Source organism: Pristis pectinata, chromosome 3, assembly GCF_009764475.1.
Source record: "Pristis pectinata isolate sPriPec2 chromosome 3, sPriPec2.1.pri, whole genome shotgun sequence".
Taxonomy (NCBI): domain Eukaryota; kingdom Metazoa; phylum Chordata; class Chondrichthyes; order Rhinopristiformes; family Pristidae; genus Pristis; species Pristis pectinata.
The window spans coordinates 44,666,647-44,775,647 of NC_067407.1; the positions used below are offsets into that span (position 1 = coordinate 44,666,647).

Genomic DNA, 109,001 nt, shown 5'->3' on the forward strand with positions numbered 1-109,001 from the left:
TTTACTCCTGCCAGTACTCCTGCCCATGTGGCCACTCTTCATGCCCCAGCCTGGGCAGTCTGTGGTGACCAGTAACAGGACAACCCTGTTGCTCAGCTGCAGTGCAACCAATCGCAACCCGTAGCTGCCCAACCCTCTCAGTCTGATCACGATAGTTAGTCTCCGGTCACATGGCATCTGCAGGCCTGACATTGTCTGCAATAAATGTTACAGGTGAAGGTGTCCATAGTTTGGAGAGAGCAGCGGTCGTACGCGCAGAGCAGAGGTCCACTGGTATGAACTGAGAACTCAACTGTTCTCTGCAGTGGGGGAGTAGGACGTCATTGATTTTTGGGGTGGGGGGCGCAGTTGGGGAAGTTAAAAGAGCCCACGTTATTGATGCCCAGTGGAGGGGTCTAGTTTTCTCTGGTGTTGCTAACCTCATTGCCAAAGATTTCTTTTCTCTGGGAGACTCCAGCCGAGTCTGGAAAAGTTAAATATCATACGTACTGACATAAATTGGTGTTGAATATCGCTCAAATTAGGGACCTTCCTGAATTCTTTGCTTCACTAATAAACCAAATTGCGCATATTTGGTTTATTACTGAAGTAAATCCATTAAGCCATCAGTGCTGCTTTTTAACAATGTTCCACATTGAAATCAAAATCCAGAATTCGTCTTGAAAACAACAATTTTTATTAATTTTATTTGACTGGTAGAATGAAATTTACAGACAAAACATAGGAAGAACAGTCAGTTGCAAATGAATGACTTCAAATACTTCAAGGCAAAAGTGTCTTCAAAGCATAGTTTTAATACTGAGATATTTAAATAAGGAATGTTATAAACTTCGTGCAGAAAACACAACATAGTTAGACTTCACCAGTGCAAATACAGGTGTTTGGTTATATTATAGATGACCTATCCATAACAAAAAAATAGGGGAAAGTGTTATTTTACAGCCAGTGTGTTTTAACATTATGTTCTGAGAATCTTATCGAGTATTTAAAGAGGGACTGCTGTTGTGAATAAAAAGAAAGACCATATTCATAAGATTGGCATCATAAAAAAGTGGTGCAGTAACATGCTTCTCATACCAATTGGGATAGTGAATTTGATATATGTGATTGTGCTGTGTTTTGGCATAAGCCAAACATTTTTGTTGAAGGATGTGAGTGGAAGTTTGTTTCTGGTCACTGCCATCAAACAATGCCATTGTATTGGCTGTCCCTTGCACACCCAGCTAATGTCTGATTCAAACGAAATTCTATTGCAGACAACCAAATTTGGAAGTCTAGCCCATACCACTGTAAGATGAATGAAACAGGTGAAGAGTGTCCAGCTCTTCAGCAGAATCACAATCAACAATGGTTATAATTAAACATCACATAACCAAGTGAATGTATAAATAAATAAGAAAAGATACAAAGATATCTAGAATTTCACTAAAATGGATCACATTATCCTTGAAATAGCTTGCCTGAAATGTTCAAGCAGCTGATTACAACAGGAAAAGTACTTGGTGCAAAATAAACAGTCTTCCCAGACCAAAGTACATGTAGATGATGTCTGAGCAACAAGTGTATAAATATCCAGATTCATGTAGTAGTTTCCCTTTTGTTTGCCAACATAGTCTTTGATTGTAAAGCACTATGAGACATCTCAAAGGCAGTTATAAAAACTGCAAGTATTTTTTGTCAGAATTGCACAATTTCATTGGGGTGCAGTCTGCAAGTCAAAATCACTCCAGTTTCCAGTTATTCCACATTCATTCAGTTTTCTAGAGTCATTTATTGATCTTCTTAAATTCATTCACACCACATCCATCGAGAGACAGAAATATTTTATAACAGTACATCAGGGTTGTTCCCAATGATTAAGGCTGTGGCAAGTTTGAGATTTGAAAGTGCTGCTGTGAAAGGTGTTAATGCTACTAAAAGCTTTCTAAACATTGTACGTTCTTGTACTGGATAATGGTGTTAAATGAAAAAAATAAGGTTGAAATTCAGTTATCCAAGTTGTTGCATTCATGAAGCTAGTTCCCCCAAAAAAAGCTTTCATACAAGATTTCATCTGGCTCACTCCCTGTGAACAGCTGAAAGGAATTGGCTTCAAATTACCCATTGCATTTAGAGGTGATTTTAGTGCTTTGTGGAATCTATGGCAGGTGATAGAAATGCAATGATGCACTACATGATGTCTATTAACCAATTAGTCCCACACTCATGCTCTTTTTCCCATAAAAAGCAATAGTGACAATATCGTTTATACATATTTAAACACTTGCTTACTAAGAACTCAAAAATCTGCATGAGTTATCAGTAAAGAGACTTTAATTGGTTTAGGAGGCAAAGGGTGGACCTCAATACCACAATTAAGGAATAACTCCTTGATAGTGTGATCTGATAATAATCACTATGCAGGTGTGAGTTAGTATTGTAGCAGCATATCATTCTGTGCAAGGAGCAGAGATCAAAACTCATCATTTATTTTTGGCCACATTTGCACTTAGGAAAGAAGCAATGGATTAGGAAGAAATGACGACAAAAAGCTAGCAGAAACACTGAAAGATTAAGGTCTCAAAGATACGTGAGATGACATACCAGATGAAATTTACATGTTCACAGCATTGTCTTTTATAAGTGTCTCTATTATAATTTTCCTGATTTTTAAAAATTCCCCAAATCCTGTTGACAATGAGGAACAGTCAACTAGATTCATTTCAGAAGCCACATTGCCCCCCACATTTGGAGTATTGTGAGCAGTTTTGGGCCCCATATCTAAGGAAGGATGTGCTGGCTTTGGAGAGGGTCCAGAGGAGGTTTACAAGAATGATCCTGGGAATGAAAGGATTAACATGTGAGGAGTGTTTGATGCTTTGGGCCTGTACTTGCTGGAGTTTAAAAGGATGAGGGGGGGGGGAATCTCATTGAAACCTACCAAATATTGAAAGGCCTGGATAGGGTGGACGTGGAGAGGATGTTTCCAGTAGTGGGAGAGTCTAGGACTAGAAGGCACAGCCTCATAATGAAAGGATGTCCCTTTAGAACAGCGATGAGGAGGAGTTTCTTTAGCCAGAGGGTGGTGAGTCTGAGAATTCATTGCCACAGACGGCTGGGGAGACCAAGTCATTGGGTATATTTAAAGTGGTTCTCGATTAGTAATGGCGTCAAAGGTTACAGGGAGAAGGCAGGAGAATGGGGTTGAGAGGCAAAAATAAATCAACATGATCGAATGGTGGAACAGACTTGAAGGGCTGAATGGCCTAATTCTGCTCCTATGTCTTGTGGTCTATGGTCTCTTCACGTACCTTTTTGCAATTTTTCCAGTCCTTTCTAGTTTTGCCTCATTGTCTCCAAATGGCACAGGATCTCAGTTGGCTACTGCTTCCTAGAAACCAATAGATTTCTACTAATTCAGAAATAGTTGTTCATCACATAACAAAATGTCTTTAGGCTTGTAAATCCAGGGAGAAACTGACATTAGTAGCAACCAGGAATGGAAACTCGTCAGCTATTTAGTACTGCTTACCCTAACAATTTACAGAAGTACAGTACCATCAGAACAGTCAGTCAAATTGTGAAGGGGCCACTAAAAGACCCATCCTACAATGGTTGTGGCAGATATTGACTTAATGCTATTGAAGGATTAAAACTATTTCCAACATCAATAATTGTGTCAAAAACAATTCAAAATTTTGGTGATGATAAAAAAATCTATCAACATTGCTGGGCAGCGTCTCTCTTTAATACATTTTTGGGTTATTGAAAACTTTAAAACTGTAAACTTTGACTTGAAATGCTGAATGACTCTATGAATTTGAAATGTAGACAAAAATATTCTGCTCTGTTCATGGCCAACTTCAATTTCTGAAAAATGATTTAGAAATAAAATCCTTAATTTTAGCCTAGCTGTGCTGGAGGTTGGAGACAGGGTGGCTAGGGACTAGTTGTTGGGAGTAAGCACCAAATTAGCCAATGTAATGTATACAACAAAGATTAAATACTTAGATAAATGTGATAATATCTGAATCAAATGTTCTTTGATAACATTGCAGAGGTTGTTACTGTTTTCTTTTTGTCAGTCTCTGGATAGTTGTGGTATTGCATGAAATATCAGATTTTTCTGATGTTTTCTTCTGAAAATAGGAAACTTTCATGATGAATACAACTCCTGTTAGAGCAAAGCAATTAGGGCCGTTCAACAGCTGCAACGTTGAAGCATCCTTTGGGTAAAGTGTCTCGGATTTGCTCAAGATTTCTAATATCTCCAAGGATGTCACCAATGTCTCGGTCAAAAGCAGCAATTGTGTCCTGCTGCTGAGCAGCAGCATCTGTCAACTGTTGAAAGTGTAGTTGTAGTTCATTAATCCATTGATTTTTAAAGACCTCAAGTGAATTCTCTGTACGTTCCAACTTAGTAGTGTCAATCTTGGCTGGGTTATCTGTAAATGAAACACAATCATTGACTAAGCAATGCTTCCTTGAGCAAATCAGGAAATTTTATGGGTATATATGAGATCAATGGATAGATGTCTCAGAGTTGGAGAGAAAGAAATGCCAGTAAAGCCACAGATATTTGAGTTAACAAGAATAAAAAGATTGAGATCTGGTTCCCACACATTTCCCTTAGAATGTTCCAACATGTTATTTCTGAAGAGCTTGCACTGCAGATTTTTATTCTATGCTTGCCACATGTGTTTTAAATCCCAAAGGATGTTGGTCTTTCTCATTTTTAGCTTATTGAAGATGACCCACAAAACATGCACTGCCTAACCATTGCAGTTTGGTGTCAGTGAGAAAATTCATTAATCATTGTGTGCATCAATTCCAAGTCTGGATAATGGGGTTAAAATGAAACTTTGCTTATATGCATATATACACAACAGGATACAAGAACTCTTCTTTGATGCCACAGAGTCATTGAATACTCCAGAAATCCCAATCTCCCACGCAGCCAAAGCTGGCAAACAGTTCTCCACAGAAGTACAAGGAAACTCAATACAAGCTTCAGCATTAGGCTATTCTTGTGGAGGACTGCAACAAATTACAAGAGGACTTTTAACGAATGATGGGAATATAATTAGCTAATAATTTCAATGGTTAAGTATCAGATTTTTTTCTTTTTGTAAAGAGGTCTTGTGGCTTTTTATTGCTTAAACTTGGAATTTAAATGGAGTATAGGACTATGGGGATCTGGGAATACAGGATTCACTAGTACATGTTAATAAAACAATCGCCAAAGAAATCAGGCATTATGGTTCATGTCTAGAGAGGTGGGATATAGTAGTGAAGCAGGACTTGTACTGAGGTCTGGATATTGAGTAGTGAATACAGTCCCAGCTATTATATTGTAAAGAGTAAATAGATGCAGCAGGGTGGGTGAAAAAGAATTGATACAGATGGCACCAGATCTATAAGGTTGTACCTCAAGTAAAATGATGGACAGATTGGGTTTCTTTTCTCTTGTAAAAGATGCCCAGAGGGCGACCTAATAAGAGTTGCATTTTGGAGTAAACATTCCAAGGGTATTTCCTTTTCTGGGGAAGATCAACATAGAATGTGTGGTGTAACCAAAAACTTGAGTAGGAATTAAGAAGAAATCTTTTTACTGAGAGAGTGGTAAAAATGTACAACTCACTATGACTGAGAGGCAAAGAGTAAATAAATATTTAAGAGAAGGCTGGATTACCACATGAAGGTATTGAAAGAAGTTATTCATGTCTTTTTGTAATTTGTTGAAGTTCCCAGTTTTGATGTTGTTCATAAAACAACTTGTTGGGGGTGTGGGGGGGGAGAGTCCTAAATGGAGTATAAATGGCAGCAGGGATTGGTTGGTAGGGCTATTTCTGAGCTGTATGTTCTGGGCACCAGTGTTGAGTTGGAATAGTTCTTCTCCATGTCCTCCAAGCTATTTAAAAACCAGCTCTTTTTTTACAATTAGACACCATACTACTAACTTATAGTCCCTAGTTGTACACTTGCTATACTGCAGTTCTGGTACAGTTTCTAAGACTTAGATGTCTTTCTGGCAATATTTTTGAACATTTTAAATTACAATCATTTGATGCATGAAGATGCAGGTGAAGCTCACTTATAAACTTGTCATACTTACCCATTGAAAGCAGTAAATCAGTTATCAATGTCATCATTTTGTTCACAGAATCCTTTGCATTTGCTGTATTCCTTGTTGCTGCTCTCACACTGTCTGTAATCTGAAGCAATAAACAAATGGTTAAATGCATTGTTTGAAATGATAACTGCTCACAGATTAGGAAAACTCCAAATTTGACCCAAATATCTCAAACTTGGCCAAGGCTATGGTGAAGATGGTGCTGTTGGTCTCAGACAAGATTGAATCAAGAAAGGAAGTGATTTTTTTTTCCCCTAGTGCTGAGTACATAAGAACATCGTGCAGGAATAGGCCACTTGGCTCCTCAGACCTGCCCTGTCATTCTGATTCATAACTGACCTGCCCCAGGCTTCATCTCCCCTTCTGTGCCAGTTCCCTGCAGCCCTCAAGTTCCTGATCTTCCAAAAATATATCTACTTCCACTTTAAGCACCCCAGTGCCTTAGCCTTCACAACCCTCCTGGATAGAGAATTCCAGAGATTTGCCACCCTCTGAGAGCCTACGGACCTCTGTTTTAAATGATTGCCCCCAGTCTTGTAACTATGTCCCCACGTTCAAGATTCACCTACTACTGTAGTGGGGATATCTGCCATCAATTACCCTGTTATGTTTCCCTCAAGGTCTTGGATGTTCCAATAAAATTGCCCCCCATTCTTCTAAACCCCCCCAAAGAATATAGATCTAATATCTGGTAGTGATAGGATAACCGTTTCATTCCAGCAATTAACTGTGAATCTCTTTTAAACTTTCCCAATGCCGATATATCCCTTCTTCAATGATGGGACCAAAAGTGTGCACAGACCTCGAGAAGTGGCCTCACCAGTAACCTGTCCAAGTGTAATAATATTTCCCTATTTCTAAATTCCAAGCCTCTTGCAATGAAAACCAAAATACTATTTGCCTTCCTATCAGCATGTTATCAGCAAACTTGAATACCTTACACTCTTCCCCTCCTCCAGGTTGTTTATATAAATTATAAGTAATCGAGGACCAAGATCTGATCCTTGGGGCACTCCACTTATTACAAGTTACTAGCCTGTAAAAGACCCATATTCCAAACCTGCCTTCTGTGCAATAACCAATCTTTAATCCATCTAAACATACTTCCCCTATTACAATGGGCTTGTATCTTGTGCACCATGTGGCACCTTGTCAAATGCCTCCTGAAAATCTAAACATACTACATCTACATGTTCCCCTCCATTGACTCTGCTTGTTACGTTCTTGAAGAACTTGAGCAAATTTGTGAATGCCCATTGAAACTGACTGGGAAAAATATGCAGAGGTTTTCAGATGAACTGTGCTGTGATCCGACCCAGGTTTCAATATCCCAGATACCACCATTGTAGGCCATATCTCACACAACGATGAGTCGGAGTACAGGAAGGAGATAGAGGGCTTAGTGGAATGGTGTCATGACAACAACCTTTCCCTCAATGTCAAAAAAACAAAAAAGCTGGTCATTGACTTCAGGAAAGGGAACAGTGTACATGCACCTGTCTACATTAATGGTGCTGAGGTCAAGAGGGTTGAAAGCTTCAAGTTCCTGGGAGTGAACATCACCAACAGCCTGTCCTGGTCAAATCATGTAGATGCCACAGCCAAGAAAGCTCACCAGCGCCTCTACTTCCTCAGGAGGCTAAAGAAATTTGGTTTGTCCCCCTTGACTCTCACCAACTTTTACCAATGCACCATAGAAAGCTTCCTATCTGGATGTATCATGGCTTGGTACAGCAACTGCTCTGCCCAGGACCGCAAGAAACTTCAGAGAATTGTGGAGACAGCCCAGTGTGTCACAGACACCAGCCTCCCCTCCTTGGACTCTGTCTTTACCTCTCGCTGTCTTGGTGAAGCAGCCAGCATAATCAAAGACCTCACCCACCTGGGACATTCTCTCCTCTTCCATCGGGTAGAAGATACAGGTGCCTGAGGGCACGTACCACCAGACTTAAGGACAGCTTCTACCCCACTGTGATAAGACTATTGAATGGTTCCTTAATACAACGAGATGGACTATGACCTCACGATCTACCTTGTTATGACTTTGCACCTTATTGCACTGCACTTTCTCTGTAGCTGTGACACGTTACTCTATACTGTTACTGTTTTTACCTGTACTACATCAATGCACTTTGTACTAACTCAATGTAACTGCACTGTGTAATGAATTGACCTGTACGATCGGTTTGTAAGACAAGCTTTTCACTGTACCTCAATACAAGTGACAATAATAAACCAATACCAATACTCAAGGATTTAAATGAAGAATAACGTTCAAAGGAGTGCCATCAACTACAGAATGACACTGCATTGTATAAAGTGTAGGAAGGAACGTGTGTAATCACACACAGCTCCAGAGAAAATATCAGAGAACCTCTAATCCTCTTATTGCAGGCCTCCTACATTAAACTTTCCACAAGAGAGAGGAGATGGTAACTAAATAATTATTTCCATCCACTGTAATTCTTGGTGTTTATTTGTAGTTATGGTGTTCTTTGCTCTGACTAGATGTTACTGCCAAGCTGCAGTTTTCTAAGAACATTCAGTGGGTTAATAGACTGAAGGCAGCAGTGAATGTCCAGGTTTGTGCAAACTTATAAAAATGTAGCACTTCAGAACTCGTATTATCTCCTTTCAACAGTTTAATCCTGGACTACAAAGGCTTATTGCATTCTTTTCCCCAGAATTATATACTTGTCTCCTTAGGCAGAAAGCAGTGAAATCCCTGAAAGACTTGTACCTCAATAATTAGAGATAAAAATCCAAATTGAATGTAAATTAGAAAGCATGACAAATAATCTTACCGTCTCTGCCATCAATGCATCTTCATTTACAGATCTCTGTTTATTTGCCAAGTCAGTCTCCAGCTGTTTCAGTTGTCCATTTATATCTATCCTGTTTTGATCCAGTAACATTGTATCATTTAATGCAGCTTCCGCATCAGATAGTGATTGAATTGCCCTCTGTTAATAGGATTGATAAAATAACATGTTGAAATTTATTGTCAACAAAAATGTTGGAGATGGCTTTCACAGAATGCTATTCAGTTTGCAACAATTGACAATCTACAGTGTGAAAGATGCATTCTGCAAGAATTTGCTATTGATAAATTATGTCAGCGCAGGAGTAATATTCCCAGTCATACTTGTTTAATATGCCAATCACATTTATGACGTGGACTCATTTTTCTAAAGTAAGGACTGGATAAACACGTGGAAGAAATTATTCTGCAGGTCTTAAAGGTAGGTAGCAAAATTGATCAAATTTTGCAGAACATTGTGTGTGCTGTTTTAATCTTGGAAACGTCATCCATGAATGACAACTATTTGGGATTGTTTTGATTGTAGGTTTGTTTGATATGTTGGAGTTCTGCTAGATTACTTTAGGTACAAGGGAAATATTTCATACATTTTTATTTTGTGTTATTTTTAATTTCCTACAATTTTCTGCTCTGATGTAAGTGATTTGTGCTCAAGTATGACTACACAAGCCTAGACAATGTCTTAGCAGTCAAATTGTGAGTCTCAGTGTAACAGGTCTTGATGCAGTCCTCGGCTTCTATCCACACAAGCATGTTTTCACCTATCCCAATAGCCTGGGCTGCAGTTGGTGTGAATAATGCCCAGAGAAGGAATGAAAGGAGGACGATCAATCACCTAGGGACAGCACCTCTGCACTCTTTGGCAGAAGCAATTGGTAGAAAGGGTGAACTACACGAGGGCAAAAAGACAGGAAGTGAGGAAAAGAAATTTGGGTGGGGGGGGGTGAATAACAAAGCACACTACTGCAAAAGCCATAACATTTGATTTCACTGTGTTTAAGAGTTGAAAATTAACTAAATAGTACCTCCTGAATATCATTGGCAGTACGATCTGCCCTTTCAGCTTTTCCCTTGGCATTTTTGGCCATTGTTAACGCATTTCCCAGTTGATTCTCAGCCTGGTCAGTCAGTGTGTTGGCATTGTCAATCATCATTTTGATGTACGGTATTCTATTCAGAGCATCTTCAGCAGCTGTCTTATTGCTGACCACTCGTGTGTTGAAGTCTGTGATATCAAAGCAAACAACATGTTATAAACTGAAGTCAGCTGACTGTGCTGGGGGTATTTGGGTGTTTAAAACTGAAGCTTCCGCGGCACAAGGTAGTTTGAGCAACAAACTGTGCTGGTCAACAAAGTGTGGGCTTTGGTGAGTAAGAGGCCTTCAGTAAGCAGGGGTGACGGGGAGCAAGATAAGTAGGGGCGACTCAACACAGGCAATGGTTTGAAAAATGTGACCCTACAGGTCAAAAGTGACATCAGCACAAATCAGATTGTTGGTGAGCAAGATGTGCATTTGCCAAGAAATTTCTATATGATAATTTATTGGGAAAAGCACAGCACGGTAGGGCAGCTCAGTGAGGTGGAACATGCCTCCTGTGTCACGTGGGGAGTTGTGAACATGTGACAGCCACGTATGAAGGAAGTGTGTCCAGATGCAGCAGCTTGAGCTGCAGCAGTGACTGAAGTCCCTGTGGTGCACTGCTGGAAAGCTTGTTTAGAGAGCTGGTTGTACTATAGCTGACATGAAGGAAACAATTGACTGCCAAGTATGCTAGGAGGAGCAGCCAGGTAGTTCAAGAGTCCCCTAAGTTTACTGCACTTGCTGGGACACAAGAAATTCTGCAGGTGCTAGAATCTGGAGCAATACACAAAGTGCTGGAGAAACTCAGCAGGTCAGGCAGCATCCATGAAGGAAATAAACAGTCGATGTTTCGGGCTGAGACCCTTCATCAGGACTGGAAAGGAAGAGGGCAGGAGCCAGAATAAGAAGGTAGGGGAGGATCACACGCAGGCAGGGAATAGGTGATATCAGGTGATAGGTGAATCCAGGTGAGAGAGGGATGGTAGTGGGAGGGGGAGAAGATGTAAGAATCCGAGAGGTGATGGGTAGAAGAGGCAAAGGGCTGAAGAAGGAGGAATCTGGCAGGAGAGGGCAGTGGACCATGGAATAAAGGATGGCGGAGAGGAGATGGGCAGGTCATCAAGGCGGGGGAAGGGAGCCACAGGAATAAGGGAAGACAAAGGAGTGGGGGGAGGGTGGGGGGGAAAGAAAAAGAAGGGGTGGGGTTACTGGAAGTTAGGGAAATCGATGTTGAGACCATCAGGTTGGAGACTCCCAAGGAGAAATACGAGGTGCTGTTCCTCTAACCTGCACCTGGCCTCAATAGAGGAGGCCGTAGATAGACATGTCAGTGGGATGTGGAATCGAAGTGGGGGCCACCGGGAGGTCCTGGCTGTTGCGGCAGATGGAGCGAAGGTGCTCGACCAAGCGGTCACCCAATCTGCATCAGGTCTTACAGATGTACAGGAGGCCACACTGGGAGCACCAGATGCAATAAAGACACCTTTGGACTCACAGGTGAAGCACTGCCTCACCTGGAAGGATTGTCTGGGACCCTGAATGGTGGTGAGGGAGGAGGTGTAGGGGCAGGTGTAGTATTTGGTGTAGTTGCAGGCCTAAATGCTGGGGATTATGGGTGAGGGGGACGAGTGTGTAGGTGTAAGTGCCAGGGACTTACTGCACTTGCCAACAGATTTTCCCCTTTTGGATACTGGTGGGCATGATGGATCCTCGGGATAGGTGGGAGTGTGACACCATGAGTGGGTGAGTTGCACACTAGGAGGAGAGGAAGAAAAGTGAGAGAGCAACAGTGACCAGTGACTGTAGTTCGTTATTCCTGGATGGTATGTTACCTTCCTGATCCCAGGTTCGAGAACGTCACTGAACGGATGCAGAGCATCCTGTAGGGAGAGGGTGAAGAACCAGAAATTGTGTTTAGTCTGGGTGAAAGAAGGGATGACGCCCTGCAAGCTGATCGTAGGTAAGAGATGGAAAAGCAGCATCTTAAAGGTAGTAATCTCAGGATTACTCCCAGTGCCATGTTAACATGTTAACATGTTAACATATGGGAGGATACAGGAAATGTTAAGAGGCCAAATTTGAAAGAACCATACCTAAATACACACTGCATCAGCAAAAAGATGGATGAATTAATGGCACGAATAGTTGTAAATGGACATGATGCAATTGCCTTTATCCAATAGTGGTTGCAGAATGAGCAAAGCTGGGAACTAGAGATTCTAGGATGCGTGACAGTTAGGAGGGACAGGCAAAAAATGAAAAGGAGGCAGGATAGCACTGTTAATGAGAGATGACATTGGTATAATTGTTAGGAAGTATCTTGACTCAGCCAATCAGGGAGAGTAATAGAATCAGTTAGGTGGAGCTAATAATGAGCAGGAGGCAGAAGACATTGGTGAGAGTTGTTTTTGTACACCCACAAATAGTCATGATGAGTGGATGGTATAAATGAGGAAATTAGAGCTCCACACAACACGGATAATACAGTAATCAAAGGAGACTGATTTACAGAGTGTGGACAAATCAAATTAGTACTAACACTGTAAAGGCTGAATTTCTGGAATAAGATGCTTTTCTGGATGAATATGTTGAAGAACCAGCTAAGTAGGTAGCTATTTAAAATCTGATATTGTGCAACAAAGGGTTCATTAATAATGTTATAAAGGACCTCTTGGGAAGAGTGAGATTGTATCAAGTTAACTTTTAAGTGATGTAGCTCAATCTGAAGTCAGAGTTTTCAAACTAAACTAAGGTATAAGAGACAGGTTGGCTGTGGTAGATTGGAGAAACTACAGACAGTGGTTAGCATTTAAATAAAATTACATGATTTGCAACAAATATACATTCCTTTTAGGCCAAAAACACTTCAGAAAAAAATCGTCCAACTATGGATGACAAGAAAAATTAGAGTTTTAAACCTAAGGAAAAGGCTTAACATTTCCAGGGAGAAAAAACAGTAGGCCTGAAAAATGGGAGTGTTTCAGAATTCATCAAAAAAAGACAAAGAAATTAATAAAGAAATGAGAAATAGAAATTGAGAGTAAACTATAGAGAAACATTAAAAAATACTGTAATATCATCTATCATTAGGTAAAAAGGAAAGACTTTCAAATGCAGATCCCTTGCAGATAGAGACAGCAACATTTATAATGGGGAATAAAGGAAGGACAGAGGAATTATGCTTTGTCTGCTTCATGGAAGAAGACGCACGAAAAAATACTAGAGAGCCAAGGGCACAGTGAAAGCGAGAAAGCAAAAGAAATTAGTTTTGGTAAAGAAATGTACAAGAAAAGTTAATGAGCCTGAAAACTGATAAATGCCAATTTTTGCTATTTATTTTTGAATTTACAAAGGATGATTATGTACCTCTTAGGTTGTTTATGATCCGATCAACTTGCTCCAGTGTGTATGATCCTTTTTTGACGGCCTCTTCAGCCAAGTACTTAGCAGCATTTGCTCTGGCTTGCAGCATGGCAGCTGTCTACAGAGAAATAAACTCAGTCAGAAGGCTACAGTCAAATCCAGGAACTAAATGCAACCCCTAGCTGCAACCAGTCAAAAAAAAACAAAAATACTCAGCAGGTCAGGCAGCATCAGTGGAGAGAAACGAGAGTTAACATTTCAGGTCAAAGACCTTTCATCAAGCTGAGTATTTCAAGTATTCTCTGTTTTGCTTCTGATTTCCAGCATCTGTGCTTTCTTGCTTTTTGACCAGTCTCCAATCTCTGGAGCATATTTTACAAATGTGCACTGACATCACAGAATTTCATCTAAAGTAAGTTCACTCAGAATTTGGACATGAACATCAGTGCAAAAAAAAATTTGCATTACATTGAATCTTAAAAATCATACAATTTTGACATACCCAAAATACATATTCACTACAGCATAAAAACCAAGGTTATACAACAATAACTGATTTAGAGATGAATTTTCAACACATACTTTTGGAAGCAAATATAGATAGTACATTAAACTACTATTCAATCTTTTCTCCCTAAGGAGAACACATCCCTGAGAAATAATTCAAGATGTCCACCACATCCAATTTGCCATTTGCCAAGTTTTGAGCACTGGTACAATTTGAAAGCAAGAGGCATTTGTGGAATGTTCAGTGCAAAAGAAAAGCTCTTGTTCCAATTAATTCAGTAAAATTACAGCCTTTGTCAAAAACTGTAGAAGGTTTGATTTTTGTGAAGGAAACCAGGAATGGAGCTTTAACTTTTCTTTTGGACAAACATGCTCTAAAGCTTACAATATGTTATGGGCTAAATTAATTATGTTGTTATTCCAAAGTTTATAATGACATAGTTCTCGTATCAATGTGGATCTAAACAACTCTTCAAGCAAACTTGGCTACCACTTCACCATTTTTCACAATTGTTGTCAGGTACTTACCCTTTGGTCTATATCTCCTTTCTTTAAACTTCTCGTGATATTTCTCTGTAAATCATTCATGTTATTTTTCAAAGTTCCATACAGTTCAAGTTTTCTGTTCAATTCAAATTCCATAGCATTTTCTTTGCCCTTCAGTTGGTTTGCTTCATTCTGATGAGAAAAAAATATTTTTTTCATTTTGATTTCACGACACTAACTTCTCAAATATCCAGCCATATTCATGAAAACTTGATTTATGTTACAACTTTATTTCCTTTTGATCTTTAGTCCCACTTCTATAGCTGCTCTTGTACATTTGGGCTTCTCTGAGACAACAAAAATGGGAAGATCTGAGGAATGTGCTTGATCCTGTTTTTGCAGTTAATTTGAAGTAAATTATCCTTGTAATCTCAAACAAGGTCATTGCTCATTCAGATGGTGTCCTATATAGGGGCAGGAGGAGGTTAAGGTTTTAAGACTGATCATCCCAAATCCATTCAATCCCAGATCAATTAATGATAATAGAACTATTCTTTTCATTAGAGGAATTCACCTCCGAAGTGTCCTTTTTGTTAATGAAATGGTTATCTTTCCCTATCTAAAATGAGATTGAGTAGGTGAGTTATCCATTAAGTCAATGCTTCTGGGCCTGATGCTTGCTTGACAACCAAATACCACAACCTGTTAACTATAAAGTGATATGCTGGGTAATTTTTAACTCTGCTGAGGAATGGGACACTGAAGTCAATTCTGAACCCCAACTGAGATCAGTTAACTCGCCAGCAGCTAAGGATCTCACCTGCTCTCTCCAGGCTGGTCATACCAGGGTGGTGCATTGACTAACTGGCACATCTGGGGCCATCACAAAGAATGCAATCCTTTTCCCACTTAAGCAAGAAAAATGCCTTGAGTAGTTTCACAACCACTGTTAATTGATAATTAATTGTATTAAGTCTAAAAGCAAATGCATCATCTTTTGTTTGTCTCCATTTGATGTTTTTGCTGCTTCCAAAGCCACTCAGTGATAAGCAGCTTTGAGATGAAAGAGTCCATCTGTTGAATTATCTTCATGCACCGATGAAATTCATCAATAGATTTTTTCCCTCCCCCTTCCCTTGATCAACAGACTCAGAAATATTACCTACCTCAAGGGATGTTATGTCAATTGTAAACAAATTGTTCAGCTCATTGTAGTTCCTCTTGGCCCTCTCACTGGCTCTTTGTGCTTTTGTGGTTATTCTGTTTACTTGTTCTTCTAGATCTTCTACCATGTCACTCTTCTGTTTCGATCTAACAGAATGAAATCTCTTAGCGTCACGTTTAAAAGACTGCCACATAGTGGACCCTCCACTCAAAACTTGAGTTGTCTTTGCTTAATTCTTTGCATATGACAGTGGTCTGCTAATATATTTTCTGTTATTTATAATTTCTCTCCTTTTTCTTACTTCACAGCATGATTGTATTCATTCCCATATGCAGGGTATTACTGTATCATCTAGGTAAAATTGCATTTAACTATCTTCAAATCATTCAGCTGAAGTTGTGAGTGCCTCCACCATACTCTAGTTATTTTGTAAATAAAGAATCACTTTTAGTTGCCTTTTACAATATTTCGGTTAATTCAACTTCTATACATCAGCAGGAATTTTATGAAGAAAGATTGTTTTGCACATTGACAAATGCCTGCTTTTTTGGTAATGAGTAATACTTGCCACATAATTCTAAGCTTAACCACATACAGCTCTTTGTTTACTTTGTGTTTTCTTACAGGAACCATTACAAAACCTGAGTGCATTTTAAATTTTTTTAAAATTTAAATTTTAAATTTTTATTTACAGCGTGGTAACAGGCCCTTCCGGCCCAATGAGTCCATGCTGCCTATTTTAAACCCCCAAATTAACCTACCCGTACATCTTTAGCATGTGGGAGGAAACCGGAGCACCCGGAGGAAACCCACGCAGACACGGGAGGACGCACAAACTCCTTACAGACAGTGACGGGAATCGAACCCTGATTGCTGGCGCTGTACTAACGTCGCACCAACCGCTACCCTATCAGTTTAAAATTTTAATGATTTCAGCTGAATATCAGTCGAAACAATGAAAAATTGTTATTTCCAATTGTATGTTATATTTGGTGTTTTGAGGGATAGAGACGAGCCAAAGTATAATGTGTAAAGTAATCATTCAGATATTACTGATGGAAATTTGCTTGGACTTACTGCTGAGTTAGTAGGTTGATGGACTGTGTGGTTTGCTGATCTTCTTTGATTGCTTGTGTAATGAATTGAAGGGCTTCAAAAGCAGACTTGTTGGCAGCTCTACTGAACTGCTCAATGTCCTCTGCATCTTCCTGATGCCTAAATAAAAAGACAAAAATGAAAGTTCTTAATATTCACCTTTGAAGTCATGACATGAATTTGGGAATAGGGATGAAGATAAAAAGACCACATACTCGTCTGCCAGTCTACGAGCCTCATCTGCTAGAACAGTTGGGATAGTGCCTCCAGTAGGACCTGTTGGCAATGATGGCTGTAAGAAATAATATTACAGTTGTTGATAAAATCTCATTTAGCCTATCATTAGAATTAATAGCATTAATTATCACCCCTGAAAACCTGAAAACACTGAATTTTGCTTCCCATAGATGCTGTCAATACCCTGTGTTGCTCCCCAAGTGCCCATTCAGTAGAGGAAAGGAACTACTGTTTGAGTGGAAGCCTGGATCAACATCAACATCCTTTCCAACAGGAACCAGTTTATCACTCAGCAGCAAAAATCACAGGATAGATTTTCCCCCCTGTGCTTCAATGCCAATGTAGTTCTATAGAAGTTAACTGCAGTAACAGGCCAGCTTTGGTCAGAACAGGGACTGAGTCCAGGTACGTATGATTCATTTTCATGGAAGTCTGCATCTGCTGAGTTACTGGGAAGTGTTTTCTTCCTTTAATTTTTTTGAGCAGTGATATTATTTAGTATTATGTTCCCCCAGATGCCTTCTTGGCTCAACTATATCATGTAATTTTCATATGAAGGCTTGCTCATTATAAGGACTTGTGACATATTGAAGGTAGATGCTGATTCCTCCAGCTGGTGAATTCAGAGGTATGGTCTTGAGATTAGTGGTTATTCATTTAAGATTACATTGAAGAGAAATTTTCTTAAGCAAAAGATTGTAACTCTTTGGAATTGGCTATCTCAAAGGGCTGTGGCTATTCAGTCATTGAGTATATTCACTGACATATTCAAGCCTGAAAGTGACAGATTTTAGGAAACACAAGAAATTCTTCAGACGCTGGAATCTGGAGGAATACACAAAGTGCTGGAGGAACTCAGCGGGTCAGGCTGCATCCATGGAGGGAAATAAACAGTCAACGTTTCGGGCCGAGACCCTTCATCAGGACTGGAAGGGAAGAGGGCAGAAGCCACAATTACAGATTTTACTTTTATTGAGAGAATTAGAGAACACAGGAACAGGCAGCAAAGTGGATGAGGCATTGCATCAATGATGATCAAGGTATCACTTTGTCTATTTCTGCTTCAAATTCTTACATACTGATGATACAAAGGTCAATGGCATAATGAAGGACAATGTTATAACTAGACACTATGACAAAAAGACATACTTTAATAAAGGCCGATGTCATAATGAGGGACAACATAATAACAAGGGGCTGTGACAAATGGAGCTGTAAGTTTAAGATTCAAGAGGGGTAATGTCCTAATAAAGGATTGTGATATAACAAAGGACATGAGACAATGTCACAACAAGGTATTGTGCCACAACAAGGGATAGTATCATAACCAAGTACTATTGCATAACAAGGGACTGTGACATAATAGTGAATTGGCGAAGGACTATGTCATAAGAATGAGCTGTTATGACATTTGTCATGGTACTGGGTTTAAGGAATGTTTGGGTTTTAAACACCAAGATTGTCCTGGATACAGTCCTGACATGGATAACATCCGTGACTTTATTTTGGTTTTCGTGCTTAATAAACACAAATGCTACAGCTGAGATTTTATTTTCAAATAATAAAATTTTAGCCTTTTCAATCTCGTGAGGACTTACCATTTGGTCCATTTCTGTCCTGCTTTCCTGGATCTTTGTTCTGACATTACTTAGCAACCTGTCCGTGTTTTGGACTCTATCTTCATATGTTAAAGTCAACCTTCTGATCTCATCAACAGATTTCCCAATGTTGTTCAGGTGATAAGTCTCAGTGCCCAGCTTATTGTTGAGGTTTTTCAGCTTGTCAAGATTATTTTCATCATTGTCTGTAGAAAGAATCAGATCTTTACTGTCAGAGCTGGATATATTATCATCTTAAATTTCTCATGAATGTCTCTACATATGGCAGCTCTGCTCCTTAAACCATCATTGTGGTATGGTACTGTCTTACAAAAATGAGGAAGACCTCAGGTTAGATCCATGCCCAGTTACTTGATCTCACCTGACTGGTAGTTTGGCTGCACATATTGACCTAGGTACTCATCAGCTAAGCAGATCAAAAACTCAGCCAGCATATAGAGGAGCCCATTTGTTATCTCTATAATGGATATGGCTGAGAGGGTGCAGAGGAGATTCAACAGGAGGTTGCCTGGATTAGAGGACTTTAGTTATGGGGATAGATTCCATAGGTTGGGTTTGTTTTCCTGGAGGTTGAGGCATGACCTGATAGAGGTCTATAAAATTATGAAAGGGAGAGATCAGGTAAATAGTCAGAATATTTTTCCTAAGGTAGGGGTATCAAAATCAAGAAGGCATAGGTCTAAGATGAGAGGAAGATGTTTTTAAGTGGATCTGAGGGGGAAAGTATTCTTTACACAGAGTGCTTGATATCTGGAATTTGCTGACAGAGATGGTGGAATCGGGTACAATCATTACATGGCATAGAAGGATGGTGACTTCATGCAGGCAAATGGGATTCGTGTAGATGGGCAAAATGGTCAGCATGGATGTTGCTGGCCTGAAAGGCCCATTTCTGTGCTGTATGGCTCAATGACTGTGATATTAGATGGCGATTGGGTCTGGTTGGCCAAGATGGTCTATATAGCTGAATAACCTAGTGAACCTGCCATGAAGCATGAAGGGTGGCCAGGTGGATGAGTTACTTTAGGGCAGTCAGTTCAAAAGGAAGAAATGAAACTGTTATATTAAATATCATCTATAAAACTTGAAGAATGTAGTGTTTCAAAGCCAAAATGGGCACTTGCTTTCAGTCTCTTTAGCTGTGGTCATCATTTTGTGGAGGACCTCTGATGCTTTCTTCAGTCTTGCCTCAAAGTCTCTGTCATTCACTGGCCTCTCATTTGTTGTCAGTTTTGAGATGAGAATTTCCAGATCTCTGACCACATTCCTGTGTTTCAATATCTGGTGGATAGAACAGAGGGAAAAGCATTCATCAAAAAATTCCAACAATCCATTTGTAAGACTTGTTTTTATCTATAGGCTCACATTGTGAAATAAGAACCATCTAGAATTTGCCTATCTTATCTCTGAAGGGATAATAATAACGCAAAGCCAGAGGCCACAAAGAGAGACAAGTATCTCACACTGGTGAAGGTTGTGGATGAAGAAAGAGGTAATTGCATAGGAGTGCCAGCAAGCAAGTTGTAGACATCCGGTTATCTGACCTATGGACTAGTAATAATGATTTAATGCATCCTGAGTGATGTCTGCATGCCTTGGTTTGAAACTTCTAATCTTAACTAATTACACAGAGATCCTACGCAAGCATACGAAGAGCATGGGTAGAATATTGCTTGAAACTGAGCTTTTTATTTGAGTGATTTAGTTGCAAATTAACTTCACATTATTCTGTCAGCAATGAAGAACCACCTAGAATATAAACTAACTGTAATTTCAGGATTGTACAATAATCAAAGCTTCAGGGTTTAGAATGCATCAAAGGAAATGTGAAAATAATGTGGGAAAGTTATGAAAACCTGCTCATTTTTTTCATGACCGGGCATACTTGATAACAGGTGAATATTAAAGCTGTATGGTGGAAATGTTGGGGATTGAAGAGGTGGAGAGCTGGGTAGAGGCTGATTGAGCTTGGTGGTGATGGGAATAGCTCCCTCCATTCCTTTGAGAATTGCTTCCACTGCGTCTGGTTGTGCTCGTCTCAACTTCTCTGTTAGCAATGTGATTTCAAGTGCTTACGCCTCTCTTTATTTGCAAGAAAATCTGTTTTCCTGATCCACCTCCAATCTTCAATTTTATTCTCCTGCACTCAGTGGCTTAGAACTGAATATGATTTGAGGAGCACAGGGTGTCCAAGGGAACACTGTGCTCAGATCACAAAGTTAGAATCAGTGCATACAATGACACATCAGAAACTGATGGGGCTCTGCCTTCAACCAGCTTCCAAAAATAAAGGGTGGTCAATCTAATTAGCAGCGTCAACCGATGTTTACTGGAATCTTTACTTCCAAGCAAAATAATGGTTGCTGTAATCACCTGGCTCAAGAGTAAATGCATTTCCAGGAAATGACATTAATGACTGCCTTGAAATTTGATAATTGACTTTAATGGAACAGGCCAGGTAACACTAGCTCAACACCTACCTGTGATGGCGAGGCTGAGAGGGACAGTAGCAACGTGCATGATTGTTAACATGTATTCTTAGTGGATCACATTGTCCCTCAAATAGCGGTCTCGAATCAGTCATACTCTACAGGCTTCTTGATGGTAAAATTTTACTATGATAATTATAATGTATGTGTTAAATCATGAATATTTAGTACTTCCACCTGGTACTTTAACTAAGGGTGTAACCCACTTAAAACAAAAAGATTAATGCCTTTGTGAAGGAAGGCATTTCATACTAAGTCATTTGCATTTGTTTCTAATATCATTCAATAATACTTTCACTCTATAGTTCCCCACCCACTTCAATCATAATGGCAATTTTCAACAGTTGATGGAGGAAATTAGCAGGTAGATGTATGTGAATGTTTATGCCAAGTTGTCGATTTCTCAATATTTCATGTTTATTAAGGGAAATGTCTGCTGATTATTTCTCCTCATGATACTGGCACTGAGAATTTTTCAAAATCATCTCATTAAAATTTGAAAGGCTTACAGTACAGGCTGCATGTATTATACTGTATATCAGCTGATGCCTTTAATCTTTAATTTCTGTATGTGAAGAGGAACTTGAGTTTCATGCATTTTTGGGCCCCAAATTTTAATGTTGGTTTCTCTATTTTATTCATTCTTTTTATGACCAGAACACATTAATAAGATCAATGCTTAGACTGGCATTTTTTTTTAAAAAAGCAATCATTTCTGCTATTCCTGGTTTTATAGTCATAAAGAGCCCACATAAGCCTTGCTCTTAGCCAACACCATAAGAAGCATTAGCCTCCAAGTTTTGAAGTTGGGACCAGATGCCTACCTTATTTTTTACTGCCAGGTAACAGTTTGGGCACACCTCGCAGCCAGTGGTGCTGTTGTAGTAAGTGTCTCCTGCACACTGGTTACATCGATCTCCAAAAACTCCTGGTTTGCAATTGCATTTCCCATCACTCCTGCACTGTAAGGACCAAGAACCTCTTGGGTCACAGTTACATGCTGCAAAAGTAACATCATTTTTTAATTAGGGTCTGTTCCTTCATATAATAGTTCTTAAACGTTAAGAGAAAAACCTGCAGTAATGCAAAATGAAAATCGAAGGGAGAAAAAGCATAACAAATCTCCCATACCTTTTTATTTCAAAACAGCTATTTGGTTAGTGAAACAATTAACTTTGCATGCAAACAACCTCTGTTCAGTCACATTATTGACTGCATTGACCTATTGACTATTGACTTATTGACCTTATCACCCATTGACTGCAGGAAGAAGAGGGTTTGCATTTCCTGCAATATGTTGCAAGGGAGAGCAGAGATATGGGAAAATTTTCAGGAGGTTTATAACCTGGACTTTGATTTGTTTTCCCACCTGCCATTCACCCATTCGTGGCCGTACTTGCCACCTCCACCACTCCTTCACATTGATTCCCACTAAATAGTCCTTGGCTATTGCCGCAATCAAATGCAAGGGAAGTGAGTCCTGAATATACAGCAGAAATTAAAGAATGTGAGAATCACTTCCTGAGCTACCTTGTGAAAGGTTGCAGGAGGCTATGGGATTTAATGATGCAGATTCTGAGGACCTCATGTGGAAGGAGACATCTTTTCCTCTTTAAAAACTCAGTCTCTTAGCCTGGTTCTGTACCTTGGTCAACAATGTCCCCAGATATTTTATCTTAAGATCGTTCTTTCCTTGTCAGTACCGAGCTGCTCAAACTGGGCTCATTCTGAACTACTGGGAATGGAAATCTCACTGGATATCTGCCATGCATGGATAACACATCACAACCAAGCAATGCAAAGAGAACTTCTAACTGAGCAGTTTTAATTTAGTGACTTGATGAGGGGAAAAAAAATTAAAACAAATGAGAACATTAAGGAGTAGCTGAAAATTTCTTTAGTGTAAAACTGATTTTACATTTTGCAGATTTCGTGCACTGAATCTATTTGCATAAAAATGAGCACATAATGAAATTTAAAAGCAGTTCTTACGTTTGCACTTTTCTGATGGATTAGAAGCAAGTGCACTTCCATAAAATCCAGGTTTGCATGTCTCGCAGTGATGTCCTGCAGTATTGTAGAGGCAGTTCTGACATTCACCTGTCCGCTGATCACATTTCCCAACTGAATTGGAATCCACATTGTTGTTGCATGCACAAGGTTGACAGGATCTGCCTGCTTGGGGATTCCCAAAGTATCCTTCTTCACACATTTCACACCGTTTACCTAGGGAATTGGTGCAATAAGGTCAAAGAATGAAAATTGTATGCATTTGAATCTCAAAGTTTAGTGTTAACTAAACACTAATCAGTTTTGGCCTAAGCAAGCAATTACTGCAAGATCCATCTGTATACTTTTCAGAGATGTATTGTGTCATGTTAAATTATCAAAGCAGGAGGGGTTAATCCTTTGGCAATCTGAATACTAAACTATGAATGGGAAAGAGTTTAGCTCATCACAACTCTCTGTAAAGTCAGTGAATAGGGAAGGATTTGCTTCATTGTAATTCTCTCTAATGGTGGTAAATCAGGAAGTATTTGGTTTGTTGGAACACTGAATAAATGATGTAATGATTGAGTGTAATAACAGTGAGATCTGGTGGATTCAGATACATAAATATGAGCTACAATAATAACTAGTTTCTCCAACATAGCAATAATATCTCAGGAACACCTGACAGGTGTGATGGCAAAACAAAAATATTAATGCCACACCACTTAGAGAGATTAAAGCAGCAGTTCAAAAGCGTCGTCAAAAAGTAGTTTGTAAGGAGCATTTTAAAGGAAAAAAATGCAGATTTTTGGGACAGAATTCCAGAGCTTGGGTCCTTCTAAGTGCACGATAAGGTTACTAGTAGTGGAGGGATTAAATTTGGGGATGTACAAGACACAAGTAAAGGAACACATCTGAGGTTACAGTAACAGAGAGAGTGAAACTCTGGACAGAATTGAAGGCAGGGGATGAGAATTGTTTAACTAGAGAATGATTTGAGTAGCACGCATGAGCATGTTGGGTCAATGAGACAGCACTAGTTAGGACATGGCCAACCAGAAGCACAGAATGAGACTGAGCAGCCTAGAGTGTGTTGCAGTATTTTAATCAAGATTTACAGTTATGGAGGCAGTTTCAGCAGCAGATTCAGCGCTACATCTGGCACAAAGGTTAGTAAGCAGCAGGTTCAACATGTCAAGGAAATGGGTAAAGTCAGGGGTCCATGACCAAAGTTTGTGATGGGAGCCAAAGACAATGGATTTAGTTTCCCTAATACTTAGTTGAAGGAAATCTCTGCACACCCTATCCTGGATGTAGGAACGTCTGACAAGTTGGAGGTGAGGAGGTAAAGCCTTTGTCATCAACATATGTGGAAACAAATGTTGAGGGACCCATCATTACATCACTGGGAACACCACAGTTAACAATTATTCTCAGACTACACCTGGATAGGTGAGGGTAGAACAAGAGGAATGATGGTATGAAGCGTTGGAGGAGAATGGTGTAGTCAAACATGTCAAAGGCTGCAGACTGGTTGAGGTCGACAGCACTAATTGAAAAACAAAAAAACTGCAGATGCTGGAAATTTGAAACAAAAATAATATGTTGCAAACACTCAGCAAACCAGGCACCATCTGGCAACAGAAACAGAATTAATGTTCCAAGCTGGTGACTGTTCTGATAAAAAGATTATTGACCTTGAATCTTAACTGTTTCTCTCTCCACAGATGCTGCCTGACCTGAGTATTTCTAGCATTTTCTGTCTAAATTTATACTGCTGTGCCTGATGAATAATATGCTTTAGCCCTAGAAAGACAGGTACAATAGAAGTTATAAATGAGGCATTGCATAGGTTAACTCACTTCTGAATGAGATGAAATACAAATAAATGTAAATTGCTGTGCCACAGGGTATCTTCCAAATTGGGTTTTGTCTCATCTCTTCACTGATGGTCCCTCAGGATTGAGGTTGGATGAGTCTGAGATAAATGAGGGGATCCACAGACTCTGCCACAGATGGAGCAGAGGTGCTTGATGGAGCAGATAATGGAGATGCTGTGTAACTTCTGCCATTTTCACTCTGCCTTTGTGTAGTTCCAATGAAGAAACTAGGTTCTCGGCGTGCTCACCATTTTGAGTGCTCTGGTCAGGAATCAGTGAGGATGTTACAATTTTTTCAGAGAATATATATATGTTTTCCTGAATTTCTTGTCATGAAGGAGCTCTGAGTACAGTGTCTGTTTTGGGAGTCTGGTGTCAGGTATGCAAATGATGTGGCCTGCCCAACATAGCCAGCTGAGAGTAATTGGGGCCCCAGTGCTGGGGATGTTGAACACTAATAGTTTTGCTTATCCTGCCAGTAGATTTGGAAAATATTGTGAAGAGATCATTGGTAATATCTCTGCAGTGCTTTGACGTGCCATGTCTCAGGACAGCAGGATCTCTGTCCAATAGACCATGAGTTTCATGCCAGGTTTGATATCATAACCTTCTAACACATGTTTATTCAGGAAGCCGTAAACCATGCTGGCTCACTGAGGTGGTGGTACATTTCATCACTGATGCCTGCCTTTGATAGATATAAAAAGTGTTCCTTGTTTTCCAGTGTCTGGTTCAGGACCTATATAGTTGGGGTGGGGGGGGGGGGGATGTGTAAGAGAGACAGTGTTGTGCAGTGGGGCAGACAGGTAGAAGACCCTTCTTTTGTGGATGTTTAGTCCAAGGCCCAAGTTGGACAAGTCAACGATGACTTAGAGCTGGGACTTTGAAAATATCTTGAACATCTGGGAAGGTTTGCATTTGGAAGATGTGTTATGAAAGCCTGACATAATGGGTACATTTTCTTAAGCGTTTACATACAGTACAAGCTGGATAATGTTAGATGGTGGTGCTGTTAATGTTAAATGTATAGCACCATTTCGGTCCTAACCTGAAATGTACAGCATATAGCAGCAAACTTCCTTTGTCTGAAGTACCTTTTCTGGAGGTGCTTCTTTCCTGTGCTTTTTTTTAAAACCGCTTTAACACATTTAAACTTGATAGATTGCACCCAACACTTACCCATTGTTTTTGCTGGACAGCCTACACATATAACCTCTCTTGTATCTGGTGCCACAGTGCAACCTGTACCACCAGGGCAAGGGCATATCCTGCACCCACTTGGTTCAGAAGGATCAAGGTAGTAACCACGTGGGCAATGGGTTCTTGATTGATCATTGGTGTAACAGGAACCTGGAAGACAATAGGAAAGAGCATTCATGAATTTGTCGACTGGAAAAATGGGAGTTTTCACATTCAACGTGTACTGAACAATTCCTTTTTAAGGCAGCCATTTGACACCAAAGCAGCTACCTTTTGTTGTCATCTACTCCTATGTTCATTATTTGTGTTATATATTTAATTACTTTCACCCAGTCTTTAATCGGCCTGAGTCCCCACTTATTAAAATTTGGATATTGGAGCTTTTCTTGATAACTCAGTTCCATAAGGGCTGGAGTTGTCTTGGATGGAACCTTCCCATCCTTTTTCTGATTGGGTGACAAAGGCATTGATCTTACTATTAAAAGAGCAGTATAACTTATAGATAAATATCCCATGGAATCACACTTAGTACTGCCTCACATCTGGAAAAACTGTCAGAAAATCTTTTCAGTTTTTCATTCATCATGAATATCTAAGTTACTCCTGTTATGAATTTCTATGTAATATTTAAGATTAAATTTGATCCTTCAGTCAAAGCTGCTTTTGGACATGTTATGAAGGAACAAGAATTCTGATGAAAGTTAATATACATTTCTTCTCTCTAACCACTTCTGTAGGTTAGTTTCTTATGTTGAACTACTAACTCTGAAACATAATAATAACATCAGAAATACCAAAAGGGGATGTTGAATCCATGATTGTAAGAAAACTGAAATTATGATCAGCAGATGAAGTGTTAAGTCAGGGATATTTCAGTGGTTTATTTTCGAAATCTAAAAATGAGGCTTTACTGAATGGAGAGAACAGAATTATAGCCTTGTCATTCTCAGCTCACAGAGCATATCTTCGCAATATTACTCAGCTGTTACTGATATCTAGTGTTTCTCAATTGTTCTATTGACATCCCTGACAATTTGACAAATGGAAACAAAAGCAAAATGACATCAAATATCATGGAATATTGATAGTGCATTTAAAAAGTGTACAATGCTTCTTAAAAGATTTTAGGTAAACTTTAGATTTACTTAATGTCTGCTGTTTTATAAATGCAATCTTTGTAAAAATAAAATCCTAAGGCAAGAAGATTTAAGACATTAGCACATTTGAAATTGATGGATGGAGCTGAATTTCAGAAGTGGAGGTCAGCACACAGTCACAGTGGGTTTTCTCGTGTGTGTGCTTAGCACAAGCAACTGAGGATGAATTTCCATCCTCCAGCATTCCATAGAAATTTCTCACTCAGCACCCTAGTTTCACAAAGAGTCCTACAAATGTTTATTAAGAGGTGAGATGTCGATCACAGTCTACCATTCTGAACTCTAATCCAAGCTACCCTATCAGCAGACTCACCAGTTTCGGGGTCACAGGTCTCACTGGAGCTTTGACAGTTGCATGGCACACACCGGCTGAAACGTCCGAGATGACGGCTTTCCCTTGTGTAACCTCTTGCACATTTCTCACAGAATCGCCCCTCGTGACCTGTTGGGCACTTGCACTTCTCCACCCATTGCGCAGGGTTTCCAGTGCCAGGCCGGGCTGTGTGCAGGACCACATTATCAATGTGTCCAGGATCTGGAATACAAGCCATTTAGTTTACTCTCAGCACCATATTGCTGAACTTCTGTCTGCTTTCATAGTTTAATAACACCCAAAAAGTGCCGTACTTGTATTAAGGCATCTGTTGACTGCTTGTGAGTGCATTCAGTCAGGCTGTTGTCCTGCTCTACTGCTGTTACCGGGCAACCTAAAGTAGTACATCTAACATGACCTCCTGCATTCAACATTACAGTGTAGATATTAGGGAGGCAAAGAATAGTAACACCTGGAGCAACACTGATGTTCTACCCCCTAACCACTTGGTTCCTAATCTTGGATCTAAAGTGCAATTCACCTGCACAACCTGAACATATCAATATTTTCAACTTCCAGACACCTGGCTTATGCCCAATCTTTGCCCAACGCCTAAATAGAGGCTGGAGACCTAGCTTTGGCTATGGGTTTAGAAGCTTTGAAACAGCATTGAAAGTCATCATCTGCCTTTCTGCTGCCATCCACAACTAGCAGACAGAAAGCCTGGGACTCTGTAGATCTTAAGCAACTGACAAAAGATGGAATCCAATGTTTGTTAGACTCCTTCATGGGTTCCCGAACCTTCTTCATGTCTACCAGACAGAGCAGAGCTGGATGAAGGGTCTAAGCCATTCCTCTAAAGAAATGCCCATTAGCACTTCAGGGGGAAATGGAAGGACTCAAAGCAACCTAGCCTTTATGGGGGAAGTATGTGGATCAGCATAAAGACGGAGAGGATCCATTATCATGGCTTGCTTTTTGTCCCTGTGAGTGCACTGGAGAGGAAAGCCAGGACCCACCAGGTCCTGAGCAGCAGGAATGGTTGGCTCATTTTGCTTTCTTATAGTCTGGATCAAAGCGAGTCCCATTTGTGTCAAGAGCTAAAATTTTATGTGGCCAAGAATTGCAGAAATCTGGTGTAAGGGTTCCTGGTCTGTACAACCTGGCAATGGACTTCCCAGCAAAGATATCAGAACCAAAAGCACCATCTTTAGTTTAAGATTGCATTTTATCATTTTGCCACATTGCCATTCCAGATTCCATTCATCTGCCATTGAAAGATAAAGCTTTTCTATGTTATGAATGTTGTTGGTAAGTGCAACTTGCACACAGATTCCAATCTCCATTGATTGTTAAGCTTGTACAATGAATAAACTAGAAAACAGGAAAAAGAGAACAGAATTATATGGGGGAGGGGAAATCCCAAAGTGTTGGCAAGTGACTTTTCCACTTTTGATCAAGGGACATTGACCGATAATATTAACTCCATTTTGCTCTCTGCTGATGCTGTCTGACCCGGATTCTCAGTTTTTATTTCAGATTTATAGCATCTGCAGCCTTTTACTTGTGGCACAGATCGTGGAGCTGTGCGTCAGCTTCAGTCCTGATCTCTGGTGCTGTCTGTGTGGAGTCTGCATGGTTTCTCCACGTCTACGTGGGTTTTCTCCTGGTGTTCTTGTTTCCTCCCCATCCCAAGAACGTGTGGATCGGTGGGTTAATTGGCCATCATAAATTGCTGCTGGTATGTAAGTGAGTGGCAGAATCTGGGACTAGTTGAGTTGAAGGTGGGAAGGAATAAAGTAAGGTTGGTGTAAATGAGTGCTTGATGGCTGTTGCAGTGCAGTGGGCCTAAGGGCCTGTTTCAATGCTACATCATTCTATGGCTTTGAAATAACATTGGCTTGCTTTAACACCTTTTGCTGTTCCAATAATCCTTGATGGCTGTTTGTAGTTAATTAGTAGCTGAGAAATTATCTACTGAATATAACCTCACTGGTCCAAGTATCTGCATGAGAACAGTTAGTTAGGACCATCTGCCTGGATAGAATAGTCCTTTTAGACGTGATTCTCTATCAATATGTTGACAGATGAACACTGTTATTGACTGACGCCTCAAACATTTTTACATCTGCTTCATGTAATTCATATAAATTTTTGTTCACATCTTTATCTTACTTTGGTGCCTTGATTTACTTTTCAATATAGTACTTCCTAAGTTTAATTTACCCCAGCTCAAGTGAGCTTTTCAATAACTTACTCTGCCTGGTGTAAGTACCACGGATTTTGATGGCCTTGAGATCACTGAGAACCCGCTGGAACTCAAATGATGTTATAAATGGCTTCCATCCATACTCCAGACCCTCATGGAGTCTACAAAGACAAGAAGAGATTATTTAAGATATTCAAATATTCTTCTGCCATTGGTTAATAAACGAAAATACCATCAGCAAAACTTTACAATCTTTTAGGACAGTTGTGTGATAATATAAAACCCGGCTGACTCTTTCAATAACCAATAAACAATAAATGGTTTATTCTATCAATTTTTTAAACATTACAACAAAGTTAATTTATATGGCCATTGTAAAGTAAACCAGTGGAAAAGCTACTTCCTATTAACATACTGTGGACTCAATGTTAAATTGTTAATCAGTCCCAATAAGCCCTGTTCCTCATTTCACAACAGGGGTATTCACTGTGAATTATAACCATTGCTCTGTGGCTAGAGGTTGTTTGCTCTGATTTTACTCTGTCATGGTCGGATCAGAATTATTCTGTAATTCATCAACTGAACTATTACATACTTGTTCTCCAAACATCTGCTGTATCTACCTGTACTGGTATGTCTGCTTGTTTGTGGATGGCATTGGGTTATTTTGCGCATTCACTTGTACACTTAGTGTCTGACTGGCTCCTTCCAGGACTAGGTCTTCCACTGATGGGTAGGCACCATCCCTTTCCAAGTAGAAGGTGAAGGAGAGGTTTTGCCCATAACTCAACACTTGATTTCCGAGGAACTTGGCTAAAGATGGAAAGAAATAGAACATAAGTAATGACCTTTACATTCTGCATAATAGCAAGGTGAAACAGGCCCTAACGCTGGTTTTATTTTTAATTCATTGCTAGATAGTTGTAATAAATTCAGTTTCATCAATGTTTTCCTTGATCCAGGTAAAGGTGTTGAGTTGGAGCATTTATTGTGGAGCAGGAGAAACAGTGAACAATCCCACACTTGATCTCTGTTTTCAGTTACCAGCTGGTGTAGTCGATGACTGGCTGGTGCACCATTAGGGGAATGCTGTTTTTACCTGTGAGCACCAAGGTGTAGCCTTTCAAAGGGAGACTAACTCCCACCTGATTGGTAAGGCCTGCAAAGCAAGGGCTCTTTCTGACCATAAGTGGTTGGCTCTGCCCAATAACCTGGTACTAATGTGCATCAGCCTGCAGGCACATAAGAAATAGGATCGGGCGTAGTTCATTTGGTCACTCGGGCCTGCTCCAGCATTCAATAAGATCATGTCTGCTCTGACCTTGGCAATTTCACGCTACTTGTAGCCCATGATTCCCCAGTAGTCCAATAATTTGTCTGCCTTTCTCAGATGCAGTCCATAATTCTATGTACGGCTTTCTGGGGTAGAGAATTAGAGATTCATAATCCTCTGAGGAATTCCTCTTTCTCTGTCTGAAATGGGCTAACCCATATTCCGAAACTTAGTGCTGTATTTCCCCTCAAGGGGAAACATCCTCTTGGTGTCTATCCTGTCAAGCAGCCTCAGAAATTTATACATTTCAATAAAATCTATATTTCTGAACTCTTTTTTAAAAAAAAGTGTGGGAATAACCCACTCAATCATTCCTCGTAAAACAATTGTTTCATTCCAGGAATCAACCCAGTGAAGCTTCCCTGAAATGTTAGTATATCAATAAAGGAGACCAAAACTGTATGTAGTGCACCAGGTGTGTTTTCACCAATGCCCCATAGATTTGTAGCAAGACTTCTCCAAGGTTATGCTGCAATCCCCCTTCCCATAAAGGCCATCATTCCATTTCCCTGTCTATCTACTTGCTGTAGCAACATGGTAACTTTCTAACAAGGTCATTGATGTCTCTGTGCAGCAGAATTCTGTAGTGTCTTTCCACTGAAATAATGTTCTATTCTGTTCTTCCTGTCCAAGTGGATAACCTCTCTCTCCCTGTCTTGTATTCCATTTGCTAAATTTTTGTCCAGTCACAATTTGGAGGATTGTTTTGGCAATTTGTTGTTGATTCAGCTGAAGTAGTGTTCAGGTTGATTTGGTTCTGCCTCTTTTCCCCCCAAGAACTTTGCTGCTAAGAGCAACTGAGAAATTATAGTGTAGATAGCCCATCCACTCTGTGTTCCTCCTGACCCTGCAAGTGACTTCTGTTCAGGTACCAAACCATCTCGAGTCACAAATCAGAAACATGTAAGCCTCTTCCTTAATACAAGAGGCTTATATGGGGTGGAATTTCTTCAGTGGATCCAAGAGGGGTTCTCAAAACAGTATGTGGAGAGTTCAACTAGAGGAGAAAACATACTGGATCTGGTTTTGGGAACTGAGCTAGGCCAGGTGACAGACCTGATAGTGGGTGAACATTTTGGGAATAGTGACCACAACTCCTTGTGTTTTAAGATAGTTAGAGTAAGAATATAATTGGCTCTTGCGGGAAGGTACTAGATTGGGGGAAGCCAAATTACAACAGGATAAAATAGGAGCTAAAGGGCAATAATTGGGAGCAGCTGCTGTTGGACAAGTCCACATCTGACATGTGGGAGTTGTTTAAAGACCAGCTGATCAGAGTTCAGGATCAGCATGTACTGGTAAGGACAAGGACGGCAACATAAGGGAACCTTGGATGTCCCGAGAGGTCCTAAATTTAGTCAAAGAAAATGGAACCATGTGCAAGGTTTAGGAAGCTAAAATCAGACTGGGCCCTTGTCGAATATAAAGACAGCAGCAAAGTGCTAAAGCAGGCAATTAGGAAGGCCAAAAGGGCCATGAAATATCCTTGGTGAGCAGGGTCAAGGATGATCCCAAGGCATTTTATGCTTCCATTAAGAAAAAGAGGATAACTAAGGAGAGGGTAGGTCCACTCAAGGATAAAGAAGGGAACTTGTGCTTGAAGTCAGAGCAAGTGGCCAAGGTACTAAATGAGTACTTTGCATCTGTATTTACTGAGGAGAAGGATTTGGAGGATAGTGAATGCAGAGTGGGGCATGTTAATGTGCTGGGTCATTTTGAGGTTGAGGAGGAGGTAGTTCTGGGTCTTCTGAAGAGCATTAAGGTGGATAAATTCCACACACATCACTCACTCTGGCCACATAGGTTTAATTGCAAATACAATTTAGAAGTTGTGGGTCTAGTGCAGAAACTCGCTATTCTCAGTGCTGGTCTGAAACAGCTGGGTGGTTAGTCTCTGAAACTTTGATTGTCGAATCGGGTGAACATTGCTACAAGCTTCCTGCTATCTCATTGTCTGACCCAGTACATCGTGCTGAGCAGCCCTTGATTTAATTTGTTTGAATCTTTAGGGGATGACTGATTTACTTTTCATATAAAGTGGCATTTCTCAGGAGTCGTCAAAGCCCCTACACTTCAGAAATGCACAATATCTTGGCACTTGCTGGCCTCACCTTCTCCTGGCTTCCCAGGAGCACCCATCTCATCGCTGAAGCCAGCGGGGGGCTTAGAAGGATGCAAGTATCTCTGTCGTTTGTACCCAGCAAATCAGAAGCTAAGTACTCTGGTAATGGTGCACCCAGTGTGGGGACCTGAGTGTGCAGTGTAACTGCCAGTGCAGCTTTGATCGTAAGAGATTAAGTAACATCAACATCAGATCACAGTATAATCAATATTGACTTGTAAGTCAATATCGACTTAAGTTTCTAGTTTTCCAGACTGAAAATTGATTACTCCCTTTAGCGTAAAATCCCACATGAAGGAGTTTATCTTAAGCTAAGGGTGTAAGAAACAAATCAGTTTCGGAAAAATTGTGTTGATTGTCATTGTCAAAATACTTCTAAACATTACTATTCTAGCAAAACTGATAATCCACACTCTCTACCTGTATTGTAAGGTACTGAGCATTAGAGTCGAGGGTACGCAATCCATTTGTGACTTTGTAAAATTGCAATTTGCTGACTCTTAAAGCGAGCTCAAAATAAGTCAAAGTGTTCGTGCTTGAGTTGGAGATCACAAAGTACAGTGATTTAGAGCCATCTAAATGTTGAGATGTCGCATGCAATCTCAGATGGGCAGTTCAGCATTGTATAAGTGAACCAGAATTAACAAATTACATGAAGTGCCCGTAATTGCTCTCATCTCACCTGGAGCAACAAAGTACACTGGGTATTCATCTTCGGCCTGAACAATAATGTCACGAGATGATGATGACCTCATCAGAGGGAGATCCGGACCCCGGCGATGCTGTGCTTTCCATCCTTCAGTATCTGTGCACAAGGAGAGGCCAGTAAATCTTTGTAATTTTTAATGACAATTAATTATGACATTTTCAGGAATATCCCAATTTAGCTGAAATCACTGAACTAAACACTAACATTAAACCCTATAAAGAGATTATGCTATGAATCACTGTACAAATATTATTGAATGTGTTGAATGAGTTTACAGGAGCTGTTCTCTCTTGCATAATGGAGAATATGCAGTGAGCATGTTCACTAGTCATATTTACCATTATGGACAGCATTTTACCATTTGCAAAAAATGTATTTTTGTTAAACCATTGATAGTGAAATATTATCGGCTTTGTCATGGTACATTCCTTTTCTGAAATATTTCAAGCTGCAGGAATATGCTTTGCAATGTTATGACAAAGTGATACGTTAATACATTGACAACTTTCATAACATCACAAGCTTTTGAATCCACTTCCTCTAAGGTGGGAAACAATTTTTGGTTCAGGTGAGAATTAGAATGCCTCAGATAAGTTTTTTGTTCATTAACTTTAACACCTGCTGTATATTCTTATCACAGGATCATACTGTTATCAGTCTTGCATTTCCTGGTACTATTACAAGTAAGAGCTTTGTTTTGTACAAAGCTCTCAATAGCAATTCTCCAGCCTGAAGGTGGTTACATTTCAACTCTACTTTTCCTGTCCTTCTCCCTGCTGACCTATGGTTCTGTAGACACTGGCTGCATTCCAGAAACTCCACTCTTGGACAATGAGTGGTTGCAGGCTGGTTGAGCAAATGCATAACAGTCAAAGCAGGAAGCCCAGGCTGGTGTTCCTCTCAGTGACCTAAGGGAGCTGGTAGCTTCTGGTTTACTACGGTAACATATTCCATGATCTTTATAAGCAGATCATTCCAAGAAGCTTTTGATGTTGATTACTTAACCATTAATTCCAGCAGTTTGTTTGAGTCCTCAAAACTCTGGCTTGGGACCTCGCTCTTAATGTTAACTAAATTTCTACCAAGATTAGTTGTTGGGTGCCACCTCAGTAATAGACAATACCTCAGTTCATTGCAGTAAGTGCTGCAGTACCTGAATCAAAGGTAGAGGTGATGTCATCCTCCCGGTAACCATCCTCCACTTTGCAGACTGATGAATGCCCGAAGCAAAAACATGCTGAACAGCCCATAGGGTTTTCTGGATGAAGGTTGTAATAACCAAACTTGCAACTGTGGGAGAGAAACAGACATTTGGAAAATGTTTCTTGTTGCTTTATTCATACAGCACTAGTGTTCCTCTGAGATTTAGCACAGCTCGTCATCACTTCCAAACCAGGCAGATACCTACCCAAGGCTGGAAAGTCTGCCAGACATGCAAATGACCCTAGATGTAAAATAACAACCAGGACCAAGGTGTAAATTTTTATTGTGCATTTTTGTTCAAGATTTTGTTTAAAACCATTTCCCATCAACAAGCCATCATTAAAAATAAAACTAATAACTAATGGCTTTTTTCAACTAGCAATAAAATAACAATCATAAAGGCGCTCAATTTTTAATAAAGTTTTTATGCAGTTTGTGTATCTTAATAGCTTCAGGTATAAGGCAGGGAGGAACTGAAGATGTCGACAAAGAAATATGCTGATATGCAAATAAAGATGCCGATTTAAAAAATAGTTTTGCAACTGCTAGGTTAGCTACTTCAAGCTTTACCAATATGACAAGGACAGAAATTGGTATTTGTCATTGTTAAATGTACCTGTCATGTAATAAATAAAAATTAAATTAAAAACTGTAGTTGTGCAAGTTTTTTTTCTAATGGAGACACAAGAAACTGTAGGTGCTGGAATTGGAGCAACAAACAATCTGCTCGAGGAACTCAGTGGGAGCAGCATTTTTTTGGGAGGGGGGCATGTGGAGGGAAATAAATTGTTGATGTTTTGGGTCGAAACCCTGTATGGATTAAAAGTGGAGCGGGGAGATAGCCAGTATGAAGAGAAGAGCGGGAGTGGTGAGATGGGCCAGATTAGTGATGGGGCAGATGGGGGTGGGGATTGAAGGATGATGGGCAGATAGAGCCAGACAGGGGAGGGGTAGGTGCGGAGCTGAGAGGTAGGTGCGGAGCTGAGAGGTAGGTGCATGATAGATGGAGGCAGGACTGAAAGGGCAGATGGAGCCAGGTGGGGGAAAGGGAGGGTAAATGTGGAGACGGCTGCAAAGGTGATAAGCAGGAACACAAAGGCTGCCAGTTTCAGATTCTGATAACTAAGGAAGGTGATAATAAGAACCATGAGGGGAGAGGTGAAGGGCAGGTGGAGTCAGAACCAGATGGAGGGGGATGAGAGCCAGTGGGTGAAATGTGTGGGTACTGGGTTGATGGGACTGGGAGGGGGATGAAAATGGGGGATGATGAGGGTGGTGTTTGGGGAAAGAAGGATCAGAAGGTGGGTGGGGGAGATCGGAATCACACCAGAGGAGAGTGTTATCTGAAATTGGAAAATTCAATGTTCATATCATTGGGTTGTGACCACCCAGGCAGAATATAAGGTATTGTTCCCCCAGGCCTCACCCTGGCAGTGGAGAACACAGAGGATGGGTCAGCTCAGGAATGGGAAGGGGAGTTGAAACAGCATGCAACTGGGAACTTGGGATGGCCATTGCAGAGAGAGCACAGGTGCTCTGTGAATCAGTCACCTTGTCTGCACTTGGTCTCACCGATTGTAGAGGAGGCCATATCAGAAGCATTGAATGCAGCGGACAGGGTTGGAGGAGGTGTATGTGAATCTTTGTCTCATCTGGAAGGGCTGTTTGGGGCTCTGGATGTTGGTGAGAGAGGAGGTGTAACAACAAGTGTTGCATTTCCTGTGGTTGCAGGTGTAAGTCCCAGGGGTCAGGGAGGGACAGGTGGGGAGGGATGATCAGACCAGGAAGTAGAGGGAGTGGTTCCTGTGGAAAGGGGTGGGGAGGAGAAAATGTGGCTGGTGGTGGGATCTTGTTGTAGCTGGTAGAAATGCCATGTGCTGGATGTGGAGGCTGGTAGGGTGAAAGGTGAGGACTAGAGGAAGTTTATCTCTGCTCTATCTGGAGGGAGTAGGGATGAGAAGTCCGAAAAATATGAGAGGGAACTTTTTCTAATGAAGTTATTTCAAACCACTTACCGATTACAGTTGGACCCTTCAACATTATATTTACAGTTGCACTCTCCCGTTTCAACATCACAGATCCGTGTAACACCAGCCATATTGCAAGTACAGCGCCTGCCAGTAAAAACAGTTTATTAATGGTGGGTGAACTGGGTATCATGCAGTGATTAATTCAGATGGGACACTGAGTTTTGTTCTGCTAATTTCCACCCATCCTGTTCTGGAGGCACTAATTCTCAAATAATGGTAGAACCTTTACTTTTCTGTGTATTGAGATGCTGACAATTTTTTGTAAAGAAATCTGGCTGGTGTAATACAGTGGCTAAGCATGGTGTGATGTAGTGTGTGCTCTTATGTGGGCCTTTGAGTGTGTGAAATGGTACACATCTGGTTAAGATAAGATCTTTATTAGTCACATGTATATCAAAACACACAGTGAAATACATCTTTTTGTGTAGAGTGTTCTGGGGGCAGCCCGCAAGTGTCACCATGCTTCTGGCGCCAACATAGCATGCCCACAACTTTCTAACCCGTACGTCTTTGGAATGTGGGAGGAAACCGGAGCACCCGGAGGAAACCCACGCAGACACAGGGAGAACGTACAAACTCCTTACAGACAGTGGCCGGAATTGAACCCAGGTCGCTGGTGCTGTAAAACATTACGCTAACGGCAAGTGTTAGCAAAACATTAAGGAACTGCTTCAGTGACCAGTGAGCACTGAATGTTTTGGACTCCATGTGTCACTCTTGCATAAATTGCGTGGAATTATGTGGATTATTGTAGCACTGAACTAGCCCATCTGACCCAACTAATCTATGTTGTTCCACATGATCCCCTTCCCGTCCAACTAATCTTGTTAATCAACTGTTTGGTAGTTGGGCCTGCAGTATTATGCATGGTTTGGAGCACCCTGTTTTAAAAAGGGCATAAAAACAATGAAAAGGTTATTGTCTAAACCCATTAAGATGAAAAACTCTAGTTGTGGAGAGAGATTCAAATCTTTTCATTAAGGTTGCAGAGTTAACGGATGAGCTGATATAGGTTTTCACAATTGTGTATGATTTGGAAATAGTAAACACTGAAGGATTGTGTGCATTGATTGATGAGATGGTAATATGATGGCACAAAGTTAAGCTCATCAAAAGTAGAAGAAAGGCTTAAAAAATCTTTGCACACTGTGTGGTTAGAATGTGGAATTTTCTGCCACAAACCTTTGTTTAAGTGAAGCCCATAAATTGTTTTAAAAGGGAATTGGACAGTTGCTTGCATAGGAAGAATATCTAAAGGAATGGGGGTGGGAGCAAGTAAAAAGGATCAGAAGGGGTGACTCAGGTGTTGCAAAAACACTGACAGCCCTTGCTGCAATAAATGGATTGTATTTTTGTAATCTGGCATACTACAGTAAGTTAAAAATGGAATAGGTGAAATAATAAGAAACATCAAGTGTTGCAAATTGTTCAAAAGGCAGAAAACGATACCAATAAAACGCAGGCCTGATTACCTCTGAACAGAGAAAAGGTTGATTTGTATTTCAATTACAGAACTGACAAAGGATGTACATCTAAAACACAAGCTTTCCTTTCTCCTTTACAAACACTGATTTCCCAGTTTCTTTTTTGATTATGTATTAAAAATGCAGTATTATATGTCATCTATTATCATAGTTTAAAACACTCGCCAGACGTGAGGTGGTCTTGGTACACCTACTTGCAACCAGTGCTGGACAATGAGTAAAAACCAGGCTGGCACTTGTCACACTTGTCTCCAATCACTCCTTCTGCTTTGCACCTGCAGCGACCATATTCATCACAGCCACTACCAGTGGAACCTGGGAGGCACAAAGCATTAAAACAAAACCATTTTATAGTCAGAAATATAGCCCTTGTCAACTTCACTCAGTTGAGTGCACTTTTACCTCAAATTAAAAGCACATAGGTTCAAACTCCATCCCAAGATTTTAAAATAATCTGTGTTGATCCCTGATATAACACTGACAAACCAAGTGCTGCATTGACAAAGATGATGCCCTTTAGATAGTAAAATAATGCAGATATTCAAGAACCAAGAGTACCACTTGAAGGAAAAGGTGATTAGTTCACAATTGATTAAACAACATCGATCTCTTGGTTGTTTACAAGAAGCCTTTGCATTTCCATGTAACAGGTCAAAAAGTAGTGCATTGTGAAGCATTTACAGATGTCTCAACAGTGCGAGGCAGAGCATTTTCCATAGTTTTGAGTAATGAGTACCAGCATATGCATGCAACTATGATTTGTTTACTCCACAGAATCAAATCTAGTCTTTTTCTTAAGGTTTTTGCAAGCTCTCTTCTGTCCTAGAGGATGACTTCAGGAAACTATTTCCTTGTAGTACTAAACCCAGTTTGGTCAAGTTACCCCCACTTAATAAAGATACCCAATGGAGTTTTGCCACTGGCAAATGAGATGTAATGCCACTTGGAGGTAATTTTATCATTTTTGTGCAGTAACTGATGACCCTTTCTCATTATTTTTGTACACAGTGGAACTTTGAGGCAAAATACAGGAGCTCTGCCATCCCATTTCTACTGCTTGCTACCAAATGAAAGATCACAGCCTTCAGCAGGGGCAGCTTTGGACTACGACATTCTATGCAGTTGCTCAAAATTCTGCTACTCAAGGGTCACAAGTAGTTCTAGTGAAAGACAAACCGTGCAAAAAAAAACAAACTGCTAGAGGAACTAAGACGCTCAGAACATTTGTAGAGGGAAATGGACAGTGGAGATCCTTCAGGTCTCGACCCGAAACATTAACTGTCCATTTCCCTCTGCAGATGCTGCCTGATCTACTGAGTTCCTCCAGCAGTTTGTTTTTCTGTGGCAAGTGCCAGCATCTGCAGTCTCTTGTGTTGCTGAAAGACACCCATGCAATGGTAATAGCTGGTCGCTGGCAATTTTGTCAAACGTTTTCATATTTTCTTTCACAAGCTTTCCTTGTCATGTACAGATTTGACATGAAATTGAAGCAGTGGTCTCTTTTCTGTTGTGTTGCATAGAATATAACATACGGACTTGACTCAACCCCTGGATGGAGTCCACTTAAGGTAAATATGGCTCATTTCCTTTGCTGCCGTTTCTGGCCTACATGTGTGCAAAGTATAACAACAGCTCTCCATATTCTCTGGTTTGCAGATGCTCAAATGCAAGTCAGATCAGATTTAGTACATTTTGATTTACCAAGTAAAGTCTTTGGACTGATTGCATTTCTCTTTTCACCCACGTACTTACAACATTGTTTAATTTAAAACAAGGTAGCACAGAAGGCTTGAAATGCCCAGCTCTGTTTTCCATTGCTTTGACTCCAGGATATACAATTGTAGCTACAAGGAAGCAGGGGAACAACTGACCCACAGCAAAGTGGCTCCATGAATCTGCATCAGTCCTCCTGTGGCAGCTTGCTAAATGTAGAGCATGGTGTTTATCTGTACTCATATCAGATGGTTTTTACCAATCATCCATGGAGAATGTTATCAAATATTAAAGGAGGAAAGCACACTGCAGGGATCATTCTCCTAAGATTGGAAGTAAAAGTAAAATAAAAATGCCTCAAGGCACCATCTTGATCTGATTAATATTGATTCTCATCCAATGGGTTGTAGGCAAATGATTTCACGGTCCCCCTCGCCCAAACCTAATACCATAAAAAGGCATGAATTTTAACTCCACAGACTTACCCAGTGAATTGCATCGGCAGGGCTGACAATGTCCCCCTCGTTGTGTTGGGTAGTAATTTTCCTTGCATTTCTCGCAATGTATTCCCTCAGTGTTGCCAATGCAGTTCACACAGCGTGTACCACTTCCAGACTGTTGGTACAGTATAGGATCCCACACACATTGTCTAGCCCTGTGATTACAGTTGCACTCTGTGGAAAGACAATAAATAGTATGAACAAAGATGCCTATTAATGTTAATACCAGCAGCACCAGTTAAAACCAGTCTTCACTCTTATTTAATGCTGCACTAAATAGTTGTGCCCATCAATAGAGCTTGCTCACAGGTGCACCAATACATTAACAATAGAGTTCACCTGATTGATTAAAAACATTCTGTTCTTCATCGGCTTGTTTTAATAATTGTTCCTTTTATTGTTTTAATTGCTTGTCAACCATGTAACTCCATTTTAGTCATATAGCTCCACAAAGCAACAGCTGTAGTAGTCTGCCTGTCTAGACCCTTAACCTCACTGTGTAGTGAAATGATCCAGGACAAATAATTACATTGTCTGTGTAATTTAGCATGATGTTTAAGAATGTTAAAATTGTAACAAATTACAAATGAAGAAGATTCACAAGGGAAATGGATTTAAAAGGATTATATCAATAGGGAAACACAGCGTGACCACAAGAACTCCCGAGGGGCATTCTGTAGCGTTACTGAAGGCTGCCTCACACGGTTGGAATGGCTTGGCGACAAATCAACCAGACTTTCACGTATCGTAGCCCATCAAGTAACCACAGAACTCACTAACAAACTTAGAACTATTTATAATAGATGGCTTCTAAATTAAAATAGAAGTGCTGTAACCAAGAGGATTTAATTTTAGAAATTACCATTTCTTTTTACACTACCTCCTGCATTTTCCTTATAGGAGACTACTCTTAAGACCACATGGAAAGAAAGTAAAATAACCAGATATCAGATTTTTTATCAACAACTAGTCTGCCTACATAACCAATGCAATTGAAAATTAATTCATGCTAACGAGTATTTTAAGGCAGTGTGATAAGGTGCAATGTAAATACAAGCACTTGCTCCATGGAGCTGGTGCCTAACAGAAGGAGATAAGTCTGGATTTTAAGCTGAATTTATTCACATTTATGTAATGATCTTTAGTTCACTTTATTTTTGATCCTTCAGCGGTTATAACCCAGACATTTTTGCTTGGTGCCTGTCACAAGCAGACTAGCAGTGCAATGTCTGCAAGGGAGCTTTGGGCTATTTTTGTTCCTGACATAACTCGCTTCCATTACAAAATGTAATGAGATGAGTTAGCCTGACCTTTCAGGTTAAGGGTTCTTTAACATAGATTATTAAAAATACAATTTACATCAGCAGCATTCGGGGTACTTCCACTGACTCCAACAAACGAAGAAGTGCCACAAGATGGCTCTGTTTCTCTTTTAGATTTGAAACTAAATCCTTCGCTCTCTCTGCATTCCCACTACAATGTATATTGTCTGCACTAGAGAAACAAAGGACTGCAGATACTGGAATATCTAGATGAAAAACATTATGATGCTGGAGGAACTCAGCAGGTCAGGAAAAGGGCCTATCTTCAGTCCTGAAGAAGGGTCCTGACCCGAAATGTTGACTGCCTGCTTTTCTCCATGGATGCTGCCCGGCCTGCTGAATTCCTCCAGCATCATAGTATATTGTCTGCACTATTTCCCACTCTATCCCAACACTATGAAATCTCCTCTCTCCTTCCAGTGTGTAGACACGTACTGTGAGATGCAGTGGTAGGAATGTAAATTTGACCATTTTTTTGCAGGGATGTAAAAATGTTAAACACATCCAGATTCTGCACAAACCTACAAATTCACAAGTCCTGGACGTACTTCATGATTATTAGAGAGGCTTGGACCCCTCCTTCCTACCCCATATTTACACCTGCCTTCCCCACCATGGTCAGATAGACTTTATTTCCCAGCTGAGTGAAATCTTTCACATCTTTTCAATGTCATTCAGCAGGAAACACCGGTCACTGTCGTCATACTCCATCTTCCATAAACGTAACTGGATCCTTGGATGGAGTAGAGAACACATACCGGCACTGCAAACAAATCGGTCAGGAAAAAAGTGGTAACTTCATTGGTAACAATGCAACCCACAGACCAGATGTACGGTGATTATTTCCTTACAACACAGGAGGCCACTCAGCCCATCAAATCTATAGTTGTCAAAGCACACTCTTTCACTTGCTCATCAATTATTCCCCCCGCTCCCAATTCACCTGCCACCCACCCACCCTGGGGACAACGTACAGTAGCCAATTAAGCTACAGGTACATCTTTGGATGTGAGAGGAAGGCGGGGCATCTAGGGAAACTCACGTGGTCACAGGAAGAGCATGCAACCTCCACGCAGACAACACCCGAGGTCAGGATTGAACTCGGGTCACTGGAGCTGTGTAGCAGCAGCACTAGCTGCGGCGTCCTTTCTGGAAGACAGTTCTTTTCTTGTTCCTTTTTATTTGTTCCTCCCATCTGGAAGTAGCTCTCCACACCCACATGGCCATTGATCATTTGTGAACCTAGGCAGGCTCTTTCTTATGGCCTGAATCAAAGCCTTTTCCTCACCTGTTACGTCTGAGTATTTTTCTTTAGTTTTGGAACCAATGTAGCCTTCATTATTAAAAAGGCCTTTCCTTTTAGCTGAAATGTGACACTATTCCAAGTGATAACATGCACCACTCTCGTGCTTAAGTATAGTTGATTTTACTTCCATCCCTTCCTTAGATTTGGCTCCTTATCAATAAGGATTACTGCATTGTAATCAGGAAGAGAAGTACAAGGTGGGTTCCACTCTCTAGGTTGGGCTTAATTGTGGTATATACACCTGGCCCTAACCTTCACAGTCCCTCCCTTCAACTTTTCTACCTTTTTAATATGCTCCTTAAAATGTAACCCTTTGACTAAGCTTTTGGTTTTGTCTCTTTGTGTAACTTGAGATGAAATTTTGTTTGATAACATTGCTGTGAAGTTCCCTGGCACTCTACACTGTGTCACTGGGCAACACAGTGCGTAGCTTGTTTCCTCCCAGCTCCAGTGACCCGTGTACGATCCTGACCTCTGGTGCTGTCTGTTCAGAGTCTGCATATTCTCCCTGTGATCAAGTGCTCTTGTTTCTTCCCATATCCCAAAGATGTGCTTGTTGCTAAGTTAATTAGCTAATCGAAATTATTCCTAGCAGGAGGAGACTCGGGGTGCAGTTGATGGGCATGTGGAAAACCATAGTTTACAGGGAAATATAAGGGGGAAAGGGATTGCTCTGTCAGTTGGCATGGACTTGATAAGCCAACTGGCTGCCTCCTATAGGGACCCGGATTCAATTCCAACCGTTGTCTGTAAGGAGTCTGTACGTTCTCCCCATGTCTGCGTGGGTTTCCTCTGGGTGCTCCGGTTTCCTCCCACATTCCAAAGATGTATGGGTTAGGAAGTTATGGGCATGCTATGTTAGCGCTGGAAATGTGGCAACACTTGTGGGCTGCCCCCAGAACAGTCTACGCAAAAGATGTATTTCACTGTGTGTTTCGATGTACATGTGACTAATAAAGGAAACTTGTGTACGTATATTAAAAAAGTGCAATATTAATGGAAATTGTTGCAAGCTGTTGGTTCAGCGCAGCCTGTCTACAGTGAAACCAGGTACCTTCCCATTTGCTAAACCTTTTGGGAAAGCCACTAATTCTATTGTGTGTGTGTTTACCAGAAATTGCCAGTGTGGATTGAAAGTTCCACTGCGCCATATGATGTCACTTCAAAACTAAATGCTGGTCATCAGATTCAGCTGTTGATGCCCTCCACAGAAGCACACATGATGGGAGTCCCATTACCCAGTTTAAGTGACTTGCTGAAACAGCTTCAAAGTATTGCAGTGGAAGGCTGTAACGCAGATAATATCTTACCTCCTGTGACACTAATTTGCAAATAACTACTGTTAATTAAAGAGCTCCACTAAACTCGCTGTAAAACAGCTGCATTTATTGTAGTGCTTTTAAAGTAAACACTATCTCCCGTTGCATGGAAGTAGGAGAGAAAAGAAACAAAATGTTCTCTGTCCCAGCCCTTGGATCCTGAATTGATTTCACAGAGACAGCATATGGGGCCCTTTTTTACACTTTCAACCATAAACATGGTTAAGATTATTTAACAGCTACAATAAGTAACTTGGTCCAATTGATTAACTGTTAACCAGTGTTATAACTGTGCAAGTGATTTAAAATGGAGCAGCATGTCACATCTTCTCCTGTATCAAAGTGTAATTTGTTACACCCAAGGTTGGGAGGGAGAAGATCTATCCATTAATAACTCACTTGTCCTTTTCCTAAACAGTATCAGGACCAAAGTATTTTATAACCACTTCATCTCATTACTTGCTTTACACTGTTTCCAAGTTGAAGATTGTATGTGATATATTTCCTTAATTCATTTTTTTTGGGGTGTGGGTATTGTGAGCAGGGCCAGCATTTATCTCCCATCTTGAATTGCCCTCGAAGCTAGTGGTGAACTTCTGTAGTCCTTGTGGTGAGGGTACATCCATTGTTCTAGGCCAGAGAGGATTGTAATTTGGTGGGTAGCTAGCAAGTGGTGGTATTTCTGTGCACCTGATGTCTGTGTCCAAAAATACATCTGTTAATACTTGACAGATCCATATCCCATCAAGAGTTAAATCTATAGCACTGGGCATAGTGCTGCTTTATACTTTGGAAGGTACCATAGTTTTGTTTTGTGTCTTTAAGTTATAATGCTAAAATAGAATGAAAGCATCTCATTTTTTAAATACTCCACATGTTCATTATTATTATTCTTTCAAAACCCAGTGACTGAACATCATCATGTCTCAACTGACTTGAACATAATCTGTTTTGTAGTCTGTGATCCAGCATTTTATTGCAGTTCAGCCATGCAGAGTTTATTGATGACTTCAGTGAGGCATAGGACAAGGACATCATATCACAAGGTACAAATTCATGAGTGGGTAAATCAGTTCATTAAGTGTACATACATTCAGACACAAATGACACTCATTCATCATGGAGATCTAATTAATGATCTTCACTCTTCACATACATAGATTATCACTGCCTAAATTTTGGGTAAATTGCCTGCCTTATTTAGAATTCAGGATGTAGCTGCATGTAAACAGTATAATGCAGTGTGGCCCAGACTTGCAGGATGAAAGCTCCTGGTATGTCTCTTTCACTGCAACTTCCATGAATTTGAGTCTAGTTGTTCAGAAACCAATATCATAAAACTTCCACGAACTGAACAATTTCATTCAGAGAAGCCAGAATTTGGCTGTGTTTGGAAATGGGGAAGAAGAAAGTCAAAGATTTTGGTACTTTTATTAGGGCATTGTAACATAAGCTCAGCCCTATGCTTATTCATTCTGTACTTGATCCAAAAGCAAGATGCAAATATCATGGATTTTCAACTCCAACACCCAAAAAAATTGGAATAAATGTAACACAAACTTGGGGGGGGGGGGGGGGGGGGGGGCGGAAACACATGAGTTGTGAAAGAGTAACTGCTGAAACAATAACCTGACATTTCTCTGACAAGGGTCAGCTGTGGATCAGTTGGCACCACCCCTGCTTCTGAGAAAGTTGAGGATTCATCAACCCCTTCCTCATCACCTGAGTACAAAATCCAAACTGATACTCTTGAGATAGAGAAGCAATCTTGAGAGTGAGATATTAAATCAGGGACCCGTTTGCTCAAAGTGTAAGATCAAATGACCCTATCTGAAGAAGAGCAGTAGTGCTCCCTTGGTATGCTGGTTTCTATTTATCTCTTCACCAAGTAACTAATACTGTTCATTTTATTACACATATGTTTGCTCACTTGCTAAGCACATATTGGCTACAGCACACATGTCAGTGCAACAATGACTACAAAATGCTGAATTTTAAAGCCCAATGACAAGACCTGAGAGTGTCGAAGATGCAAAATAAATGCAAATTCTTTCTGATTTTTGAGACTTTGCTTATTTCTATCGCTCTAATTCTTTTTCACTGATTGACAAGCTCCTTGCATACAAGTACAGAGTTGAATCCTAAGAATTCTGTTTTTTTTGACTAAGTCTCAAATCTGGGTGGTTATATCATCATCAAATTACTATTATATCACTGCTTCAGGCATGTTCACCTACATCATTGATACTTGTTTTTCTGTAATAATTTTCCAGCATGTAAGGTGAAGAAAGCTGCATTCCAATGCTGATTAATAGCTACCGACATAATGGATTTTGATTATTATAGAATTATCATATGATTTGCCAACTGGCACATATTTATGGAGTGGTGTCAGGTAGTAAGACAATATCCTGAACAAATTAGCCTTGACTTGTGAATTTCTCCTTGTTAGTATATTCTGTTTCTGTAAAATAAATGGAGTACATTTTTTCTTGGTGAGAAATTTTTCTGCCCAACTGACCAAATCATCTATATCTTCCAATTTGAAGACCACACGGTCACCTTTTGTATCATCTGCAAGCTTCCTCATCTCTCCACATTTAGGTCCAACTCATTAGGTCACAAAAAGCAAGGAACTGAATACCAAGCCCTGTGGAATCACACTGATAACAGCCCTTCAGTCATAAAAACAAACCTCAATCATTCCCATTTTCTTCCTACAACTGAGTCAATTTTGATTCCAATTCACCAGTCTCCCTTGGACCCTACAGGCTTTTGTTTTTGACTAGCCCATGTAGGACTTTGTCGAGTGTTTCACTAAAATCAATGTAGACTACATCATATACAATATCCTCAGTGACCACCCCCCCCCTTAACTCCTCAAAGAATTCAATCAACTTAGTCAGACGCAAACTGACTGATTAATCTGTGCCTATCTAAATGAAGGTTAAAAGAGTTCCCAAGAGTGGATGCCACTAATCTAAGTTATAAAATCTCTGGCCTGTAATTACTTGGTTTAAGCTTCCCTCTCTTTTTAAACAATGCTATAATGTTCCCAATTTTCTGACACCACTTCTGAATCCAGAGAAAACTAACAAAGTGCAGTCAGATCCTGCACCATTTCATTGCTTTTTGTTAAAAGCCTGGTCTTATTTATTTTTCCATTCAAAGATGATAAACACTTAATTCTTCTTCCTCTCTTATCCTATCCAATCTTTCACACTGATTTGCCTTGATTACAATATCGGCATCATGCCCCACTTTCCAGGTCCATACTGTTACCGCTGTTATCCTCCAAGGGGCATGTTCTTGGCCCCCTCCTACATATTGCCTCCCAAATATCCTCCAACTGAATAATCAGAAGACTGAAGCTATTGTCTTCAGTCCAGGTCATAAACTCCATTCCCTAACCGCCATCACTCTCCTAGTAACTGTCTGAAAACAAACCAGACCATTCACATGTTTGAGCCTGAATTGAGTTTTGGGCCTTAAATCTATGCCATGAATAAGACTCTTAATTCCAACTTCGTAATGTTGCCTAACTCTGCCCCAGCACAGCAAATGTAGAGCTGTAACTCTCATCTGTTATTGCCTTTAACTATCCCAGCACACTACTGGCAGCGGCCTTCGTTTTACTCTGTGAACTTGAGGTAATCAAAAGGTCTGCAGCTCGTACCTTAATACATACAAGTTCCAGTTCACCCATTGTGCTTTCTAACCCCTCAGTTAAGGTCTGCCTGAGTTCTTATAATTCCCAGCCTAGTTTTCAATTTCCTGCATTGTCCCTCCCCTCCCTACTCTATGATCTTGTCCAACTCTCTGTAATTCTGACCTGTCAAGCACTCTGAATTTATTCTGTCCACCTTTGGCTCCACTGACAGCTGTCTTTTGCAGCCAATCCCCAAAGCTCTGGAATTCCCTCCCAAAACCATTCTTCATCGCCCTTTCCTCTGTCCAACTAATCATTGCACAACAGCAATACTCCCTAATAAATTGCAACATTGAGAGAGGTGATCAAAAGTTTGCTAGGAGGTGATTTCTAATGATAATATGAAGAATAGGAAGGTGGACAGCAGAGAAGTTTAGGGAAGGGATTCTTGAGCTTGATTGTTGGGCAGCAAAAGAGAAGGATTGTGTGTAAATGGAATAGAAGTTGAATAAAATGAACATAGAACATTACAGCACAGTACAGGCCCTTCGGCCCATGATGTTGTGCCAACATTTTATCCTGCCCTAAGATCTATCTAACCCTTCCCTCCCACATAGCCTTTCCATTTTTCTATCATTCATGTTCCTATCTAAGAGTCTCTTAAATGTCTCTAATGTATCTGACCCCACAACCTCTGCTGGCAGTGCGTTCCATGCACCCACCACTCTCTGTGTTTAAAAAAAAACTTACCTCTGACACTAGGAAACTGTAAACATTTAATCCGTGTACTTCACCACATTACCGTGCAGACACTAAAGGTGAAAAATTCTTATAGTTATGTTTTGTGATTATGCCTTGGAGCTAATTTTGGATTTAGACAGTTTGAACCAAACCCACAATAAAATTATTGGGTTGGCTGGATACATTTCTGTGGAGTCAGCAATAAGTATGTTTCATTTTGTGGGTTTGCAGGTCTGCAAATCTTTCATCCAACAATGTCTACCACTGTCTCCCCAGTAGGATGACAGACAGTGCACTGAGGCAGGCACTTGGCTTTAAGAGTTCCTGCGCATTAATTCATTAGGTGAGAAGGTTACGACAGAACATCCAGCAGGCATTAAAATGTCTTTGGAATGCAAAAATTCGGAAGGGAACTTCCAGATTTTGTGAACTAAGCAATTGCAGAGTGATCAACAAATGCAGATTTGGCTCTAATGGGCAAGGCACCAGTTACTGGAAAGTGGAACTAAGGATTATGTAGAGAAGTGTTGCCATAAACTGGGAATTGCTGCATGGCACAACGATAAGTACACAGAGCAAAACTCTGCTGAAGATAAGGAATCTGATAAATGTGTGCCAGCAAACAACTGGCTTGGAATACAATGGAAATGTAATTGAAGTTATCTTTCAGTAAGGTTCAAGGTATCATTCTCTTGTGCAAACAAGCACTTCAAGTATGTCACTATAAATAGAAACACAACCATATTTTGCTCATATTTCTTTCAAATTATTTTGGTGCTTTTCAGCATCTTAAATCCTCTTAATTTTGGCCTTTCCAGCAGTCCACTGCAGTCAGTGTAAGTTCTTCTCTGCCCACTTAATGTGATTGTGTCCAATGCAGTACTGAAGTGAAAGATGATTCATATCCAAAACTTGTATTTCATCTATTAGATTTCTTCCTGCCTATGGAGATTCTTATAATTACCACTGAATTCAGGAAGACTCAAACCAATTGTGAGTAGAGACAAAAGTGATAACTGTTTGGTACTGATTAAATGGTGCTGGAAATACAAATTGATGACTGTCTTTTTAAGAATGCCTCCAAGGAAGTGGTTAGAGCAGGGAAAGGGGTTCAACATTACACCAAATTGTGTTAAGGGGATGCTGTCACCTCCTTTGGAGGCAGTATAGGCAGGCTTGGAGTTTGACTTGCTAACTTGATGAATCTCAAGAACCGTGCCAGAATAGTATTAGCACATATGCACACAAACTTAATATGTCTTGCATTAGTTTTCAGCCAGAAACCTGATACTTGGCACTGGTTGGGAAATCCTGGCTAGAGTTATACTTCCCATAGTCATACAGGCCCTTCCGCCTTCTGAGTCCATGCCAACCATCAAGCATCCATCTGTTCACCCTACATTCTCATCAATTACCAGTCAACTACACCCTAAAGCCAATTAATCTACCAAACTGCACATCTTTCAGATGTGGGATGAAACCATAGCAGCAGAGGAAATCCACGCAGTCCCGGAGACAATATGCAGGCTCTACACAGACAGAACTGGAGGTCAGGATTGAACCCGAGTCGCTGGAGCTTTGGGCAGTAGTTCTGCTAATTGTGCTACTGAAACACTCGATGTTTTTTGCAAAAAGTGAAAATGCCATTGTAGTTACCAGGTAGTGAGCATCTGGGGATGGGATCAAATCATTTTGTCTCTGTCAGATCTATGTTGATGTTTAAAAATGGATTAAATTGGTGGAGAAAGTATATGGGAACAGTGTAGGAATCCAGGATTAGGATTGCTCCTCAAATTCCAGTGCCCACCAAAAAACAGTAAAATCTCCAAGATCTATTTCATTTCAGTCACAAGATGTCCAGATCAGCAGAGCAGCTTGCCGAACACTGAGCCAGCGACTTCCTGCCCACCAGCTTGCTGGCGAAGTTCGTCCTTCACTATGCAGTTGGGATTTGGAATCTCTCACCCTCTGTAGCGACAGGCTGTGCTGGGAATTTTCACCACAACAAGTGCTGTGGGGTGTGAGGCCTACGGCTGAGTGAGATCCTGGGCCATTCCTAGGATCCCAAGCTCATCCCAGGTCTGGGATGGAGGATCTGAATTATATAAACAACGTAAGCCCAAGGGAACATAGAACATTATAGCACAGTAAAGGCCCTTTGGCCCACAATGTTGTGCCAACATTTTGTCCTGCTCTAAGATCTATATAACCCTTCCCTCCCACATAGCCCCCTATTTCTCTATCTTTCATGTGTCTATCTAAGTGTCTCTTAAAGGTCCCTAATGTACCTGCCCCCACAACCTCTGCCAAAAAAAAGACAGGCATTTTGGCCAAATGATTAAAGGTAGAAAGTAGCCCTAATTTAAAAAAAATTTAAATGTTTCATATTCCTGCTTCCTCCCTGTTGAATGACATGGCAACCATGGTGACATTTTTCAGTTGTGTCCTTTTTTTACAATAAGGGGCTAAGTGTGAAGCCATGCTCCTAGCCATGAAAGGATACAGCCAAGAAACATCAAGGATTTCTGTGTCAAATACCTGCAAAACCATGGAAGTAAGGCCGTCAGCACATGCACACATGCTGGTCATGTGACCTCCACACGTGCTCATAATGGACAAGAGGCATGGAGTCTGCCATGGAGTTGGCTAACTAAACTCTGGCATGAGTATGCCAGGATGCCAATGTTTCTGCATGTCATGGTCACAGCTGCAAGGTGAGTGGTAAGCAGACATCAGATTAGACCATACAGCCCATAGGTTTTCAAGAGTAACTTCAATTTTCAACCATCAATTTAATAGCACCAATCCTGTCTGAGAAGACACAGTAATTTAAATCAATACAGTAACCAATATTTCAGTTGCTGTAAACTCTGCCTCTGTTTCATCTTTGCACAGCCGCAAACAACTTGTTGCATAGAAAAGGACAGTTTAAAGTCTTGAAAGCTGTTTTCTTCAGAAACTACTGAAAAGCTGGACTCAGAATCAGCACTCAGCATTTGGGAAAGGCAAGTCGGATCTAGGCCTTATTGCTTTACACAAGCACTCCTTTTGTCTTTACCCAGGAGTTCTCCAGGCTTGTTTTGGCATGCAACTCTGTTTCTGCCGTGGCTGATGGATCATGGCCCTACCCTGCTGCAAACGGTTACTCACGAGCACAAAGCAACAGCCCTGTGGTCACAGTTACAGCCAATTAATTGTCCATCATAAAAATATTACCTGCAAACCACAGAGGGAGTGTGTGTCTGACTATGTTTGACCCTGATTGTCCTGATAAACCAGAGGTCATGGGCAGTATTATAAATAGATTTATGCTTGAGGATGTACTTAAAAGGTGGAAAGTATAGGGGACGACTTTTTTTTGCTATGATGCCCCTTGGTATATTAAAGGAACAATATAGAATAATAAATTTGTACAGCACAGAAACGGGCCCTTCGGACCACCACATCCATGCTGACCTTTTTGCCAATTTACACAATACCATTTGGCTGCATTTTGTCCATATCCTCGAGCGCCTTGCCTTTTCAAATGCCTGGCTAAGTGTCCCTTAGACATTGTGATTGTATCTGATTCCACCATCTCCTCTGGCAGCAAGTTCCAGATATTAACCACTCTTTGTGTAAGAAATAAATTTTCCCCTCAAATCCCCTTTTTAAAATTCCTTCCTTTCACCCAAGGCCTATGCCGCCATGTTTTTGATACCCCAGCATAGGAAAAAGATTCTGACTATCTGCTCAATCTATGCCTCTTATAAAGGTCACCCCTCAGCCTCCTTCACTCAAGGGGAAACTGGTTCAGCTGGTCCAATCTTCCCCATGGCTAAAGTCCTTCAATCCAGGCAACATCCTACTGAATTTCCTCTGCATTCTCTCCTGTGCAACCACATCCTGGTGTTGCCACCAGAACTGTGGCCTAACCAGTGTTTTGTAAAGTTCCAACATAACATCCCAATTTCTCTTTTCTGTGTCTTGAACTATGAAGATAAGCATGCCACGTGCATTTGTCAGCACCCTATCTATATATTTTTCCTCCTTCAGGGAATGACAGACTTGAACCCGAAGGTCCCTCAGTTCATCAACATTCCTTAGCACCCTAGCATTTACTGTATATACCCTGCAGATAACATAATGCAGGGTCACTGTCTTCATGAATAAGTAATTAAGGAAGAAAAAGAATTTCCAAACAATTTGTTACTTTCATCCTGTCATAACTTTTTCAGTATGAGATTTCATGGTGCAGTTCACGAAAAAAAGTTTTCCAAATGTTTGTCTTAAGATCTGTGTCCCTATAAACAATGACTTTGGAAAATGGTTTAACAAAAACATAGCAGCTTGGGAAAAAAAACAGGCATTAAAGTATTCAACATGTGTACAGCAAAATCAGAAACACTGAGATGTGCTACCTATAGTGAGGTATTGGTGGGTTGGATCTTGCTGGATGAGATAGCCCTCCCCCCTACCACCGCCTGCCTGGACTCGGCAATCTTGCTTCGCCTTTGCCTCTTAGAGTGGATCATCATGATTTCATGGCAACTAGGCCTGGGGCAGCACAATGTTAAGAGCCAAGACCACCCCACCCCAATCCCCAGTGCCCTTCACAGACTTTGACAAAAGGCTTTGGTATTAAGTTTAAAATGATTAAGATTGATGGAAATAATTATTTTTAAATAAAAGTTAATCAAAACATATCAAACCACTTGAAAATCTTGAAAGGCATGAAAAAGAATTCCTTAAAAAAAACTTGCCTTCCTGATTCCAGTATCCAATTAGCGCCAGTAAAATGAATAGGTTGCCCCCTCCTGCACCCAATCACATGTGCTCATTAGAAGTGGTGTCTGAGCAGAAGGACCACTTTGAGGTGATAGGAGCACATAGATTATGCTCTGTTACAGCTGTAACACTTCAGAAACTTTTCATCAGCTGTATTGTGCTTTGAGACAATGTAATAGGTGCTATGTAAATGCAAGAGGAACGCAAATGGACTATTTATAGTCCTCTCCCTCCATTCAGCTGGATTGCAGCAACTCTATCTGTCCAAATGATTGAGTTCCACGCTGAGTTTGCCATTGAGCTACTAGTAGAGGAGACTGAACTATGGTGCTGTTTGCTGTGCCAAAAAAGCAAGAAACAATAAAGGTATTTCAAATAATAAGATGTTTAAAGGATAACCATGGATTTTAAACAACATCCACAATTATCTTTTTAGCTTTACAGGTATTTAAGTGCAGCACCTTGTGTTTGCTTGAGGTCTGCTTCCTTTAAGCAATTGGTGCTGGACAGATTATTTACAAAACACCTTTCAGGTGCTCACCATAGGCTGCAGTTAATTGAACACTGATTTCACCTTTCAGCAATTGACTGGTATGTGCCTGGGTGGAATTGTCCCTGTGGTTTCTGACCAGTGCTGAGGTAAGTGAAGAGAAATGTTATTTACTGAGCTTCAATTCATCAAATGGGCTTCTGAACTTGTCTAGAACTGCTGCTGTGTATTGGATATCTGATACCTATATCATTAGGGCTGACACCACACAAAGGAGAGATTTTAAAAAAACAGGGAGGAGCAATAACCATTTTGCAATTGCAGTGAAGTCTCTGACTTCTGGTGGTATGTATTGATTTGCAGTTATGTGAATTACTAAATAATACATTGCCTTTTCAAATCAGCATCTATATTCAGCACAACAATATTGGTAATAGTAACTTACTAAAGAAAGAAGAATATGCACTTATGTTACCAAGAGTGTTTTTGTTTTGTATGTGGGGATCACTGGTAAGGCCCCCAATTATTGTAATTCCCAGACTGCCCCAAGAATGAGATGTAGTGAATTGCCTCCTTGAACTGCTGCAGTCCTTCTGATGAAGGGGCCATCACAGTGTCGTTGGGTGGAGAGTTCCAGGATTTAGACCAAGTCTGAGACATTTCCAAGTCAGAACGGTGATGGTGTGACGAGGAACCTGCAAGCATGCATCTGCTGCCCTTGTCCCTCTCAGCGGTAGAGGTTGTGGGATGAGACAAATTGCCTGGGCATTTTGTAGCTGGTACACGTTACAGCCCTGTGCACCAGTGATGGAGGGGACCAATGTTCAGGCTATCTGATGGGATACCAGTCAAATAGGCTGCTTAGTCCTGGACTGTTTTGAACTTTGAATGTTATTGGAGTGGCACTCAGGCAAATGGGGAGTGTCCCATTACATTCCTTTTCCCTCCTGGGAGGGATATGGGCGTCAGGAGGTGTGCCAGTCGTCAAATGATACTCAGCCTCTGACCTGCTCTTGTAGCCACAATATTTCAGTGGCTAACTTAAATGAGTTTCAGGTCAGTCTTAATCTCAGGACTTTAATGGTGGGAGAACCTGTGGTGGTAATACTACTGAATGTCAAGAGTAGCTGGTTGGACTCTTTGGAGGGAAGGAGGATGAGAGGTGACTTGATAGAGGTGTACAAGATGATAAGAGGCATAGATCGAGTGGACAGTTAGCGACTTTTTCCCGGGGCGAAGATAGTTCACGTGAGGGGGCATAATTTTAAGATGATTGGAGGAAGGTATAAGGGGGATGTCAGAAGTACACTTTTTACACAGAGTGGCGGGTGCGTGGAAGGCACTGCCGGCAGAGGTTGTGGGGCAGATACGTTAGGGACAGTTAAGAGACTCTTAGCCACACAAATGATAGAGAAATGGAGGGCTATGTGGGAGGGAAGGGTTAGATAGATCTTCGAGCAGGATAAAATATTGGCACAACATTGTGGGCCGAAGGGCCTGTACTGCGCTATAATGTTCTATGACTCTCTCTTGTGGACAATGGTCATTGCCTGGCACCTTGTGGCACAAACGTTAGCTGACATTTATCAGTTATGCCTGAATGTTGGCTTAGTCTTTCTGCACCCAGCCGGGGGCTACTACGTTTACTGAGGAGTGAGAATGGAACTGAACATTGTGACTGCATCAGCACCTTCTCACTGCCTGCTTGCCCATCCCTCGTACATTCACCGGTCCCTCACCACACCACTGGCAGTGAGGAATCTCCCGGTCTTTGTATTGGTGGAAGACTTCTGGTGAGCTTGATTCCAGGTCCACTGAGACTTGTCAGTGCACGTGGATCACTGAATGGATGGAAGCCTTGTCTGAGTGAGAATATGGGAAGGAATGGGGCACCAGGCTCAGCCCTGAGCTTGGTTCAGGAACTGTGGGGAGAACAATTCAAATATTTTTCAGAATCCAGTCTTCAGCCAGGAGCCTGGAAACCTCAGGGGCAGACAAGTCAGAAAGGCCAAGTGAAATAAGCACTGCCCTCTGCTTCCCTTCCCTTCTCCAGGTATCCCAACTATCTCTTGTGGGAGGGAGACTATCTAAATTGGGAGCAACATTCAGAGAGGGTTCAGCTTTCCTAAATGATTAGTTGTTTCTTCTTTTATTGTTAACTCTAACATCTTTCCAACAATGTGTGTTAAACTATCTAGTCAATAGTTCCCTGTCCTGTCTTTCCTTTTTGAACAAGGGAGTCATGTTAGCTGTTTTCCTATCTTTTGGTACCTCTTGAAGTTTAGTGAGGTTTTTAAAAAATAATCCAATCAATGGGCCCACCATCTGAGCAGCACTTCCTTAGGTGCAGGTCATCAGGTCGCAGTGATTTGTCTGCCTTTGGCCCTGTGACTTTCTCTAATTCTTCGTCCCTTGTGATTGGGATGGTTACAAGTTACTCCCAGTTATTTGAAATTAGCCCATCTGTTGGGTATGTTTCCAGTGTCCTCCACAGTAAAGACTGATGCCAAAAGAAGATTCAACATATTTGCAACTTCTGTTTCCTGTAATTAATTCAACAGCTTTTTCTCTAAAGGTCCTACACCTACATTAGCTGTTGTCTTGCTCTTTATATATCAATAGAATTTCCTACTGTTTGTTTTAATAATGTCCACAAGCTTTCCCTCAAAATAAATGTTCTCTCTTTATGAGCATTTTAGTCTTTTGCTGCTGGATCTTAAAAACCTCCCAGCCCTCTGGCCTACCACTAGCCTTTGCCACTTTGTATGCCCTACTTTTCAATTTAATATTATCTTTGGCCTCCTTTGTTAATCATAAATGATCTCTCTTTCTCATGTAATCTCTCTTACTAATTGGGATAAGTTCCTGCTGAGCATTATGGACAAGCTGATGGACTATCTGCCACTGTACATCTACTGACCTGTCTCTTAGCTTATTTTCCAGGTCCACCTTGGACAACTTCACTTTCATACCTTGATAATTGCCCTTTATTGAAGTCGAAGATGATGGTTTTGATCCTTTGGTGCTCACCCTCAAACTGCATCTGGAATTCTATTGTATAGTGGTCACTATCTCTGAGAGGAACTTTAACCACAAGATGTCTTATGACTCCTTCCTCATTACTCATGACCATATCTAAATTGTCTGTTCCCTGGTAGGTTTGGTATCATGCTGTTCTAAGAAGCAGTCCCTGACTCACCTTACAGATTCTTCTTCTCTGTTCAATCAGTATGTAGATTAAAATCTCCCATGACAGTTGAATCCTGTTCAAATTTGCCCGATGTTTCCCAGTTTCTGCTCTGCCCGATCGAGAGGATATATTCTGGGGGCCACTAGACTACTCCCACATGCATCTTCTTTCCCCTGCTATTCAGGATTTTCAATCTAAAGAGGGTTTTATTACACTTGTAGCATCAGGATTTGATCAAAATGGGTTACTGAATTTAATAGCATTACTGAGTAGCATTCTAAATATTAAGATTCATAATGTAGGTTAAAAACCTTCGTGCTCTATTGGTAAAATGTACAATAGGCAAGAATTGCAGTGAGGAAATTTTTATTCCCATATTCCTGAACATTCTTTCACAATAAAGTATTGGAATGTCAGGGTTGCCTGCCAAGTTAGGGGGAAGAGAAACTTTCTCGGGGATGTGCCTTTAACACTAGCAATATTCGCTCCTGCTTTGCCAGTGAGATGGGTGCAGTGTGGGTTTTGCTGGAGGGAGAGACTGATGGACTGCGGGAATTCAGTAGGGTAGACAAGGCTTCATCCCGTGATGCATATTGCAACATTTACTGCTGGGTATGAAGCTGATGAAGGGTGGGTTAGATATACTGGCCCAACATTGTTGCTCTTTAGCCTGTTGGACTCCCTCAGCTCATCATTTCAAGTTCTACGATTCACCAGCTGGTAAAGAAAGATGAAATGATAGTTATAAAGCTGGGAGCTGTCTTAACTGAAGCTTCTCTGATTCTTTTCCTCCATCTAGAAACTTCTGTGATGAAGTGTGGTTTTCATCTTGGTACCTCGCCCCAAAGGGTCCAAAAATTGAGCACAAGGGACGACTGTGGTGGGGGGGGGGGGAAGAGCTATCAAATCTATAACTGATGCTCTCTGAGGCACACCATGGGGAGGAAACAGTGATATGAATCACAACTGTTCCAAGGCATTGAGTCTAACAGCCCCTCCATCACCCCAGATAAAACTGACGACCTGATTATTCTACAAAGTATCAAGCATATTTGCTTTGAAATTTGGACTGGTGCCAGACTGGCAAGATTCAGCTGTAGCATGATTACAGCACACAGATGGTATCTTCAGCCTTTCCCACAATGCCTAAAATGCAGCCAGCCATGTTGTCCAACTGATGCCCAAGATAAGAATCCCATCATTCTGCTGCAGTCAGTAATTTTAACAATGCTCACCCGATCGTCACCAATCATGCATTTAAAATAAGCCTATAGGTGGTTTGGAGACTCTGTCTTGATCTAAACCCATTCTATGTAACTGGTTGACATCAAACATCACAGATCAGAATCCCCCATCCCTTTGGAGATCAGTGTCTGAAATAAGCAGCCACCACAAGAGTTATCACCCCCATGCATCTTTAACCAGTTGCAGCACTCCCACATCGTCAGCGGGGCTCTGACATAGAATCGAGGGGGTCAGTGAGGACTGTTGCCAGTAATGTTAATCAGAGGAGGTATGTTTACGTTATCAGTACAGGGGAACAAGCAGGTCACCAGAGTCCCAGAGGAAAGAGCTGATCTCTCGCATCTCCTGCTGTGGAATATTGGGAGGGCACTTGTACCCTGCCTTGTCCTATCCTTCCCCTTGGTCATGTTTGTCCAATGTTCTGTTGAGGTTTCTATAGTGAGGCTGAGCAGGATGCAATGCACTGCAGAGATGCTGGAAACTCTCCCTGAGACTCTGTTTTTGAGAGTGCCAGCTGTTTCTAGTTTCCTGAATCCCTACTGCAGCATCTCAGTAATGATCTGAGTTTTCATGGCTTTGATTATATCCTTGTGGTACGAGCCAGGTGGATTCAAGAGTGACTTTTGGTCCACGCAGCCTGTAAGTCGGCTGTGCCCTCCTGAGGAAGCTGTCTGCACTTGCCATCTTCCACTCATCACAGGTGCTGCTACTCTAGCCATTCCTCTACCCAAGTGAAATATAATAACAGCACACTGGCAGGGTAGGCAGAGCTTACTGAAGTGTCATAACATCACCCAGGACATGTAGAAGGAGCTTATTGAGGTGAATAAGGTAATAAAAGTGAGTCTGGAAATACACCTCGCAAGGTAGAAATATATTGCAATTAACTGCAGATGAATGTGTCATTAAATACTGGATCTGATGCTTTGACACACCATTGTGTACTGGGCGATCCAGCAATGGATAGGACTTGTAACTTTTGCTATGGAGTTCTATCCTTGATGTACTTGTTCTCAGTATATATACATTTTTTTAAAAAAAATATCTGCCTATCTGTGATGCATAATATCTTGAAACATCCCCAGTTAAACTGGGGACTGGCAGGTCCCCAATAATGTACATTGTTTAAGTAAATGGTAAATGAATGGCCACTGCTCTTTCCTACTAGTGGATTGAACTAATATCAGAGTTTGTGTTTTCAATTCTATGCATTTTCATTAACGATTGAAAGAACAACAAGGATGCTTCTCTTTACACTGAAGATGAATTTTAACCCAAGTAATTTGTACAGTTTTTCCTTTTTTTAATTCCCTTGTGAATAAAAGCTGAAATTTGGCATTAGGACTTAATCTTGTTTAAAATGCCAGGTAGTAATAAAGATTATACAATTTATAATTTACCTATTCGACAAAATGACTTGAAGCACAGATTCAATAACTTATAACCAGTTCAGCTTAAACATCATAATATTCTAGCATTTTTGTATATTAACTATCTGCAGTTCACTCACCTTGAAATTCTTGTTAATATGTTACAACCAATGAGAATTAAGTGTAGACACCTACCTACGTATCTTCTACCATTCCAAACATAGGTGCCAGATACATGGGATAACGTAATAATAAAGCTGTAACCAGTCAGTGCCAGTAAGAATGCATTCATTTTCACCAAGGAGTTCAGTCCGTGCAACAATTTTCACTGGCGTTGATTATTGTAGAAGAAGAAATGTTCAGTAAGGTGTTCACCAAGTGAACTTATACTGCCTCTCTGCCTGACTAATTCTGACGCATCTCAGAATCTCCCGCAATAAATTGCGATCAGTCTCCCAATGTGATTCAGACGTGTACAAGAGCCCAGCCCTCTGTCATCAGACAGGCTTTGCTCCATCATTCAGAATAGAACTCAGCTCTTGCGAAACATCAAGCCCTGCCCTGTCCTGCCCAGCTTACCATTTCTGGAATAGTGCCAAGTCTTTGGAAGGTACCTATTGAGAGAAGGTGAACTGTTTCCAGTGTTATCACAAAGCTGCGTCTGCTGGTTAAAGGTTGGATTTCACTTTCCTTTGAAGAAGAAGCAATGGCAATAGATTAGGGTATTCCTTCAATAAAAATATATGGATTTTTTTTACCCAGCAGTCCATTTCAGTTTTTTAAGTGGAAAACAAGTTAGCTCTTTTATTAAAACATTCCAGTAATACATTAATGGAAGGATTTGGATATTGGCCAAAAAAGGAGAAATCATATACATTCAGAAGGCTAATATTTTTATCATCCTCTGTGCACTGATTCATGTTACAATATGATTTCATAGCAACTACACACCTCAGCATAGGAACATAAACCTGGAGAGGGGCCATCGCAGCTGAATTCAATCCTCTGTATCAGACAATCAAATCAAAATCAGGAATTGGAATTTTCCCCGAAGTGTGCCGTCGCCTTAATCTCTGATGTCAAGTTCAATTGTTATTTTGTGGGCATTGTTGGCAAAGCTAGCTCTTATTGCCCAACCCCAGGTGCCCTGAGAAGGTAAAAATTGTGAGCTATTTGTATTATGATGGAGCTGAGAGGGTTACCTGGCTATTGCAGAGGATAGATGAGACTGCAGTCACATACAGGCCAAATGGGGTGAAAGAACAGAAAATTTCCTTCCTTAAGTGAGTGTGCTGAACCAAATGAATTTTTTTTCTCCAGTTGGACACCTTTATTCTAGCATTTATTAAACATAAAACTTATTGCCATATTGTTGAGCAAAATTCATATTTTCAAAATTCCATGTTAGGATTTGAACTTGTATCCTCTTAGTTATTAGACCTGGCTTATAGATCACTCATCCTTCAACATAATTACAATACAGTCGGGTGTGGATTCAGCTTCTGACTTTTTGAAATGTTTAGTTGTATGCCTGAGTACATTTCTCTGAAACGCTTTGGGATCTTTTATTTTATCCAGTTATGGAACATTTTCAACATATATCAGAGGTCTTGTTTACTTCAGTACTGTGTGTTGTAGGGAGAAGCACAGAATTTTGCATTATAGGAGACCATTCAGTCTTTCTTCTTGGGTGCCATCCCTCTGAAGGAGCTATCTGCTGTATTTATTTCCACCTGCATGTGCTGTCTTCACTGCTTTTTAACATGTTGTTTTCTAGGTACTTAACTCTTTAATAATTATATAATGGGTTTTTTATCCTTACTGCTTAGGGTAGGACATCCCCATATATGGGGGGGAAAAAAAATCTCCTGAGCTCCCCTTTAATTTCATGCTCGTTCCATATAGCAGTTATCAAGCAGTTTTAGCAATTAGATACAGCAAAGGCTATAGGCCCTGACAACATTCCAGCAACAATACTGAAGACTTGGGCTCCAGAACATGTCTCGTCCTTAGCCAAGCTGTTCCAATATAGCTACAACGTCTACCTGATAAAGTGGAAAATTGCCCAGGTATTACCAGCCAACAAGAAGCAGGACGAATCCAACATGGCACTTAGTAAGGCGTTGCATCAAAAGTTATTATGGAATATAAAAGCTCATGGTGTTGGAGGTTTAAAAACTTGGCATGGATAGAAGATTGGCTGACTAACAGTAACACTTGGCGTAAATGGGTCCTTGTGTGGATGGCAAAATAGTACTAAATTTTCCAAAGAGACAAAGATAGGTAGGAAAGTAAGCTGTGAAGAAAACATAGGCAAATAAACCAAGGGACATAGGTAGGCTAAGTGAATGGGTAAGATTCGGCAGCTGGAGTACAATGCGAGAAAATGTGAAATTGCCCATTTTGGCAGGAAAAGTAAAACAAAACATTATCTGAATGGTGAGAGATTGTATAGCTCGGCATGTAGAATGATCCTGGTGTTCGAGTGCATGATTCACAAAAGGCTAATATGCAGGTACAGCAATTTAATGGGAAACCTGACTGACTTGTTTTTTTTAATTACTAAGGGAATTGAATACAGAAGTAGAGAGGTTATGTTTCAGTTTTGTAGAGCATTGGTGTGACCACATGAGGAGGACTGTATACAGCATTGATCTCCTGATGGGTCTTGAGAGGGTGATCTGGAGAGGATGTCTCATCTGATGAGAGGACATAGAACTATTTGGTCATATTTAAAGATAAGGAGTCACCCATTTAAGACGAGACAATTTTTTTCCTCTGAGAAGGTTGAGAGTGTTTGGAACTCGTTTTCTCAAAGGACAGTGGAAGCAGAATCTTGCATAATTTTTATGGCAAGATTTAAAAAATATTCTTGATAAGCAAGGAAGTGAAAGACTACCCTGTGTAGGTGGGAGTGCAGAGATGAGATTACAGTCAAATTAGCCATGATCATTAAATGGTGGAGTAAGCAGAGGGGGCTGAGAGACTGACTCCTCCTAATTTGCATGTTTTTGCAGAGTTTCTTCAAAGTCTGCCTCTTTGCAACATCCACTTCATGGTTGATGCTTAATTATCCATTCAGTTCAAGGGCAGTTAGGATGGGTGACAAACATGCATTGCTGGGAAAGAAATAAAATCCCACTTCCTGCCCTGCTGTCACTTGGGTGCTTTTGCTCCTGGGAAAGGAGACTGCTGATGAGCAGCACAAATTTGCTTTTGTACAGAGGTCAACAGGTTTAATAAAGGAGCAAGTTTACTGAGGTATTGTGATACTTCCCTTAACTAACATGATCTAGATATAAATCTTGAAAAACATTCTGATTAAGTGAGCTGAATGTAGGAACACAACATGTTAGATGGGCAAGGAGGAATGCCGTGCTGAGTGTTTCCTTCAACGTCCACAGGTTCTGTATTTGTAATTATTATTGGTGTCATGTCTATTCTATGCTGGGTTAACAGGAAATGGGTGTATTCATAACACTGTCAGTTTAGTAACAGGAACAGCTCATCAGTGAGTATGCTTTAGATGGCTTTTTAATAGCCTAAGGGTTTTAAACCTAATTTTTAATGATTTTTAATAAAAACCTCATTTTGTTCTGCTTACTGAAGCCTCTAATTCCCAACAGTTTAGAATTTAGAAATGTTCCATCAGATTAATTCACTTCAGTGTTAGGGAAACTATTGGAGAGGATTAGTCAGGATAGGATTTACGAGCATTTGGAAAAGCCTGGCCTAATGAGGGACAATGTGCAGGGCAAGTCATGCCTTAGTAACTTAATTGAGTTTTTTGAGGAGGTGACGTGATCAATGAAGGTAGAGCAGTGGATGGATTTTAGTAAGGCATTCAACAAGGTCTCTTGTGGGAGGCTCATCCTGAAGATTAAGATGCATGGGATCCACGGTGACTTGGCCATCTGGATTCAGAATTGACTTGCCCACAGAAAACAGGGTAGTGGTCAATGGGTCTCATTCTGGCTGGAGGTTCGTGACCAGTGGCGTTCTGTAAGGATCTGTACTGGGACATCTGCTGTTTGTGATATATAAATGACTTGGATGAAAACATGGATGGGTGGGTTAGTAAGTTCACAGACAATACAGAGATTGGTGACATTGTGGATAGTATAGAAGATTGCCAAAGAATACAGCAGGATATAGATCGGTTGCAGATATGGATGGACAAATGGCAGTTTAATCCAGGCATGTGTGAGGTGTTGCACTTAGGGAGATCAAATGTAAAGGGAAAGTACGCAGTTAATGGCAGGACCCTTAACACCGTTGATATACAGAGGGATCTTGGGATCAAAGTCTATATCTCCCTGAAAGCGGCTGCACTAGTTGATAGGGTGGAAAAGAAGGAGTATGGCACGCTTGCCTTTATTAGTCAAAGCATTGAGTTCAAGAGTCAGGAAGTTGTATTGCAGCTTTATAAAACTCTGGTTAGGCCGCATCTGGAGGATTGTATTTATTTCTGGTCGCCCCACTATAGGAAGGGTCCAGAAGAGGTTTACCAGGAATGCTGCCTGGATTAGAGGGCATGTGCTATAAGGAGAGGTTGGACGAACCAGGGTTGTCTTCTCTGGAGCTGCAGAAACTTGTTAGAAATTCATAAAATTGAGAGGCATAGACAGCCGGTATCTTTTTCCTAGGATCAAGATGTTTAATACAAGAAGGCATGCATTTGTTAGAAGGAGAAAGTTCAAAGGACATGTGGGCCAAGTATTTTTTTCACAGAGTGGTGGGTGCCTGGAATGTGTGGCCAGGTGTGGTGGTGGTGATAGAGGTGTTGAAGAGGCTCTTTGATAGGCATATGAATATGTAGAGAATGGAAGGATCTGGACCATGTGCAGGAAGAAGGGATCAGTATAATTGGGCATCATTAGCTTAATTAGTTCAGCACAACATCGTTGTGGGCCTGTTCCCGTGCTGCGATGTTCTATGATTGTGGTTCCACATGTTGCTAGGTTAGGTGGTCTTTTAGTTATGGAGGTCATCGCTGAACCTAGTCTGGACCCTCTCAGGACACTTGCATTTCTCCCCTTCATGGCAACAGTCAGTGTGTGACGATCGGGTGCTAGCCCAACTTTTATCTCCAGCCCTCACCTTTGTCCACTGTGCAGCAAATCCCAGTACCATGACTGCTTGGGCCAAGACCAGTTAACTTGGCATTGATCAGAGATTGAACTTGCTACTTTCCTAGTTCAGTATAAGTTCAACCTGGGTGGTAAACGGGTAATGCAACAGGAATGCTATATCAAACCAGAAGGCACATGTATATTTAAAAAAAAAGACCTCTTCTGTTCATCAGCCTTGATTCCACTGAACTGTAAAGTTTTCCTTTAACTTTTTTTTAAAACAAAAAAGACACCCGGTGGCAGGATCTGAATGTCATTGCTTCGGTGTTCAGTTGTGATCAATTGCCATAGCTCCCAGCATGAACCACACCTCACCAGGGTGTGTTCACCCAATTCTACATGACTAACAGATAGTCAGCCACAGTAACTAGACACACCCATGATCATATGAGAAAAAATCATCTCCAGAGGGCCTCTAGTCAGACAGTTCTATTGCGGAAATCAAAGAAAAAAATCAGATGCTCAAAATCTGAAATAAAAACAGAACCTGCTGGAAGCACTCAGCAGGTCAGGCAGCATCTGTGGAAAGAGAAACAGCTGACTATTCAGGTCAAAGACCCTTCATCAGAACTGGGAAATGGAGAATTCGAGCTAGTTTGAGTTGCAGAGATTGTGGTAGAGGCACGGATAAGAAACCACTGAGGGGAGAACAAGGCCAATGAGACTTCTCTTCCAGGAATGCCAACCTTGAAGATCTGCTTCTCTCTGGGATTTCCATCTGTCCCTTTTACCTTGTTCATCCTCAGTAGTCTCCTATCTATCCCTCCCACATCCCTACTGCAACATAAAACCACCTTTCCCTTCTCTTTCTCAGTTCCAATGAAGGGCCTGCGACCTTAACCATTATCTCTGTTTCTCTCTCCACAGTTGCTGCCTCACCTGAGTATTCCCAGCATTTTCTGTTTAGTTCCAGTGTAGGACTGTAGTACTTGATGAAACTTATCCGTGTTGTCTGATAACAATGTTTTTTTTAATATTTACTTGCAGCTGCTGAACGGATGCGAGTTTGTCAGCTCCTGCAAATATAATTTTTTTTGGTCTATTTTGCAGGTAGATGGCAAAAATTCACTCTTCCTTATCTTGCTTAGTAGCAACATAATGATGAAGAATTAAAAATATGCAGTATTTAATTGTTTAAATTTAGTAAATAATGGAACAACTATGTGTAAGATGAATTGCAGTCTTGTGTAATTTACCAAATTATCTTGGCATAAGGCTTGCCTCAGTCATTTAATGTCCTTCGCACTGCTGACTCCATAATTACTGTCAATGCCTTTCCCCAGTTTACTGGATATCTACTGCTAATCCACTAACACTATTTTAGTCTGGAAATTAATTGTGGAGGGTGACCTTGTACTAGAAATAATATACTGTTGTCTAATTACTTTCAGCCTGGGAGCCAAAAAAGGAATTAGTGTAACCATGGTGTCTCGTCTCTAACAAGCTGGGAATCATTCTAAGAGGTTTTAATATCTAGATTTCTTTTCCTGTTCAGCAGTCCTCTCCTGCCAGTCTTGTCACCCAGAGCCCTGCTAGTGTTGGAAGGTAACTATTTATCTGATGTTAGATTGCTGACAATATTGTAAAGGCCTGGGTACCCTGGGGGTGGGGGGTTGGGGGGCGTTGATCAGCATTGCCAACATGAAAGATACTGCTGCATTGAGTGAGGCCCTATAGCCAGAGACTACCTTCATTTCATCACTGACACCCAAGCTCTAGAGAGAATACAGAGAACAAATGTATTGGTTTATTATTGTCCCTTGTACCGAAGTACAGTGAAAAACTTGTCTTGCGTACTGATCGTACAGGTCAATTCATTACACAGTGCAGTTACATCGAGGTAGTACAGAGTGCATTGATGTAGTACAGGTGAAAACAATAACAGTACAGAGTAAAGCATCACAGCTACAGAGAAAGTGCAGTACAACAAGGTGCAAGGTCACAACAAGGTGCAAGGTCACAACAAGGTGCAAGGTCACAACAAGGTAGATCATGAGGTCAGAGTCCATCTCATCATATAAGGGAACCATTCAATAGTCTTATCACAGTGGGGTAGAAGCTGTCCTTGAGCCTGGTGGTATGTGCCCTCAGTCTCCTGTATCTTCTACCTGATGGAAGAGGAGAGAATGACCCGGGTGGGTGGGGTCTTTGATTATGCTGGCTGCTTCACCAAGACAGCGAGAGGCAAAGACAGAGTCCAAGGAGGGGAGGCTGGTGTCTGTGATGAGTTGGGCTGCGTCCACAACTCTGCAGTTTCTTGCGATCCTGGGCAGAGCAGTTGCCATATCAAGCTGTGATGCATCCAGATAGGATGCTTTCTATGGTGCATCGATAAAAGTTGGTGAGTGTCAAAGGGGACAAACAGAATTTCTTTAGCCTTCTGAGGAAGTAGAGGTACTGGTAAGCTTTCTTGGCTGTGGCATCTACGTGATTTGACCAGGACAGGCTGTGCTTGGTGCATAGATGTGCTTTGTGCATAGATGCTTTGCTACACCTATGTCTGAGGACCTGAACCATGGTCTACCCCATACAGAGCCTCTTCAGTGGCAATGAGGGTGAAAACGTCCTTGATTTGTTTGACTCTGGTCCTTCTAAAGAAGCATGTAAGGTCTCAAACATCAGCCAATGAGTTGTAAGGGCATACAATATGTTATGACCTCAAAATAGGTAAGAGAACAATCCATCACATTCCACAGGATGACTGACTTCCTGGGACGCAGTTGCTGTTGTCTGACGGCTCTACCTGAGGAACTAGTTTGCTCATCAATAGGAAAGGTTAATCCTTCATAGAGACATAGAGCACAGAAACAGATCTTTCATGCTGTATGTTTCCCTATCTACACTAATCCCATTTACCTACATTCACCGGAAACCTTAACAATCTGCAGTGCACAATTGAGGCCCTTGCACATTGACAGAGGTCCTTGGAAGCACTCATGATGCCTTTGTCCTTCAATATTTTAATAAAGGATTGGATGAGGGTTTCAACGGCAAAGTGGAGTCGGCTCAGTAACAGTATGTACGCAGGGTCCGAAGCTTGTCTTGGGGCCAAATAGGGTTTCTAATGTTTGCCTGGGGAAGGAAATGTTAACAGTGGCTATGGAATGGAGTTTGTGGTGGAAACTGAGAACATTAGTTTTGGTCTTATCAATACTTGAGGAAATTTCTGTTCTTTCATTACCGGATATCGGACAAGGAGTCTTGACAATTTGGAGATGGTGGAGAGGTCAAGGGATGTGGTAGTGAGGTAAGGCTGCATGACAGCTGTGGAATATGAAAACTGATGCTGTGTTCTGATGAAAGGCAGCAGGTGATGAGGAGTAGAGGGGTACGACTATAGAACAGTGAAGCTCCCTCAGTACTGTTGATTCCAAGATGCCAGGTTAATGTTTTATTATTCTGCCTGCCCGTTTCCAGCAGGTAAAAAGCATTGGAATTTCTCCTACTGAGAAAGAACAGACAGCACATTCAAAAAGAAAATAAAAATCATTAAGGAAACAAAGCCACAAGCATTTTAACAAAAAGTGAAAGAGTAAAAAAGGGGTTTGCACATTGCGATAACTAAAGAAGACGTTACCTTGTGATCATATTGTTATCAATGTCCTCGTGTGGATGAGTGCGCAAATAAAAACTGATTCTTAAACAGGGCTCCATATGTTTAAATTGCTGAATCATGTTGTTGTTCAGTGTTGAATACTTTGAATGTTCTTTTTGTAATAATTGATGAGGATAACTGAAGACTGGCCAGGATAGTTTGAGGAGCAAGCAGTGCTTGGCTTGTGTGAGATTTTGGAAGTCTTTCCTTTGATCTGTGAAGCAGTATGGTTCAATGAAACTGATCTGAATTGCATTCGTTTCAGTTCTTGTGCTTGCATCAATCATCATAGCAAGTCAAGTCAAGATGACCACAGTTGGTACTTTAGATTCTTTCAGTCATTCAACTGAATCATGGATTCAGTATGTGGAAAGATGGAACATGTTTTCACTGCAAATGACCTTGCAGGAAGGAAGTCATCCATTTCACACTCTGTTGTAGGAGCAGAGACTTGCATTGATTTAAAAACTTTATTGGAGACAGCCAAACCAGGAAACAAAATGTTCGAAGACACGAAACTGCAGATGCTGGAATCTGGACCAAAGTCAAACTGCTGGAAGAACTCAATGGGTCAGGAAATGGACATTTGACGTTTTGTGTCGAGACCTTTCATTTGGACCTTCCAGTCCAGGTGAAGGATCTTCACCCAAAACATTAACTGTCCACTTCCCTCCACAGCTGCTGCCCAACCTACTAAGTTCCTCCAACAGTTTGGGTTTTTTTTAACCAGGAAAAATCTGAAGAGTTGATTAAGTTACTTGAACAACATGGGTACCCCATTCCACCCCTGGTCCCATGATTTAAGAATGTAAGTTTAACAGACACAATCAGCATTCAGATGAAACCAATTCCACTGAATTAAGGCAGATAGATATAAGCACTGCAAGCAGGTGCAAGTTTAGAGGATATGTTGCAGGTTTGTGCGTACTCAAAAGGTGGCTGCTCAGTGAGAAGAAACTGAATTTCAGGCAGGGAATTGATCTTGTCCAGATAATGGAGGCAGTGGTCAAGCAAGCACAGGATGTGTAACATCCCCCAGTGATTCAGAGAGTTAACAAGTTTGGGGGGGGGGGGGCGTGGTGTGATGATGGCTCTATAGCATCTGAGAAAGAGAAGAGCCACCTGAGGGACTGATGTTATCACTGTGGCAGCACATAACACTGGGCTGAACAAACAAGTTATCAAACAGATGTCAGGGGTATCTGTCTATCTTCCTCTCTGTCATTCCTATAACTTTGTTATCTCAGCAGCTATCCCTCTTGGCTCCACCCAGTTGCTGACAAAAAAGCAGTGCTGGGTGTACCTTGTCCTACTTGAGATAATTGAAGACCTGATTCAGACTCCTCGGTTACTGTGGGCATTTCCTGCCATCTTTATTGTTAAGGATAAGGAGTGATAAGGAGTCAAAGCAATTGCCAGTGAATTTGCAGTTTCTTGTGCATTTTAATCTACCCAAGCCATTGCTGCTATTCTGGTAATGGTGTAGTTTGTCAGCTTCAAAAGGAACACAGCTGGAATTAGTAGAAGTCAACAAATACCAATTTGCTTATTGAATTGGTTTCCTATGGCAACCTTGCCACTTGGTGGATCCAGACAACTGATGTCATTGCATCCCTATCATGCAACATTGAAAACCTGACACAGTTCTCCCTCATGCTGAAATCATGTGCACAAACGTCTGATCACTAGCTCTGTGACCCAAGTACAGTATTCTTGTATTTGTCATGTAAGGTATTCCATCACTTGATCATCTTTCCTCTGCATTTGGATGTAGCAGCCTATTCCACAATAACTGCAATTATAGATATTAGCTGTTAAGTGGGAGAGAATCCATGGAGTTGGCAGGATCACAATGTGACTCTACTGAAGTGCCACTCTGCAGATATGCAAATATTGTTCTAAAAGTGACAAGGCAGACAAAGTTAATTTGCCTCTCTATTGGCATCTTTTTAAATCTTAGTATATAATCCCCAGTTTTGAAATGTCATCATAATAATCTGTGCCTCACGTGGAACAGATGAAGCTGCATCCTTGTGAAGAGAGCAGACTTCACTAAATTTTGCAAGTCTGGACTCAAAAGTTTTTAGTAGGTCCCCAATAACACCAACAAACTGTGGCTGAAAACTTAAGTTATGATGTGCATTTTTGTGCAGACAGATACCAAACTGGTACAAATTGACGCTCAACCTGCATTCCCTAAGTGCATAGCATCAGTGTGAATGTTAATGAGAACAACTTCTGATTTAGAACAGAACATAGAACAATACAGGCCCTTTGGCCCACTATGTTGTGCCACCCTTCAAACCACACCTAAGATTATCTAACCCTTTCCTCCCACGTACCCCTCTAACTTAAATTCCTTCATATGTTTATCTAACAATCTCTTGAACTTGACCAACGTATCAGCCTCCACCACCACCCCAGGTACATTCCATGCACCAACCACTCTCTGGGTGAAAAACCTCCCTCTGACATCTCCCTTGAACTTCCCACCCATTACCTTAAAGCCATGTCCTCTCATTTTGAGCATTGGTGCCCTGGGAAAGAGGCACTGGCTGTCCACTCTATCTATTCCTCTTAATATCTTGTCTCCCCTCATCCTCCTCCTCTCCAATGAATAAAGCCCTAGCTCCTTTAGTCTCTCCTCATAATGCATACTCTCTAATCCAGGCAGCATCCTGGTAAATCTCCTCTGCACTCTTTCCAATGCTACCACATCCTTCCTATTAAAGAGGTGACCAGAACTGGACACGGTACTCCAAGTGTGGCCTAACCAGAGTTTTGTAAAGCTGCATCATTACTTCGCAGCTCTTAAACTCAATCCCACCACTTATGAAAGCTAACATCACAAGCTTTCTTACCTACCCTATCTACCTGTGAGGCAACTTTCAGTGATCTGTGGATATGAACCTCCAGATCCCTCTGCTCCACACTGCCCAGAATCCTGCCATTTACCTTGTACTCCGCCTTGGAGTTTGTCCTTCCAAAGTGAACGACCTCACACTTCTCTGGATTGAACTCCATCTGCCACTTGTCAGCCCAGCTCTGCATCCTATCAATATCCCTCTGCAAGCTTCGACAGCCCTCCGCACTATCCACAACACCACCAAGCTTTGTGTCATCTGCAAACTTGCTAACCCACCCTTCCACCCCCTCATCTAAGTCATTAATAAATATCACAAAAAGTAGAGGTCCCAGAACCGATCCCTGTGGGGCACCACTAGTCACAGCCCTCCAATCCAAATGCACTCCCTCCACCACAACCCTCTGCTTTCTACAGGCAAGCCAATTCTGAATCCACACAGCCAAGCCTCCCTGGATCCCTTGGCCTCTGACCTTCTGAAGAAGCCTACCATGTGGAACCTCATCAAATGCCTTACTAAAATCCATGTAGACCACATCCACTGCACTATCCTCATCAATCTTCCTGGTCACCTCCTCAAAGAACCCTATCAGGCTTGTGAGGCAAGATCTTCCCTTCACAAATCCATGCTGGCTGTTCCTAATTAGTCCATGATTCTCTAAATGCTCATAGATACTATCTCTTAGAATCCTTTCTAACAGCTTACACACCACAGCCATAAGGCTCACTGGTTTGTAATTCCCTGGACTATCCCTACTACCTTTTTTGAATAAGGGGACAACATTCGCCACCCTCCAGTCCTCCGGTACCATCCCCGTGGACAACGAGGACTCAAAGATCCTAACCAACGGTTCAGCAATCTGCTCCCTCGCCTCACGAAGCAGCCTGGAGAATATTCCGTCAGGCCCCGGGGACTTATCTGTCCTAATATTTTCTAACAGCTCCAACACATCCTCTCTCTTAATATCTACATACTCTAGAACATTACCCTTACCAACACTGTCCTCAGCATCATCAAGACCCCTCTCCTTGGTGAATACTGAAGAGAAGTATTCATTGTGAACCTCACCCACTTCCACAGCTTCCAGGCACATCCATCTTTTTTTAATTGGACCTACCTTTACTCTAGCCATCCTTCTCTTCACGTACGAGAAAAAAGCCTTAACCCTACTCACCAAAGTCTTTTCATGTCCCCTTTTCGCTTTCCTCAGCCCTTTCTTAAGTTCCCTCCTTTTTACTCTATATTCCTCAGAAGCCCTGTCTGATCCTTGCTGTTTACACCTTATGTATACTGCAGCCTTCTTCCTAACTAGTTGCTCCATCTCTCTCGTCACCCATGGTTCCTTCACCCTGCCATTCCTTCTCTGCCTCACCAGGACAAATCTATCCCTGAACATCGACCACATCTCCATAGTACATTTCCCTTCAAAAATGTCACCCCAATTTACACTCCCAAGTTCTCGCGTTTATAGCCTCATAATTCGCCTTTCCCCAGTTAAATATCTTCCCGTCCTCTTTGCTCCTATCCCTGTCCATGACAATTCTAAAGGTTATGGAGCAATGATCACTGTCCCCCAAATGCTCACCCACCGATAGATCTGTCACCTGTCCGGGTTCATTGCCTAAAACTAGATCTAATGTGGCATTCCCTCTAGTTGGCCTTTGTCAGGAATCCGTCCTGGACACACTTAACAAACTCTGCCCCGTCTAAACCTTTGGCATTAAGTAGGTGCCAATCAATATTTGGAAAGTTGAAGTCTCCCATTATAATAACCCTGTTATTTTCACATGTTTCCAAAAACTGCCTCCCAATCTGCTCCTCAGTATCCCTACTGCTTCTGGGGGGCCTATAGAATACTCCCAGGAAGGTAACTGCCCCTTTCTTGTTCCTAACTTCCACCCATCTTGACTCTGGAGAGGATCCTTCTACATTATCTACACTTTCTGCAGCTGTAACAGTGTCCCTGACCAGTATCTTCACCCCTCCTCCTCCTCTCCCCACCACCCCATCCCTTTTAAAACACTGAAAACCAGGAATATTCAATATCCATTCCTGCCCTGATGTCAGCCATGTCTCTGTAATAGCCACAATATCGTAGTCCCATGTACTTATCCAAGCTCTCAGTTCATCTCCCTTATTCCTGATGCTGCTTGCATTTAAGTAAATGCACTTTAGCCCAGCCACCTTACTACTTTTATAGCCTGTACTCTGCTTCTCCTTCCTCAAATGCAAGCTCTGCAGTTTGGAGCTTAACACTCCAGCAAATGCCCTCCCTTATTCTCAGTGAACACACACACACAGCAGCAGGAAGCTCACACAAACAGCATTACTTAAAGGCATGCTCAACATGTTAGTTGCTGATTTGATTCCCTCTGGTGGTTTCCAGGATGCTACAGGTATCTGGTGCAGGGAGTAATTTGTCTTGACTTGAAGCCTTCTGCACAAATCTGATGCTGTCAGGCATGAGTGCCGTTGTAGACACACCTCTTAGGATACAGTGTGGCTGGGAGAAGCAGAGGTCATCCAGAACAGAAGCTGCTAGAAGAGGGAGAATGAAGAGGGTATGAGGGCTCTCTGAAGGAGCCCATGTTCCCTTCATTGTGATAAGGGAGCATTTCTCCTGCCTACTATCAAGCAGCAACAACGTTTGAAATGCGTGTGTTTCAGAAAGGATCTCCTCCTTGCCACCTACAACCGCAACAACTACCACCCCAGACCAGGACAAGAATGGCATTGCTGGTGGCTATCACCACACCCACTGCTATGGATATTTATGTATCAGGTTGGAGCTGGAGATACTCATGACATCTTGCTGTTTACCATCCACGGTTGCATTGGGGAGATCACTGGCACTCTCTTCCGAACAACAATAGAAGTGTGTGTCTTTGCGTAGATTGTAGCCTTCTGAATGCTGCATCATGTTGGTGATAGCAATCCACCTAGGGGTCACTGCATTGCCAGTTCTGGCATATGCCACAATTGAAACAGATTCCACTTCCTCAATGTACAGCTGCTGCTCAAACTCCCCCCTCACAAGCAGCAAACTTGTGATAGCCATTTCTTGTCCTGGCTTCAGCCTACTTATTCCCATTGTCCCAGCACGTGCAGATCCTGCCTCAGAACTAACTTCTAACTTACAAAACAGAAAATGCTGGAAATTCTCGACAGGTCAGCCGGCACCAGCGGAAGGAGAAGCTGAGAATGTTTCAGGTTTGGGGCACTTCATCAGAAAGAAGGAAAACAAGTTGGTTTTCAGTAGCAGAGAAGATGGGGGAGGGACAAAGGAAATATTCCCGATAAGGTGAGACCATTAACATCAGACTATGTTTCTTTGTCTTTGCTGCTAGTGGCACAGTTCTGGGACTTGTATAGCAGGCTAGACTATACAAATAGGGAAAAAGAAAAACTGACAGACCAAAAAAAGTGAATTACCTCAAGTTGGAGGATTCAATATTGAGTCCTGAAGGCTGCAGAGTGCCCAGATAGAAGAGGATCTGTTGTTCTTCAAGTTTACTTTGGGCCTCATTGTAAAAGTGCAGGAGGTCAGAGTGGGATGGTGAATTAAAGTGACGAGCAGCCAGAAGCTTCGGGTCACTCCTGTGGACTGAGTGCAGGTGCTCTGCAAAGTGCTGTAACTTTGAAATTATATGCTGCAGCAGTAATGGAAGCAGGTCTGTTAATGATAAAGTGAGAGACAGTGTGTTCTGGTGACACCTGTCATCTTGCAGTTCTTTACTTTCAAGTATCTAGAATGTCCAATTGCTTGTGGTGAGGGGAAGTGGGAAAAATATTTACGCCATCTGCAGCTTGTATATCAGAAGGGATTATGGACCGAGGAGGAAGTGGGATGTGAAGAAAAGGATTAGGATAAGCGTTGAGTTATCTGTGGTTTCAGCCTGTCTCGGGCAACAGTAGTTGCAGTTATGAGGAGAAGTACTTCATTGTTTGGAAAACCCCTTTGCTAAGGTCCTGAAAGTACATTCAATTTCTTCTTTTCAAGAAGGGTCGCTAAAGCATGAAAGTAAAGCGAAGCAAAGAAATGAAATGAATGCTGCATGAGGGATTCTAATGAATCCCTTATTATGTTTTATTGCAATTGAGAGTAGCTTGATTTAGGAAACAGCTCATTAAGAAGAGTTTGTCAAATGGTGATACCATGCAGGCTTGTTTCCATATTATCTCCACAGTGCTGTTGTCAGGCAATGCCATCTAGGTCCAGAACATAATTAACATTGAAAATCTAGGCACACAAGCTAGCCAATAATCTTACACCTCCTGGAAATGATGCAGCATCAGCTGTTGTTTGTGATCTGTCTCAAAATTAATCAACCAGACAGTGACAAGCAATGACCACATCACGGTCTGGTCAGTCAGTTGTCAGGATTGGCCACTGGTGTTTGGCAACACAAACAATGACTAATGTGCTCAAATAACTGTTTTCCCTTTGAACATACGCAGAACGGAAATGAGTGAGAGCATGTCATGGAACTGAGACACGTGGAGACCTGCGTCTAGGTATTTTGTTCAAATTCCATTCTGCCCCTGCCAAGACAACGTCAGACTTAATGTTACCATTTTTACTTGAGCATTAATAATTGCATTTTCCTGCCAAACTAGGAAGAATCTAGTAAAGATGAGAGGGAGCTGTCATACCCTTAATCCATGAATTTAAAAGCTCTTATTTTTGAATCTGTCTTTCAATGTACTATTAATATTTGATTTCTGACTTTGAATTTTATCATGACTGGTGCGTGGACTCTGTGTCAACTATCCATTCCATTCAATCCTCCAAAAGGTTTGATTCAAGTTTCTTAGGCAGGACAGTAGTGAACACAGTAAAAAGTAGCCAGAACTGCACAGAAATTTTAAAGCAGTAACTCAAGTTTCTTGCTTCTGGTCATAATCCAGCAATTCCATTGCACAGTTGTTTTAAGGTGTGAACAGGCAGGCTCTCTATGTGGCCCCTCCTGGTGGAACAGGGTACCAACTCTCACCTCCTGAATTTGTCAAGGAGCATGTTGCTTGAGCATCCCCAGTGCACCATAAGCACATTTCAGCCATCAGTAGAGAAAGAGGACACGGCAAAGAAAGTTATATAATTCTCTGCAGCTGTGATTAGCAGCAATCCCCAATTTAAAACTGGAAAAGGAGTTAAAAACCCAAGAGCAGTTTTTATTGGCATGGAGCTTTGTGCTGTTTGCCCTGTTAGCTCAATACAGGTGACTCCTGTGTTACAATCATTTGGGTAACGGAAATTCACCATTACTGAATTCACAAATCATTACTCAAAAATTTGAGATGCAGAGTAAGATTCACTGTCACAGAATTGAGGGGGGGGGGGAGGTAGTAAATAAATAAGCACAATTTATTTCTTTTCAGCTTGAATTTCTTTTATGCATGCGCAACATAATGGGGCTTTGCATTAAGGAAAATTGTCATATGAACTATTTTCTAGGAATGCAAAGCCCCCCATAACATGGGTCGCTTGAATTCAGTCAAGTGTACAAGTTTTTGTTCTCAAAAACTTGCTGATAACTCCTGCAAGGAAACCAGGCACCTCGGCTTTGGTTAACAAAAGGTAAGATGTGTATCCTTAGAGATCAGCTGTGCTTCAGTGCAGAACTGAATGTTTGGAGCTGAGATCCGAGGGCAAATTTATTACAGATTTGTGGTTGTATGGACTGAGCTGCCAGAAGAAGTGGTAGAGGTGGCTACAATTGCAATGTTTAAAAGGCATGTGGACAATTACTTGGGTAGGAAAGAAGTAGAGGGATATGGGCCTAATGTGGGCAATGGGATAAGCATAGATAGGCATCACCACTGGCATGAACAAGTTGGGCTGAAGGGTCTGTTTCTATGCTATACAATTGTCTCTATGACAACCAGTAGCCAATACACTCAAGCACATTTTGTAACAGCAACCAAAGACAGATTATTCCTCATGTCTCCTCAACCAATGAGAACAGAGGATCGAGAAATAAGTGGAAGGAAAACTGAAAATGAGATTGGGCTAACTCAATTCACAGTGTGCCCCCAAGCTTTTGAGAATCATATGACGTGAAATTCATTGTTTTGCGGCAGCAGTACAGTGCAAGACATAAAAATCTATAAATTACAAAAATAAATAGTGCAAAAAGAAAGGAATACTGAGGTAGTGTTCGTGGACCGTTCAGAAATCTGATGGCAGAGGGGAAGAAGCTGTTCCTGAATCATTGAGTGTGGGTCTTCAGGCTCTTCTGCCTCCTCCTTGATGGTAGTAATGAGAAGAGGGCATGTCCCGTGTGGTGAGGGTCCTTAATGATGGATGCCGCCACCTTGAGGCACTGCCTCTTGAAGATGCCCTCAATGGTGGGGAGGGTTGTACCCGTGATGGAGCTGGCTGAGTCTACAACCTTCTGCAGCCTCTTGTGATCCTGTGCATTGGAGCCTCCATACCAGGCTGTGATGCAACCAATCAGAATGCTCATCATTGTACATCTGTAGAAATTTGTAAGAGTCTTTGACATACCGAATCTCCTCAAAATCCTAACTAAGTCGAACTGCTGACGTGCTGCCTTTGTGATTGCATCAATGTGTTGGGCCAAGGATAGATCCTCTGAGATGTTGATGCCCAGGAACTTGAAGCTGCTCACACTTTCCACCGCTGACCCCTCAATGAGGACTGGTGTGTGTTTTGGAGTATGGCCCCATCCATTTGAATGGAATTAGTGGCCATGTTTAAAATGTTAAATGGAAGTCAGTTCTTTGTTAATTTTTCTTTTAATTTTCCTTGATCTGAAAGTTTTTTAGATCACACATGTTTTTGTGTAATATTTTTTGTTTAATTGCTTAAGTCCTTTTGAACTATTTGTAAATGTCATCAGACTGGTCCAAAGGCAGGACCTCGGGACCCACTCGCTGCTTGTTCTGCCCTGCGAGATGGCTGCAGCAGCAAAGCCTGGTGGACATTTCAACCTGTGGGGCCGCAGTCATTAAATTGCTGTGGGAATGGCGCAAGTTGAAAGCATGAGGAGCAATTCTGATCAAGGAAAACCTGAGCCGAAGAAAGATTTGATTTGGACGGAGAGTAAAAGTGGAAAAAAAAATCATAGAATTGTATGTACAACCATTTCACTCTGAAGATGTTTAAGCTGGATTGGATAGATAATAGAGAATATTGCACTAGAAATGAAATTAGCTTTAAGATCTGAATTAGCTTCCTTGTGTTTTGCTACATCATACTTAAACACCTTGTTTCTGGTTTTAGGAAATTGTACTGTTTTTGTCAGTGAGATTTTATGACCTATATGTAAGCTATTCTGGTTTTTGTGTGAGCTCAATTCTTTATAGTACGCTGAATTTGACTTTGTGTGAGTGAACCATATTAATTTAAAAATAAAATATCAAGAACTATGTAAATAGAGTTTTGTACAATACTTGACCTCGGTTGGAGAAGAGAAAGATTTCCATTTATATAGTTCCTTCCACAAGTTCAGAACTTCTTAAAGCACCTTACAGCCAGTGAAGTGCTCTTGAAGTAAAGTCACTGTTGTAGGAAATACAGCAGCCTATCTGCACTCTGCTTTCACAAACAGCAGTGATAATGACCGATTACTTGGTTGAGGGGTAAACTTTGGTCATGACACTCCGGATAACTTGTCTCATGTTCTTCAAAGCTGTGGCTTTGGGATGTTTTGCACCCATCCGAAGCTTAAAGATGGAGCTTTGACAGTGCACTGGAGTATCAGCCTAGTTACTTGTACTTGGGAGTAAGACTTGAAACCAAAACCTTCTGACTCGGAGGTGGGTGTGTTACTGTCAGTCATTGAATGGTCACAACATGATGTATTCTGATCGTATCCTTTTCCACAAATTATTTTTTCCATAAACCTTGCCACCCTTGTCTCCCACAATCACAAGTAGTTAATCATGAGGGTTGCATGATTTTAGGTAAAATGACTGAGAGAACTGACAGTGTGTATGTGACCAGACAGAACCAGCATATGATGAAACATGCAATCCTATCCTATTACCGTAAAACTATCAGTATTAAATGCATAATATACATTGCATAAAAATAACTGCAAGCCTGCAGAGAACTCAATATAGTAATTTAATCTTCAGGCTCCAGTAACAACCATAAAGTACATAGACCTCATTGCCAGCTCATTTATGATGTAATATCGATCATCTTGTGTACTTTTTTTGTTTAAGCTCAGTGACTAGAACAGAGCTCCTTAATTGGAGGCTGACTTCAGCTGGAGAACTCTGCTAACTAGCTTGCCCAAATGCATGACATTACAGCAGACTTGGTAACCTTCCATCAGTGTGGACCCTCTCTAACTTTGAAAATGCCACACCTTTCACATTAAAGGAGACAAAAAGGGCTGTATGCAGTGATGATGATAGATCCAGGCACAGTGGAAGTGACTGGGTAACTCTCCTGTCAAACAAGTTTGATAAGTAAACTGCTGTATGTGTCTGAGATTGATTTTTATTACATTAATCTCATTCTGACAAAATCCTGTTTTTTATTGGGAGAAGTTTCTGTATTTGGTGTTTCCTCTGGTTTTTCTAAAATATGTTTATATGTTAAATAGGTTGATTTGTTTTCAGGGTAAATTTTGTGTGCTGTATGACAGTTTACTGAGAGTCATCAGTCCCACCTTACTCATTGGCTAGTAGTGATTAACAATTAATGGCTTGGGAAAGAATGCTTTAATTAAGCAACTTAGCTACTGGTTTGAATCTTTTTTTCGTTTAGAGAGTAAGCTTCCAGCGGCCTTCAGTTCCTTCTTTGCACTGCGAACCTTGGACTCGGCCCAGCCACATGTAGTCAAGCCCTGATGAGGAAAGGGGCCTTCTTATTCCTGACACAGTGGCGAGGCCTGTGAGATGCTGTTTTGTAGGTCAGATCAGCTCAGGAGTAGTAGATTGGAGCACTAGATCTCTGGCTGCAGAAGAGACCGCTCTTTGATGTGGTCCCAGATTTCCTCAGATGGTGTCCTCAACCCATTTATACCATCAAGCCTGTTTATAGCAACCAGCTTGAGCAGTCATCTGGGCAACTGCTCCTATTCCTCCTGTTCTCATGTTCTGAGGAGGAATCCATTCAGCCTGTGTAACTCTTATTTTGTGCCAAAATGGCTGAATCCCGGGAATGGGTAAACTTCGAGAAAAAATTTTAAAATTTATAAGGAAATTCAAAGTAAGCATGACTCCTGTTATTTCCTAAACGCCCACAATGATTCTCAGCAAGTTCCACAGTTCATTAATAAGATGATCCGTGCTGAATATCAGTTATCTGAACCAGCTGCGTGTGTGGGTGTGTAATATTGTGTTACCTTCTCTTTTCCTTCTAATGTATTGAAGAGAATTTACTTGTCAAAATTTTCCACACTGTGAATGTTACAGTAATATGTTAATACTGATTTTTTTCTTTCCTCCATATCATCAATCTGTTCAAATCATTGCTTAGATTCTCAATTGAACACATTCCTTTCCCAAAATTTCAAAGCTGCAGAATTCTTTGAGGTCAACTAAATGTTTCTTCATGTTTTCCTTTGTCTTTTTGGCTATATCTTGCTTCCTTTTGACTCAATGAAGAGCAGGAGAGAACTCCCCAGTTTACTTGACAATATTTATCACTTGGCTGACACCAGTGAATCAAATTTTCCAAGAAATTTAGATTTTGCCTTTTCTTGTTGCACAAAGACATGGCTGCATTTGGGACTAGTGCCTGACCAGATTCCCCATGAAAAATTTTGGGGTTGGCTGGAGCCTTGTTTCACCATTACAGTGATTTACAAGAAGCACCAGAGTAGCAAACAAAGCATTGCGGATTTGACTATGACTGAAGGTAGCCCTGCAGAATTCCACCTACCTCAGAAATCAGCACTAAAAGAGGACCTGCATGAATCCTGATGGGACCTCCTTTAACCAAGCAGCTCCCAACACTTTGGTGAAAAGCAACCAGAGAAAGGTGTCACTCTTAAATGTACACTCCAGATTGTAGCCAGTCACCATGGCTGCGACGGAGGAGACAGACGGCAGGAGAGATGGAGACATCTCTTTGAACAAATGTGGAAACTGTGCAAAGACAAGGTTCTCATACCATCGGAATACTCCTTGTCCACTTTGAGCAGCCATGGGCCAGAGGTTCCCAGGACTCAGTGGGGACGTTGCATATTTTTCAAGGGGACTTTGAGAACATCTTTGATTCTTCTCCTCTTGCCTGATAATCACTTTCCTGTGATGGATCTCAGAATAGTGTCTGTCTCGGGAGTCTGGTATTGGGCATTTGAATGATGTGGTCTGCCCAGTGGAACCAACAAATTTCACAAGATATGTCAGTGATAATAAATCTGATTCTGATGTTTGCCTGGGAGAGTAAACTGACATTGTTTGGCTTTTTTGTTCCAGAGAATGTTGTGTTGGCAGTATCCTTCAAGTGTCTTGCAGTACCTGCTGTAAGTAGTTGAGGTTTCAGAAGCACAGGGGAGAGCATATATCATGGCTACCTGATAGATCCTGCACCAAAGAAGGAGGCAAAGGCATGCTCATCTGTAACCATCTTACTCCCAGCAAGTTTTCTGAGGCATCGTATTCAATCTGGACATCCCTGATGAACAGTGCATTTACAGGCTGAAGCTGCCTTCACTGAGATATGTGGTGAGTCTAGACTGCTCCCTCCATGGAGGACCATGAGATTTGTCAGGTCTGAGATCTTGTTTTTCAAGTTCTTTTTTCCTGAAATGATCATGTTGTGCACTAAAAGTGATAATTTTGTTGTCAGTGTGACACCCCAGATGTGAAAAGTGATCTTTATTTTGTGGACACGTGAATGCAGTTGGTGGCTGCCTGTCCTCTGGAGGCTCCCAGTGCCCAATCCAGGATGACTCCACTGACACAGCAGTGAACAGCATACCAAGAGATGAGATATCTTTAACAGTCACACGTACATTGGGAGACACAGTGAAATGCATCTTTTGCACAAGAGTGTTCTGGGGCCAGCCCGCAAGTGTCGCCACGTTTCCGGTGCCAACATAGCATACCCACAACTTCTTAACTCGTACGTCTTTGGAATGTGGGAGGAAACCTACACAGACACTAGGAGACCGTACAAGCTCCTTACAGACAGTGGCCAGAACTGAACCCAGGTCACTGGTGCTGTAGTAGCGTTGCAGTTAGAGACAGAAGAGATCTGCTGCAGCTGCTTGAAAATACCCCATGGCAAGGAAGTGACTTTGACCTCCATGCAGAGAGCAGTCCAGACTCGGGGGTGTGGCTGAAGACTTCCTTGCTGAATTTCACATCCCTGTGATGACAGCATGGCGGTTGTAAGCCTCTCAGAACATTATTCATCAGCGATGTCATGTTTGGCTGTGGTACATCTGAAGACCTCCTTCCTCCTCTTTAGCAATTTTCTCATAATTTTCTGTGGAAACTTAGCAAATACTAATTGGATGATCAGATAGAAAGTATCCACAGACAGTCCCAATCAACTTCAGTTAATGACTTTTTCAGAGAGTTTGGATGATGTTCCTCTGACACTTGAGAAACAAAGGACTGCAGATGCTGGAATCTAGATGAAAAACATGATGATGCTGGAGGAGCTCAGCAGTCCAGGCAGCATCCCTGGAGAAAAGCAGGTGGTCAATGTTTCAGGTCAGGACCCTTCAGGACTGAAGACAGGAAAAGTGGAAGCCCAATGTATAAGAGGGAAAAGCGGAGCAGTGACAGGTGGACAAAAGAGTGGAGGTGGGGTGGGCACACCGTGGTGATAGGTAGATGCAGATAGGAGATCGTGATAGGCAGGTGGGGGGAGCAGATCCACCAGAGGTTGGGTCAAAGGTAAGGAGAAAGTTGGGGGGGGGTGGGGGAAGTAGAAAAAAAGAGGCTAGGGAAGAAGAGAAGAAGCATCATGGTGGCAGGGGAGGGGGGATTACCTAAAGTGGGAGAATTCAAGATTCAATGTTCAGTTCAATTCTCCCAATTTAGGTAATCCCCCACCTCCACCACCCCCCCCCCCCCCCCCACTCTACCATGCTTCTTCTCTCCTTTCCTTTTTTCCTACCTTTTGCGCTCTCTCTCTCCTTACCTTCGACCCATCCCCCAGTGAAACTGCTCTCCCCTCCTTCTCCCCCCCCCCCCGTACCTGCCCGTCACTATCTCCTACCTGCATCTACTCATCACCACCCTGTGCCCACCCCACCTCCCCTCTTTTGTCCACCTCTCACTGCTCTGCTTTTCCCTCCTATATATTGGGCCTCCCCTTTTCCTATCTGCAGTCCTGAAGGAGGGTCCTGATCCAAAATGTTGACTGCCTGCTTTTCTCCATGGATGCTGCCTTGCGTTCCTCCAGCATCATTGTGTTTTCCTTCTGACGCTTATTCAAGATCCATTACTCTAAATTGAGTATGTACTGTTCCAGGAATCTTCAAGAATCTTTCTTGAAAACTGCCCCAAATATGGTCTAAAAAATGCATTACCTTTACTGTGCGAGTTATTTTACCTCTCTCAGTAAGTGAATAATTAGAATCCATTGTCAGAAGCATTTCTTTGAGCTACATGCATTCTTCTCTCTATATTTTAAAACATTTGCAACAATACTTTTGCAATTATTTGCACATAATTGTGCACATATATAGACAATATCCAGGAGACATGGATCTGTTACTGTTCTTGAGTTCTATCCATACTATTACCCATTCAATTTCTTTGGCCTTTCCAAGAATCCAACAACTAACCCAAACCCTTGACTATTTTGCTCTTGCTCTTAGGAGGCTCTGTGTTAACAATGGCTTCATACTCTTAAAGCTGAATGTGTGATTCTGTTTGAAAGATTAGGAAATTGGAAGTAGTACTGAGCAGGTGGAGCTGGATTTCCGAGTAAGGAGAGCTGAACCGGGGCGAGGAATAGGGACTGCCTAAGTTGGAGGAGGAGGAATTTGTGGGGGTGGTTCGTTCATGTGTCGTTGCTGGATGGCAGAATTTGGATGACAGCTTCAGTAGCTCTCCCTAAAATCTACCCATCTTGTTTAGATTGTAAGAGCAGATTATCTAAAATATTATCTTTAGAATATCAGTTTTACAGCCTGGAGTAAGTACTAAAATAATTTAAGGAGTCAGGAATAAATTCCATACAGTTAATCTTAGAAACATCTACAAATGTTTTTGCAGAATGGCTGGAGACACAAGATGAAAGAACCCACCCAAATCATCAGTCTGACCTTTTCTCTTGCAAACACTGATCAGTCTGCATCTATTGCCAGTATCTTCTATTTCTATTTTATAAGCTCATCATTTTTAAAACCAACAACTCCACAAGGGGAAAACATCTATGCTTGGAGAAAGTACAAAACCACCTGATGCAATCTGCAGAATACACGACCCAAAGTTTACTTCCTGCTTGGAATCTGCACTACATGGTCAAAAACATCCAGTGAGCTTTAACTGTTTCACCTCAAACACACACCCAGAGTTTCAAATGGTAGCAGATACTTTAGTGTTGCAATATTCCAGTCTCAACCTTACTTTGCAGCCATTAGTGTGTGTCAGAGTATCTGATAACTGCACATTTGTTCTGTCTTATTGGATTTCTAACTCTATTAATATAGCTATCCCAAGATCACTATGCTCTCTCTGTATATATGTATGTGTGGAGAGGGGTAGGAGACAACTAAAATGTACATTCTGAATTCAAGCATAGAACCAGTGGTAGTTAAAAGAGGGGTAAAAATTCAAAGGGACTTCATTGTACAAAGACATCATCAGTTTGTTGCAAAGGAAGGAAAATAACTGTAATCGATGAGAAAAGATAAAATGAACTTGAAGCATGTTTACCTGTTGACTAACTTTATAACCAGAACAATTTGGTTTGTCCTTTCGATGTCAGTGTGAGCTGTGCTGGCCTATTTCCTTTCACTGTTGTTCACTATTTCTTGTTGCGTTTAGTCCGTCAGTTCTTCACATTTGCAAACAATTTTTGAGATTAATATTGCACTTTAAGTGCAGTACAGGCCATCCCCGGGGAACAAACACCTGCCTTCTGGGCACCCTTGCGTATGAACGAGCACCCATAATATTAAATTCAGAAGCCCAACGTATGTATGTACATTTGTTCCTATGAAAAGCAGAACTAATGTCCTTTCTCTCCCCACTTTTAGTAATTGGTTGTTCACATCAGTCTTGTGTGCTTTTGCTGCCATTCATTACCATACTGTGGAGGTATGGTCACCATATTGAGTGATTTTTGTGTATTTTCTGACTCGTGGACAAAATTGACCAATGGGCATCTGTAAGAATGGAACCAGATCATTACCTTGAGATGGCCTGTATGGCAACTTCTTTCGTTGAGCAGCACAATCGTCTTTGTAGAGTCTCTTATCTAACATCGGTTTTAAGAATCAAAAGTAAATTCAATGACAACTGTGGATGTTGCTGCTTTTGTGTTTCTGACTTTCCATCTGCTCAGTAAATTAGGCTTATAGTTGATATTCCTTTTCAAACCTTCAGACAAATAATAGATTTATCTGAGACACAAGAAATTCTGCAGATGCTGGAATCTGGAGCAATACACACGAAGTGCTGGAGGAACTCAGCAGGTCAGGCAGCATCTGTGGATGGAAATAAAGAGTCGATGTTTTGGGTTGAGATGCTTCATCAGGACTGGAAAGGAAGAGGGCAGAAGCGGGAATAAGGTCAGGGGAGGGGGAGGAGCGCAGGCAGGTGATAGGTGAGAGGGGGTAGGTAGGTAGGTGTTGGGGGGGGTGAGAGGGAGATTTAAGAAGCTGAGAGGTGATAGGTAGAAGGGGTAATGGGCTGAAGATGAAGGAATCCAGTAGAAGAGGGCAGTGGACCATGGAATAAAGGGAAGGAGGTGGGGAATAGATGGGCAAGTTATGGGGGAAGGGGAAAGAGAAGGGGTGAGGGAGCCACAGGAATGAGGGAACACAAAGTTCTGTATAACAGATTTATCTCAATGTTTTAAGATTGTTAAAGGGGTAAAAGCAGTTGCTACATTTTCTTGCTTTTATTCCTATGGATTAAATCATTAAAATGGAGTAGGAGGAAGAGGAAATGAAAGGGGTGTTATGGGTTTGCTGTTCACGTATTAATCTTTATTTGTATTTCTAATAATTCCAATGCTACTACAGTGATTTGCATTTTAAAAATACTTCATTGTCTCTAAAATTATTTGGGGCATCCTGAAAGGGAACATGAAAAGCCCCATATAGATGCAAAGCTCTTCATGGCTCTTTCAGGTTGTCAACAGCAACCCTCTTCGGGAATACGAAATATAACTTTCTTCTTTGAGGGGGGTATTTTGCGGTCAATTTGTAATGGGATGCAGAAGCATCTTTCATGCTGCAAAACTGAGTTATTGCTTCCTCAAGGAGCAGCTTAATTTGTAACCTGTGGTCCACTCCTTGATGTTCCCTTATCCACAATGTGCTCTCATTTCTTCCTCCTCTACTCCATTATAAGAATAGTTATGGGAATAGAGACAGTGAAACCCATGGGAAAGGCTCTGAGACAGAGTGGTGAGAAGGGAAAGATCTGCCCGCATGATACTGCTGAGGGGGAGTTTACAGAATTCCCACCAAGCAACACAGCTGAGTAAAGATTTCCAAATCATGCCAGTCAATGCTGATATTATAAACAGTCCACATCAGTGAAACTCAAACCACTTTCTAAAACAAAAACACAATAGGCTGCAGTCATTCAGCAGGTCAGGCACCATCTGTCAAGGGAACATAAGTCAACATTTCTGGAATTAAAAGCTTCCTCAGAAAAGGAAGATTTTACAGATGAACAGCCATTAAAAAGGAACCGAACAAGGGGAATGGGAGAAGGAATGGAAATAAAACATCCGACCACGCACAGGAAACAAAGTAGAATGACCTTTAAAGTATTGTTGTGAACAGATGATATAATTGCCATGACATGATGTGTCCTAGACAAAAGGGGAAATATAGAGGCAGCCAAAGAAATAAAACAAACATACAAGAAGCAAAAGAGAGAGAAATTTGATCTTGCTTGCTCTATTTTCTGGACCTAAAGCAAGAGCAACTTCATATGACTATGACCCAGACCCCAAAGTCACTTGGACAGTGTCCAATCCCATACTAGATTAGGTGATTTTTCAGGATTTCCTGGTGGAAGAATAAAACAGTCAAATAGCCAGCTTGCACAGTTTTATAGGCGGTATATAGTGACCCTGCTATTCCCAGCAGGTTCAAGATGATTGGGTAATTGCTAGTCACTTCAAACCTAGAACTATGAGAGAGACATGAGATTCTGCAGATGCTGGAAATCTGGAGCAACACACACGAAGTGCTGGAGGAACTCAGCAGGTCAGGCAGCATCTGTGGAGGGAAATAAGCGGTTGACGTTTTGGACCGAGACCCTTCATCAGGACTGGAAAGGAAGAGGGCAGAAGCTGGAATAAAAGGATGGGGGAGGGGGAGGAGCATGAGCTGGCAGGTGAGAGGGGGCTAGGTAGGTAGGTGGGGGAAGGAGGGGAAAGTGGGAATGATGTGAGAAACTGGGAGGTGATAGATGGAAGAGGCAAAGGGCCAAACAACGTGGAATCTGATAGGAGAGGATATTAAGTCATGGAATAAAGGGAAGGAGGTGGGGAACCAGAGGGAGGATGGTGTGGGTGATGGACAGGTTGTGAAGGTGGGGGAGGGGAAAGAGATGGGGTAAAGGGGCCAGAGGGATGAAAACAAAGTGGGTGGGGGAGGGGTGGATGGGGGGGGGTGTGGTTAACGTATGTTGGAGAAATCGATGTTGATGCCGTCATGTTGGAGACTCCCAAGATGGATTCTGAGGTGTTGCTCCTCCAATCTGCGTCTGGCCTCAACCTGGCAGGAGATCCTGACTGTTCCGGCAGACGGAGTGAAGGTGCTCGTGAAGCGATTTTTCTTTTCTCCACTACCTCTCCTCCCGCTCCCCCCCAAATCTGTGTCGGATCTCACTGATGTAGAGGAAGCCACACTGGGAGCGATAAATTACACCGACGGGTTCACATGTGAAGCGCTGCCTCATCTGAAAGGACTGTTTAGGGCCCTGAATGGTGGTGAGGGAGGAGGTGTAGGGGCAGGTGTAACACTTAGCACAGTTGCAGGGATAAGGGCCTGGAGGGGGATTGGTGGGTATGGACAAGGGAGTCACAGAGAGAGCGATCTCTACAGAAAGTGGGGGGGGGGGGGGGGGGGGGGGGGGGGGAGGGAGGAAAAGATGTGGCTGGTGTGGGATCCCGCTGGAGATGGTGGAAGTTGTGAAGAATGATGTGTCAGATGCGTAGGGTGGTAGGTGAGGACAGGGGGACCCCTGTCCCTGTTATGTCGGGGATGGGGTGAGGGCAGACATGCGAGAAGTGGATAATGGTGTCATGGCAGGCGCAGAACTCGTTGAGGTGCGGGTGCCAGGGGACGGAGGTAAGGCCCCTGCTGAGGACAGAACGACATGTCACTGAGCTCTTCTTCTGCCGCCTCTGTCTCCGGGCCTACTTCTTTGGCAAGGATTCTCCACCCCATCACTGATGACCCCCTTCTCCCGCCTTAAGTCCTGCTCCTCCTCTTGGACACCCCGCTCTGGCCTTCTGCCCTCTCTGGATCTTTTCATCTCTAACTGCCGACGGGACATCAATCACCTCAACTTCACTCCTGTGACCGATTCCAACCTCGCCCCTCTGAACGCACTGCTCTCCACTCTCTCCGCACTGATCCCAACCTCAAGATCAAACCCACAGACGAGGGAGGAGCTGTTGTAGTCTGGCGGGCTGACCTCTCCCATGCCGAGGCCAGGCGCCAGCTCTCAGACACCTCCTCTTACTTACCCCTGAACCAAGACCCCACTGAGAAGCATCTGGCCACTGTCTCCCGCACCATCGCCAACCTCATCACCTCCAGAGATCTCCCATCTACAGCCTCCAACCTCATTCCCAAGATCCACCAACCTAACTGCCCCAGTAGGCCCATCGTTTCCACCTGCTCCCGCCCCACTGAACTTGTGTCCTTGTATTTCAACTCCATTTTGTTCCCTGTTGGTCCGATCCATTCCCATCTGCATCCGTGACACTTCGCATGCTCTCCACCACTTCAACAACCTTCAGCTCCCCGGCCCTGACTGCTTCATTTTCACTATGGACGTCCAGTCCCTGTATGCTTCCATCCCCCATCAGGAAGGCCTCAAAGCTCTCCGTTTCTTTCTTGATAACAAACCCAACCAGGATCGAAAGAGGCTGCAGAGGGTTGCAGACTCGGCCAGCTCCATCACGAGCACAACCCTCCCACCATCGAGGGCATCTTCAAGAGGCAGTGCCTCAAGGTGGCAGCATCCATCATTAAGGACCCTCACCACCTAGGACATGCCCTCTTCACGTTACTACCATTGGGAAGGAGGTAGGAAAGCCTGAAGACCCACACTCAATGTTTCATGAACAGCTTCTTCCCCTCTGCCATCAGATTTCTGAGCAATCCATGAAAACTACCTTGCTATTCCTCTTTTTGCACTTTTATTTATTTATTGGTAACTTATAGTAATTTTTATGTCTTGCACTGTACTGCTGCCACAAAACAGCAAAGTTCATGACATATGTCAGTGATAATAAACCTGATTCTGATTCACTTCCCCTCCACCACCACCCTCCTCTGTCTGGCAGAACTGATACTCGCCCTCAACAACTTTTCTTTCGGCTCCTCCCGCTTTCTCCAGACCAAAGTCCATGGGCATTCGCACAGGCCCCAGCTATGCCTGCCTTTTTATTGCCTACACAGAGCAATCCATGTTCCAAGTCTGCACTGGTAACGGTCCCCAACTCTTTCTCCGCTGTATCAATGACTACATTGGGGCTGCTCCCTGCACCCGTGCCGAGCTCATCAATTTCATCAACTTCACCTCCAACTTCCACCCTGCCCTCAGATTCACTTGGTCCATCTCTTACACCTCTCTCCCCTTTCTTGATCTCTCTGCCTCCATCTCCAGAGACAGATTAACCACAGACATCTTCTACAAAACCACTGACTCCCACAGTTACCTTGACTACACCTCTTCCCACCCTGTCACTTGTAAGGACGCCATTCCCTTCTCTCAGTCTCTGCCGGATCTATTCTCATGACGAGGCCTTCCATTCCAGGACATCGGAGATGTCCTCTCTTTTCAGTAAATGCGGTTTCCCTTCCACCACCATCAATGCAGCCCTCACCCATATCTCCTCCATTTCCCATATGTCTGCCCTCACCCCACCTCCTGCCTGACATAACAGGGACAGAGTTCCCCTTGTCCTCACCTACCACCCCATGAGCTTCCACATCCAACACATCATTCTCTGCAACTTCCGCCATCGCCTACGGGATCCCACCGCCAGGCACATCTTCCCCTCCCCTCCCTTCTCCACTTTCCACAAGGATCGATCTCTGTGACTTCCTCGTCTGCTCTTCCCTCCCCACTGATTTTTTTTTCCCCCCTCCCCCTCCAAGCACTTATCCCTGCAACTGAGCTAAGTGTTACACCTGACCCTTCAAGTCCTCCCTCACCACCATTCGGGGCCCTAAACAGTCCTTTCAGGTGAGGCAGCGCTTCACCTGTGAATCCATCGGTGTCATTTATTGCTCCCAGTGTGGCGTCTTCTACATCGGTGAGATCTGACACAGACTGGGTGAATCACTTCATCGAGCACCTTCGCTCTGTCTGCCGGAACAGCCGGGATCTCCCGGTGGCCAGCCATTTTAATTCCACTTCCTATTCCCACACTGACATGTCTGTTCACGGCCTCCTCTACTGCCACATTGAAGCCAGACGCAGATTCGAGGACAACGCCTCATGTTCTGTCTTGGGAGTCTCCAACCTGACGGCATCAACATCGATTTCTCCAGCTTCTGGGAACCACTTCCCCCCCTTTCTCAGCAAGTTTTTGTTTTTATCCCTCTGGCCCCTTTACCCCTTCTCTTTCCCCTCCCCCACCCTCACAACCAGCCCATCACCCACACCTTCCTCCCTCTGGATCTTCCCCCCCCCCCCCTTCCCTTTATTCCATGGTTTACCGTCCTCTCTTATCAGATCCCACCTTTGCCTCTTCCACCTATCACCTCCCAGCTTCTGATATCATTCCCACTTTCCCCTCTTTTTCCCCCCCCCCACCTGATTCACCTATCACCTGCCAACTCTTGCTCCTCCCCTTCCCCCGACCACCTTATTTTGGCTTCTGCCCTCTTCCTTTCCAGTCCTGATGAAGGGTCTCTGTCTGAAATGTCGACTGTTCATTTCCCTCCATAGATGCTGCCTGACCTGCTGAGTTCCTCCAGCATTTTGTGTGTGTTGCTATGAGTGAATAATTTGTATGAAATGATCATTTGTTGTTATTGTCAGATGTACTAAGATACAGTGAAAAATATTTGTTTGCAAGCAATCCTGGCAGATCATACCATACATAAGTATATCAAGGTAGTAAAAGAAAACGGAATGTGGAGTATAATGTAGTAGCTACAGAGCAAGTGCAGTGCAGGTAAACAAATAAAATGCAAGGGCCAAAATGAGGTAGATTGGGTACGTGCTTACAAGCCCAACACTAGAGGGGAGAAGTGAGAAAGACTGGGGTGGGAGGGGTCCTTGATTATGCTAGCTGCTTTCTGGAGGCAGCGGGAAGTGTAGATGGATTACATGAATGGAGGTTGGTGTGTATGATGTACTGGGCAGTGTTCACAACTCTCTGCAACTTCTTGCAATCGTGGGCAGAGCAGTTGCCATACCAAGCTGTAATTCATCTGGATAGGATGCTTTTTCTGGTTCATCTGTAAAAATTGGTAAAAGTCATCAGGGACATGCTGATTTTCTTTAGCCTTCTGAGGAAGTAGAGGCATTGGTGTGCTTTCTTGGTCATACCTCTTGCTGCCTTGGTGAAGCAGCCAGCACAATCAAAGACCCCACCCACCTGGGTCATTCTCTCTTCTCCCCTCTCTTCTCCTCTCTCCCATCAGGCAGAAGATACAGGAGCCTGAGAGCACATACCACCAGGCTCAAGGACAGCTTCTATCCCACTGTGATAAGACTATTGAATGGTTCCCTTATGCATTGAGATGGACTCTTGACTTCACAACCTACCTTGTTATGACCTTGCACCTTATTTGTCTACCTGCACTGCACTTCCCTGTAGCTGTGACACTTTACTCTGTACTCTGTTATTGTTTATTTTACCTGTACTACCTCAATGCACTCTGTACTAACTCAATGTATCTGCACTGTGTAATGAATTGATCTGTACGAACAGCATGCAAGACAAGTTTTTCACTGTACCTCGGTACAAGTGACAATAATAAACCAATACCAATATCAATACCAAAGTGTCAATGTGGCTGGACTAGGAACTTGAAGCTCTCAACAGTCTCCACCTCAGCACCATTCTTACATACGGGTGTGTACTCTGCCCCGCTTTCTGAAGTCAATGACCAGCTCTTTTGTTTTGCTGACATTGAGGGAGAGGTTGTTGTTGACACCATGTGACTAGGATCTCTATCTCCTTCCTGTATTCCATCTTGTCATTGTTCCAGATCCAGACCACTAGGGTGTCATCTGCAAACTTGTAAATGGAGTTAGAGTGTGTTTGGTTTTTAACTTTTCCCAGTTCTGATGAAAGGTCATTGACCAAAAACAAAAGCTTTGTTTTTCCATGCACAATTATTGCCTGGCCTGCCGAGTATTTCCAGCACTTTTAAATTTCCTGCTTTTTCTTTTCTCCCTCAAATAGTGTGGGAATAACCATAGTGGGTTTGGTAAACAAAATAGAAAATGCAAAAAAAACTTGCAACCTGTAACTCTGGCATGACTAATTTACAGCTTTAATTAAGATGGATCTTTTGTTTCACACCCCCAAACGACCACAGTGCAATCCCTTCTAAAAAGTGTCAATATTTTCAGGCCCTTGATGTTAAGAGATCAAGATAATAAGTGTGAGAAAAGTATCTACACAATAGAAGTTATTGCATTGCAAAACACCTAATATGAGCAGGTTGAAGTAATCCACCTAATTTTTTCCAGTGACTTAATAAACCATACTTTATCTAAAGGAAGTCTAACGAGCTGAGCAGTAAACATGAGGTGAATGTGCTTTGATGCAGCCTGGAAACATTCTTCAATCTGCTGTGTCCATGTGTGATGGACAGACAAGGCGGGTTGGGGTGAATTCTACTTTCTATTTTTTTCCTCCTCTGAAGTAAACTTGCATTTTCTGTCACTTGTCCACAAAGGACGACGTGTACCTTTTTTAAGATTTGCTGTAAACGTTGTGACATAGCTTCCTTAAAAGTATCCTCTCTCCACAGAAAACCTTGAGGTTATCTAATAGAACACGACTAAAAGACTGTTCACAGGAAACAGTGAGTGCTAATTTGCTTTGTCATCCTCTCACTAGATTTCAATAGCTTCAGTTGCAGCCCCTAAAGTGTACTCTGGTAAGATCAAAAGCTTCTATTTGAACAGCTGTCCAGAAAGGAGTGCCGTGTTTGTTTAAACCAATCCCAATTTTGTTTCAACATGAGAAGTTTAACTGCTGAACTCCAGAATAACACAAATTTATTGTACCACATAGGTGGCTCCTTTCAGCTCCAAACCAAAGTCACACAGGTCTGATCTATAAATAGTGTAAAGATCATTCCGTTGCTTTTTGTTAAAAGTCCATCGGCATCTTCAACAGTTGGCATGCAGGGTAATAGTTGTCTGGAAACTTAATGGCTCTGTTTAGGTGTGAAGAAGTGTTGGTGCACAGTGGGGCACTGAGACTATTGTTCGAGAGTCGGTTGTTAGAAATGTCATTAATGCACAAGGGTCAGGCTATCACGTGTTACTGAACATGTTTTGTGTGAGAAAACACCAGTTGATCCTCCTCCATGTGCTTCACCAAGTCCAGCAAGCAAAGGAAATTGGCAAGTTGGATAACTCCAGGATGGGAGTGGAGGGGTGTTGATTTGAAGGAAGGAGAGGTCCAAGGGGTTAAGGTAGAGGGGCTGGGATGAGTAGTGGGGATGGGGCCAGGATTTTGGTATAGGGATCTGATAATGCCTTGGTAGAGGGGCAGGTACGCAGGCAGGTGGGATGTGTTGGGGTTGGGCAAATGCTGGCTGATGGGGATCGTGAGGTTGGGAGGGCAGGTGCTTGTGATCAGAGACAGGGTTGGCAGATTGGTAGGTCGAAGCAGGAAGGCTCAGAAGAGGTGCGGTGGGGAGGGGCAGGGTTGGGTGTGGGACCTGGTGGTCAGTATTTGGGGCAGCAGAGGTTTAGGCAAGGGTCATAAACAGTGGCGGGAAGGGTGCTCTGAGCATGAGGCATGTGAGTACGTTACTTGCAGGGGATCCAGTGAGAGAGGTTCCCAGCATTGGACTCTATTGCATGGGTCCTGGATGCCCTTTCGGTAGTGGAGAAACAGGTTGTCTTCTGCAATGTGTGACAGTGGCATCAGCAGGCCATGCCTCTGTCTGGGGGGCAGATTACAAGACAGGAAAATTGCCGACTTTGTATAATTTGTGTTAAGTCCCCAATTCTCTATCGTAGTTTATGTCTCATTACAACTGAAGTATGCAGTTATACGAGGGTGAAATCAGCTGTGGACTTTAACCCATTGGGCCACTTTTATAGCAGTAATGATGGTGACTCATTCAAGTATTATTTCTTCATTTGGTGAGGTCCAAGCATCGCTGGAAAAGGCAGCATATGTTGCCTCAAATAATCTTCCTGTCTCAGTGTTTTGAGGCACCTACATTAACAAGCATTTTTTTTTCCTTTTTACATGTCCATAGATGTTTTCATAGTCTGTTTGTTTGTCTTTGTTCGACTGCCCTCCTTTCTGCTTCCCCTTCCCTCATCAATGCCTGGGTCCTCCTTTGCTGAATTCCGAGGTTTTCCTAATCTTCAGATTTGCTGCTTTTTTTCGGCAACTCTGAACAGTTTCTTTTGATGTAATATTATCTTTAACATGATAGACATAACTGGACCAATTTTCATTTCTTACAATGTAGGAGACCATTCAGCCCATCAAGTCTATGCTGGCTCACAGATCTCTCCCATTCCACCATGTCCTCTCTGTAACCTATTCTCTCACCACATGCCCATCGGCACCATGTGGATTCTCCTACCCACCTACACCCAGGGACAATTTACAGTAGCCAATTCGCCTAACGAGTAGCGGATCTGAAATATTCTTTCACTATTTCCTCAACCTGCTGATGCATAAATCATGTTAAAATTTTATAAACTTCCCCTTCCCCCACTCCCCACCATTCAATTCAGTAGCCCTAGTTATTTGATTCACTAGGACACTGTACCGATTGATTCAAGAGAAGCCTTTCCCAACGGAACAGTTCCCTTGTTTCCCAGTATTGTGACCACGTCCGATGAACTTAAACTCATTTGTCCCATACCAAATTGGTAATTGGTTTATTATTGTCACATGTACCGAGGTACGGCAAAAAACTTTGTTTTGCATGCCATCCATACAGGTAATTTCATCTCATCAGTACATCGAGGTAGCACAAGGGAAAAGCAATAACAGATTGCATTAAATTCTCTGATGGTACTTACCCTGTGCCAATTTGCAGATGGCCCAGGTAAGAACCCACAGATTACTACCCGAGCCCCTGAACTCTTTCATTGGAGGATGATGGTTTTGTGTTGAAGCATCATCGAGGCCATCTTAGACATAGTATGTCGCAGTCACCAGGTCAACCGGGTGATGGAACTCGAAGTTGCCTCACCTTTGACTGAAACCAGTGCAGGGAAGGAGGATATGCTTCCGGTACCTTCCACTGGTGGCTTGAACTGTGTCGTTCAAAAGAAATAGGAACATATCAGAGAGAATTTGTAAATAGGAAAGTCTTAGTTTCACATTCTTCGTCCTACTTTCACCTGCTCCACCTCGGCTTCCAGTGCTGTGTCGTAGACAATGGAGCTCATTCTTCACCTGATGTGGCATTCGTCATCTCTGCGACTGCCACCTCCTGCCCCAGCCACAACCCCAGGTGCAGGCTGGCTTCTCAGTTTGCCCAGTACTAGCCACATATAACACGTGCTCCCTGTTGGTCAGCAGCATGGTTGCTGGAGGCTGAAATCGCATGTGAGGCCAGGGAGTTGGAAGTTGGGTGGAGCCTCCATTGCAGTGAGTGGCCCGAGGTGTGACAGGCTTCAAAACCCTTGCATACACTTTCAGACTAAGCTTACATTGTAAATGTTATTGAGAAAAGTGCATCAAATGTGAGCACCCAGCTTTTGTAACATCAGAGATTGAAATCCAGGTCATAATCATGCCATCTAACAAAAATTATGTAGATTTTACAGCACAGAAACTGACCATAGCACTCAAAGGGTTAATGCCTGTGTGTATGCTTCCATCCCTCTTTGAACTCTATCAGCCACCTGTTTCTCTAAGGCAAATCAATTGATTCATTAAACACGTGGCGTAGCTGGGCGGTAGAGTCACACACAGCTCCAGTGACCCAAGTTCAATCCTGACCTCAGGTGCTATCTGTGTGGAGCTTGCATGTTCTCCTAGTAGGCATGTGGATTTCCTCTGGGTGCTCCAGTTCTCTTCCACACCCCAAAGGCATGTGGGTTGGTCGGCTGATTGGCCATTGTCAAAAGTGTGTGAGTGAGTGGTAGGATCTGGGGGATGCTGAGGGAAAGGTGATTAATATAAATAGATGGTTAGTGCAGAATTGGTGGGCCAAGATGTCTGTTTCTGTGCTGTGTGACTCTATTTCACAAAGGCATGAATATTTATAGGCACAGGAGTGTTTATGCTCAGACAATGGCACCTGTGCCTCTGAATCAGAAGATTGTGAATTCAAGCCTCAAAACGCCAGGATTTGAGCACCAGACCTAGACCGATAATTCAGAAAAAAATTCTTTGCAGGTGTAGCTCCAGCTTGTTCCCATTGTACACAGGAGGAGGTCCAGTTACCTTCACACTGCCTCAATGTGATTTGTGCAGTGCACAAGTCTGCCATCTCTTGGTAAAAGCAGCTAGATGCAGCCAATTTCATTGAAGCGTACAGAATTCTTACAGGGCTCAATAGGGTAAATACGGGGATGATGTTTCTCCTGGCTGAGGTGTTCCATTCTCAGAATAAGGGGTCAGCTATTCGGGAAGGGATGAGAAGAAATGTCTTCACTCTGAGGACAGTGGAATTTTTGGAATTCTCCACCTATCCGGTTTATGGAGGTTCAGTCACTGGGTACATTTAATATAGTGACAAATAGTTTTCGGTATGTTATGGGAATCAAGAGAGAGGGTGTTAGTGAAGGAAAGAGACACAAAGTTCGGCCTTGATTTTACCGAAGGGTGGAACCAGCACAAAGGGCTGAATAGCTGACTGTTGCTTCTATCTGTTTTGTTCTTGTGTTCCATTTAACAGCAGTTAAATGTCATTTTAAACATTTTGTCTCTTGAATCAAATTGTCTGTGATTTATAAATGTTAAATCTCAGTTTGTGTGCTTTAGAAGAACATGGGCAACTCAAGGTGAGGATAGCAAATGCGCATCGAAAAGCTCCTGCTGTTAAATAAAGAATTTGCACTTATCCAGGACCTTCCATATTCCCAAACTCTTCTTGGTTAATGAAGCAAAGTTGAGGTGCAATACTGTAGCAATAATGTGGTGATTATGTAGAGCAAAGTCCTGCAAATAAAAAAAAATAAAGGCCAGTTAATCCGTATCTAATGATGTTTATAGCAGGATAGACATTGACCCTGGTAGCAGGAGAACTCTGCTGCTCTTTGAAATATTGTCACAGGATATTTTCCCCTGTGTTGCCCAACAGGACATCTGTATGACTTTTCACCTGAGGAATGGCACCTCTGACAATGTGGCATACCTTGATACTGCACTGATTGTCAGCTTAAATCTCCAGAAGGGGCATGAACCCACAAAGTTCTAATTCAAACATGAGACTGCTACCACTAAGGCTGGCAGGCTGGAATGGAGAGATTGCAATAAATCTCTTTTGTATAATACATGTTTTTTTTCTACATCTGCAACTGTTAGGATGTATATTTGCATATTCTGGGGGTTAAAATTTTTAGAAAGTATCGCAACGCAGAATGTTGGAAACCTTGAACAGGTCAGTTAACAGCTGAGAATACAGGAACAGATTAGCGTTCCAGATGTGAATTTTGGTCCATTTTTAATTCTGATTTCCACCATTTTTAGTCTTTTTGTAACTCTAAGAATATGCATATGATTTTCATTCTTTCATCAGAAACAATTTCATTTCTAATACTCAAAACACAGATTTTCAAACCACATTCTCAGCTATTGTATATCAAAATTATATTTTATACGATGGGATAGAATGAAGGTGATTTCCAGCCAATCCATTCACAGCATTCTGGAGTGCAAACCCTACCATTACCCATTGCATCCTCTCAGTAATCATTAACAAGTTCAATCTACCGGATTTTGCTGAGTGTCAGTGCAAGGAAGCATTTCCTGACATCTGTCTGGAATGTGCCCTTCACAAACTTTTGCCCTCTTGTCCTGTTTTCTTGGCATTTGCTTCCGTAGCATTCTTTTCTATTCTGTTCAGAATCGCATGTCTGAATGCAGCTTCCTCTGTGAGATCTCTCTTGGGGCTGGATAGTTTTATCTAGTTTTCTGGATGATCCTCATAACTCTTCCAGCTTTTCAAAAATTTCTTATTGCTGAATACATTAGTCATTGAACATTTTTCTTTGCGCAGGTCAAAATCTACACTAACGTAAGTTTGTCTCAGCAGAAGTGAAATGTGTTATGGTGTACAGAGAGACCTGCTGTGCAGCGGGTGGGGCATACTGACAGGGAAGCATTTTTGGAAGATCAAAGCCATTGACAGACCAGTCAATGTGGTGGACTGTGTGCTCCAAACCTGCAGCTTACACTCCACTCATCCCTTCTTCCTTTTTCAGCTTTACCCACTTAAGTTTTCTCTTTGCCTCTTTCTTCTGTTCCACTGCATTTATGTTTTGTCTAAAGCTGGTTTTAGATTTGTTTAACTTTATCTCATAATTCCTCTGGGAGCAAATGTACAAAAGATAAGGGAAATCAGTTTTGGGGGATGTGGGTGGGGAAGGAAAGGTAATGCTTAACAATACAGCTGCACTTGCCTTCACTTCCATCTGCAAGGTGCCATTCTACCCAATAACCGATACAAAGCAGCTCCTCTACAAGATAAGTAATTTTGAGCAGTGAGCAAATGAACAGTCTTACTAAGACTGATGCGTCTTGTTCAAATGCTTGTATCATGGTCTACAGCTATTGTATCATGGTCTACAGCTAGAAAATACACATGATACAGTTTAGATTGGCTTACAATGGAAAGATAAAAAGAGCAAACTTCAAATGATTGTCTCAATTGAGCTTTTACTCATCTAGCATTAGTATGAAATGTGGTATTACTGCATTAAATAATGATGTCCAATTACCAAAGCCTCCTTTTTCTTTGCAGTTTAATACAAGCTTGTGACTTTAACAAGTTTTTAAATATTTTCCACCAGCTGAGGAAACAGAGCAAGAGACGGATCTGCCACAGGAACCTACAGTTATCTTCAGTCAGAAAGGAAGATAGACCTTTTTTTGGCAGTTTGTAAGAAATTCTGTGCCAGTTACAAAGATTTTACAGGAAGACAGCAGTTTAAAAAGCTGTTGAATGAGTACCAACTACTTGTACATGTATAATGTCTTTAACATTGAAACATTCCCTTGAGCAGGCGAGAAAGAACATATGCTGACCTTTTATGAATGAGTTGGGAAAAGTGACAGAAGAGATTTGAGTGGAGAGATGCATTTAAGGTAGCTCCTAAACACAGAGAAACAAGGAGGGAGTGGGCCAAGTGGTTGCTGGGTAATGGGTATGTAGAGCTTCGGAGAAATTCAATTTTGTGAATTTGAAGATCGTTGAAACCGTTTTGGCTTAATAGAAACCCAGTCCAGAAATATCAAATGCATGGATTGGGCTTTTGACAATTAGATGTGGTGAACATGGGAGTAAGGGAAGGAGGCTAGTGGTTTGGTAGCGAACAGGACCAATTCCTTGCTTGAGTATTCAGATTTCTTCAGATTTTGGTTAATAAAATAGAAACATTCATAAGGCTGAATACGCACTCTGGACTCAGTGGCAGCACACAAGCTTCCTTAGACCGTCGAAGAGTATCTTCCCTCAGCCATACCACTGCACTGCTCAGTGCTTCCATTCTGTCTGGGCTCAGACCGAAACAGTACGAGAGAAAGGAGGACTTAGAGTATGTAATAATATCGGATCACTTTTGGAGAGGAGGAGATGTTACAATTCTTAAGTTCATCAGGGTAGATATTATGAGAGAAAGGTGCCTGTACACTTATTAAATAGCTACATGGGGTAATAATTCAGAATCATTACCAGACAGCGATGATTCATTAACTCCATGCTCACTTGCTGACCATCATGGATTGAATTAAACACTAAGAATTGTTTTTTTTGTACCTGGGACAACATATAATTGTGCTGAAAAACTAATGAATAATTTAAATGATTGCTTGGGTGAAGTTTGACGATATTTTCCCCATAACTTCACGATCATAATTTCATAATCAAAATAAGAGAGCAGTGATATCATAGCCACCATAAAATGTAAGTTTCCAAATCAACTTATGAAAACTATGGCACTGAGGTCATTACAGGATGTAATTTTAAAGAAAGCTATGTAGCCCATTCACCCAAGACCTGGACTCTGGCTGAGCATTTCCTCAAATGAAATTAATTTGTAGAAGTTACAGTGGTCCGGCAGAAAGTGATCAACAATTCAAAATGAGTTTATAATCTGATTTAGGGAGATGAGAAGCACAGCTGATAGGGAAAGTGGAAAGTCATACTGATGCTGTATTTTACACATGCTGAAACTTAATAAATCACAGGTTGGGCCCTATTTGGAACGTTGTGTCTAATCCCTTAGAATCTTGGATTGGGAACAAAGCAGATTTCCCCAGGTTCTCAACTCCTTCCATTATGTAGAAGGCGTAGAGAAACCGGGATTATTCTTGGACCAGGGAAGGATGGAAGAATATTTAATTGAGATCTTCAAACTCTAGTAGATATGAAGGACCCTCAACAATTATAGAACATGGATTTAAGATATGTTGCAAATGAACCAAAGCTAGGAGAAAGAGGATTCTTCTACATAGCAAGCCCTTGCAATCTAGAATGGGCGGGCTGACAGGGTACTTGAGGCAATTCACAAAGCACTCTCAAAAGAGAAAGGTTAATGGGGAGTGAGCCATAGCGTGGGACCAATGGGAGAGCACTTATGAAGTGCCAGGACAGATGCAGTGGGCTGAATGGCCTCCTGTGGGAATCATTTTATAATCCTGCTGATTGTTGCCGCAAGAGAATTTGCATTTCTCAATAATGAACAAATTACTGAATTATTGAGCTTAAAAGAACCCAGATAAATGTGGACTCTATTGGACGTTCTGTACGACACCAGACCAGCTGCAGGAGAGTGCAGGATGTTTTTCCTGACCATGTGTTGCACATTCAGCTGACCATCAGATGTGGTGTTCTTGGCACAGCCGGCTTTGTTAGTCTCGACCTCAGTGCCAAAATTGTAGTCCGCCTCCAGATGTGCACCTGCATACAAGAATATCCTGTTTACACATGCCTCTCGCATGATATAGAATCTTCCATCTGAACTTGGCTTTAAAAGCTAGATTATCGTTTCCTACATTGGAATAGCTTATTGTATAGATTTCTAGACTATGCATTTGTAACTTTGGAGTTCCATTTCCTGAGTAGAGGAGGCGTTTGTTTAACATCTAGGTTGTCTGCAAAAGCAAATTCTGGTCATCTCGGTGCTACCTGGACCTGTGATTTCTGCTCGGTCGTTAGTTTTCCCATTTGCTGATAGCAGAAGTAACAAAGACACGAGAAAGTGAACATTTCAGATAACATTACATAAGGCATGTGCATAGATTTATCGATGAACTCTGTGCCCATCTTCTTCCTCGTTTTAATGCACCATGTAGATCTCGATAATTCAGTAAACCACATAAATAACCTTGGACCTTTGCAGCTGTTGAAGTCAGGGGCTGATTAGAGGAGACAAGCCAGTTGCACATTTTCATTGTATGCTGGAGTCCAGAATTCTTGTGAGAAATGAAATTCCATCACATCACTCTGAGAGCCAACAAGTGATGATTTGTGTGTTATTTTGCTCTTTAAACCTCATTGTTGACACGTATAGAGAAAGAGAACATAATTCCCTTTCCAAGCTACATTACATCTGGTATGGGAGCACTTGATTGTCACTTTAGATGCCAAATACAATTTCCCAGTGCTGTAATTTTGAGGCTAAAATTCGGGACAAAATGTACCTGCCAATAAATTGCTGTCTTCATCAAAATGGAAACAAGGAGATGAAAGCTGCATGCTCTCTTCATTTAAGAAGCCAAAATATTGAACGATGATCTCAACAGGATTGATTTTCGGCAATCACATGGTGCGCTGAACTTCTGCTGGCTTTGTCTAAATGCCAGCTTAAATCAAGTACAATTGAATTTACACCAGGTCATCACAGAGTGGAAAATTTACCCCAGTGCCACAAAGAAATAAAACTCCTGCTGTTATACCATGTGCTACAACTAAGGAGATAATCATACCCTCTTGACCCAATGCGAAACAGACGACCACACTTTGCAGAAAAGACATTGGAATTAAAATGGTTAGGGATTTATGAATCTCCACATTTCATTTTACACAAAGTAATTATATAAGATATCTTTATTAGTCACATGTACGTCGAACCACACAGTAAAATGCATCTTTTGCATAGTATGTTCTGGGGGCAGCCCGCAAGTGTCACCAGACTTTTGGCACCAACATAGCATACCCACAACTTCCTAACCCGTACATCTTTGGAATGTGGGAGGAAATCGGAGCACCCGGAGGAAACCCACGCAGACATGGGGAGAATGTACAAACTCCTTACAGACTCCTTATGGAATTGAACCCGGGTCGCTAGCACTGTAATAGTGTTACACTAGCCACTATATTACTGTGCCTGGATTTTCTACCATGCCTGGAATTGTACAACCCAGGTCCTTTAAAATCTCTCTCTACCATTAAGAGTTTAAAAACCATGATTTAATTTGCAGTTGTTATACAAGAGTAGAACTTGTTAAAATTAGAGTACTTGACACTACCACTTTAAAAGTGTACCAATGATTTCAATTTACAGTAAGTTGAGTCCCTTCTTTGTGTAGGATTATATTCTCTATGCGTTGCCCTGAATAAAATGTTCAGCAGATTTGCACAGAGATAAGAGCAAGCAATGTGTGAAATGAGTTGAATTTGATGGAGAGTTTTTGTTATGTTGAAAGTCAATTGATAGAGCTTCCCTTACAACTCAGTGGTTAGCCCATTGGTGTTTGTTTCTGTATTAGTGTGTTCCTCAGTCAGTACAGAACTACCTGACCTCAGATAATGTGGCTGAGGAAGTATTGTAAATAAGCCCGGTACCCCATTGTTATGGAAAGGGATCATCAGTTTGTCTTATGATCATTATCCAGTGAACTTTATAGAACCATAGAACCATACAGCACAAAACAGGCCCTTCGGCCCACCGTGTCGTGCCGTCCATCAGACCACCCTCACGCTACCTAACCCCTTCCTCCCGCATATCCCTCTATCTCACGTTCCTCCATATGCCTATCCAACAAGCTCTTGAACCTGCTCAATGTATTTGCCTCCACCACCACCCCAGGCAGTGCATTCCATGCACCAATCACTCTTTGGGTGAAAAACCTCCCTCTGACATCTCCCCTGAACCTCCCACCCATAACCTTAAAGCCATGACCTCTCGTCTTGAGCATTGGTGCCCTGGGAAGGAGGCGCTAACTGTCTACTCTATCTATTCCTCACAATATTTTATATACCTCTATCATGTCTCCTCTCATCCTCCTCCTTTCCAGTGAATAAAGCCCTAGCACCTTAAGCCTCTCCTCATATTCAATAATCTCCAATCCAGGCAGCATCCTGGTAAATCCCCTCTGCACCCTCTCCAATGCCTCCACATCCTTCCTATAATGAGGCGACCAGAACTGAACACAGTACTCTAAGTGTGGCCTAACTAGAGTTTTGTAAAGCTGCATCATAACCTCGCGGCTCTTAAACTCAGTCCCGCGATTTACGAAAGCCAACATCCCATTGGCCTTCTTAACTGCTCTTTCCACCTGTGAGGCAACTTTCAATGAACTGTGAATATGAACCCCCAGATCCCTCTGCTCCTCCACACTGCCAAGTACCTTGCCGTTTACCCTGTACTCTGCCCTGGAGTTTGTCCTTCCAAAGTGTACCACCTCACACTTCTCCGGATTGAACTCCATCTGCCACTTGTCAGCCCAGCTCTGCATCCTATCAATATCCCTCTGTAAGCTCCGACAGCCCTCCACACTATCCACAACACCGCCTATCTTAGTGTCGTCCGCAAACTTACTAACCCAGCCCTCCAGCCCCTCATCTAAGTCATCTATAAATATCACAAAAAGTAGAGGTCCCAGAACCGATCCCTGCGGGACACCACTAGTCACTGCCTTCCAATCCGAGGGCACTCCTTCCACCACAACCCTCTGCTTTCTACAGGAAGCCAATTCCTAATCCACACAGCCAAGCTTCCTTGGATCCCTTGGCCTCTGACCTTCTGAAGAAGCCTACCATGAGGAACCTTATCAAATGCCTTACTAAAATCCATGTAAACCACATCCACCACACTGCCCTCATCATATGAAATAAACCCAGGCAGCATCTATGGAGAGAGGAATAAATCCAGGCTCCCAGCTGAAGAATGGCCAACGGAATCAGACTTAGGAGGTGTGTATACTTCCCTCTGTCACAAGTCCCTGCTACAGCAACTTGTGCAACAATGAGACCCAATCAGCTTTGAACTGTATCAATGTTCCTCCATCGTTGGTCCAAATCCTGGAACTCCTTCCTCAACACCACTAGCGGAACCCAAAGGCCTTCAGCAGTTCACCGCCACCTTCGTGAGGGATGGGCGCTAAATGCTGGCCTTGTGAGCAACACCCCATCCTGAAAATGCAACAAGTAAATAAAAAAAACTTGCTTTGAGCCCCACTGGTGTCGTAGAATGTCCCAAACTGCTTCTCAAGAGGGTTAGCGAATAAGAAGGTTGAAACAATTGCCTTACCTTTGATTTGAGTTTAAAATTTGAGGAAGCTTCTGGGAGAAGAGAAAGGTAAAGAGGCAGAGACTTTTTGGAAGCTTAAGCCCAATGCTGGAGATACAGTAACTGCCAACGGTGGAGCCATAAAAATCAGGCCTGAACGAGAGGATTGCAGAGATCTTCGAGAATTGCAGAGCTGGAAAAGGCTTTTGACAGAGAGTGGGACAAGGCCTAGATGTTGCTGGACTACCAGTTTGTGTAGAATTGAGACCCCAGAAATGTTGAACTAGCACAAGCTAAGAGATAGGCAGCAGAATTTTAGACAACTTCAGGTTTATGGAGATTGCAAGGTGAAATACTAGCCAGACGAATTCTGTTTAATCTAATGCTAATCAAAGGCATGTATAAGGTATCACCGGAGTTAAGGACAGGCAAAGCTACAGAGGTAGATATGGGGCATAAGCTCATCTGAATCAAGTAGGATGGCAGCAGATGATGATTATTGCTGCATTTCTGTGTAATTAATTTCATCGCCTTTTCAATCACTTCTGAATAAGGTTGAGGAGGCGATGTAAAGGCTTGCCCAAAAAACGTGAAAGTATCGTGAGAAAATGTGAGGGCGGAGGATACTATATCAGATTTAAAACAGGTGGTAGAACAGCATTGCATAAATTTTTTAGTTATCATTTACCAGCTCAACCACAGTTCCACTAGGGCTAACATAGTCGTGAAGTATTTGTGTTGTAATAAATGATACTTCACATAATTACTACAAGAATTTTAAAGTTTACACCCACAGCTTAATCAACAGACACAGACAGACAAGGTGCTCGGCGAGATTGTTCCTGGCTTTGAAAATATGAGGAGATTCAGAAATTATGATTTTTTTTTGGAATAGGAGAGTTTTTCCCCCCAAATGTTCTGTCATTCATGCTAAATTGACCCATTGAGGAGTAGATTTGTATCCTGTGCTATATGTCTGGCTGATACTAATGAAATAGTGAAGATTGGAAGTCTGATCACACAGCTATGCTTTCCCTGTCCAACATCCCCTACGTTCTCATGTCCTCGGTCTCTTGAGAGAAAGGGTTTGCTACGCAGTCAGTGTTTTACCCCAGTTCTGACCTCTGTGTTTTACCCTTTGGGTGTGGCTGCGTTTGAGAAATGAGTGATGTTCATGTTTTAGACTGTTCCAACGTGTGTCGTTTATACTTGCAGTGGAATTGGTTTTCTACCCTGGTGTTAGTGTTTTGCGTTTGTGTGTGTTTGCAAAAAACACAAGCGTTGACATAACTTTATGTTACAACCGTGGTGGAGTCTGCTTTATGCTTGCTTGAAGTGTGTGTTTTACATGTGATGTGTCTGTTTCAGATTATTGGCAAGGCCTCCATGTCAGACTGGTGTTGGCGATTGTGTTTTATGTTGGTGCTAGGATTTTTGTGTCGTTCAACATGCAAAGAGCTGGGGAAAGAGGCATTGCTCCAGCAGCATTAAAAAGTCAGGAATGCCGAAGATTCAAGTGTATCATCCCTCCCAGGCACAGTGTGAAATTTCATCTTCAGCAATTCACTCATTGCCAAGTTTATTTTAGTATGCCTAATTCTGAAAATTTAAACATTCCTTTTTGTCAATAAAGTGGCCTCCCAATCAAAGTAATTTGAATTACAAGCGTTTTTAGAAAATTATTCATTTTTAACCTTGTGGTCACTGTCACTGACAAAGTCAGTATTTATTGTCCATCCCTAAATACCCCTGAGAAGGTAGTGGTGAGCCATCTTCTTGAACCGCTGCAGTCCTCCTTGTGACGGTTCTCCCCACTGTGCTGTTGAATTTTAGCTCGGGGCTGATGAAGGAACAGCAATCTGGTACCAAGTCAGGATGTTGCTCAACTCGGGGGTGGGGGGGGGGGGGGAAGGTGGGGAAGGTGTGTGTAGTGGTGGAGGTCAGCGGTTTGGGAAGGTACTTCATGGCACTGCTGAGTTGTACCTCATAGATGTTGGGAAAGGCTTTGGAGTATTGGAGTCAAGTCACTTCCACAGGGTACCAGCCACTGGATTGCTGCTGTAGCCACAGTATTTATGTGGCTGGTCCAGTTGAGTGTAATGTCAGTAGTGACACCGCACCCCCTACTCCCCAGCCTGGATGTTGACGATAGGGAACTCGGCGATGTTAATACTATTGACTGTCAGGATCAGGCGGTTAGAGTTTTTAATGGAAATAGGCATTGCCTGGCATTTTGTAGCGTAGTTTTTTGTTGTTTTCATTTGTATACAACATAATTATAGAAGACATTGGTGAGACTGGATTTGGAATATTGTGTTCAGATTTGGTCACTGTGTTATAGCAAAGATGCCATTAAGCTGGAAAGAGTGCAAAGGAGATTTACAAAGATATTGCTGGGATTTGAGGGACTAAGTTATGGAGAGGGGTTGAGCAAGTTGGGACTTCATTCTCTGGAGTGTTGGGGAATGAGGGGTGATCTTATAGAGGTGTTTAAAATCATGAGGGGCATAGATAAGATGAACGCACACAGTTTTTTCCACAGGGTTGGGGAATTAAGAACTCAAGGACAGGTCTAGGGTAAGAGGGGAGAGATTTAATAGGAACCTGAGGGGAAACCTTTTCACACAGGGTGGTCCATATAAGGAATGAGCTGCCAGGTTGCCACCTAAGGAAGTGGTTGAGGCAGGTACAATAACAACATCTAGAAGGAACTTGGACAGGTACATGGATAGGAAAGGTGAAGAGGGATATGGGACAAGCATGGGCGTGGACTAGCTTAGATGGGAATCTTGGTCAGCATGGACCAGTTGGGCCAAAGGGCCTGTTTTCACGCTGTATGACTCTATGACAATATTACTTGTCACTTATCAGTCCATGTGTGAATGTCATCTAGGTCTGGCTACATGCCGGCTTGAACTACTTTGTTTGCTGAGAAGTTGCAAATGGAATTGAACATTTATCCAATCCTCAGTGAACATCCCTACTTCTGACCCCTTGTGAATGAAGGAAGGTCATTGATGAAACAG

The 109,001-nt window shown here is 41.9% G+C and overlaps 1 protein-coding gene across 1 annotated transcript; it reads right to left on the reverse strand.

Moving 5' to 3' along the window:
* Positions 1–714: 714 nt before the first annotated feature.
* On the reverse strand, positions 715–60,641 carry LOC127568273 (laminin subunit gamma-2-like). The gene is made up of 23 exons (XM_052011834.1): positions 60,416–60,641; positions 40,807–40,995; positions 38,803–38,923; positions 37,110–37,208; positions 35,045–35,181; positions 33,865–33,987; positions 30,351–30,540; positions 29,776–29,888; positions 27,519–27,740; positions 26,028–26,198; positions 22,969–23,202; positions 21,801–21,976; positions 19,612–19,768; positions 18,467–18,672; positions 16,847–16,923; positions 16,614–16,751; positions 15,538–15,682; positions 14,414–14,563; positions 13,382–13,496; positions 9,959–10,158; positions 8,917–9,075; positions 6,095–6,194; positions 715–4,424 (listed from the first exon to the last, which is right to left on the reverse strand). The coding sequence occupies exons 1-23, from the start codon at positions 60,510–60,512 to the stop codon at positions 4,171–4,173; spliced, it is 3,573 nt and encodes a 1,190-aa protein (XP_051867794.1). The 5' UTR covers positions 60,513–60,641; the 3' UTR covers positions 715–4,170.
* Positions 60,642–109,001: the final 48,360 nt, after the last annotated feature.

What these genes read in the sequence shown, in the direction of transcription:
- LOC127568273 (XM_052011834.1), bottom strand. Translation starts at nt 60,512, where the DNA reads ATGAATGCATTCTTACTGGCACTGACTGGTTACAGCTTTATTATTACG. An exon ending in GAATGGTAGAAGATACGTAG is followed by an intron (nt 40,996 to 60,415) that starts GTAGGTGTCTAC and finishes GTCTTTCCACAG; the next exon opens with AGTGCAACTGTAATCACAGG. An exon ending in GGACAGAAATGGACCAAATG is followed by an intron (nt 16,924 to 18,466) that starts GTAAGTCCTCAC and finishes TATTTCTTACAG; the next exon opens with CCATCATTGCCAACAGGTCC.